At 37.0% G+C, this 144179-nt stretch overlaps 1 protein-coding gene and 2 long non-coding RNA genes across 8 annotated transcripts; 1 reads left to right on the forward strand and 2 right to left on the reverse strand.

Moving 5' to 3' along the window:
• Positions 1–14576: 14576 nt before the first annotated feature.
• On the reverse strand, positions 14577–76671 carry LOC119803304. 5 transcript variants are annotated; one of them, XR_005283629.1, is made up of 7 exons: positions 76530–76671; positions 73608–73677; positions 55474–55668; positions 35957–36051; positions 29638–29761; positions 27543–27789; positions 14577–14727 (listed from the first exon to the last, which is right to left on the reverse strand). It is a non-coding gene; the product is annotated as an uncharacterized LOC119803304 (long non-coding RNA). The 5 variants fall into 5 exon arrangements; XR_005283628.1 differs by having other exon boundaries at positions 14577–14869; XR_005283631.1 differs by lacking the exon at positions 55474–55668 and having other exon boundaries at positions 14577–14869.
• LOC119803303 (60S ribosomal protein L35a-like) lies at positions 22103–22435 on the reverse strand. Its single transcript, XM_038314504.1, has one exon. It carries the CDS (start codon positions 22433–22435, stop codon positions 22103–22105), a length of 333 nt encoding a protein of 110 aa, XP_038170432.1.
• LOC119803306 lies at positions 47804–67399 on the forward strand. 2 transcript variants are annotated; one of them, XR_005283633.1, is made up of 4 exons: positions 47804–47853; positions 49481–49741; positions 56514–56620; positions 67350–67399. It is a non-coding gene; the product is annotated as an uncharacterized LOC119803306 (long non-coding RNA). The 2 variants fall into 2 exon arrangements; XR_005283634.1 differs by lacking the exon at positions 67350–67399 and adding an exon at positions 62821–63125.
• Positions 76672–144179: the final 67508 nt, after the last annotated feature.

Consider the following 144179-nt stretch of genomic DNA (forward strand, 5'->3'; position numbering starts at 1 on the left):
CCTACAGGACACCCCCTGCACCCACCATGTCTGCAGTATCATACACACATGTAGAGGTTCCCACTCTCTCTCCCACCATGTGTGTGTGTGTGTGTGTGTGTGAGTGTGTAATTTATTTTTAGTCAAAATAAAATATAAAAGTTTTTAAAATGCTTTTTTACAAGCATCCTTAGTATTATTTATTTTTCTTTCCTTCCATCTTCTTCTCTACTGGCCTCCTTCTCCTCCCCCAATTAACACTTCCCCATTACACTCCTGATCCTGAGCCCTCATGCCGGAGAGAAGACTCGGTAGTAGAGAGCATGGACTGCTCTTGCAGGGAATTGGAGTTTGGTTCTGAGCATGTACACTGACAGCTCCTAACCACTGTGACTCTAACTCCAGCCATCTGATGCCCTCTTCTGAACTCAGAGGGCACTTGCCACCATGTGTGCACAAACCTACAGACAAACACACACATATACACATATTTGCTTAGTTTAAATAAATCTAATTTTTTAATTGCAAGTCCAGCTATGTTGTGAAGTTCTATTTTTTTTCTTTAAAAATTGGTAAGGTAACTGAATAGAGAATGACCTTATCCCTAAATTGTTTTAGAATGTTTTTTTTAGTCACCAGCAAACTGTTCTATTTTTCTGGGCCATGTATACCATCACCACCCCAAAGCACATCTGCTTAATGTGAATGAGATCTTGTGACATTACTCATCCTCACAGTGAACTGATCCTGACTGTTCCTCTATTCCCACCTCCAATTCTCCATGGTGTATAGCAATTGCATTAAACAAATTGTGTTGTTCAAGCCAAAAGTCCCTTAAAATTACATTGACACAATTTTTGAGCAAAGTGACCCACTTAGGTTTTTAACCTGCTGCTTTTAAGTAATCAGACCTTTGCCCATGGCTTCTCCAGTATAATGTACTAAGGCTTGCTGTTATTATGGTCACATTCTCTGTGCCATCAAACAATCAGTTTTATAATTTGAAAGGTATAAAGAAACACACGTAGACAGACAGGAAATTTAGCAATACTATCAAACCATGTAAACTTGAATGCTGTGGGCTTAATTTGAAAATATCAATGTAAATTATTCTTATTATAGACAATTTTATTGTCTGACTGTTTTGCAGGTTTTTTGTTTGACTCCTGTAAAAATGTGTTAGAGTTAGCTGAGCTGTAAAAAATTGCTGCTTTATCTCAGTTTCATATTGAAAGCTGTTGTTACTTCCTTTGTGTTTAATTTCCTGGGTCAAGATCACCCAGATACCTATTGCATATGCTTGGATTTATTAGTGAGAGTGTCAGGTGGAAGAGACTATGATCTTTTGAATCGGGGGGCTGCCTAGTCTGTCCTTTATATGAGATTGGACAACATGCAACTTTATCATACTACAGTGTAGCAAGGAGGTGGAAGAGGATGAATTGTCTTCTGCTAACTAAATTATTATTAAAGATATATTTATTCATTCATATTTTATGTACATGTGTGAATATATGTATATACATGACATGTATGCATATATACACCATGTAGATATACCTGCGCATATATATGTGTATATATATATATATATAGAGAGAGAGAGAGAGAGAGAGAGACATACACACTCACACAGACACACATATACATATATGCACCATGTGCATGAAGGCCATAGAGATCAGACAGGGCATTAGATCTGCTGGACCGGGAATTATAGGTGGCAATGAGCTCCCATGTGGGTGCTGGGAACAGAAACATAGCTTAATCTTCTGGAAGGTCAACCAGTACTCTTGGCCACTAAGCAATCTGTCAAAGATGCTTCAACACTAGTTTTTGACCATAGGTGCTGGTTGTTGATGACTTCAGCATGCCAAGTAATAAGCCAGCATACTCACTTTGCAGTCTCTTTCAAAGGACCTTTAGGCTGCACTTAGTTATTCACCTGGGTCTTCCTACCTCGTGTCAAATGTCAAACCATCCTTTCGTTCACTGCCTTTTTGGATTTTTCCATTAATGCATTTATTAATTAGCCATGAACATAATTCAAATCACTTTAGTTTGTCATTGTCTTGTACAATCTATGATGTTATTGCATATCACAACTATAATGTAACTTTGGGGTGTGTAAAATTGGCTCCAGAGAGCCAATGTGTGAGGCTTTCTGGAGCAACAACCTTTATTGCTCAGTTTCCTCCCTGTGCTTTTTGTCTACCAAAACATAGATTTTCAGGAATAGTAGATTTGGGTCATTTTATTGTATGTTGAAAATAAAGTCCTAATTAATATGCAAGTACCACCAGTACACAAGAAATGCAGTAGCCATATATATGTGTGTGTGCATATGAGCACACACACATACACTTTATTAGAAAGAAGATAAAGATTAGAGGCATGGCCTCATTCTGCAACATAGTCTAGCCTGAGACTCACTTTATAGCCCAGGCTGTCCTTGAATTTCCACTACTCCTCCTGTTTCAACTCCCCCAGGGTTGGTAATATAACCATACCCAGCTCCTCAATTTCAGAGTTACATTATTATTGAAGTTAAACAAGCAACAATGTACACTAAAAATAATTCTCAAAGTAGAATTTAATACTTGTCTATCCCCATTTGAAAGCCTAGTAAATAGTCACTTGGGACTCTGTGACCTAGGAAGTAGGAGAGAAAAAATTATTATGTATCATCAAAAACAGGAACCAATTCTTGAAAAAGAAGTATTTGTGGGTCAAAAGTCACCTATCTCAAAAACTGAATTTTAAAATATATTTATATCTAAGTACCCTTTTCTCTGGCCTTGAGAGGTTGTAGGGTCAAGTGAGACACAGCTCCTCATGACTGAGATCTGCAGTTGAGTCTAAAATCCTTCCATGATAAGTCTGCCCAGGAAAATGGCAGAATTTCACAGTGCCAACTATAAGCCATGACAAGACATTTGAGCTTATATGCCAGCCCTGATAAATATACTACCAGTTTACATATTCCCCAGCTTTACTCTATGCAATGCACCTCTTCTTGGCTCAGGACAAATGTGTACTTGAACTGTCTTAGAGTGATAAGATAGTGGTATCACTTTAGAGTAGACTCCTGACAAATCTGGCTGCAGGGAATGACCTAGTATCATAATAGTAGAAGTGATCATAGTCTCAAGGAAAATAATAAGCCTTCTTGGAGATTAAGGAAACACAAGCACAACCACCAGTTAATAACAAATTGTGGAATACATACCAAACCCCACAAGGCCATAGGACATGACACACTAAATATGAAGACAAGAAAGGAAAGAAGGAAGGAAGGGAAGAAGGAAGAAAGGAAGGAAGGAAGGAAGGAAGGAAGGAAGGAAGGAAGGAAGGAAGGAAGGAAGGAAGGAAGGAAGGAAGGAAAAAAGAAAGGAGGACAAGAAAGGAAAAGAGGAAGGTAGGAAGGAAGGAAGGAAGGAGGGAGGGAGGAAGGAAGGAAGGAAAAAAGAAAGGAGGACAAGAAAGGAAAAAAGGAAGGTAGGAAGGAAGGAAGGAAGGAGGGAGGGAGGAAGGGAGGGAGGGAGGGAGGGAAAAAAGGAAGGAAGGAAGGAAGGAAAGAAGGAAGGAAAGCAGTTATGTTGGTGAGTCTTCACGGTAACTTCTTTTTTTTTTTTTTTTTTTTTTTTTGTTTGTTTGTTTTTCGAGACAGGGTTTCTCTGAAGCTTTTTTAGAGCCTGTCCTGGAACTAGCTCTTGTAGACCAGGCTGGCCTCGAACTCACAGAGATCCGCCTGCCTCTGCCTCCCGAGTGCTGGGATTAAAGGCGTGCGCCACCACCGCCCGGCTCACGGTAACTTCTAGAACTAGTAGGAGACACAATCTGACATTGAACTTCTTGATCCTTTAGATCTTACAGTCAGTCTCCTGTTGTGCAATGCTCCCTGAGCATTAGGTGCAGAAGTTGTTTCGTAGTTTTATCCATTGAATTTGTGTTCCACATCTTTGCATTAGAAAACCGACTCTCCCAGGAGCTATCAATTGCCAGTGGCTCCTGGCTAGGAATAGTACTTAATTCCTACCTCCCCTCTACACACTGGAGATTGATCTGGCTTGAACTTGCACAGGTCTAGTGTATGCTTTTCTGTTTTATGAATAATGTGGTTTAATATGCGCAGCTGCCCTGCTGTGTCTATACGACGCTGCTTCCTCACTGTCTTCAACTGCCGCTGGCTCTTAGAATCTTTCCACTTCCTCCTCTTCCTCAATGATCCCTGAGTGTTGCGAGAAGGGGCTACGATATAGATTTCCATTGAGGGGTGAGAATTACTCAGGCTTATATTCCCTGAACTGTGGCCAGTTTGGGTATTCGTATTAATAACCATTTATCATAAACAGAAGTTTCTCTAAGCTAGAGAAATGCAACTATGACAATAATTCTATGTAATTAGCTTAATTAGCTTAAAATGTTGGTTTAATACTGTACATATTTAGCAGAATAAAAGTATTTGGTTCTTTACTATAGTTTATGACTTTTCTAGCTGAGTTTTCTGGTCTGATAATGGTGACAAGACTCATCACGTAGAATGGGACTTAAATTTAGTCAGAAAGTAGTTGACTAATATTATGATGGTTTTGTTATCTTTGCATCAGTGGACATTTCTTGCCAAGCCAGTTATTACTTTAGCTTGCAGGTTTGATGGCTGGGTGATGCTGATTACTACTACTCTTTTATTGTAGATATATGTGTAATTACTACATACTATATTATAAATATTTGTGTGTGTGTGTCTGTGTGTCTGAGTCTCTCTGCACCAGTCTGTGTATTTTGTGTATAAATGTATATTCTACACATACATAAAATAGTAAATCATGATTACCCTATAAGAAAGTAACAAATTCTTATACTAGATAACACATGCTGATAATTGAAAACACACACACACACACACCACACACACACACAAACAGAAACCAGTAACAGGAATAGATTGCCTCTTTTGGAGCTGTTGATCAGTATGATCCTTCAGCTAATGCTTTTGATTACCCCTAGAACTTGAAAGTTAAGAGCCTTTTGCTGTAGACATCACATATTTCAGTCATCAAACATAAAAAAAAATCAAATGAAGCTGGTACTTACATGGCAGCTTCCACCCCACTGGCTAGCTTTCACACATGGATAAAATAAAATCACTGCAGCTCACAGAACATTTACAAATACATCAGTGTGACCCTGTCTTCCAGGCTTATGCTCTTATTTCCATTGGAGACACATATATCTCAACAGGTTTCCTCCCTCCCCTGTAACAGCAATAGCATGCTTCTCCTCCGTAGCTTTTAACACATTTACCAAAACCAAGGTTTGCAAAAAGAAAATGGGAGAGAACTGAATAGTGCAACATGTGAGAAAATAAAATCACCTTTAGGATTTTAGGCAACAGAAAACTCAATGACGAGACACGATGATATATTACCCCAAACCAGCTATTATGGTTCGTCAGTGTATTAAAAGAATGATCATGGTAAACACCAAGATGATAGACGAAGGCAGTCTGCTTGTTTTGCCCTCATATGTGAACAATTTAAATGCATGTCCATTCACCTTAGGGAAACAGGAGATAAATGCACTTTTTATTCTGATACCATGGCCTTTCCAGCACATTAGAAAACCTCATGAAACGGCTGAATCTGCTATTCAATTTCTTTCAGGAAAACAATTAAATTGTTAATTCTTCTAGGGCATAAAGAATAAGCATTTATATTTGTGTGCTTTAATAGCATAATACAAGCTAATACATAATACATAGCCAGCAAATGTTGACTAAAATTTTTTAATTCTTTTAAAATATGAAGGAATGAATCTTAATTAGGCTAAATTCTAAAATATTGTATTCACAACCACGCTTTGCATCTTATTTAACGAGTTCACACGCTGAAGGTATTTGCATTTAATCTCATAGATGTGTTTCGCTAGATCTCAGGACTCTGAAGTGATCCTCGCAATTAAATATCATGAGTTTCCTTTAGTAGACAATAAACAGAGAAAGTTGAACACCTGCTGGCAGCTTCATACCTACAACTGTATTGAGAAAAAGGATAGAGTTGCTTCAGTTCACATCAGCGTATGCTATATACAGTGTCAGGTAATAATTCATAACGTTGCTAGAGAGGCAAACTTTATCACACCCATTTTTGAATAACTAAGGACGAAAAAGATATTTTCCAGAGTATAAGCTGTATGTTCACATATACACTTACTATGTGGAAAGGAAATGACAAAATACCGTTGACATGCTTCATCCAGGCTTTGCCGGAGTCTTCCAGATAGTCTACCAGAAAGAGAAACTACTGAGCTCAACCTGAGCATGAAATTACTTTTCTAACAACAGAGATTTTTAAATCAAAGAACATCCTGGATAGAGTCTGCATGGCCCTCAGCCCTCCCAGTCCTCTCACAACAACTGTCTATATTTTTATTTTTGTGCCATGAAAAAGAAATCTTAAGAAAAAAATACCCAAGCAAAACAGGTAATTTAGAGAACAAGTGATATCTGATCAAAAGTTTAGCTGTATCAATCAATAATACAAAAAAACCTATTCATAGTTATTAAGAAAAAATGTACTAAAATCCCTTGAATACTCTTTTAGTTGGTGATTGTCGAAAAATGATTCACTGTTTTGGGTTAAAAATAGATTTCCTTCATTAAAGGCACTTCATGGATGTTCAGCGTTTGGAAAATAATGATCTTTAGCAAAGAGAATACTGATAGCAAGGGAAATTCTATTATTACAAGGAAGTTCCTTATAGTTGTCAGGTTTTTTCTAATATGTATGATGAGATAGGCCCGAAATTCCATAACAAATCCTTTGCAAGTCAATTTTCACCCTCAGTTGTTCAACCATGAGGACAAATGGAATGAAATTCTGAAGAGAAACCAAAGTCATTAAAAAAATGGTAGTATCTGAAAAATTCCCAACATTATAAAATGTCTTCAGAAAATAAATCTTTGTCAAAAAATTGTAAGCGAATATTAGCCAGGAGAGATATAAATCCATATGATTATTTAGGTAACTATCATCTACATCTGGCATTCATTTTATTAATTTAATTGCATAATTCTGTTGTTTTTCTCATCATGCTGATTAGAAAAGATCAAAGTATTGCATTTTAATGTCAAAATACTATCTATCAGGAAGAAATATGTATTCAGCACTGCAGGACTCTAGGTTTGAAAACTTCCAGCTTGTTTCAACTTATACTTATGACCTTTGTACTGCTTCACATCATAGCAAGTACTTACATAAATTAAAATAATAAATTAAATTAAATACAACCTTCTATGCTTGTAGAATCATATAAAGTTAGTCAAGATCATGGAATGTTATATGTTATTAATAAATATCTTAAAGGCTTCTAAGCATTGATTTTAGCCATCAGTTTTCCCATGTCTGGTACTATAAACCTAGCCAACCATTCATTCCTGGAGAGGTCATGAACCCTAAAGGAGAACATACTCCTGCCACATTTATAATCCCGGTATGGGAGCTCCTTCTGTCTATGTGTTGCTTTTTTTGGTTAATGAATAAAGAAACTGCTTTGGACCTATAGCAGGGCAGAACTTAGGTAGGTGGGAAAGACAGAACTGAATGCTGGGAGGAAGAAAGCAGAATCAAGGAGATGCTATGGAGCCACCAGAGTCAGACATGCCAAAATTTTGAGGGTAAGCCACTGCTATGTGGTGATACAAAGAGTAGTGGAGATGGATTAAATTAAGATGTAAGAGTTAGCCAAAACGAAGCTAGAGCTAATGGGCCAAGCAGTGTTTTAATTAATACAGTTTCTGTGTGATTATTTCAGGTCTAAGCTAGCCAGGTGGCTGGGAACAGACAAGGGACCCCTCTTTACTACATAAACCAATATGATTTCTACTTGTGTTCTAAATTACTTACCATTTTACAACCAGGTAAGAGTAGCTCTCATCGCTCATCAAACCTTTTCCTTCAGCACCAGCAGATGGAAACTCAAAAATACATGCACTTGGTAAAAATGCAAAAAAAAAAAAAACAATTGACCATGCAGTGCCCAATCCCTACTTATATGTCAACAAGTTAACCTCTACATATAAAGCTCAGAGAATATGAACTCATGGAAGTATTTCAATTGCCAGAGGAATAAAATGCTTGTCGTGAGAGAGTGTCTTCTCAATGACTGGGACCCCACAACTTTGAAATCTCAGTAGTATGCTTATCTACCCAAGACCTACAGAATGACAGCAGTTCACATGTTGACACAGATGGGGGAATCTCCCAATACTCTACCTGTAATTGGAGACCACACTTTTGTTTCCAAGCCGTCCAGACCCAAATAATCATACAGAAACTATAGTGATTGCAACATTGTTTGACTGATAGCTCAGGCACATTCTTAGCTAGATCTTACATCTTTTTATTTGTGTGTGTGTGTGTGTGTGTGTGTGTGTGTGTGTGTGATTTTTTTTATTTTATTAATTCTAAATTATAAACTTCTACTTCACACTTTTCTCTCCCCATCCCCCCATCCCCCCATCCCACCCCACCCCCCAAGTTCCCATTTTTTTTGTCCGGGAATCTTCTCTACTTCCAATATCCAGGAGGATAACTATATGTTTTTCTTTGGATTCACCTTCTTATATATCTTCTCTGCCCTTCAGTGGAAGAATGGATGAAGAAAGTGTGGAATATATATATATATATTAGAGTACTACTCGGCGGTAAAAAACAATGACATCTTGAATTTTGCATGCAAATGGATGGAAATAGAAAACACCATCCTGAGTGAGGTAACTCAGGCCCCAAAAGATGAACATGGGATGTACTCACTCATAATTGGTTTCTAGACATAAATAAAGGACATCGAGCCTATAATTCATAGATCTTATATCTTAAATTAACCCATTTCTATTATTTTACATTTTACGATGAGGCTCATAGTTTGTTACCTCTTGCTTCTTGGGTAGCTACATGGCATCTGCCTGGTTCTGCCTTCTTTCCTCTATTTCTGCTTGGTTTTCCTACCTTACTATATACTGCCCTTCCATAGGCCAAATCAGCTTCTTTATTAACCAATGATAATAAAACATATTCACATCATACAGTGGGGAATTCCACATCATCTACCCCTAGATGAAAAGCTACAGGAAATTAATGGCTGCTGCGTGAGGGATAAGTTATTATCCTAGCCTAACTGGGTCAGCCCTAAACACTTACACATATGAGCAACACTAAATGACTTAAGGAGGTTATAGTTAGACCTGCACATTTAACAACAATTAGAGGTCGTGAATTCGAAAAGGAGGATGACATATGAGGAGTTGGAAAAGGGAATGGAAATAATGTAAACACAGTTTTCACATATGAAATTACTAAAAAGGGAATTTCTTTAGTCTTAGTCTTTGATATAAAGGAATATATTAAACATGTGTTTTGAGTTCTTAGTATTGTAGGTCTAGCAGTGAGGGCCATAGTACTTCCTAATCAGTTAGAAATTGTAGCGATTGAGTGTAGCTTCTAAGGCAGACCTAGACTGACTTGTGCCTCTGCTGTTCATTTTCTGTATAGCTTAGGAACATGTGTCTATTCCCTTAAATACTCCAGCTGCAGAAACACCGGATCTCTTTCCTCTCTCTCTGAGTCTACCTGGTTCCCTTGTACCTGGGAGTATCTCTCTTACTACTCAACTGTCTATCATAGTGCATTTCTCAGCTTCTCTTTGACAAATCTGGATTTTCCCCTGTCTGCCTTGACAGCTTCCTTAGCTGCTCACCTACAAAGTTCACAACTGTGGGACATATCATGTGCCGTGCTCAGTCAAGGCAAAAAAAGACAGATGGATAGATACCTCCATATCAATTTCTTCTGCCTTAGACCTAACCGTAAACTTCAATTACATTTTATTTTCAGTCAAAAGGTGAGAAAATTGTTAAAGCATTTTTTATGACTTTGTCATTTACACTTCAAATTTAACTAGTTACACACTCTCCATTGTTATCCTTCATTTCTTTTCTATATAATGTCACAAAATTACACAAGTGGGATCCTACTACTTCGTTCAGGGGCCAGAGTAGGCAAAGAAGGCACTCCGGGTCCTAATAACTTGCACACCATCTTAGACTACTGTTTATGAACTTCTCCAGTATACATGCTGCTTTACCAACGTTACAGGGACCAGTCACTTCTCTCACTGTCTGTCTTTCCACAATTTCCTGCCCTAGGTAATAATCACCTTCAATAATTCCCTCTGGAAATATCCAAAAATTTTATGAGGGGGGCTGAACATGAATTTAATAACATGATAATCATTGACTCTGGAATTTCAGAGCTTCACGTCAGATTCAGGAAGCACGGGAAATTAAAATAAAGACATCAGAAACAAACATTTTGACGAATTTGGGATACACATTTATTGCGTATCCTCATTTATCCACTGTGGGATTGGAAGCATAACATGGAACATTAACGTATTCATTGAACTGAAATCATTGTGGAAATTTAGAAATTTGAGAGGTTTGACACAGCAGATAGTAAAACTGACTAAAACTCTAAAAGATGAGGTATTTTTAATGGCCTCCCATCTAAAATGATGAGTTTATATTGCTATGTGATCTGTCATATTATAAAATTGTATTTCCAGGCTAATAAAATGGTTTATAAAACCTGACTTGCAATATATTTGTAGTAATATATTAATATTAGAAAGATGTATGAATATGTAAAATATAAATGTGAAAAATACAGATGCAACAAACTTCTCTACAGAAAGTTTAGCCATTATGTCAAAAAATAGTACTTTAGAAAATTCCAGAAAACATGAACTGCCCAGGGAGAGAAATTAGATGGGATGGGATACTAGAGAATACTCTACCATTATAATCCTATTAAAGTGAAAATACCAGAAGTGGCCCTAGCAATTTACTCTGGAAACAAGCTGTGTACTCTCTTTGCATGTGGCATGCCAAATAACTGTTTTGTTTTGTTTTTCAAATGGCTTCTGCAATTCCTTTACAGGATTAAGGAACTCAAGGCAACCTGACCATGAGTGATGCTTGAGATGAATCCCGGGGCAATCCCGGGCATACAGATCTTATTCAATCTGGACAGAAGTGTGGCCAAAGGAAAGTACAAATCCTTCAACAATATAAAGAACGCTGCAGCAGTGATCAGCTGGGAAGTCTTTGACGGGCTTAAGTGGTGACCTGGCAGCTAGCTTTGGTCCAAGGAAAAAAGCTAATCCTCTAGGGTTGGATGAGAGCTGCTTCAAAGATCTTGAGCTACTTGAACTCATTGTCCTGTTTATAAAAAAAAGCGATAAGGAGGGTAGAGGAGTGTTCATAAAGGTGATTCAGGTTTCCAAGCAAGTGGGCATAATGGTGGACTTCCTTATTCATGCTCCACCAGACTGATTCTCAAAAGGGATTTGCTGTCTGGTTTGCTGGCTGACTGCCAGGTTTATTGGTATTGCTGCCAGCTGTATTTTGGATGACAGGGAGGCGGGAAGTTAAAAATGCCTGGCAAAGACCTGTACTGCTCTGAGAAGGCAGGCTGGCTAGAAATGTCCGCCACCTCTTGCTGCACCAAGACTTCCCGAAAGTCACCCCGCATCAGGTATTTCACCAAGTGACAGGGTTCAGGAAGCGCAGAGGCTCGGGACTGAGTCGTCTAGAGCTTTTACTACTCAGAGAAAAGAAAACTCAGCAATCTACCCCTTTCTAATGTGAAACGAGGCAGCCTAACAGAGAAAATCAGATGGTGAAAGCAAGCATGCGAAAACTGACATAAAAAAGAAAGCAGGGCCTATGAGTATATTGACAGTGCATAAGTCACAGGAACAAGCAGTTTGAGTTTAAATATGGGATCTTCTAGGAATGTTGTGACTTTAAATAATGTGATTGATCTTCTCTAAACCTTTGCTTCTAAGTTCAGTAGCAATAATCTAACATTAACTGTCTTGCACTATAACACTGTCCCTTATCTTCTTGCTAAAATTATAACTCCTATCAATTTCATCATCTCTTGGCAAATCCATACCTTTCCTCAGACTTACATATGATTTTGATTGTGGATTTTGTTTATTCCCCCTCCCCAATGAGATAAAGACTTCATAAAAGGGATGCTTCAGTCCACTCTGTGAACACAAGGACTAAAATATCATTTAATACACAGTAAGCAATCTTGAATATCAAAAATACCACTTTATTCATAGTGAGTGACCGTGTTTATATTTGTTAAATGCATTTTCATTCATGGCTCTTGGAGGAAATGAAATGATTTATATGTAAGGTCCAGCTTGCAGCACCTAGATCATGGTACTCTCTTCGTTCACACTACTACATTTTATTGCCCCCTTAAAGTGTATTTGAATTTACCTCTTCATCAGACTGTGCTCTGAGAATGCACATGTGTACTTCATCACCACATACAGATCCCCTGTTAGGGAGGGTGGAAAGGTAACCAATATGTATTGAATGCATTAGCAAGTGAGTAATATTGAAATAAGCATGTGACAGTTTAAATGATTTCAAATATTTGAACCGGGGCAAAACATTTGAGACATACTCTAAGGCATAAAGTGTGTACTGGCAATAATCAAGATAATATGAGCATTTGCAGCTTTCTTACCAACCAGAGCAAAGCGGAGCAGCTTCCATTTAATCTCTTCCATTTGCCCTAAAACAGTGGGTTGCATTTCTTTTGTGTTGATCCCACACTCATTACCCACAGTTTCTTTCTATAATATGTAATGTGACAGCTGGTCTTGGCTGTCAACTTAACTCTACTGAGCCACATTTACAACTTGTCAATTGCGCTTGTGCACCTGGGCTATTTCCAAAGAGGATTCTCCTGAAAGGCAGTTCCTGGGATAGGAAGTCACGCTTGCAATGGGACAGCACCTTTCAATAGGTGACCCAGATTTAAGAAATTAATCCAGAAAAAAAGAGCAACATTCACGCATCCGCTTCTTCTTTTGTTCTGAGCAAGCCCAGCCATTGTTGCTGCTTATATCGCAAGTGGCTTGACACTCTAGCTTGTTTGAGCAGCATGGTATCAGTATTGGTAGCTCTCTAAAGGAACTTCAGGCTTTCAACGCCTGCTGAAAATGCAGAGGTCATGGCAGTTTGGAGACGGAGTGACTGTGGGTTTTCACCTCTAGTATGTAGCCGGCCAGTGTGAAATTATCTAGAACAGTGATTCTCAACCTTCCTAATGCTGTGGCCCTTTAATACAAATCCTCACGTTGTGATGACCCCCAACCATAAGATTATTTTTGTTACTACTTCATAACTCTACTTCCTTGTTCCCACAATTCTGTTCTGTCTACTCCACCTACCTAATTTTCTGTCTCTTAAAGGGCCAAGACAGTTTTCTTTATTAATTAACCAATAAAAGAAACATAGATAACTCTCCTCCATCAACTATTGTTATGAATTGTAATATAAATATTTCCTATGCAGGTTATCTGATATGCAAGCCCCGTGAAAGGGTCATTTGACCCCCAAAGGGCTTGTGACTCACAGGTTGAAAACCACGACTATAAAACTATTAATCACACACACGACTGATTTTGTTCTTCTAAATCAGCATGGACTACATTGTGTGACGTTATGAAAGCAACAAAAACAAAAATGGTGTCTGGGAGCCTATTCTCTGCCATCCTTGGAACCAGACTGCAGGAATATTGATACAGTAAACTGGGAGTCTAATTCAGGGATGGAGTTTGTGTTAACTAGGTTTAAGCACTGAACCTCGGTTCGAATGTCAGCACCTCAAAAATCAAAATAAGATTATTCAATATGGTTTATGAATCACTCCAGTGTCTCTACCTATGATAAACTTTAGGTGGGACAGAGGGAAAAAAACTGAAGGAGGAGAAGTCTAATTTAAATGGACTGTGGGGTTAAGCATTTGTTTGTTTGTTTGACGGGTAAACTGGAAAGATAACGGTATGACTGCAGCTGGACAAGGACTGCACACTAAATCGTTCTCGCAGAAAGGAAGAGGTTTGCAAATCTGCCGTAAATTCCAGTCGTCAGGACAGAAACTCCAACTCAATTAATAGGAGTGACCATGCCGATTCGAAAGTCTGCCTCCAGTTTTGTAGATATTTCAGAATATTTTGAGTCTTAGGGAGACCCTGAAATAGGGCTGACTACACCTTCAGAAATGTGTGGCTAGACTCAAAACAGCCATCCTAAAGTGGGAGGCCCAGCAAGTGTAAGAGCTGTGCCTAATCTTACACCTACCAGAAGTAACAAATAAAAATGGTCTGAGTTCTCAGGAAATCTACCCATGGAAAGGTTTTGTTGCATTAATTTTGATTTTCTAGAATGATACACAGGCTTTATTCTTGATTCTCAATCCTTAGTATGAGAATGTTTCATACATCTGACTTGTTCAAATTTTAGAAAATGAAGTGCTGGAGTAGCAGGTCCAAAAACATATGAAATTGGTTAAGTTTAATATACACCTTTTATAAACAATGTTTTCATGAGCCTGTGTATGAAATGACTTTGAGTATATTAAACCATCAGAAAGCAAAGATATCATTATCTCTTCTGTTTATTTATTTATTAGATCTTTTATTTTTTCTTTGATGTTTCGGAAATGTCTGCAATATATCCTGATCATACCACGCATGCTCTCACTGGCATCTTGACATCTTGGCTTCAGTTCCTTTGTTTGTTGTGAGTCAATGCGTCTAATTAATGAGTCTCTTGGGTGTTGATTCATCTTATCGGTTTGGTCTTGTGCACTTCTTCTATAAGTAACGACAGAGGCAGTAATGAGTTCATGAGTGAACTAGCCATGTCACGTCCAGAAAATGGTACTTCATAGAACTCCTCCCCAGTCTTTGGGTTTTGCATTCTTTTTCTGAACCCTCTTCTGCAATGTCCCCTGAGCTGTTGATGGGGAAAGAGGGATTAATATAGACGTCCCTTTTAGGACTTTATTTTAGCTACTTATGTGGATAACTTCTGGATATTTAGCATCACCATGCAAATTGCATATTATCCAAAAACAATCATTTTCTGTGTATTCACACATGCATCCATAACAGTAGAAAATCTACAGACCATTAACATAATTAATAACAAATAACCGTCTCATGAAACCTTCAGAACCCTGGTGTCAGCAGCAAAGTATGGCAGCTTTTCGTCTCTACCCATCATTCTGTGTGTATTAAAGGTTAGTGGTCACTGAACTTTATTCTGTTAGGTGAGAGGAAACTTTAGAGGCCAAGAAGGGAGCAGGATGTAGGTCCTCAGGAATGAGGAAACATTTTGAAGAAAAGCTTTCGAAAATCTTTCCTTTTTATATGGTCCTTAACAATAATTCTCATTATAGATTTTCAGATTTCATATATTGATATGATTCCTTGTTCTGATATGAATATGTGCTTCAATGGTCCACCATATGCCCATCATGGTTCATGTAATTTCTACAAACATTTTATGGCAGTGTTGACATAGTTTTCAACACCATTACACCATTACCTTAGAAAGAGATGTTGCTTACTTCATACTGGCAAATAAGTGAAAAAAAAATGAGTCTAATTAGTGTTTAAGCCTTCATTGATGAGTGTTTCCAGCTTTTGATAAATTGGGAGAAGACAGTTTTTTGCAGAGTGAACTAAAGAGTGAGTTCAGTCTTAGCTTTTTTTTTCTTTTTTTTTAATGGTTTCTGGCCCTAAGCTATCGACAGAAAAGTCTCCATTTCTGTATTTTATTTTGTTCCCAACAGTTAAGTTTCTATTTGTACAAAACACAGAATGTAGAAGTTCTCTCTACACTAGTTGTTCCACAAGGAGCAGAAGATGTTGGGGCACCTATGCATACTCAAGAAAATCAAGAGTTACAGATACAGAGACCCACTCACTGTTACAGAGGAATGACTACCTACCTTTACACCAGTTTCAAAGGAGGGGCAGGGAAGATGTATTTTCACTTTGCTCTGTGCCATTTTCTTAACTAGTAAGTCCTTAATTGATGAAGAAAAGCAACTCACCTTCTAGACATTGTCAGAACAAACAGGCACACACTGCTGTGTATGTGTAGTGTTAAGCATTAGCAATGGTACATGCATCTCCCTTTGTGCTCAATTTCTTTCAAACACCACACCTTTGCTGCCGATACACTCGCTACTGCTAGCACACTGTTTAAAACAGTGGGCTTGATGTTTTTATGTGAGTCTTTTTTTTATTCTGCCTGGCCACGTGGAAGAATTAATGAAGCCACATTTGGGGAAAATGCATATCATCAGTAAGCACTTTTCTGAGTCAGAGGCTTATGATATAGCCTTGTCTGGGCTGAAATTCAATGACTGAAGTTGAGCTTATATTGATGTAAGCACTGGACTTCCAGTCATTCACCCCCAGGTCTGACTTCATTAAAAAAATTATGAAAAATTGGCTGGGAATGAGAACAGCTGTCAAGTATAACACCAACAATAAAATCTGAGACTCTTCATTAAATACATCTAACCTGTAGCAAGGACAGATCATAGGTACTACATGTTCAAAAACAGTCAGAAAGAATATTATTGGAAACCCACAGATTTTGCTAATGCAACAATTAACTTATATAAAAAACTTCAGATAGCGTGAGGAGGATTCAGTGTTTCTCCTGGTAGAGCAAGTTTACCTCACCAGTACCCTCTGCCTTCACACATCTCTGCATCACTACCCTGTCGCTAGTGTCCTTGGTAATTACTGGGGCTGAAGTCTGCCTTTAAGAGGGATCGAGGCCAAAGTAGAGATGTTTCATTAACATGAGTTGATACCATGTCACACTTCCAAGACTTGCCATCTGCTCTTTGATAAGCAGATATTACATCACCACTGATTTTCAAATTTTAATGTAACATTCTTAAGTTTCTGTAGACAAGTTCATTGTTGTGTCCAATATCCATCCTATCATGAGAGATCTTTGACACCATTGAGTGACATCTGATCACTATGATGTTGATAGGCTCATATATATTTTTTTCAACTAGGGCCCAAGTCCTTCCTAAAAACAGCTTTATTCTACTTTTTATTAACTTTTATTTATCTCTCTCATTTATGTATTCCATAGTCTGTCTTTCTAGTTCTTTTTTTAAATCATGTTTGCTCGTCACCACAATGCCACCTTTTCTGTGAGGCTTTTTGCTTATGCAACAATCTCTCCAACAGCTTGGCTTTAATGCTATAAACATAATCACCTTTTATTTTATTATAGAATGTCATATGAAGGCCTTTTTAAACATTGAAGTAAATAGCAATATTTCTATATCACAGGCAAGAAATTGTGAAAATAATTATGTGGGGTATATTGTGGCCTTGTGTGGAACATTGTGTGGCATTTCTGCCAGTGTGTCTGGCTTGCTCGCATGTCTTTGATGATGTGATCATGGAAAGTATCAGGGTGGACATGGGAAGTTTGTGTTGCATCTAAAGAGAGTTGAGAGGAATGCAACCTCTGCAGGGGCAAGAGAATATATCCTGTGTTGTATGCATACACAACAGTGACCCATCCTGGGAGTGAAATGTGAAACGTTTCACATGTTGGCACTGAAAATGTTTGAGTTTCAAAACATTTTAGATTGCAGATTTTTCAAATTAGGGATGCTTGCCTTTTTTAAGTAATAATATAGCCTCAACATCTTACAGAAAAATGCACCAACCTCAAAACCCATGCTGAATTTATTTAAATATATTATTATGCCAGCTCAAGCATTTCTTCAATTTTCCTTGATTGGACAATGAAAGATTGCAGGAATTTGGTGGCATATTCCTCATTGTGGTACCATCATTATTAGCACCAGGCTGCTACTTTTTAACACGTTTGTTACAAGTGTGATGCTATCATTTTTGTAGAACATCTTTTTGGGTTGGATGATTTCAAATTGTCCTTATATTTGAGAATATCATACTCACCTAATCTAATCAGACTATATAGACTATTCAGTTATAAAATTACTATTTTAATTTGTAGTATTTTAGGAGGTGTAGCTTGAGCCTATATGAACATACTATTCTCAAAAGTACTAAACTTTGTTAATGGAATTATCTATTATTCTGAGTGCTTTTCTAGTGGTGTCTTCCCCTTCCCATCATTTCTTGTACATTTATTTGTCTTTCATTTGGTTATCTTTTTGTTAATTCTTTCATTTCCACCAACAGCTTATTTCAATGTTGAATTTTCTTTAAGGTTTTGCCAGTACAATAAAATTTAAGCTCTATTTTGTTTCTGATTTTTACTTTTCCAAAAATGTGTGATCTGTGTTTATCCAAAGATTAATCACTATTTCTGTTTCATGAGTAAATCATGGAAATCAAATGTTAGGGGATCTTCAGCTTTAGACAGACCAAGCATACATGTGTGTGTAAAAACAAAAACAAAAGTAAATATATATTTAAATGCATATAAGGAGAAATGTATATAACTAATATTTTATATCAATATTTTATTTCTCAATTAATGCTGCTGTGTTCATTTTATTGGTTAAATTTTTTCTAGGTTTATCATCATTCCTGACAATGATAAAGATGGTTCAAATTGTTATTTGAATAATTTCTTTCTAAAAATGTTTCCATCATAATAGCAAAGTGGCACATGCCAGTGTTCCTGGAACTTTGGAGATGGAGGAAGGAGAATCATAATAAGTTCAAGTCCAACTGAGATACATGGTACATGGTGAACTTTTAAGAAAATAATAACAACAATGCTAATAAATGAATAATAAGCTTGTATCTAGAGAATGGATACAACATATTTCTAATTGACATCACTAGCCCTCCTGTTACCTCTCCCTGTTAGCACTCAGTGCTTCCCAAACTGTATGACATCATGCTGAACTTTTCTCACCTAATTCTTTTACCTCCCCCCCTCCACAAAACACACTCTCCAAGAGAATGCCCATTAGCTGTAACATGAGGGGCTGTTTGTTGGGGTTTTCTGTCTTGCCCAGTACCCCACAGTCAGCAAGCCCCAAAGAAAATCACACAGAGGTCTCCATAAATTTTAAGCTGATTGGCCCATTAGCTCAGGATACTTATTAGCTCTTGTAGCTTATAGTAACCCATTATTCTGATCTATTTTTGCCATTTGGCTCGGTGCATTTTTCAGCTGGCAGATCACATCCTGCTTCCTTTGTGGTCTGCACAGGACTGGGAGGAATCAACTTCCTCCTTCCCAGAATTCTCCTGTTCTCATTGCATCATTTTTAATTCCTGTCTGATTCTCCCGCCTATACTTCCTGCCTGGCCAATCAGCCTTTATTTAAAACATGATTGACAGATTACAGACAATTCTCCCGCAACAATTAGCCTCAAATGATTTTGACAGGTAGAAGGAAGGGATGGAGAGAGGAAAAAGGAGGAAGCGAGAGAGGGAGGGAGGAAGGGAGGGAGGGAGGGAGGGAGGGAAGGAGGGCAGACATGGCAGGGATACTTTTCAATACAAATGTGCTGACTTGATATTTATTTAATCTATTTTTTAAATATATGAATTTGAAGATGTTAGTAATTATTTTCAACGAAAAGCTGTCCTTGTTTGTGCAAGTGTAGAAACTTTTAAGACCTCAGATTGTTTGAGTGCTTCATTCGTTTAGCTTGCCTTCCTAAATGAATCAAGCGTCTTCTTGAAATCAATATTGAATCATTATACTGCATCGATTAAAGTGGTATCTTTATTTTCAACTGCTATAGAGGTAAGAGCTAGGCAAACAACAAAAATATAGGTTTTTATTCCTGGTCACACTTAATAAGCACTGCTATTCCACCTTGTCTATCAAAAATATATCCATCTATTTTGCCACAGACGTCATTTTATCATTTGTAATCTGATATTATCCTTTCATTTCCTAGGATTTAAAAACAGGACTCAGTTATCCTGTATCATTCAGACTCAAGTTTGCTCAAGAAAAGATATAAAACCACAAAGACTTCACTTTTTCAAGCATAGGAAAACACTTCACTAAACTTTGAATGAAGCTCTACTCCCAGGCTGTAGAATTCTGTCCCCACCCTCAGAGATAATGTCGCCATTAAGCTCCACAAACAGAAGCACATGTATGTGAATGCACACTGTTATTCAAGCACAAACAAAATTATGCAGACACGCCTATTTGCATCATTTGTCAATAAAACAAACATTCTTCACATCAGTGAAGTTCATATTTCATGTTGCCCCTTCTATAGCTCTCTAATAACATTAAAAATTCAACATAAATATTAATTTTTCATAATTCTTAGATAACTACTTAAAATGTATTATAACTAATTAAAAACATTTCAGAATAACATAGTATATAATCTATTCTCAAGTGGGAAAATTTAAACAGGAAATTTACTTTGTTTGTAAAGAAATAGTATATCTGTGTGTGTAAAGACAGACACCCATGCATGTACATATATATGTGTGTGTGTGTGTGTGTGTGTGTGTGTGTGTGTGCAACACCTACAATATATTTATTGCATTAAAATTTTTAAGAGGATCTATTCGGCAGCCATGTTATTGAGATTTTATAGGTGTGGCTACCCTGTCTCATTTAGAAGATACAACCTCACCACAGATCTCCTGGCCCCTTACCTCCTACATTCTTCCCACTTCTTCCTTTGAAATGTTCTCTGACTCTTAGGTGTAGACAGAGGTTGCTTAGCATGTGTGCGAAATGGTGTTGACAACTAAAAGGTCAGTTGTTGGTTGAATTTGGTCCAACCGTTGCTTTCTTTAATAGTCTAGTTTTTTGCAACAAAAAAAAGAGAGAAGCTTCTTTGACACAAGGGGAGTGCATCATGGGTGGGAGGGCAGGCATTTAAAATGCAGTAAAAAACTATACTTCTTTAATAAAATAGAAGTTGTGCAGCAGAGTATTGGTGGCATTGGTGACGCGTGCCTCTAATTCTACTCTGGAAGCAGAAACAGGCAGATCTCTCTGAGTTTGAGGCCAGTCTGTTCTATAGAGTGAGTTCCAGGACAGCTGGGGCTGTTACACAGAGAAATACTACCTCAAAAAAAATTCAAAAATGGAAGTAGAAGAGTCTCCTCTAAGATACATGATTTCACTAGCCATAGGTAGTTGACAAGGCTGGCACAATAATGACGCAAATGTTAGGGGAGTAACCAACCACTTTTTTAAGACCCATTCCATGAGGTGGAACTCACACCTGATACTGTTAATGAGACAAGAACCTGAGAATAGACTCATTAACAGCATGGTCCGTGGGAAAAACCCACTTCTATTATTCTGCTAAACGAATATAGCAATGGAATGACTCTGAATGGCTTATTATTACACACATAGGTCAGTACATGGCTCAACCCTAGCCAAGTAAGCTTCGTGAAGTAGGTGTTAATGAACACAGAGACTTACAACTGGACAGTGTGCAGACAATGGAGTTCCACGGTGAATGAGATGTCTTTATCAATGCTCTATTAATCTTTCCTCCATTGGAGAAGTCTTACTGGGCACTAAGCCAAGGATAAGAAGTTTCAGAGCTAAATAACAAGCAGCACCTTTTCTCAGGGCTTCCCCATAAAACAATAGATACTATGGAAAGCAAATAATTACTTAGCATCTGCATGCTCTGACCAATATATCCCTGTATGATTCATACAATAAGAAAATGTAATTTCATTACTATCTGGCCTTCATTGTAATTAATGTACATTGCATTTTTGTACATAATTTACTGAATTAAATGGAATTTCATCGTGAAAATAATGTGGAATAGAGATGTATAGTGTATCTTCATTTATGACCATTTATGTTATAAGACTTGTAGCCTGGATATCATAGACTGTATCTGAAAGGGACACTGATCAATCTTTTCATGGAGGGAAGTACTTTATCTTTCAAATGCTTTCTTATGGCGTGGGTGCTGGTAGATTGACTACACTCCAGTGAATGTACCCACACCTACCCATGGATATATGGGAAGCACACACTTGATTAGGTGAGTTATAAAACAAAAAATAGGACATGAATCCCAGAGGGATGGGAAAGTAGGGGTTTATCTGGGAGGAGTTAGGATAAGGGTGCTCACTAATATTATTCAAACACATTTTGTGCAAGGACTTATCAAAGAATGAAAATTTTTTATTAAATGTCTCCTTTTCCCCCCCACTTTAATTTATTTACTTTTCATTGGTTTAAATCCGGGATGGGTACAGAATCACACAGATTCTGTGTCCAATGGCCTTTGCAGGAAAGTTGCTTCGGAATTTGGCGCGAACCATGCCACTGTTTCCATGCGCCCGCGTGACTTTCCCCCAGATCACTCTGGTTTTGTTTGATTTGCCTCCAGGTGTCACTGTGTTGTTCTTGGCTTTATACACATAAGCGCATCTCTTGCCCAAGTAGAATTCTGTTTCATCACGGGGATAAACGCCTTCAATTTTAAGGAGAGCTGTGTGCTCTCTTTGGTTCGGGAGACCTCGCTTACACCCAGCAAACATGGCCTTGCACCACAGCCTTCCAGACATACTCTCCTTTAGAAGTCCTGTTCCCAGCAAGCCTCCACAGGCGCCAACATGGCTGAAAGAGTTAAATGTCTCCTTATAGCACTAATAGCAACTAATTGCTTACATAGCCATCAACCTAAATTCTGCTACTACTTAAGGAAAAAAAAAAACAGGAAGGGAAGGGGAGATTTTTCTGTGTAAGTTTTACAAACAAAAAAAATGTTTTATACCAAATAAACTCTGGACTTTAAAGGATGCCAGATTAAAGAATGGAGATAATCGTCATTTTTCACTGCCTCAAAATTATAATAGGCATAAATTCACAGATTCAAAATGTGGTGAACTTCCTGAAAGTACCCATTCCAAACAAACCTAAGCCAACCACGTAAGGCTGCTAGAGTGGAAAAGGCTTGAGGAAGATTCCTACAAGGAACCAAAGCCAGAAGATGACTTTCTCTTTAATATTAACACAATAGAAGATAAATGGACAAATACTATACCCAAATCGTTATTTTTATCAATATTTTTCTCCTGTAGTCTATGGCTATTAAGAAAAATATTTCTCCACTGTGTTATTGGCAATTAAAGGTTTTATGACACACAGAAGGAAGGAATTTCTATCTAGTTCCATGGCTGGAAACTGCCCTGGATTAGAATAGAAACATTCTAACACTGCAAACTGAATGACCTAGAGAAAGCATCATTTTCAGGACAGTTGACATATGTGTTACATTTGGCTTCATCTGTCACAGATGTGACCACTGTCAATAACTCAGTCACTATGGAAACTGAAAAAAAATAAAAATAAAACTGAATGTTATGTTTGATTTTCATTTCTGTGATAAATACTTGAAAAATATTTATTCAAAAGAGGGGAGACTTATTTGGCTTGGAATTTCAGAGATTTCTGTCCAGGTTTTATTGGCTCAACTGTGCTCAATCAGAGGGGCTAAAATTTCATGACAGTGGTAGCATTTGTAGGATTTACCACCCTCACTGCAGCCAGAAAGCAGGAAGAACGTCGGTGTTTGTGGACTTCCTCTTCTTGCCTTTCAATTAACCATCACAAGTACTAACACTGAGACCCATGGAATTCCACCAGTTTCTGGAAGATTACTATGTTTTTAATATTAGTGGATTCAAATAACAACTTAGAAAAAGATTGTTTTATTTTTATTTTATGGGTTTGGTTGTTCTTCATGTATGTATGTATGTATACATTGTTTTGTATATATAGATACGTGTGGGTCTTGAAGAAACCCAAAGAAAGCACTGGATCCTCAAGAACTGGAGTTACACGTGGCTGTGAGCCACCATGTGGCTGCTAGGAACCAAACTCAGCTCCTCTGGAAACAGCAAGTACTTTTAAGTGCCAAACCATATCTCCAATCATATACCGCCAATAACAACTTTTACAGATTTTTAATAATGCCCATTGTTTCAAAACTTTTCTTTAAAAATGGATCATTAATAAATCCCTTAATAAAATAATTCACTCACAAAAGTGAAAAGAGAGCATTAATAACTACAATATTTGACAGATTACTAATGCAGTATTTAATTGCTTGTATCTATTAGACAGAGAATAAAGGGGCTGTTACGTTTTATATGAACTACATGGGTTCTTAAAATGATTAAAAAATATTTTCCAGACATGGCACATGATGTAACATGACTGTTACATGAACACTTGATATACTAACCCATGTAGATCAAGACTTCGGGACTTCAATCCCAGCCTGGGCAAAAGAGAAAAAATGGCAAGTGGGAAATGGGGAAGGAGGAGGGGAATTGAAGAAGGAGCAAGGGTTTCATAAGACTCTTCCACTGGTATTTTAGTTCACATATTGATAAATTTCATTTGGGAACACTCACCATTTTGCTTAAGGTACATAAAGATGTTCAATTCAATTATATATATAATTGTTTTTCACATCAAAAATAACATATCTATTTTCCAATGATGACCATGAGGGTCCAATACAGACAGATTGCAGCAGCACACGTCATGGCATTAACCCTATTGCATCACAAAAGCCAAGTGGGTAGAAAAGTCATGCCATTAAATGCATGGCATTAAATGCAGGAACCTGGTGAGTTTAAGTTCAGTCTGCATTAAAAAAAAAAAAAGCGAGTCAGCCTGTGAATACACACCTTTAATCCCAGCACACATGATGTTGAAGCAGGTGGATCTCAAGTTCAACGTCGCTATGAACTATTCGGGAAGACCCTGTCTCTAAAAACTGACAAGCAAAGGGCAATGGCAATTCTACTAAAGACAGAAAATGATGGAGCGTGAGGATTAACAGAAACAAATTACACCCCATCTACCATGTAGGAGGCAGAAAGGATGGTCACCGACTTTGGTGACTTTGTGTGAGAAGTGTAGCCTTTAAAAGTTGGAATGTCATGCTGACACCGCTGGAGGCTCTAAATTCAACGCACTGACGTGAGGAGGGCACACCAGCTGGGAAATAAAGATAAATGCTGAAGCAGAACAAGAAGCTTCTAGAACAAGAAGCTTCTAGCAGCTCTAGTGCTGAGCTGTCCTCTAGTTTCTCCTGCGTCTAAAGCACAGGCTTCCCTGAAAGCCATGTTCAGCCAGCGTGAGTCAGAATCAAAACGCTGAAAATGCAGTGAGAAATAGGGGAGGATACAGAGAGCTTACCTTGACCTCAGAAGTTAGACATCTAAAATAAAGCAGAGCTTGAAAGAAAAAATATTATGTTCAATGAGAAAGAATAATGCAGGTAGATATGGGGAAAATCAATATATAATGGAAATTACAAAGTCTGTAATTATTGAAATTCACTACATTATAAAATTAAGCCTCTATGCACAGTTCAAACACGGGTTACTGTAATTATATAGTCAGCGTATGAACTGTAGGTATGATTTGACGCTTGGAGAGACAGCTCTGTTGGCCAAAGGTTTTCCTTTGCAAGCACGAGGACTTGAGTTTGATCTTAAGAACCTGCCTTTAGCCAGGTGGTGGTAGTGCATGCCTTTAATCCCAGCACTTGGGAGGCCCAGGTGGGGGGAAGGGCGGGGGGCTCTGTGAGTTTGAGGCCAGCCTGTTCTACAGAGTGAGTTCCAGGATAGGTTCCAAAGCTACAAAGAGAAACAGAAATATTTTGTCTTGAATTCCTCCCAAAGGATCTGCATTTTAAAAATTGCTGTGTTGTTGCAAGGTGGGAAGATAGAATAGATAGGTCCTTGGGAATCCTTTGGCCAGCCAAGCCAGCCTTGCCTATTTGGTGCATGCCAAACCAATGAGTTATCCTATACCAATTAATACGGTAATTAATCCTTGGAAATGATGCCTGAAGCTACCCTCTAGCCTCCACAGGCAGATGAATATGTAGACACACACAGGACCCACTCCACTCCAGAGAACAACTGCAGTTGACACATAGAAAGTAATAGAGAGTGTCATTTCTAGACACAGAAGAAGTGGAGGATGTGCTGACAGGAGAAAGGAAGGAAGAGAGAAGATGTACTTCTGGTGACCCAGGGCTTGAATCTTAAATAATTTCTATATGATGATAATTATGGTTCCTGAAAAAAAATTAGGTCAATTTTTTCTCTTTAGTAATTAAGATTAATTTACTGGAAAGCAAACCAGCTTCCATATGCTTCTGTTTCAATTGACTCTGTGTTTCATTACAGTATTATTCTATTGAAGTAATTTAATTTATCATTACTAAAAGACTTCTTAGAATCCAGGCAACTAACTAAGCATTGTTTTTTCTGTATACCCTCCTATCTTGGTCATGTCTGATTGTGACAGATACCAACTTTTATTTGCTATTCATTGATAACTAATAACTACCAAAAGCTTAGACAATGTATGTGTGATGGGATTCCAATTCATGTGTCTTACCTAACTCCAGTCTATGACCTTAACAGCTGTCTTTTACTATGCATTTTTAAATAATATGAGGCAAACACTAAGTAGCAAAAATAGTTATTGTTTAAATTTCCTAATAGAGGAAAATACATGAAATCAGTTCTGTGAATCAGTTCATGAAGCACAGAAATGACCTTCAGTCACTTGTTGGGTACTCTTGTTCCCCCATTACCACATACATTAATTTCATCCTGTGATCATATCAAATTAACCAAAACTGAGGATAACTCTTCAAAACAAAACAAAACAAAATCTACCTGGTTCTCCCCAACACTGTCAGTCGATCATATAAAATTAACCAAAACGGAGGGTAACTCTTCAAAACAAAACAAAACAAAATCCACCTGGTTCTCCCCAACACTGTCAGTCATGTGAAGCACAGTACCCCAGAGGAGCTATCATGAGAACAAGAAAGCAAGCTTTATGAGTAAGGTCTGAGCAAGATCACTCGTGGATAGTTCCAGTGTTATCTGTAGATTAATCATTAGTATTGAAATAATTTGATTTTCCTGTTTTAGATTTGTAGTCATGCAAGACATTTTAAGTGTAAAGTTAATTGGCTAAAAATAATAATACATGTCTCTGTTAACATTCTGCTGGAAAAAACTGAATAGATTTTGAGAAAGTCTCTCCTTATAAACCTGGGTAATCAGTCGATTCACCTCAGATTATGTCTGAGTAGACACAAATATATAAGAACTACTTGGATTAAATAGTGTTTTCTTTTTTTAACGAAATGGAGAGTTTAACCAAGAGGAGATATTTGGCCATTCTTGCATGTTTTGTCAACACGCAAGAGGAAGCACTACTGACTTATAATGCTGCTGATAACTCCCATGTGATGAGCTCAGCTTCCAGAAGTCTTTGTTTCCAGTGTTGTAGATAAGCTTCAATGCATTTCTTCTTAGGCACATTCAAAGGGCTCTTTATAATTGCTCCTTGCAATAGTCTACAGATATAGTTCACATAATAGCAGTGTGGAGATTTAAAAGGCCCATTTCCTGTTCCTGCTTTCCTGTGCATTTTCTGTATATCTAATATATTTTGTTCCAGTGTGAGATATAAATGAGAAATAACAATTCTTGTCCCCTAAAGTGGTTGTGAAGACCAGCTGTAAAGAATGTAGAATATTGTGTTGTACATCCAAACTCTCTATGTGAGTGAGGTATTGTTATTGCTGTCATCAGTGTAATTGTTCAGAAGGAGGCTCCCCCTTACCTCTCATCCAGGATTGGTACACAAGGATGCTCTTACAAGGCTTTCATCCACAATGCTCTGCAAGCCACCCAGACAAGCACGGTGCACCGGTGTTTCCTGCCATCTCTTTTCCCATGAGGACTTCAAATCAATTTAAAAGTATTCTCTCCAGGCCTCTGAGTTTCAGAATCCCAAGAGACCTCGCCATGGGTTTCCTTTCCGGCTGGGGTATACTACTGTTAGATGTTAGCATTTTCATGGTTATTGCCTTAAAGGTACAAAAACATGGAGATATATGAGGTTCTTATGCATACCTCACATTTATGGCTGCATGAAATTTAAACCACAAATAATGTTTAAAGTGTTATTCCCACAGTACTTTATGTTTGTTTTCCAGCTGGCCACCTGGGAGTCCTTTGTTTAGAAATACCTTGTGCTTTCCTATTTCTAAAGTTACACAGTTCTTCAAATCATTTCTTGAGGAACCTGCATCTCTAAAAGCTGATAACATTTTAAGTGGTATACATGAAGATAAATTATTCTTGTCTAAAGTAAGATATATCAGTGAAACACAAATATTTTTAATTTTCATTTTACATTGTTTCCAAATGAAATAGAGGCCCACTTTTTAACGTTATGGCAAGTTTGACTTTCACATTTCAAAATACGTTATTCGTTCTGCATTTGCTTTTTGTGTACACAGATAGATTGTAATAAATATCACTTCCACAGTAGTTTGAAAAATCATATTATTGAATAAACCTTTTCTTAGACTCACCTCATACTTCAGAGAATAAAGGAGAAAGATTGATAGATACAAAACCAGTGTCACAATTAGTATCTCCATGGGACACAGGTGAAGAAAGGTTGCTGGTAAGTGTTGCCTCACAAGGGAGCCGTAAGCACAAAAAGCCAAGCTTCTTTACTTGGAACTTGCGTGCAGTTCAATAAGCCTAAGTAGGTATTTGGGTATTTTTCTCAAGTATAATACACAGGCCAACCGTAGATGATTTATCTTCAGAAGCAGTTTTATTCATGACAACAGTTTTCCATATTTTACAATTTTAGGCTTCCTATTAGACAATTTATCTGGACTGTGTGGACTTTCTATAACTATCTAGAAAAGCTCAAAAATAGTAGGAAAATGAAACCAGGCAAGCCACCTGCCAAATATCCAACAATTATCTTATTTATTATTTATACAACCTTTATTCTGTATTCTCTACCATCTGTTTATCTACTATCTATTATCGCTTGCTTATCCATGGGATGTTTCTTCATCCATTATAGATCATCTTCTAACCTATCTAATGCATATTCCTCAATTGGGTGGTGCATTGTGAATATACTATGCACTTTCTCTGTGGAATCCAGTCTCTGACAGTAACCAGTCACAGGTGCCATTTGTATTCAGTGCAGCACTGCCCAGTTCATGACACTGATTAATTTAGGTGGATGTTCTGATCTGTCATGCTCAAAACTTCGAACTCAGCTTTTAAAATAATCATACGCATGTTCTATAAATGAATTCCAAGAATAATACAAAGAAATAAACACGCCATTTGCCTTCTTTCACGACAAAGAAGCTAGTGCCATTGCCACATTGTCCATTACTGGCAGAAGCAAGAGCCAAACCTAGAAAACTGGCCCTGAAATCTTCCCATTTAACCTCCACAAGATGGGATTTGTCTAGGGATCGTCTATGTTTTCCGAAATGGCACTTTTTCTGAACCTATTGAAGCAAAGGCCATTTGGAGTATTTAGTCTGCAGAGATGCTGGAAGCATCCTTTAGCTCTCTCTACCTGTTCGGCATTAATTTCAGGAAAAGAAATTAATAAAAATTCTCAATAAACCAATCGTGATACCATAGCTTCTCTCTCCACCCCATCATCTCACAGCGATAATGAATGAAGAGCAGGGTTTCTGCTGAGCTAAAACGTGTGGCATGGTTACTGTAAATTAAGGCTCTCTGGCTAAAAGGCTACACAGTCTTTGAGAGTAGATCGCAAATAGGTACAACAGATAACACCTGAGAAATTTGTTCAATGTTTAGTTAGTTTTTAAGGTTTTACTTTTGACTTTGTCCGTGTGAGCATTTTACCCACAATTACATACGGGTATCATGAGCATGCCCAGTACACAAGAAGTCCAGGAGAGGGATCTGGTTCCCCTGCACCTGGAGTTTCATTTCAGGTGGTTGGCGCTGCTTGTGGTTGCTGGGAATAGGTCTCAGGTTCTCCTAAAGAGAAACAAGTGTTGTTAGCCACTGAACCCTCTCTCCGCCCCCTCCTGCGATGTGATTATTTCTGAGACGCAGAATTAAATAGTGGGTCCTGGTTAATCTCATAAGAGAAAGGTTTGGACCTGCCCAAGGTTGCTGGATGAGAAAATTATCCTATTGGCAAGAACTGGGATAACTGACTCATTCACAAGTTAAAGTGAGTGAATTTGCTAATGTTCTTGTACATAATAATTCAGGGTCTACAGGCTGACATTTTTTTAAAATCTAAGTGCCATTAAAAAGAAAAGTTTTGGACATTCAAACACACAGTTACTCATGTCTTCAATATTAAATTTAAATAAATTGTGTAGTCTAGAAATGTATGGATCTTATTCGTTGCCTAGAACAAATTTATAAATAATCACAGGGAATGTAAAAGTAATTTCCATAGTTTTCAGCAGAAACTAAACAGTATTTAAAATGGGCAGAAATATATTTTTATATTTCTGAAAATATTCTAACTTAATACTGTACTCCACAAGAAGTATTATAAGAGCCGGGCGGTGGTGGCGCACGCCTTTAATCCCAGCACTCGGGAGGCAGAGGCAGGCGGATCTCTGTGAGTTCGAGACCAGCCTGGTCTACAAGAGCTAGTTCCAGGACAGGCTCTAAAAAAGCTGCAGAGAAACCCTGTCTCGAAAAACCAAAAAAAAAGAAGAAGAAGAAGAAGAAGAAGAAGTATTACAAGGTGATCCTTAAAATTTCCAGTTGTTGAAATACATGCACAGAGATTAACCTCTGCCCATGGTGAAGTCACACTAGGTTCCATAATGATTCAGAACACTTTCGCATGCAAAGGAAAATAATCAGAGCCCAAACAGCTGCTTTACTTTATGGAAAACCGAGGCAGTCACATACTAGAGTTACTGTGGGATTATGGATAAAAGCTTGCCAAATTAAAAATAAATAAAATCTTGATTATATATGTAAATAAACATACATAAATACTTATATGAACGTTAAAATGCAAGATAATAGTTCCCCTGGATATAACTCTATAAAAACCTTCAGAGGTGAGTTTTTCGTAGAGCCTAAAATGGTGACTAAAAGAGCAGCAGGCTTCTAAATTGTATCACACATCAGAACATATTACAAGTTTATATTTTCTCCTATTGCTCCTTTGCAATTAGCAACTTTTGTAACCTGACAATTTCTCCTCCAAAATCATATTCTTTATGCTCATGAGTAAATCAATTAGCTATCACAGTAGCAAACCTAAGCATTAATGTATCAAAAATTTATCCTCATTCTTATTTTCCTGACTAGTTTTTGAATTATTCTTGATTGTACATCTGAGCTCCTGAAGCCAAAATTCTACTATGACTCAGGGCCAAATATTTACAAAGTTTTCATTTTTTTTTGTTTGTGTCATTATCATGTCTCCCAGGATTCTGCCTGTGTGTGTGTGTGTGTGTGTGTGTGTGTGTGTATACGTGCGCATGCATGCTATATTAGAGTTTATATGGAAAATGCTTCAAAGGCTTCATTAAACTTTGGAGAACAATGAAAATTAGCATGAATTCTAATACAAATCATATTGTTTTACATGTAGAAACAATAATAAAAGATATCACTCTACCATGTGTTCTAACCTGTTGAGATACAGGTCATAGAATAGAGAACATGCCAACACACAAAGGTCATTCAGTCCAACTTGTAACCATAGTGGAAATATATTCTGCCTATATGTGCCATACAATTTTCAAAGTTTTGTTTTATAGTCCTTCTTCTCATTGATCAGATTATGATTACCAACTCTAAGTTAAATAAACCAAAGTTCTATTCATCCACTAATGATAGGTTTTCCTTTTGAACATTAAAGAGATCCTACGGAGCAGTTTCAAACACTATTCAGTTGACAAGACTTCAAACACTTGAGACAGGTATCAAGTAACTTTCTCATTTTTCGGTCAAACAAAATATTTGCTTCAGCTCAAACATTTTTATATGGCATAATTTTCAGACTTATGATACTAAAGAGAAGTTACTGCTTTTAAAGATATGATTTTTATTGCAACATCAATAAACAGCTGTCCATAGATAAATGGTAAGCTAAATATAATAAGAAAATGTTTATAAAATTTGTATGTTAGACACTCAATAAAATTAGCATATGTAAGTGTTAGTCTACATTTATCATTTCTATAAATATTAATCTTCAGAAAAATGCCAGGAAAATTAAATTTTCTTTGGATTGAGAAAACTGACGCACGGATATTAGTTACCAACCCTGAATTCATAATCAAATTTGCATTTCTGTGTTTAAGGAAATATTTTCTCCAAAACTCCATTCTCAGATTTTCTGCTTATATCAACAATTTCATGTCTCCTTCTTTGAAAGGAGGAATCATCAAGAGTGCAGGGTAGAAGCTGAATAAAAAATGATACTCAGTGTTAACAAGGAGTGTAATAAAGTCCAAGTAAAACACAAGGAGCACCTGCCTGCTTGAGGGGAGGAAACAGGCCAACAAGAAGGGTAGAGAACAGTGCAGGAGGGGTCTTAGAACACACAACACATATGTTTGAAAACGCTATAATGAAGCCCAGTATGCTGATTTCTTTCTGAAAAGTATTTTTTTAAAATTTATTTTCATTCAGTTCCAGTCCAGCTGGCCTTGGTAAGCTCCCATTAGATCAGTCACACCATCTCAGTGGGTGGACGAAACCCTCGTGGCCCTGACTTCTTTGTTCATCTTCTCCCTCCTTCTGCTCTTCATCTGGACTTCGGGAGCTCAGTCTAGTGCTCCAATGTGAGTCTCTGTCTCCATCCATTGCCAGATGAAGGTTCCATGGTGATATTCAAGATAATCATCAGTGTGGCTATGGGAGAAGTCCAGTTCAGGCACCCTCCCCTCTGCTGCCCAAGGACCTAGCTGGGCACATCCCCTTGGACACCTGGGAACCCCTCTAGAGCCAAGTGTCTTGCCAACCCTAAAATGGCTCTCTTAATTAAGATATCTTCTTCCCTGCTCCCATACCCACCCTTCCTCCATATCAATCATCCCTCTCCCCCAAGCTCTCCCCAATCCTCCCCTTATCCCTTCTCTCTTCCCCTCTCCCCTTCCCTCAACTCCACCCCCACCCCCATGCTCCCAACTTTTGCCCAGCGATCTTGTCTGCTTCCAATTTCCAGGATAATCTATATGTTTTTCTTTGGGTTCACCTTATTATTTAGCTTCTCTAGGATCAGGAACTACAGGCTCAATGTCCTTTGTTTATGGCTAGAATCCACTAATGAGTGAGTACATACCATATTCATCTTTTTGGGTCTGGGTTATCTCACTCAGTATAGTGTTTTTCTATTTCCATCTATTTGAATGCAAAATTCAAGATGTCATTGTTTTTTACCGCTGAGTAGAACTCTAATGTGTATATGTGCAACACCTTCTTTATTCATTCTTCCATTGAGGGGCTCCTAGGTTGTTTCCAGGTTCTGGCTATTACAAATAGTGCTGCTATGAACATAGTTAAACAAATGCTTTTGTAGTATGATTGGGCATCTCTTGGGTATATTCCCAGAGTGGATCCTGAGGTAGGATGTTTCCTAGTTTCCTGAGAAACTGCCACATTGATTTCCAAAGTGGTTGCACAAGCATGTGATCAAACCGGACTCTCTGAATGTGGCTGACAACGGGAACTGACAGAGAAGCCAATGATGATGACACTGGGATTTGATTCTACTGCATGTACTGGCTTTTTGGGATCCTAGTCTGTTTGGATGCGCACCTTCCTAGGACTGAATGGAGGGGGGAGTGCCTTGGACTTCCAACAGGGCGGGGCACCCTGCCTTCTCTTAGGACTAGAGGGGGAAGGGGAGTGGGGGGAGTGGGAGGGAAATGGGAGTAGGGGACGAGGTTGAAATTTTGAATGGTATTATTTATAAAGCAATAAAAAAAAGAAAAAAATTATTTTCAGGCTGCTTAGGAACAAGGTCAAGTAAAAAACAACAATTAAAGGGATGGTCTATTTCCGTTGTTTCATTTCTATGTGCTATAGAAACGTATTGCAACGTCATACAGTATCTCATCATCACACAGAACGATGTGCCAATTAAATGTATATGCGTATATATGCATACTCATGTACATATATCTATGAGAGTGTGCTTAAAATACTTCAAAAAGGTTTTTAAGATGGAGGGAACAAGCTAAATATATAACAAATATGTGTGCCAAAAAATAAGTTTAAGACAAGGAATGAGCAGCGACACTAAGCTGGTGGTTTAATTTTCCCGGAAATATTCATTAGCAATAGTGGAATAAAGAGATATCACGCCTTCAGTTTTTATTTCTTCATTTTGGGTTTCAATAAATCGACAAGGTATCTCACTTCCAATTCCCCCGTCTCTGCTTCTTGTATACTAGACACCGTTGAATACTACCATGTCTGGTTCATGTTGTAATTTTAAAAATATACATTTATTTTAATTTTGATGCGGTGATTTGTCTGTGAAAGAGTTGTGTGTGTGTGTGTGTGTGTGTGTGTGCTTGTGCCAGAGAGAGAGCAAAGACAGAAAGAGACAGAGACAAAGAGACAGAGAGAAATAATCCACATGCCACATACAGTTTCCTGCAGAAGTCAGCCAGAGGAGGACATAAAAGACCCCGGAGGAGGATTTGCAGGTGCCTGAAGTTGCATTTGGGTGTTGGGAACCGAACTTCAGTCTACAAGAGCATCAAACATTTTTTATCCACTGAGCCACTCTACTAGCCCCTAAGTTTGCAATTTAAGTCCAGTGAAATTAAAAGTTAACACTGTATAGAGAATTATCTTTCCAAACATAGCAAGTTGCCAATTGACTAACTGTAATTTCCACTACAGTCTGTAAAGCAGAGCCAAGAGACACCGATTTTCCAGATACTGAAGAGAATTGAGATAACCAGTCAGCAATCTCTAAATGAATTATACTTGGATGATCGTTCAGTCCCAAATCGTGCTGGTTAGTTTATGTCAACTTGACACAAGCTAGGGTTGTCTGAGAGGAGGGAATCTTAATTAAGAATATGCCACCACAAGATCAGGTTGTAAGGCAGTTTTTAAATTAGGGATTGATGGGGGAGGACCCAGCCCATTGTGGATGGTCCCATGTCTGGGCTAATTGTACTGGGTTCTTTAAGAAAGCAGAATGGGTGTGCCAGTAAGCAGCACTCCTCCATGACCTTTTCATAAGCTCCGGCCTTCAGGTACCAAGCCTTCTTGAGTTTTTTTCCTAACTTTCTTCAGGGATGGATTATGATGTGGATAAACTCTTTCTGTCCCAACTTGCTTTTGGTCATGGTGTTTCATCTCAACAATAGTAATCCTAACTAAGATACAAATAAATTCAACCTTTGTTCTGTATCAGGTTGGATACCAGGATATGACAACACATATGTAGGCCAGATATTTGGTTCATAGGGTAAATCCCTGCTATTAAGCCTGATGACCTTAATTCACTCCACAGAATCCATATGGTGTAAGGTGAGAACTGACTCACATAATTAGTCTTGGAATGAAACATGTGTGCATCCACATACATGGAAAGAATTTATTAAAAGGTAGAAATCATGATTCTAAAATCTACAAAAGTCATTATTGATAATACCACAATGCTGTGAAAAGCTTATGATAGGAAATAAAATAAATGAGGGGTAAAAGACAATCTAATTTTATTCTCATCTTGCTTCTGGGCTCCAGCCAGCTGAGCAGTTCTTTCAGATGGGGTGTCCAATCAGAAGACAGTACACATAGCCACGGAAAATTCTTGTAATCTGATTAGGCTAGTGACTCTCGTTGGTTTCTTCATTTCTTTCATCTATAGTAGGAAACTCCATGTAGCATCTATACTATCCAGTTCAGCTGGAGAGTGATCATGTTCAAGACAACTAATATCCACAAAGGCAGGCAATGTGTTGATTTTGCCCAGTCTCTTCAACAGCTGATGATATTGAATTACTTTAGAGGATATTTCCCTAGCCATGATACTTTCCTATTTCCTTAATTTTTAATATAAAATTTAAAAACATAGAAACCTACCTCTGGGTGAGATGTAGTAGTCCATGAAAGGACAATAGTGGCAACTATGAATGAATAAAATCACATATTGTTGTAGAAATATTGATAACTTGATATGGAAATAGTATTTAATTAACACCCAAAAAAGTAAGAACTTACCCCAGCTTTATTTTTCTCATCTGATTGGGCTATGCATGGTGTCTGCTACATGCTAAGTGAGGCCATACTCCATCCTGGGTCAGATGCACATTTCTCTGTAGGTAAAACAGGTGAAGGAAAAGAATATTGCAACTGACATGTATCCTCAAGAGAATGTATTTATGTATATATGCCAATTTAATACATAAAGAATTATAAGAAGAATGGAACACTTGTAAAGCTCAAATCTATGTTAGATTCTAGAGCAAATTATATAATGATTTTTATAAATGTTACAAACATTATACCTCAAATCCACCTTTTTATTTTAATGGATGCAACATCTTGGGACAGTCAATTTTAATGACATTCTACCCCTAATTATCTCTCAAATTATGATTAATTAACACTGTGAATTATCTGAGAAAGAGATCCAACAATATCTCTTCTAATAAATTATTTTGATGACAAAGATATGACCACATGTGCTAAGTGCTAAAATGTAATATATGATTAACGTTTAAGAAAAAAATTATATCTGTGAGAAAAACTCAAATGGAGTATTATACATGTATATAGCATGAGAGAAGTAGTTCAATGAAATCTGCTTTAAAAATGGATAATTAAAATTATCTTTCTTTCTCCAGGACATCCTTCTAAATATTTTACATGATTTATTTCACTTCATGTAGAAAGATCTGTAAAGTGATTTATCAGTATAATTATATCATGTATGAAGGTTAACTGTGGAACAAAGGCCATAGTAAGATTTAATGAACAGCAGCAACTTAAGAACAGGTATCCTAATATCAGAAACACACTGTTTCATTCTTTAAAATGAAGATATAGAAGGTAGTTTTAAATTTTTGCAAATGTGCTAATTTTCCTTGCAAGAAAAAAAAACCATAAAAGAATTTGTAATATATCCCTTTTTAGATTGTAGGACAGATTTTGAGACAAGGACTTAAGTAGTCTTATCAAAAGCTCTCTCTGTGTTCTAAATTGGCCTCAAACCCAGACTCCTCACTGGGCAGTGGTGGCGCATGCCTTTAATCCCAGCACTTGTGAGGCAGAGACAGGCGGATCTCTGTGAGTTTGAGGCCAGCCTGGTCTACAGAGAAAGTTCCAGGAAGGGCTCCAAATCTACAGAGAAACCCTGTCTTGAAAAACAAAACAAAATAAAACAAAACAAAACAAAACAACAACAACCTCAAAACCAAAACCAAAAAAAAAAAAAAAAACTATCCAGAATCCTCCTTCCTCAGCCTCTCCAGTATTGATAGGTTGAGAATAAGGCTATGAGACACTATGTTTAGTTGATGTAGACATCATACTATAGAGGTAATCATATTCACAAATTAATATAAATATTTTGAAATGAAATCCTTATGTCTTAAATTTTATGTATTAGTTAAACATTTCTCAACATTTGTAAAATGATGTACCAGAACTACATTTCGCTAACAATGTACAACATTAAAAGCACAAAGTTTTAGGTTGAAAAATGTGCAGGCAGTTCTCAAAATTAATTTTTTTAAACAAACAGGTACAACTCTTTGTGCTCTTTGTTAGTTTTCTGAATAAATTTTAAATGTCTGCTTTATAGCCGGGCGGTGGTGGCGCACGCCTTTAATCCCAGCACTCGGGAGGCAGAGGCAGGCAGATCTCTGTGAGTTCGAGACCAGCCTGGTCTACAAGAGCTAGTTCCAGGACAGGCTCCAAAACTACAGAGAAACCCTGTCTCGAAAAACAAAAAAAAAAAACAAAAAAAAAACAAAAACAAAATAACAAACAAAAAAGGTAAATGTCTGCTTTATATAACTTTATACGTATTGCTTTTACAAATTTCCACAATTAAAAAGCATAAACATTCCTCATGAGATCACTCATAAACATACAGCTTAAGAACATGAATGCCATAGTTTATCTAATATGAACAACCACTAGACATTTTGTCTGAAATGTATAATAAACTAGCATTGGAAATTTTTTTAAAGTAGAAGCAGAGAGTACCATCTGGTCTGCGGAGAATTTCCAAGCTTGCTGTGGAGGGACTAGCAGAGATTTAACCCTTTCATAGAGCTGCATCATGGCTATTAACCGACTTAACTCTTTCCCATTGTGGTATGAATGACGGATCACAGTAATAAACACTATTTCTTGTCTATAGATTTAACAGGAAAGTGAAAAAGCAACAGTTGGTGAAAAGCCAACTTAACCTTATTAGTCTGACCACTCAGCAAGTTCACTCCACTTTCTGTTTTAAACTTCTAGATCATGCTACAACGTCAAATTATATTTATGGAGCATGATTTGGTATATATTATTGGCCTAGTCAGGGTGACATTTCTAAAAAGGAACTTTAACATCAAGCCAGAAGAATAATGCTCTACTTGAGTAAACATCTAAGGGGTTTCAAACTGTTCTTCTAGAGACTGAATTGGGTCGTTTTCTCTATTTTTATTGTCAAAGTTTAGATATGATCGATCTCTTCCAAGGCTTCCTTGTTGTAGGCTTAGTCCCCGAGTGGGGAATACAGACACCGAGAAATAATTGACTCACAAAATTCCTGATCTAATTAATGCCAAATTAATAGGTTTGCTGGTCGTAGAAGGCAAATGTGAGAAGTGTCTTGAGTGATTTTCAGTTGAGCTTGCAATCTTGAAGGCATGTGCTTGTGTTCTGTCTCTCTGTCTCTCCATCTCCCTCTCTTATTCTCCTTCCAGAACCCTACCTTCTCCTTTCTCTTATCTTCTCTCCCTTACACCGTCTCCCTTCCGTTCTTCCTCTTTTCCCATCTTGTATGCATGAAACAAGGAGATGGCTAGGCAATACTTAACAGTCTGACTCATCATGGTTGATCCAAAAAGTAGAGGAGCCATGCCTATGTGACTATACACTGAGCCACAAACTATATATTGAGCCACAAACCTCAATACATCGCCTTTAAGTTGTTTTGCCAAGATATTTTGTAACACCAGATAAAATAAATAATAAACATAAGAAAGGAATGTAAATAACACAACTGAGATAACAGGAAAACTGAGACTGGAATACCAACAACCCAAATCTTTTGTGACTTTCTTTATATACGTTTTTATCCCTTTGGTCATGATTTGCTTCTGTAATGAGAATTTAGCAACACTAGAACAGGTAAAAGATGCAGGATCTAGTCTTTTTTGAAGGCACACAGTAACATGTATTAAGGAAATTTAGCTGCACAATGTATTGCCGAATTTAATTCTTTATTTTTTTCACCCAATTATTGGTCTACTTATATTTTTCATTCAGGATTTGAAGATCAGTTCATAAAATGTTCTAATACACAAGACACTAAAAGCTGCATAATCTTAGGCATTATAATTTCTCATATAGTACATTATCAGATTCAACACATTGAGAATATATGGCCTAATTAAATCTGACAGTCTATACAAAAATTAATGTAAATCTTCGCTATATTTTAAAATGTGCCAGAAATACATATTTTTACTGATAAATAATGCAGATAAACTGAGGCTTTAAATAATGAAATATACTTTAAATATTAACTGATACTTATCAACAAGTCATAACGTGAAGGCAGAGTTGATGTACATAAATGTACATGTCAGATTATGGAAATATGCTCCATATTTTTCACATAATAAAGCTGCATCTGTTTCTGTGTTTCAGTTTTATTCAACAATTCATGATAATATTGACATCAGTGATTTGTAGACAATCAATGGCAGGTTTTAAACTTGTTGTAATGAATATTTAAAAGTCAGTAAGAGGGTTTAAGCTAACACTAATCTCTAAAAGTTCATATTAAAGAGACAGAGCTGGCTCAGAGGATAAGAGCTCTTGCCACTTGCTCTGTTTGGTCTTTGTAAACACAATGCAAACATAGACTGGCTCAAGGGAATATCAGGTAAGAAATAATCAATAAGACAAAAAGGCAGCCAACTGAATGGAAAAAGATCTTCACCAACCCCACATCAGACAAAGGACTGATCTCCAAAATATATAAAGAACTCAAGAAATTAAACATCAAAATTCTAAATAAATCAATTGAAAAATGGGGTACCGAACTAAACAGAGAAATCCCACCAGAAGATCTCAAATGGCCAAAAGATACTTAAGGAAATGTTCAACATCCTTAGCCATCAGGGAAATACAAATCAAAACAACTCTGAGATACTATTTTATACCCGTCAGAAGGATAGCTTATGTTGGAGAGGATGTAGAGTAAGGGCAACACCCATCCATTGCTGGTGGAATTGCAAACTTTTACAACCACTTTGGAAATCAGTATGAATGTTTCTCAGAAAATTGGGAATCAACTTAACTCAGGATCAAGCAATACTGCTCTTGGGTATATACCCAAAAGATGCTCAATCATGCTATAAAAGCTTTTATTCAACTAAATTCACACCAGCATTATTTGTAATAGCCAGAACCTGGAAACAATCTAGATACCCCTCATCCTAAGAATGGATAAAGAAAATGTGGCACATTTACACATTAGAGTACTATTCAGCAGAAAACAAAAACAAAAAACAACAACAAAAAATGACATATTAAATTTTACATGCAAATGGATGGAATTAGAAAACACTATTCTGTGTGAGGTAACTCAGACCCAAAAAGATAAATATGATATGTACTCACTTATAATGGATACTAGTTATAAACAAAGAATATTGAGCCTATAGTACACGATCCTAAAAAAGCTAATAAGGTGAATCCTAAGAAAACCATATATAGATCCACCTGGAAAGTGGAAACATAAAAGATTGCCTTTCAAAATTGGAAGTATGGGGTGGAGGGAGAAGTGAGGGAGGAAGGGGAAGAGGAGGTGAGAAGGGGATGGGTGAGGAGAACTTGAAGGAAAGGGATAGTTGAGAAGGAGAAAATACAGAGATGAGAACAAAAAAAGATATCTTGGTTGAGGGAGCCATTATATAGTTAGCAAGAAACCTGGCTCTAGAGATATTCCCAGGAATCCACAAGGACAACCCCAGCTAGGACCCTAAGCAATAGAGCAGAGGAGTACCTATCTTTACTTGCCTTGTAGCCAGACTGATGAATATCTTAAATATCACCATAGAACCTTCATCCAGCAACTGAAGGAAACAGAGGCAGAGACCAACATCAAAGCACAGGACTGAACTCCCAAAGTTCAGTTGAAGAGTAGGAGGTATGAGAATATGATCAAAGGGGTCATGACCATAATGGGTACACCCACTGAAACAGTCTACCTGAGCTAATGGAAGCTCACCAATTCCATCTGGACTGGGAAGGAACAAGCATAGGACCAAAACAATCCCTCTGAATGTGGTCGACAAATGCATGGCTAGGGCAGACAGGGGATCACTGGCCATGGCACCAGGATTTATCCCTACTGCATGTATTGGCTTTTTTTGAATCTATTCTCTTTGGATGATATCTTGCTCAACCTATATATTGTAATAAGGGCCTTAAACCTTCCCTAAAGGAATGTGCCTTACCCTCTCTAAGGACTAGTTGGGGATAGGGTAGGAGGGTCTGTGAAGGGAATGGGAGGAGAAAAGGGAGTGGAAACTTTGATTGGTATGTACAATAAGAAAGATTGTTTTTTTTTTTTAAAAAAAATTAAAATTAAAACAAGCAAACAAAAAACCCAATATTTTCTTATTTTACATATCTATCCCAGTTCTTGCTCCTTCTCCTCCTCTTTCTCCCCCCACCTTCTAACCAACCCACCCTACATGTGTTCCTCGGAGAGGGTAAGGCTTTCCATGGGGAGTCAACAAAGTCTGGCATATCACTTTGAGGCAGGACCAAGCTCCCCCCCATATCTAGGCTGAGCAAGGTACCCACCATAGAAAATGGACCCTAAAAGGGTATTTCAAACACTAGGGATAAATCCAGTGGTCCCACAGATTGCCCCAGCCAATAACTGTCACCACATTCAGAGGACCTAGTTTGGGCCTATGCAGGATCTCCTGCTGGCAGGCCAGAGTCAGAGAGCTCCCACTAGATCAGGTCAGCTGTATCTGTGGGTGTCCCCATCATGGTCTTGATCCATTTTCTCATATTATCACTCTGCTCTCTCTTCAACTGGACTCTGGGAGCTTGGTCCAGTGCTACACGTGGACCTCTGCATCTGCTTCCATCAGTTGCTGGAAGAAGTTTCTAGGATGACAATTAAGGCAGTCATCAATCTGATTAAAAGGAAAGTCTAGTTTGGGTACCCTCTCTACTATTACTTAAGGTCTTAGCTGGGAGAGTTCTTTTTAAAGACAGTGAACCTTCTAAATTTTTTTTTTTTTTTTGGTTTTTCGAGACAGGGTTTCCCTGTAGTTTCTAGAGCCTGTCCTGGAACTAGCTCTTGTAGACCAGGCTGGCCTCGAACTCAGAGATCCGCCTGCCTCTGCCTCCCGAGTGCTGGGATTAAAGGTGTGCGCCACCACCGCCCAGCCTGAACCTTCTAAATTTAATTTCTTTTATTTTTAGCAGTTTTCTCATGTCTACTCCTCTCTTTCTTCCTGCTCCAAATATCTGAGTGTCCCTCTTACAACTCCCTCTCTAATTTCTGAATGTTTCTTCTTAACTACCTTTTTAATTTCTGGAACACATGCAAGTACCCCCCCCCCACACACACACACATCGGTGCACACACGAACATATGTGGTCCTTTTAATATTTTCTTATGTACTTGTGACAAGGTCTTGGTACAAGGTTATGTACCTAACAAGGGATTCACTCCTAGAGTGAATGGATTCTCCCTCTCTCAGTAGCCATTGATTGCCTGTACCCTTAATATACATGAGGAACCTTGTGAACTTTTGCTCATTCATGACACTATTTTAACTGCCGCTGTCAAGATAAAAGAGGTGCATTCTATCATTCAGAGGTGCATCTTCCGTATCCTGTCTACAAGACATCACCTCCCAGCTTCATCCTCTAGCTCTTACAATCCTTCGTCCTCTCCACTACACTTATCCCTGGGGTTAGTCATCCAACCATCTCTTATTTTCTGACTATTGAAAAGTAGCAGATTTCTTGGCAGTTTTTATATGCTACAGAAAAGAAACTTCTCTCATAAGGAGTAGCAGAGAGCTACACTGATCTCTGTGTACATTTGAAATATATTTGTTTAAGAAAATGGCAGTAGGTTTTCTTTCAGGAACTATGATCTCTCCAGCCACAGGAATTACCACCTATTGAGAGGACCTTATGGCTGATTAGATAGCTGTCAGTTGCCCCAATTAAAAGTGCCATTGTTGTACCATTAGGAACATCTTTTGGAGGCAATCATTGTTATGATTCACAGGGCTTAAATCTGGGTAGGACTCTTGATTCCCTGTTGGAAGCTTTTGAGAGCTGGTCCGTAGGGAGGAGGCTTCCAGGACACTTTGAGTCTGATACTTCTAAGTCCTGTGTCTCAAGTATGTAGTGCCTTCAGCAATAGGTGCTTACCTTCAAGTTCTGGGAGGCAACCAAAGGCAATGGTAATGTCTTGTATTGATCTTAGAATCTCTTTGAACTCTTGAGCAACAGTTTGAAGGGAAGTTTTTCTATGCCTGGCACTGAAGTTTCTGTTAGACAGTCTATGACTCTTGAGGGAAGTATTGTCCTCCCAAGTGGCATAACTTCATTTAAACTCTCTCTCTTCTCTCTCTCTCTCTCTCTCTCTCTCTCTCTCTCTCTCTCTCTCTCTCTCTCTCTCTCTCTCTCTCTCCATATAGTTATACTTGTTTTAAAGTGAATATAAACTGATGTTTGCCTTTGGCTTTTCCCAACATTTTTAGTGCTGTTTATCCCTCTTTCCCAACTCTCTCTATATTACTTGCCATTCCCCACCACGATAAGAGGTTCCCCCAGTCTTCCTGTTCTCCCCTCATAGCTCCTGTATCTTCCTATCACTTTTCTTCTCTCCTCATTCCATAGGCATTTTGTATTTTTCTGGCTTCTTCAATTACTTCAGGTTATAGACTGGATATTCAGAGACACAGTTCACAAATAAGAGAGAACACGGATTATTTGTCTTTCTGGGTCTGGGTTACCTCACTCAGTTTGTTATCTAGCTCCACCCATGTTTCTGAATTTTATGACTTTATTTTTTCTTTAAAGCTGAATAGAATTTCGTGCATGTATGTATGTATGTATACATGCACCACATTTCCATTACCTACTTATCAGCTGAAATATATTTAAGTAGAAGCATTCTCTTAATTTTTAATTGCTGTAAAAAATACAAGCAATGCCATCCCTCAGCAGGTGGCTGAGAGACCTTTCATATATATATATTACAACTGAGCAATCCAGAGGGAGCAAATCAATAAACAGTAATAAACAGTCAACAGTCTTCCTTCTTTGCCACTATTTCAGCTTCTCCGCCTAGGTTCTTGACTGCAGTTCCAGGGTTGTCTTCCCTCAGTGACAAACTGTAAAATGGAAACCAAATAAATCCCTTTCTCCCCAACCTGCTTTTGGTAGCAACGTAAAACAAACCAGGAAAAATCCTAGCATGCTCTTTTTGCAGAGGATTCAAGTTAAGTTCCTAGCATTTACACAGCAAGTTATAGACATCACAACTCATCCTTCCAGCTCCAGGGTAACCACTGCCTTTGTGTGGTGTCAGATACCACATAGCATGCGTGTGCTACACATACATCCATAGAAACAAAGACTCTTATCCATAAAATAGAAATAAAGAAATATTCAGTGAAAAATTATGTCTTTATTAGTACTTTGAACACAAGGAAGATGTAATTAAAACTCAAAATGATATTTCAAATTTTAAAATAACTTATTGCATTTTACTCTTTGTGGCTCTGCCAATGTGATGATTTGGATTTAGAGTATAGAGATATTAGATGTTAGATATGGTTGAGATTAGCATAGTATCCTAAACCCCTGTTTACAGAATGCCTGTCTTTCTCTAAATAGTGAGCTCTAAGTATCTGTCAATGGTAAACCATGGTCTCATCATCCTCCCTTTTAATTTTTCATGTCTTAGTGATTGTGTTAGTGTTTTTATCATAGTAATAATTGCCTAAAAGGATGGCTAATGAGAAGGAGAGGTTAAGCTTGACTTGGATTTGCAGAAGATTCGGGCTATGATCATCTTATTCCATAAATGGCAGCCTAAGGAGAGACTGAATACCATGATTGTAAAAACATGCAATGAAGCAATGCTCACCATTGCTGGCAGAAAGCAAGAAAAACAATAGTAGAATGGGCCATGGACAAGACACTGTCACCATATAAGACAGTATAGAGATTCTAGGAACTAACCTTCTTCAATCAGGCCCATATCTGAATGTTTACACCCATTCTCCACAATGCCCTCGAATGTGAACCCATTAATGGACTGAATCATCTTGGAATAAAACTTGAACTAGGGGCCAGGTCTTCCCTTCATGAGTGTCTAGAAAGAGATTTAATATTCTTGACAGATTGTGTCAGCAGGTCACACCAGATTCTTAGAAATTTAATGATATAAGATACATCCACTATTTAAGAGTCAACCTGGGCCATAATTTTTTTTTGCCAACATTTTACCTACACACCTAAGAGCAATGAATTAAGCCATCTTACAGAGTTGGCGGTGTGAGGTGGCCTTCTTATTCTGCAGAAGTTCCTTCAAGCTGGTTCATAGAGAACTTACTTTGTTGATAATTGAAAATGTTTCAGGGACTGAGAGTTTTCTAAACTAAAACAAAACAAAACAAAAACAAAAACAACAAACAAACAAACAAAAAACACCTGAGCAGGACAGAAAGGCCTGGTTTGTGGGATTTGAAGTCCCATTCTATATTACAGAGAATATACGTATTTCTTTCATTCATATTTTCCCACTTTAAAAGGTATTATAATTTATCATGATCAAAATTTTATAAACACTGAAAGGGTTATATTCATCACTTTGCCTGTATGTCCAGTGTCAGAGTTATGGTAAGCACATGGTAGCTACTTTTAAATTTTCTGTAGACTTAGTCATCCCATAATCCAAGTAGGAAAGTGGATATGAATCAGGGAAGCACAATGGAAGAAGACCTGCTGAAGGAAAGGGCAGTCGGCGTTGTGGCTAAGTATCTACAGAGAACCCCTCCCTGACTCCTATGTTACTGCACTGGGCACACCAAGCCACAGAGGAAGGTACGAGCACAGCACCGGAAAGTATCATTCCTCTTAAGAGTTACAGTGGTTAGATTAGCCTGACACTGAGTGGTTATGGTTTGATTTCCTCTGCTGTAGACCTTAGCTTCCTATTCTCCCTGTTTTGTGGTTGGGATTGAGATGTGAAAAATGAATACCAGGAAGATTAAACAACTATTGCTGTGATCAAGAATGCACTTGTAATGGGCAAAAGAAAAAAAAAAATGAAGCTAGGCCAATACCTGTTCTGAATACCAGGAGCAGGGGGCACACAACAACTTCACTCCACATTGTCAGCTGTCTGTGACTGGGAATGAAGGCCTGCCCGATATGAGAGGGGCCCAGTGAGATATATGTGATATTTAGGAACCAAAAAGGAAGGAATACTTGACTTAAAATATGTATTACGGAGTTACTTACAACTCACCAAAGGTTGTAGGAAAGGTCTAAAGTAATATTTGGTATTCGTTTGCATAAACCAGCTACAAGAGAGCAGGCTACTTTAGACTTATGATACCAGCAAAAGGAACATTGCCCTGAAAGCCTCAGTTCCAGCTAGAGTTTAGAGATTCAGGTAGAGGTTTATCTTTAGAGATGAACCACGATGATTTGATGGCGATATCTTTGGTAAAGAACTATCACTAATGAAATAGTCTTTCTTATAAATTATTATGTTTCATTAGTTCTCATTATTTTCCCGATAAAAATCATTGTCAACTGCAGTTTGAATGAGACCTTAGTACCCACACAGGAAGTGAAAACAAATTCTGTTGAAATTTATTTGACTAAATCAATAAATTTGTCATTTACTGGAATAACAGGTTAACAACTCGAGATAAAAACAAGTTTTTTTTCATAAGGAAAACAAGTTTTGTACAGAACTGGAAAGGCCAAATACAAATTCAATTGCTTGTGGCATCGTGTTGTTCTATTTCTCTGCCTAAAATGATGTGTGTCCCTAACTCTGCTATTGGTATTCATGGGTGCTTACTCCAATGTGCCGCCGACACCTCAGTGCACATACTTACAGAAAACAGATTAGGACACAGAATTTGTTCACATGAATCCATTCTGCAGTGTTGACTTTTCCATTTGCAAAGAAGAGATTTCATGTTAGGAAGAAAACGCTGTAAGACATTGGCCCAGAAAGATGAGAGACTTTTAATACATCAAGTGCACACAACTGTTTGCTTAAGCAAGAGTGTAGCACTCAGATTTCAAGATTATTTGATTCTGTGAACATGATCTCTCAATTTTGTATTAATGAAGGGTGGCAAAGATCAAGACAAATGGCAGGCTGTAAAAAGTCATGATGCTCCAATGTTTCCATTATTATCCAAACAACTCTTATCCCATTCCACTGAGTTAAACAGTGTGGGGGTGAAAGGATAAACATATTCTTTGGCCAGTGCCCTTGTAGCTGCCATCCCCAGGGCACAGCATTCCCTTTGCCAACTGCAGCAGAGTACAGAAAGCATGAGCCTAAGCCCTCATTACATTTTACATGTGGTAACATAGACTACAGTGCTTAGGAATTAATCCTTTGATTCTTTCTTATTACATTAGATTATAGATTTTTCTTTCTAATTTAGCAAGCTAAATATGAGGTATGATTCCCCTTTGTGTGCTGTGAATATCATTCGTTAATAAAGGAACTGCTTTGGGCCTAGAGCAGAGCTATAGGGGAATAGAGCTAGGTGGGGAAAACTAAATTGAATGCTGGGAGAAAGGAGTGGCATCAGAGAGAAGCCATGTAGCCCCACTGGAGCCAAATGAAACTTTATGAGGTAAGCCACAACCATGTAGCATTACAAAGATTACTAGAAATGGGTTAAATTAAGATGTAAGAGTTAGCCAATAAGAAGCTAGAGCTATTGGGCCAAGCAGTGATTTACAGTTTTTGTGTGATTATTTTGGGGCTAAGCAGCCTGGAACTAACTATTGGCCTCCTCCAACATTAGTTTTTGTTTTGTTTTGTTTTGATGCTAGCTATCTTTGTGTGTCTAAACTTCTATAACAAAATCCCATAATCCTAGAAGCTTATGAATACCAGAATTAACTTTTCATGGATCTTCAGACTGAGCAGCCAGTGACTACTACATCATAGATATGGTCAGGAAGTTATGTCAAGTCTCTTATGAGGGCCCTAGTACTGTTTATAAGTACCTTCTCCATATCATTTGTGAAGGTTTTTATTGTGTGATTGTAATGTGTCTGACACATTACAGAAATAGTAGAAAATGACCACAAAGTAAAAAGAAATTAATTTCAAAGAAGGTGAACTATTTTTCAGTTAGGACAGCTAAGTTTTGTTTTCAAGTGCTTTACTCTTAAGATTATGTGAAATAAGAATTTCTAAATGAGTTTATCCTTAAAAAATCAAAATCAATGTCATACATATCATGATGACCTGAATCACACAAACATTACAGTAACATTATTTTCAGAATCTTATAGACTTTTACATAAGGATCACTTCTATGCATGGAGCAAGACCAAGGGCAAGTCAACCAAACTTAACAATGTATTTTTTGTGGTCATTGAAAGAATAAACCCAAAGAAAGTTTACACACACACACACACACACACACACACACACACACACTAAGAATCTTCCAGGGTTTCTACACATCCAACTCTGTTAGCTATGATGGTTTCAGATTCTCCAGTATGCATTGTAGCTATTGTATTTTTAGTAGGCTTAAATTTCAAAATAGTTTATCTTTTATGCTATTAATTTGTGGACATATGGAGCCACATACTATCGTTCCTTTCTGTATGGATATATGAGAAGATAATAGAGCACACAACTCTCAATAGGACTGTATCTTTCCTAGAAAAAAAATAGTATTGTCACATAAGAACGAGTGCATTCATAATAACAAGGCAGCTCTATGATGGTTTCTCATTAATGACAATATAGAAGTCCTTTATCAAATTTTCAATAATATGCTTTATGATATTTTAGACACATACTTGTATATACACTTACTTGTTTCTACTAAAAAAAAAACCACAGAGCTTCAGTTAATAATTAGTAAAATGAGAACATTTAATACATTGTACATTTTACATATGGCATGGAGAGTATATGACCAGAATAAATCATTTAGCTGGAAATTCTTGCCCTTGTTTGTATAAAATCATGAATATATTTTTGACCTTTACCTTATATGATGCAAACATAACTAAATTTGCACTATTCAAATTATGGCCATATCAGCAAATTAAAGCTTTAATGAGAGAGCGAGAGATATACAAGGAAAGCTCTTAACTCCAAATATCTTCATCTTTACCTTCATTTTTTTTTTTTTTAAAGCTGTATAGCCTACAGGGATGGGATTTCTACAAATGGCAATGCAGAGTTCTGTGGGTTAAAACACTTCTTCCCTCCATTACTTAATCTGACCACAGCCCAGCTGCCTCCCAGGCCAAGAGCCAGGGCTATGAGTCAGCCCACCCCAACATCCACCTCATCTATGTACTGCTCGAGCGTGTGAAGGGGACAAACCTACAGATCTAAAACTGCAGGATCTCCATGACACAGGACAACAGGATATCCAAGAACAGTCCCAGCGAGAGCCCATTAATGAAAGCACAGCAGAAGTCAGGGCTGGGAACGAGGACCAGTGACTCGGCTGTGAACTCTCAGAGGCAGCAATGGAAGGATGAAAGGTAAACTGTGTGGCTCACTGGGCCACACTACAGCTTCCGTTGTAAGATTGTGTTTTTTTCCCCTTTTTACTTTGTGTGTTTGGTTTGGTTTGAACTTTGGTGTTTCTTTTGAAATTCTGGTTAGGTAATTTTCGGGGGGAGAAGGGTCTCTTGCAAGGGCAGAGGGCATAGATGAGGGGACAGGCAGATGTGTAGGATTGGAATGCATGATATGAAATACACAAATAATCAATAAAAATTGAAAGAATTTAAAAAAAGAATGTGTCTGTTTTTCTCTATTGCAATCCCTTAACAAAGGAAAATGTAGATATTTTGTTTGCACGATCATATTCTTAATACTTAGAAGGAGATCTGGCACATTCAGGGACTCAAAATATAACTACTATTTAACAGCAAATAAAGCTTATTAGATCTAGAAGTACCTTAGAGGAGCAGGGTAAAATTAGTAATAAAAGTACAGGATTAACATCAAACTTCAAACGTTTTCTCTGACATCTGGTTATAAATTTGATGATAAATATACAGAAATAAAATAACATGGAGAAATCCAATTGTGCCATGCTTTCACATGCAAACCATGCTGTATTTTGTTTTCTTATAGATTGTCTTTATGTGTGTTTATGTGTGTATATGTGTGTGTATCTATCCATGTGCAGTGCATGTATGTACATACATATGTGCATTATGTATTATTATTTCATAACCTTCAGTTAGTATCTCAGTCTAAAATCTCTCATTTTTATGTATCATGATCATTGACATACTGTCTCTTATCTAAGCCCAGTGGTAAATGCTTCTCACAGCCTACACCAGTTTTTCTTATTATCCCATACTAAGATCTCATATGTTTTTGGATAGTTTTTATTTGTATGCCCCTTCCCCCTTCTGAGCATGGAAGCTGTCCAAAGACAATTTGGCACATTGCATGTCATAGTCGCTCTCCCAAAACACATTGTGACAAACATGTCAGCATGTTTGTCAGTTAAATGAATTACTGGTGATCGATTTATTCACTGAATTTATCAAATCCTAATTAAAAAACAAGAATCAAACAAGGTCTATGGATATCAAAAGAAAAGAAAAATAGAAAAAATGGATGCTAGATAGTATATGAGCCAGAACAAATCAGTTATGCTTTATGAACACAGGTTTTCTTCATGGAAAGAAAAGAGCTACCCTAGGTTATTCCCACGCAAACATCCTATAATTTCATGGCTCACTAGAGACTATCATAAGTCAGTGTGAGGATCCGTGCATGCCTCCAGCTCCTAGCTGCTCTTCTCTCCGCTGTCAGACTCCTCCAGCTATGTGCCTATAGACATTCAAGTGCTACAGTGCTTTAATTCAGCATGCAAAATAGAATAGCTCAGAGCCTAGAAGAAATCATGCTGTAGGCAGGTAAAGAAAATTGGAAAGATGATCCACAGCTCTATAAGGTGTTGGTTTTGAGTATGTATTTTTCTCATATATTAGATGTGTAACAACTCTAATTTGGAGCAAAGAAAAATAGATCAAGTTAGCAGGGTGAATATATGCACATTACCTCTACTAACTTATAAATATATCGATATGTACTCCTTTTGACTTCATTATTGCTTTTTAAGTATAGCAGTCATGTTCCTGGTTCTACATGCACATTTACAAATGTTTCACATGTGTAATTTAACAGGAAATTTTAGTGTCATTATATTCAAGGGAACTTCTGGTTTAGTGGTGGTAATAAGCTGTTATTCTATTCTAATAAAATGCCAATTAATTAATAAACAGATCCAGATTCTTTGGTTAGTTAGCTGTAATGAATCTCCAAAGTATCTTGGAATTTCCTTCTTTCTTTCCTTTATTTTTCTTTCCTTTTTCCCCTCCCTTCCTTCTTTATTTCTTCTTTTCTTTCTTGTTTTTATTATTTTTAGATAGAATTTTGAAAAAATTCATATAGTTGCTGTAACACATCACATAACAAAGTTCACTAATGCTCATCATCCTATTCAAGCAGTCCCTGCTCTCATTTTTCTACATTGTCCTGTAAAGGTAATTGTTTCCATGTATTTTTCTGCATGTGTGCATGTGTGCGTTTCCATGCCATAAACAAATGCCTCTTACTATTCACTCCATTGTATAAACCTGATTTCTAAGTTCAGTCTTTACTCTCCCTCCTCCCTCAGACCTCACAGCAGGATACAGCAAGACAGATGCCCTTTGTAAACATCTCTCAGTTTTGTATGTACAGTCCTTTCTTTTGCTTTTACTGTAGGTCAGGTATCTCTAACCGGGTAGACAGCAGCACTGAGAGAAATAATTAATAAATGGGACCTTGTGAAACTGAAAAGCTTCTGTAAAGCAAAGGACATGGTCAACACGACAAAATGACAGCCTTGAGTATGGGAAAAGATCTTCACCAACCCCACATCAGACAGAGGTCTGCTCTTCAAAATATACAAAGAACTCAAGAAATTGATCATCCAAAGAACAAATAATCCTATAAAAATTGAGTACAGACCTGAACAGAGAACTCTCAAGAGAGGAATCTAAAATGGCTGAAAGACATTTAAGGAAATGTTCAACATCCTTAGTCATCAGAAAAATGCAAATCAAAACAACTCTGAGATTCCATCTTACACCTATAAGAAGGGCCAAGATCAAAAAGCTGATGACAACTTACGCTGGAGAGGTTGTGGGGAAAAGGGAACACTTCTGCATTGCTGATGGGAATGCAAGCTGGTACAGCCCCTTTGGATGTCAGTGTGGCGATTTCTCAGAAAATTAGGAAACAACTTTCCTCAAAACCCAGTAATACCACTTTTGGGTATATATCCAAAGGAGGCTCAAACATGCCACAAGGACATGTGCTCAACCATATTGATAGCAGCATTAATTATTATAGCCAGAACCTGGAAACAACCTAAATGCCTCTCGACTAAAGAATGGATAAGGAAAATGTGGTACATTCACACAATGGAGAACTACAGAGCAGAAAAAATAACGACAGCTTGAATTTTTTAGGCAAATGGATGGAGCTAGAAAACATCATTTTGAGTGAGGAAACCCAGACGCAGAAAGACATTTATCACATGTACTCACTCATAAGTGGTTTTTAAACATAAAGCAAAGAAAACCAGTCCACAAATCACAATCCCAGAGAACCTAGACAACAATGAGGACACTAAGAGAGACATACATAGATCCAATCTACATGGGAAGTAGAAAAAGACAAGATTTCCTGAGCAAATTGAGAGCATGGGGACCATGGGAGAGGGCTGAAGGGGGAGGGGAGAGATAGGGAGAAGAGCAGAGAAATATGTAGAGCTCAATAAAAATCAATAAAATATAACAAATTTGCCACTCCTCTCCAAAATAAAAGTCTTCAGAATAGAATTAGCCTTCTGACTCTGAATAGGTTAATCTGAACATATCTTGCCTGTTCGATAATAACTCTGGCTGGTAAAAATTATTGTACACATTGGTTTTGGTAAAATAAAAGTTAGTGAGTATCGTTGGGTAGAAGAGGAGCTGTCTAAATATAGTAATACAAACTACTCAGTCTGCCTAGTGTCGTTTGTCTGTATGCGAATTCAGGACAGGCCACTTGATTTTGAACAACCAATTAATGATTTTGTTTTCCTTGGGGAAGACGATTTATCCTTCTCAGCACTCTCTGGGTTTTTTTTGTTGTTGTTATTGTTCAGTGTCTATGGGTAGGGCTCAATAATATTTCCTCCTTCCATGTTAGCACATTTATTGATGCCATACCTTATTTAGGCAACCAAATCCTTGTGGTATTATGAGTGAAGTTTTCCTGTCATGTTTAGGACACTCAATCTCACAGCAGCTTTCCTAGTTCGCTGATCATTCAGTCTTTCTGATCCCTTTTTGGTAATCCCTTTAAGGGCAACAATTGTGTTGTGGGTGTATTAAATGGAGATGGCCCACTCTTATGGAGACCTAGAACACACATCAGCAACTGTTGTTCTCGATTATAACAGCTGTGTTTTGCCAGGAGGTGACATGCTTCAACCCTTCTGTCTATCTTTCTGACTCTGACATTTTTCTGTCTTAAGAAAAGAGAAACTGTTCAGTCATTTCTTGGGTCTTTAGAAGGGGTCTGTCTATAAATGTCTTGTTCAGAGTTGAGCAAAGATTAGTCTTTTAAAGGGACTTGATCAGAGGAATAAAAAAAAACACATGAGTTACAATGAAAGAAGACATCCCACAAGACTTCTAGGATATCATCAAGAAGAGGAGCAGGATTTACATTATGGGAGTTTCAGAAAGAAAACAAATCTGATTTCACTAGTGTACATGAAGCATTCTCCATATGTAAGGCCAAAGTGCACATCCCAACGTGCCTATGAAGCCTGAAATCACATCAGCTGTCATCTCAGACTGCACTTGTATGAAATTAAAAGTCAACACTTGGAAGAATTGAGAAACCTATAAATACGTGGAAGCTAAACAATAGTCTCCTGTGTGAAACCAAAGGGTGGATATAAAAATATCTTGAGTTAATCACAGTAGGAACAAAAGATGCCAACACCTCTGGGATGCAGCAAATGCAACTGCAATAAATGTAGTTTTAAAGTGAATTCCTCTTATAAAAAAAAAAGAATTCTGAAAGGATTACGCATCAAGGAATTAAAACACATCAAGGAACTAGAAAGAACTAAACATAAGATAATCAGAAGAAAAAATAAATCAAATAAAGAACAAAACATCATAAAGAATCAATCAACTATAATACCCAGGCACAAGTGCATGTGTACACACACACACACACACACACACACACACACACCTGAATATGGGGTATTTAACTGGCATCCACATAGGCACCCATAAGCACATACTCATACATACGTACGTGCATGCCAGTGTTCCCATTGTTGAAGGTGTGCTTTTCTCAATAGGTTTAAAACTACTTATGCGAGTTTCACTTCACTCTCAGACTCCCTCTCATCATGAAAACAGCTATGGCTCCTTACCCATGTATCCCTCCCTTTCTTCACAAGTGGTCTTAATATTAAGCAAGTGCAAAGGGATTCTGCCGTGAACTGACTTGCCTCCAGTGATGCTAGGGGCGACACTGTCCTGTGTCTGGGTCCGTCAGTCTCTTTTATACACAGACAGGCTTAGGTATGTGTAACTATATTATTTAAAGTTGTATTGCTTTTAATTTTATACATAAAATCAGTATTGGTGACCATAGTGACAATTATAAAAACTAAGGTTAAAACTGTGAGATTAATAATAAATTTAAGTATATGTTAAAAATTAAAAGTATGAGAAACCACAGACCTTAGAAGAGAGTTGGCCTGTGAGTTGTCAAAGCATAGTGCTGTATAAAACTGAAAAGAAACCCGTCTCTGCATCTTATACAATGAATAATACATGATTGCAAAAGGGAGACAGTTCTCTTTTAAAACGGTGATATTGGAATTCCAGTTATTTTCTTATTTTAAACATTTTCAAGTTTTATTGAGGGTACATAATCTTTACGTTTACTGTGCAGATTTAAACTCATGAGTGAAATTAAAAAATAATCATACATTTTCCCTTATAGATCTACAGAGACTGCAAAGAGAAACTGCAAATCACACAGCTGGGAACAGTACCAGAACCACACATCCCTTCTGCTCCAGTTAGTTCTTCACATACGTTAGGAGTCCCTGGAATGAAGGACTCTCTCCTGAGGGACTGGCCAGATCAGGTTATCTATGGCCATGCCTATTGAGAATTACCTGGATAGGTGTTGGTGGAAGGGAGCTTAGGACACTGGTTAGTGCCGACCTGAGCAAGCAGAGCTGCTTGTGTAAGAAATCTGCATGAACATGAGCCAGAGAAAGAAAGTCACTGAGCTGCATTCCTCCTTGGTTTCTGCTTCAGGTTCTTTCCTTGAGTTCTCGCCCTGATGTCCCTTGAAGATGGATTGCTACCTAGAATTGAAAGCCAGAGGAGACACTCTTTACCTTCTCCTAAGTTATTTTTATTAGACATGCTTTATCACAGCAACAGAAAACTATCCTAGAACACAGCTACTGCTATCCTAATAAGAAAATACACACAAAACATATAACCAGCTAGTGAATCCAAGAAAAAAATTTATTTAAAAGTATATCTCTGTTAAGATAGTTTGTTGAATAAGATTATTAGTTTCTTTAATAATGTAAATTACCTTACAAAATGTACTATTTAAAGTTCGTTATCAGGGCATTCTTGTCCTCTTTAATAAATATCTGTAATGAAAAATCTATAATAGAAGATATTGTAAATAAGCAAATATTGGTATCAGCTAAATGTGAGCTGCGTATTAGAAGGTTTGAAGTGTCTTACCAACTCTGTTGGCTTCCAGGATGGCTATGTAAATACAGGGCTCTAATGATGACCTTTTTCAATTTCTAATTAAAGTATCCAATCACGTGGAAAATTGTGCATTTTTCTTAAACACATGTGACTGAAACTCAGGAGAGGTTGAGCAGGGGGAAAAAGGCTATGGCTATGACCATCATTAGCATATTAATAGAATTGAAGCCAAGGAAGTGGATGAGTGAAGAGATATGAGTTGGTTTAGAGATGTCAAGTGAGATAAGTGTCCAGTGAATCTAGGAACAATATTAGGGGTGACATTGCAACCACATTTCGTGAAGTGGTGGGTGTACCGGCCAGAGAAGTTCTGTTACTGGGTAGAAATACAGCTAGAAACGCAATGAAAACATCAGCAGCCCGAGGTTGGGCATGAATGAATGACAGGACATTTATTTTTAACTTGCTTGTTTTTGAGGGCACATGGACACTCAAACCTCGGACGTCTTTAAACACTGAAGTGCAGAGAAAAACATGAAAGTACAGGAAAGAAGTGGCATGTTTGATGGAGTTCTCTGAAGACGGGTGAGGATCCAGGGTATGACTTGAGAGCCTGTCTCTCGGTAGGAGAAAACACAAAATAGATAAATACTTTGTGCTAAATAGCAATGCCTCAGATGCTTAAAAAATTGAAAGCATCAATAAAATATATATTAGAAGTTTCTTACTAAGAAAAGTTGATAAAATATTTCTACAGGTTTTGACGAAAAATAAACTGTAGACGGAATCTGAAAAGCAGTAAGGATAACACAGCTTGAGGATTGTTTTCTTCCTGTTGTCTTCACCAGGAATGAGAGCACTGAGTTTTGCTAAGATGGAGAGGCCTTATGCTTGCAAGCTTTTAGGGAGGAAGTAGGGGCAGCAGAAAGTCCAGTGACTTTGGATCTGAATGTGCCTAATCTTTGCTTTTAGACACTAGTTATCTGACTGTATTCTCACATATTGTCTCCAGCTTTACTCCTGGACTTCATAGTCAATGAACTTCAAGCAAGCACAGTTGGCTCATTGCACGCTGTTCCGTGAACTGCCTAGCATTTTATTCCCCCAGCAATCCTTGTTTTGGTTTTCGCTGTTTGGTTTGTTGTTTTTTTAACGTTAAGAGCTCTGCATTCATCTGAGGTAAAAAACCCTGAAAGTTTAGAAGGTATTTCTTGCTCATTCTTCTCCTCCTTCTCTCACTCTGTCATTGAATTCTGATAACTCTATGTATACACATATCAAAGCTCTCCCCGTTCATGGCCACTTCTAGAGACCAGGCTACTATCATCCGATCCCTGTAGTGGGCTACAGGATTGCCGTGCCTTCCTGCTCATTGACTGTGTTCTGCCTGTTTGGGTTCTGTACCACAAGCAGCTGGAGAGGTATTGAGATAATGGGAATATCTCTATGCCCTATAAAAAGGCTCTACTGGGGTGACTCCTTCCTATGACCTTAACAAAGAGTTCCCGGTGACTTAGCATAGTTCCCAGGCACGGTGTACTGATCCCAAGTTTTGTCTCTCCTCCATTGCCACCTACTTACCCACTTCTCACATAAACCTGGAGTGCCTACGAGGGCAGGACTTAGGATTGTTTGATTTAACTACTGGCACACAGCATATAGCACAGCGACTGCTACCCAGTGGCAGTGATAAATATTTGGTAACTAAGTGAGTGCTAGCCTGCTCATACAATAACAGAACACAGTAAGAGGAAAAGGCATCGATGCTGCCACCAGGATCTCTGTTTACTCCTCTGTGTCTGCACACTGCTGTTCTCTCCACTGGCTTGTACTATGTTGACCGAGTATAAGAACTGGGGTGCAAAGGAAAACAAGGAAAATCAAAGCAATTTTTGTTCATTAGGTTCCTCATTGGAAGCTACAACCAATCCGAGCCAACTGACCCCAGATTTTCCCCTTCAACACCCAAGCTCTCTAGGTTACTGTATGGGCTTTGGGGCTTCTACCTTTAAGTTCCCAACTGAGCATCAAAAAGTCCAAGATTGTAGGTGTTGTGGATGACTACAGTACAGACCTGGGGCAGTTATGTATGTCTGGACAAGCTGCAGGACACACCAGGAAAAGGGCCCTATGTTTGCTTTGCCCTGAAATCTCTCCCCCTCCTTTTCAGACACGTCCTGTCCTGTATCCCCTCTCTGTCACTAGCTCATAGTGGGTATTCAAGAAGAGGAAACCAGAACACTGGGCTTCCTCCTCAGAAAGTAAGGAAAATCGATCCCTCCCCGTTGTGTTAAAGTTAAGCAGAATCTGTGTTTAGGAGGCACTCCTAAAAACAGTTCTAGCAGTAGGTCCCCATCACATTCTAATAGAGGCTGTGGCCTCTGTATCTACCTGATAAGCCGGAAAATCTAAGCTAAGTGCATTAAAAACTGTAGAGAAAAATCCTTTACTTGCACATGAAAATATATATACCTGGCTACACAGAATTGGGATTTTATTATTATTGTTTTCTGTGCTGTTTTCCAACACTGAAATAAATTATTACTCAGTTTTGTTCTTTCAGCAAAATTTTTAAGCAAGTGGCAATTTTATTTTCTTAGAAAAAGAAAACAACCTATCTTTTTTATTATACATACCTCCCAGTTCCCACTCCCTCCTCTCCTCAACTTCCCTCCATCTTCCCCCCACCCCACACCCCCCATCCACTCCTCAGAGAGGGTAAGGCACATTGCTTTGAGGAAGGACTGAGGTCCCCTCTTCTATATCTAAAAGTCACGATCCTGACCAAAGCAAAGTATTTTAGGAGAAAATTCAATTAATATTACTTTGTACTTCTTTTCTCTATCATTTTCTATTCCTCAAGGCATTATTTGTAATAATTTTATAATTTTCCCTTACTAGGAATTGTAATGATTTATTTAACAATACGCATGTCCATTATTTCCAGTTGCTTCTAGTTTTCTACTGTTACACATGCCATAAATATCAGTTTACCTAAGTTTCTTCTGCTGCTCCTAATGCCAGAGGCTGGTTTCATCCTCTCTGATGCCCACATTTTCCATTCCCCCTCTCTCAATAAAACCCTTCCACTGGAGAACTGTCTGCGTGACGTGTCTGTCTCTCACCCACCATGGATTGTCACCAGCCACGGGACTCCTTAGATCTACCAAGGTCCCTCTTATGCCGTGTCACAACATAACATAAAATAACATGCTGATTTCTTTGCATAAGACATATTTCTAAAAGCAGGCTTCTGTCATTGGTCCTAGAGGCATGGTAACAAAGAATTTTTCAGAAAATTGCCATTCATTTACGTCACAGGCAAAAAGAATATCACATCTCATATAGTTGCTTGCAGGAGAATAAGCTTTCTTTCTTTACCGCTGATTTACCTTTATGTATATGCTGCTGATTTCCATAAACCCCGTGTCTTCTTCGCACTAATACACTGTACCTTTTACTTATTAATTTATAATTCTTAGCAAATTAAATATATTAATCATTCTGTATTGTTTGTTTTCATCTACTTTCCATTAATTTTGTAACACTTATAGTGATTACTCATATGATGTATATTTTCTTTTTCTGTAGTTAAATGAATTAGGTTCTGTACTCATGATTGCTCATATTTGTAAAGACCAACTGACATTTTTATATATCAACAGCTATGATTTTATAATTGCATATTTTGCACATACCTTTTTAATCTAGCCAGAATTTCTTTCTTTCTTTTCTTTCCTCTCCTTTTTTATATAAAATCAGGGTTATATAGAAATACAGAGTAAAATGGATAAAGAAATAAAGAGGCAGAGAGAAAGTGGCTCAGAGAAAGAGAGACAGAAATAGAAACTGAGAGAATGAGAGAAAGATATCAACTCATAGAGTAAGACAGAGACAGATGGACAGAACAGGAGAGAGAGGCTGAGAGAAACAGACAGATTCACAGAGAAAGAAAGAGATAGAAGGATAGAGAGGACTGAGAACAATACAAAGACATAAGTCATTTTGGATACCAAGTTGAGCAGTAGTCAAGGTTAGCAAGTTTGAAGCTTAGAGAGGGTTGCAAAACTGGATGCTCAGGTACAAGCTGATACTATAACTTTAATTCTTAAGTCTGCAAGGTAGGACAGCAAGCTAGAAATGCACAAAGGGTTTCTTTGCTTTGGCCTTGAGGGAGAATTTCTTCTTATGTGTAACAGAGTTATTTCTTAAGGCCTCAGTCAACTGAATGAAGTCTTCCCACATTGTAGAAAGTCATTGTTTGACTAAAAAATTAACTGGTCAGGAATGCTTACTGCACCCTGGCTGCCCACTGCACACTGACTGCTCCTTGAACCTTGATTGCTCACTGTATTCCATTCACTCAGTTCCCCCTGGCTGTTCACTGCACCTGAGTGCTCACTGCATCTTGACTACTCACTGCAATCTGATTGTTGCCTGTTTCCTGACTGTTCACTACATCCTGACTGCTCACTGTACTCTGACGATTCCTGTACCTTGTTACCTGCCTCTTGATTGTTTACTGCATCTTGACTGCTCATTGTATACTGATTCTCACTGTATCCTGACTGCTCACTGCCTGGCTGTTCACTGTACCCTGACTACTCACTGCAACCTGTCTGTTCACTGCATCCTGACACTGCTTACTATACCCTGACTGCTTACTTTATCCTGACTGTTCACTGCATCCTGACTGCTCACTGCATCCTGACACTGCTTACTACACCCTGACTGCTTACTCTATCCTGACTGTTCACTGCATCTTGACTGCTCATTGAATACTGACTTCTCACTGCACCCTGGCAGCTCACTGCACCCTGGCGGCATACTGCATCCTGACTGCTCACTGCATCCTGACTTCTCACTACACTGTGACTGCTTACTCTATCCTGACTGTTCACTGCACCCTGGCTGAGTACTGCATCCTGACTGCTCGTTGAATACTGACTTCACACTGCACCCTGGCTACTCACTGCATCCCGACTGCTCACTGTATTCTGGATGTTCACCGTATCCTGGCTGTTTACTAGAAACAGCAGTTCCTGGAAAACTGGACTTCTCTGATTTCAGCACAAATTTCAACATTGCTCACAAATTTTCAGAGCACTCCCCACCATAACCGGGAGCCCCAGACAATACAGCAGTGATCTGCTTGTGATAATTTCCAGTGTTTTCTTTATATAATGTGGATCATTGTCTCTATTTCAAGGACATAAAATTCTGCCTTTTCTAAAGATAGCATTCTGTTTTCATGTAAAATATATGACAATATCACCCCATTCATGTTAAGTCTACCCTGTTCCTTTCACAGTTTGGCCTGGGCTTACTCAGAATTTTTGATCCCAAAATAAGAAATAAGAATAAAATTATATAACTGCAAGTTATATTGAATATATGCATATTGCATATAACTTTTGAAGTTTTTTCATTTTTAACAATATTTTTGCATTAATTCTGCCTCTACCTGAAATATTAATGTTTATTTTATTCTCTAGATATTACTCTAAGATGCATCATACTTTGTTTTTTGTACTATAATTATATTCCCCAAGCCCCAGTCCAAACCATGCTTCTGCTCCTTGACACTTTAATTATCAATATTCAGCAGCAATCTGGAGATAGAAAATGAAAAATGCAGAAATAATTCATACATTTTAAATGATTTGCTATTCTGAATTGCACAGTGAAGTTCACATCATCCTAGTACTTCTTGACCTGATGCTGAGTAATCTCTTTATCTAAGGCAGTCACTCTATTTGTTCTGGGTACTGTTCATTATCAGAGCAACTGCCACAATATCATGGAACTTGTAGTTAAGTCACCTGTAATTTACTCACTCTTAACCACAAGGGTGGTGGTCCTGGCCATTGGCAATTTCAGAATGGATATTTTAAGAATAATTTAAGGAAATGTATTTTGACAGTGAGGTTAGGAATACTAGAGATTAGCAGTGATATCTAATTCCATTCACAAAATTCTATCATAACTTATTAAATATTATTGCTAATCTCTAATATGCATAAACCACTGCTTAAATTTTATTATAGGTTTATACGTATTGGGTAAAATTATATATATTGGTTTGGGTTCTATCTATAACTTCACACATTCTCAGGCATTTTTGCAATACATTCTCATGTTCAAGTGAATGTGATGACTGTAGAAGCTACTAACTTCTGGCTAGACACTTGACTAGGAACAAAGTAGCTTCATAGACAGTCTTGCAACTAATGTGGCTCATATTCCTCTATTAAAGGCAAATAGGATATAATTTGCAGTGATGTGTGTAACTGACACATCATCTCAGTGAGAGATGTTCCATCTTCTATGGTGTCCTGTACTGGGAAATGGGGGTAAACAAAAATGACCTTGAAGATGATTAAATGTCCTCATTAGTCCTTTATTTCCCAATTTCTTCTCAATTTTGTATGATATAAATAAAATTTTGCCTAACTTAAACCACCATATTTTATGGGTACCTATTTCTAAGTAACATGTAATAACATCAGCAGGGAGCTGTCCCAGAAATAACCATTTATATCAAATGACATTGGGTTAGCAGCTGCTTTGTGATTAGAAGTTACAGCTTGTAAAACTGGCAATTATACTGGCATGAAAAAATACTGATTAGTTACCTAGAATTACTAGTTGAAAGCTCTTTAAAGATGTGGCAATATTAATTGTTTGAATAAAAGTAGAGAAAGAAAATAGAGAGAAACAGGGAAAATGAGGAGAAAAGAGGAGGAATTTTTATTTTTAGGTGAGAAGATGTTTATATTTTCCAGGGTATACAAACAAAGAAAACGGTCCATAGGACTTGGCCTCATCTGTTCTTTTGCGTTGTCATTGCTGATGTTTGTTGGACCCAAAGTTAGTATCGACAGCAAGTGGCTGATAAGAGGTGTGTGGTCCCAGCCTGGTTGGTAACTTTACCACATCCATTCATGTGTAGTCATTAAAGATAAGCAGCCAAGAGTTTCTGTCAGGAAAAAAAAATACATGTCATTGGGTATGCTGCCTCAGGAAACTGTTGAATACTCAGATGGGAAATCTTCAAACTTCTCACCCAGAAATAAGTATAGCTGTTATATATTCAAGAACCTTGACAGATTTGTGTCTTCAATTATTTCCTTTTCCAAAGGAAAGGTATGTTTTTCTTACTCAGTTGCTGTGTATTGTTTGAATACTGTTATGTGCATATGCGTGCATATGTTAGAGTTCCCAAGAGAAACAATCACTAGGAGATACATAAATGTGTGTAGAGATGTATGCGCTCTTAATTATCTAAATATTTATCTTTGAAAATAATTACCATAAATTATTTTACCATGTGATTTGGAAACTGGGAAGTTCTATGTGTGCTATCTAAATCCAGGAAACTCAGAACAGATGATGGTGCAGTTCAAAGCTCTGGGAAAAGATACTCAATGTGTCAGATTTCATGATTATCTTATGACCTAAAAAATTCAGAGCCCAGAGCACAGGAGAATACCAGCTCTCTAGCTGACACAACTAATTTAACCTTCTGAATTTTGGTTATGCCTACAAGTTTTCTCAGGATTTAGTAATAAACTTAAAATGTTGACTCTTCCAGAAACAACCAAAGTGTTGCATCCAGGAGTAACATTTTACTAGCATTCTGGGGCATCACATGGTTTGTCAAGCTGACATTTAAAATTAACCATAAATCTATATGTGTGTCTATGTGTCTCTGTGTGTATTTGTCTGTTCATCTTTTGGTGTGTGATATGTAGTGTGTAGTGTGTGTGTAGGTGCACTGTGTGCATAAACCCATTTTCTGGAGAGGGTGGTTAGATTTGATTTGTTGCTTACCATACACGATTTAAAACACTAATCAAGTTGAGAAGACTGCATTTGTCACCTGGATCATAGATGAAGTAGAGACAAGGAACTTGTTGGTAGTTTGCATTCTGTCTCTTGAAAATATGTGAGATATGTATGTCACTATTTGTAAGTCAAATATTATAAATTAACGATACTTATTAGATACTTCAACAACTGAAATGAATAACAAACTGACTATTTGTGTGTTGTTAGAAATAAATCTATACAGCTAAGAAAATTTTCATAAAAATTTAGAAAATGAATTAAGTAAAATATGACTGTGCTCAATCATGTTTTCCATGTGACATAGCTCAAGGATGGAATCTGGAACTGAGTCCACAGAGCAACGCTGTTTATTAGCTTGTTCCTCAGGGTTTATTCAGCCTTCTTTCTTATTTCATTTCTTTTTTTCTTTTTAGTTGAAAATATATTCTCTCTTACAGTACATCCTGACTGTTTCCCCTCTATCCACTCTTCCCAGCTCCCCTACCACCTCCCTACTTCCCTGGATCTTCTCCTCCAAACGTTCCCTTTAGTAGGCTTCCAAGAGACAACAGCCAAACTGGACAAAAGAAGACACTATCAGACAAGGTGAAAGCCCTCAAAGCAAAGCTGAAGAAGTTTGTTGTGATGGTGCATGGGTAGGATTTGCAGAAGGAAGCAGAGGTAGAAGGATCAAGAGCTCAAGGCCAGTCTGGGCTACATTTTAAAGAAAAAAATAAACTGGAGAACTCAACTCTACAGGAGGAAAAGAGTGTAGTGATATTTTGTTTGTGATCTAACAAATAAAATTTGTATGAAGATCAAAGTGCAGAGCAAGCCAATAGTTAGCCATAAGGGTCAGGCAGTGATGGCACATACCTTTCAATGCAACACTAAGGAGGTAAAGTCAGACAGATCTCTGTAAGTTCAAGGCCATCCTGGCTTACACAAGATAAATCCAGGACAAAGGGGAAGTAGAACCAGGCAGTGGTGGATCAAACCTTAAATTCTGGAACTTGGAGTCACATGCCCTTGATCCCAGCAAAAGGGAGATAGAGAGAGAAATGGGTATGGCTGGGTAGAGAGAGGAATTTAAGGCAGGAGGAGACAGGACTTTGGATGCAGTCTGAGTCATTGTGAAGACAGCATATAGTGTGAGGGCATGTAGAGATGGATGAAGTCTAAGGATCTTATTATCTGAGTATTGGTAGAGTAAGAATTCTCTGGTGGCTGGCTGCTCTGCTTCTCTGATCCTTCAGATTTCACCCCTGATAACTGACTCTGAGTTTTTATTATTAAAAACAATTAGAATTCATACTACATTTGGAGCCCAACCTTTGGGGTATGAATTTATGAAAAAGCCATTTGCCTCTGGCTTCACAGCCACTGGCAAATGCTGGAGCTTCACACAGCTGGAGTTACTGCTCTGCCAGATAGGTTTTCCTTTCTTCTCTCCTGGTGGGCTTTCCCCAGACCCCCTTCTCAGGCTGCTGTCAAACTAGGTAGCTGCCTTGAAACTGTCTCAGGCATCTACTGTTCTATACAGTAGCAATAAGCCTCACATCTTCACCAACACTAGTGGCAGATTCAGTGGAAAAATTGGGAATTCTTACATCTTCATCATCATTGGTAGCAGTTTGGGGAGAAAATTGGGAATTCTTAAAGAAGACATTAGTTCAAAGGGAGGGTTTCTTCCCTCATTAAGAACACCAAAGACACAATTATGAAAGATGAATTTAGGTTTCTTATGACTACATAATTGTTCCATGATTTTAAAATGGAACAATTAAATTAAGGAATAGTCAGCTTAACTGGGGTTAATATTAACATAATGTTAATAATCATCTTGATAACTCTTAGTTCATCTCTAAAAAAGTTGTTTGATATGAGTGTCAAGATACAGGCATTAGAAAAATGAAACAGCTCATAGAGATATTCAAATACAAACAGAGGAATTTAGTGGAAAACCAATTTCAGCATTGCATTATATGGTTAGAGAGGAACAAACTAAGATTTTCAAATAGTCAACCTTAATATATTCAGTAACCTTACAGGAAGTATGAAATGATAGATCTCCCCAAGGCTCTGTAAGAGCTGATTGGACTCCTATGGTAATGTTATATTTAAGGAGATTCAAATTGATAATCTCATATGGTATGCAGTCATCATTTGTCAAACAGATGTCAAACTCATGGTAACTTCTAGTAGAATTATTCCTCAAGATTTGGAGAGATGTGGTTATAGCAGTCTTGGAGCCTGGTCCACAATTACAACCGAGTACCTGGTGGGAAGGAGAAGCTAAGACCATAGCACAATGGAGTAAAGATAGAGGTATGGAAATCTCCTAAAATCAACTTCTTGGAGAAGAAGATTATGCTAATATAGCAAGACAATTCCTATATGATGGCCACACGCTGGCTTTATGCCATACAGCAACTTTGAATGCTTGAGACAGGATTGAATAGTTACGAAAGAAAATTGAATCATTTACTAAAGTACTACAAGGCCCTAAAGAAACCTTCACTGATTTCTTACAAAGACTGACATCAGCAGGAAGTAGAATAATACCAAATTCAGAAGTTAGACAAATAATGATTAAATCTATAGCTTTTCAAAATGATAATTCTCAATTTAAAAGGATAATTAGGTCTTTAAAGGCAAGGTCAGCATCCTTGGTAAAACGGAATCTCATGACCTTGATGATGCTTGGATAGGAGAGGTAATTTTGAGGGGTTTGAAGAAAAGTTGAAATGTCAAGTGTTACAACTGTGGCAAACAAGGCCACCTTAAAAGGATTATAAACAGGGGATACCTAGACACAATGATTTTTTTCTAATCAGAATCTAAATAAAATGTCCATCCTTTCTCAATTATGCAGAAGGTGTGGCAAAGTTAGTCTTTGGACTAATGAATGTAGATCAATATGAAATATTCAATAAAACCCTTCTCCAACAGGAAATTCCTTGAAATACCTCTTGAGGCTCCTCATATCAAATTCATTCCAGTTGTTTCCTGTTATCATGAAGGAAATTCCTTCCCAGAGCAATTAAAAGACTTGCTGCCTATTGTAAAAAAAATATTGCTCTGGATGATAGAAGAGCTTTAAAAAATTAAACAAAATTTTCAGGAGAAATTATAACTCAAAAGTCAGTGTTGTGGCAGGGTTTTGCTTTTGTTATTTCAGGAAATTAAGGGTGGGGCGAGATGGGGCCAAGGGAAGATGGGGAGAGATAAGCGTGAAGGGGAGAATGGGGGGAGCTAGGAGGAATGGGATGCTTGGGATACAGGAAGGGTGGATATGGGAGCAGGGAAGCATATATCTTAATTAAGGGAGCCATCTGAGGGTTGTCAAGAGACTTGACTCTAGAGGGGTTCGCGGGTTTCCAGGGAGATGCCCCCAGCTAGTTCCTTGGGCAGATGAGGAGAGGGAGCCTGAAAAGGCCAGTTTCTATAGCCATACTGATGAATTTCTTGCATATCACCATAGAACCTCCACCTGGCGATAGATGAAGAAAATGACTGAGCCCCACATTGGAGCACTGGACTGAGCGCCCAAGGTCCTGATGAGGAGCAGAAGGAGGGAGAACATGAGAAAGAAAGTCAGGACCGTGAGGGGTGCGTTCACCCATGGAGACAGTGGGACAGAACTAACGGGAGATCACCAAGTCCAGTTGGAATGGGACTGATGGAACATGAGACCAAACCGGACTCTCTGAATGTGGCTGACAGTGGAGGCTGACTGAGAAGCCAAGGACAATGGCGCTGGGCTTTGATTCTTCTGCATGGACGGGCTCTGTGGGAGCCTTCTCAGCTTGGTTGATCACCTTCCTGGACCTGGGGGGAGTTGGGAGGACCTTGGTCTAAACATAGAGTAGGGAACCCTGATGGCTCCTGGCCTGGAGAGGGAGGGAGTGGGGGTATGGGTGGAGGGGAGGGGAGGGAAGGGAGAGGAGGAGGGGAGGAGATGGAAATTTTTAAATATAAAATAAAACCATAAAAAAGAAATTTAAAGACCTTTGGGCAAATAAACATCCAAAGAAGGAGGGAGAAATATTCAGAAAAAAATTATCAAGAAAGGGAATAATCTAACCAAATTTGATCTCTGAAGTTTTAAAAAAGATGATGGGATCCCAGGACAATGATTCCTCCAGGACTATGATAATACCAAGCTAAAAATCAAACAAACAAACGAACAAACAAAAACAAAAAAAAACCCACCACATAAAGATCAGCATTGGGACTACAAACTGCTCAGTGCTCAGAACAATTTCAAGGTGGCTATGTGAGATGATCCAGCCTCACAGATTATTCTTGCCAGTATTTGAGACAAGCCCTGCACTTTCCTATTTTGAAGAGACTGGACAACAAATGATACAGCTGCTTCTCCCAGGACTTGACAATTAACCCCAATTTTTCTTTTCAGGATCTCTTAAAAATACTGTTGTTCCCAGAAAGCAAATTTAAGAACTTGACACCCATATTCCCAAGAGTGATGGGTGGTTTTTGGTCATTCAATGGGCTATGAATATTTGCCATTGATTAGGAGAATTGTTTACAAGTTGTTATTGTTAATAGTTAAAAAATAAACAAGATTAGATACAGTGTTCTTGTTTTGAAGATAAAAGAAGGGGATACAGATATGATAGATAAAAGGGTAGATCATTGAATCTATTCTGAAAAGAAAAATGGGGAATATAAATATAATGAGACAAAAAGGTAGATTATTGAAACTTTTAAAAAGCAACTACTAGTTTTAAATATTTTACATTGCTTTGAATTTTTGTATACTTTGTATATAAATTTTATATATTGATACAAATTTCAGATTATTAGAACATATTATTTGTTAGAACATACTGTGCATACATTTCTACTCTTTCTCAATATATTGTACCTATACAGTTCATTTAGCAGTGTGATGCAAATTTCTAGTTCTTGAAAGCTGTTATCCCCAACTAATTAGGGTAATAAGGAAATGCAAGTTGGCAATTAGTCACCTATTACAATCAAGCCTGTAGTCATATTAGGTATGTTTTCAAGGTCAAAAAGAGATATAGTTTAGATAGATGGCTCATCTTCAAACAACTCAGAGATATACAGAATATGGAATAAAGATGTTTTAATAACACAATTCTTTTTTCTATGACAATGAGACATGGTTGCACTTAGTAACACCTATTTAATTTGGATAAGATGATAGGCACCAAAAAAAAAACTCCACATGGAATTTACTTTCTTTGTGGCAAAAGTAAAGCAATGCTCTTGCCTCAATTGCTGATGGTATGCTGTCCTAATTGGACAGGAGGACATAAAAGAGAATGACTACCAAACTTTTCCAAGACAAGGCTGGGAAGTCCCTCAAACATCCTGCTTCATAGAAAAGTCTGCCAGATATTCTAGGCCTATGGGCTGAAGATAGATGACCCAATGTTGTAGGAATCTTGGGTGACTGTCCTGGCAGCCAGTTGTTTTTTATCATTCATTACTCACAGTTTTTGAAAGTCATTTCCTCACATTTCCTGCTTACTCAGTTAATGTTATTTCCTTCTTGAGACTCCAAGGAAGTTGAAGACAAGATAGTTATAGTTTTCCTTGTTTACAAGACTCTGAAAAAAAAAACTCATTAAAGATGTGTAACATCAACATCAAAAGATAGTTTTGAATGGTAAAAAGATAGTTTTGAATGGTAATGAAAATTAGGATGGAAAGTAAATTAGATACAAGAATTTGGACTCAGCAAGATAGAATAGATATGGAATATTTTCTCGAATTTGTCAAATGCTTATGGACATACTTATTGCCTATATATATTGTATATAGTTATTATAGTTACTATGTATTGTTTTTCTTATATTAGTTACAGCCTTCTTTTTTTTCTAATTTTAGACAAAAACGGGGGAAATGTGATATTTTGTTTGTGTTTCAAAAAATAAAGTTTGCCTGAAGAGAAGAGTGCAGAACGAGCCACTAGTTAGGCATAGAAGCCAGGCAGTGGTGGCCACACCTTTAGTTCTAGTACTTGGGAGTCACACATCTTTAATCCCAGCACTGGGAAAATGGATATAGGAAGGGCTATGGCTGAGAGGAGAGAGGAATGTAAGGCAGGAGAAGACAGGAACTTGGATGCAGTCTGCGGTTCCTCTGAGATAGCATGCAGTTAATCAGGTTTCATTAACATAGCATGCAGTCCAAGGATTTATAGAATCACGATCACCCCTTTTGGTTTGTGCATTGCTAAAGGTAAGAACTCTCTAGAGGCTGGCAACTCTGTTTCTCTGATTCTTCAGCTTTCACCCAGATAGCTGACTCTTGAGTTTTTATTATTAAGAACAATTAGACTTCATGTTACAAAGAGACTCAAGAACAAGCAAAAGATTCCAGAGACACACTTGCTCCCGCTGTTAGTCATCCCACAGAAACTCCAAGGTAGCAGCCATTACGTATACACAGAAGACCTGGTGCAGACCCACGCAGGCCCTGGGCTTGCTGATTCAGTCTCTGTGAGCCCATATGAGCCCTGCCTGGTTGATTCAGTCAGTCTGAGTTATTGCACAACCCCTGGCCCACCTCCTCAAGAGTGGCACTGCCCATGGAGGTTTGGGATTTCCCATGTCAACGATAAATCAAAAAAAGAAAAAGAAAGAAAAGAAAAAGAAAACTCCCACAGACTTGCCCACATGCCAGCCCTCTTTAGGCACTCCCCCTATGGAGTTTCTCCATGGAGTTTCACTCTGCAAATCAAAGATGTAGAAAGTGGAACTTTAGATAGAAGAACCTGTTACAATAAGAAAACACAATAAATAAAAGAAATGAGCCTACAAGATACAATTATTTAACGGAAGTTCAGGGAAAACATAATACTTGAAAATAAGAATTCTGTACATCAGAGGAAAACTATAAAGCTATATTGGTGGGAAAAAATAGGTGAGTTATGAGAAACAGAACTGGCTTGAAGCATCCAACAGGATCATAAATACACAAATAATAATACTAAAAAAATTATGTTTGGCAATGAAATGACCATTGGCATTCCCAGCAAAAGTGATTCAATTCCATGATGATTCAATTAAGCCATATCTCTAAATTTGGAGAAAATGTAGGAAAACTCTCCATGGAAAGATACATTGACACCTGTATCTGTTACTTAACCTAATTTTAACTTTGTAAGAGTATTAAGAGCCAAGCGGAAGGCATCCAAAAAGCACAGAATAATGATATGATTTGTCTTATAATGACGTGGAATTATATGCATTAGTGAAAGCATGTTATGAACCAGGCTGACATAAAACAATGGCACCTGCTTTTAATTTTAGAGACAGCACAGCCCTGGAATCAATACAAAAATCACAGATGCCTGCATTGTCTAGACTTACATTAGAGCTGAGGGGAAGGGTGTTATCATTAGAAGAAAGAGGGTGAGGGATATATGGGAGGGTTTGGAGGGAGGAAAGGGTAGGGAGAAGTGTTGTAATGACATTATAATTTCAAAAATAAAAACGCTAAAAATTCCAGAATGTAACTGGTTCAGATAAATAGAATTTTATTTCATTTCAAATCCCGATTTTATCCATTTTTCTTACTTAATTGGTTTGCTGCTCATCTTGTTATTTAAGCTCTTTCAAGTAGTTGGGCAAACAACTAATGTTGGCCTTGTTCTTACTGTGCCTACCATGAGCGGAAATATCTCTTTACTTCTGACACTCGTGATTTTAGACTTAGCATATTACGTAAGCCTTGGACATACCCGTAATACCAAAACATCTGTATAAAGATCTGTGGCTACTACATAACTGCTGAAATTTTGATCTAGGAGAAAAGTATAAAATAAGAAAGGACAACCTGACTGCCTAATATATTTGGAATTACTTGTAGTAGTATCTGTGATATACATGATACATTTTGAATGTATCTGCATACATCTGAGAGCATATTTTTATTTATATAGGGTTATATGCCCTCTTAACTTCTTGTGCTTTAAGAGTATGTAATATGTGCTTCTGTAATTACATGTGTCTATATAGCTATAGTGTCTATGTACATATGCATGAATTTAACATATATCGTTATGTCTGTTAGTGTGCATAGATGATACATGTATTTTAATTTTCATTAGCTTACTGTAGTCTTATTTATGTAGTATATATTTTACATAAACATAAGAGTGAATATCCGAATATTTTAAATTGTACATGATGCTTTCAAAACTACACAAACCTTCTCATCAGCTGTCACAGCATGCATAATTGCTTTCTCCAAACTAAACCATCAAGACACCAAACCAGTGCTGGACAGAATAAACATAATATTTTAGTAACAACTGCAGCCTTGATCATGTCAGTGGTTATGCTGGTAGCATAGTCCCTTATACATATATTTAACTGTTTCAATGTGTCTAGATCTCACCTAACTGCTAACTTAGACACACTCATATCATGTAAAGACTATTAATGTCAGAAACATGGATAAATTTTAGAAGGTACGGTAAAATAGTACAGGGCAAGCATTCCATGTGTACCTAAGGAACATACAGAGAAATTAACAAAATACATTTTGCAGTTATAGAAATTCATTTTAAAAACCACCATTAATCACTTTGCAAGCATATGAGGTTTAAATGAGGGGCATCACTATTCTGGTAGAGCCTAGTGCCCAGAGACATTTAAAATTATACCCATGACCATCCTCATTTAAGATATCAATATAGTACATGGAGATAGTATACAATAACTTATTGACTATTTTTTTGTGGCAAGAGAAGTGTATTTTCAGAAGAAGTTCCCACTGTTCATTTTCTTCCAAGTGTCTTTGCAGAATGTCCTTATTACCTTGGTTTATATATCACTAAAAATTCCAGCTTCTGTGGTTTGATGAAGACGTCCCATTTAGGACTGACCCTTACAGTCTTTCTCTCTCTGCATTGTTCAGTTGTGGGTCTGTATTTGCTCCCATCTACTGCATGGAGTAACATTTGTTACTATGTTTCTTTACTAGCACAATAGTGTTTGCTTTTCCCCTAGACCTGTGGCCCATCTAGTCTCAGGACCTTAGCCGTCAGAGGAGTGTCAGACTTGGGTCCCATCTCATGGAATGGGGCTTGCATACAATCCGATAGTGTTTCTTACTCCCACAAATCTTTCCATTGTTTTACCAGCATGACTTACAGGTCACAGAGTTTGCAGCTGGGCAGGGAGCCCTGTGGAAGAGGGAACAGAAAGTTTGCTAGATTCGGAGGGTAACCACGTCTTCCAGATATAAGAGGACTCGTGCATATATGAATTCACAGAGACTGTGGCAGCATGCACAGGGCCTGCATAGGTTCAAGTCAGACAGGGTCCCAATGTGGAGAGAAGTGGACTCAATCTCTGATTCCTAACAAAGAATCTATCTCCAATTGACATCTGCCTCTAAATGAAAATTTAGTTTTCTATGATAGAGTCTCAGTGGGGATAACAACAATACCCATGTCCAGCAGCAGATGGCTAACCCATAATGAACCTACTGATGTTTTGGTAGAGACTGTGTTTCATGTCACCTTTTTTGGGAAAGTTGTCTTACTGGTCTTTTTTTTATATTGTATTTTCTGATTTTGTATTTTTAATAGGTTTTGTTTTCTGTGTGTGTGTGTGTATGTGTGTGCATTCCCCCCCTCTGTCTCTCTTTCTCTCTCTGTCCTCTGTGTGTACTTCTTGTGTTTTCTTTGTTATTTTGCTTTGTTTTTAATCTGATTTGTTGTTTGCTTGCTTACCTGTTTTGTTTGTTTTCCAAAGAGAAAGAAAAAGAAGCTGTGGAACAGGTGAGTATGAGGTGAGAAAAATCTGAGAAAATGGAGAAGAGGAAAATTGTGATCAGAAATATATTATATGAAAACAATAGTTTTCAATAATAATAAATTCATAAAAAATCCTGGCTGTCATCCACAATTATATGTAAGGAAAAGACAAATTTTGTCATCACACTGAATATTTTCCAGTTTCAAAGACATTTCTGCATCATCTGCAATTGTATAAATTATGATAAATTATGAAAGCTAAATAAAATATATAAGAGAAATTAAATTAGCATGTTACATAGAGTATCTATATGCAAAAGAGAAGACTATTGATCCCTTCTAGGTAGAGCTACATGGCAATCAAATTCAGGATCATTAATCTGTTAATGAGCAAATAAACTAAATAAAATTAGTTATTTAACTGAAGCAAATATCTAAAATAATTATAATGAAAAAGACACATTGTCAATTTCTTAATTCTTGTAAACTGAAAGAAAATACTAAATACTGGTTAGCAAAACTCCCTTGACCTGTAGATTGTGTTGGTACTACAAATGATCTTATCAATATGCCTGTGGTTCACTATTAATAAACAATAACTCCAAGACTTTTTCAACTTTACATAGACTTTTTTCCACTTTTGATGAGACATTGTATATTTTATCTATTTTTAGTGTATACTTATTGCCTTCAGTTTTGTTAATGAAGAGTGATCTTAATTACCTTTTTTTATAATCTCATTCTAAACTTCAAGCATGGCATATTAGACTCTGGGCTCTATATGAGTGTTACTTCATATCAGCCGTTAGAATGATAAAATCAGATCACTATATTTGTGTAGGAAACACACACATCTGTATCACAGATGCTTCTAAATTCTTAGGAACAGGAAATAATAATCTCACAGAGATCTCATCCACCTATAGAATGCATTTGGGAGGTTGGATAAGTGTATCTCTTGACAAGGGAGTGACAAGTGAAGGAAGCATGAGGAGAGGGTAGGAGCTGGAACAAGGGTGGGAATTCCAGAACAGCAAAAGTAAAGAGCAGTGGTACTTCCAACCCAAAGTGGGACAATAAAGAATAAAGTTATACAAAAGTAAAAGGAACCACTCAGTTCCCTGGTGGTGGACTTGAGAAGAAACTGAATAGGGAAAATGGTTCATCAAGAAGAAACACTCTGAGGAAGGACCAAGGCATTTAGAATGCACCTCAGTTGCTTCTTTCCCCAACATAATCGAGTTCCATAAAAACAACTAAGTGTTTTCTACTCCAGTCAAGAACAATAACAATGGCAACAATGACAGCAGCAATATGGATGTTCCATCTTCCCCAGGTTCCAGCCCTGGAAGCAAGTTTTACTCAGATGAAAGCAGACAGCTGATGGATGTCTCATGTTTCACCAGCCCTCCACCGAAGAACCATTATTCCCAGCAAAAACCCACCAAAGTGGGACCCAGGTTCACAACAGACCACGATCCCCATCTTACTTCTGGTCTAGAATGAAAATAACTCTAGATATTCAAGACCTACTGTCTCTTCCATGAGCACAGTCCTAAACAGACAATTGTCACCGCCAGCTCTGATGTGATGTTACATGAATTCTACCCAAGGAGACATAGTAAATTAAAAGTTCCCAAATATGCTGAGGAGACCACAGAAACAGAAATTTGAGATCATCTTGCCTGAGACAATAAGCAAAAGAGAGAGGTAGCTATTACATAAAAAAATAAGGGAAAAGCTAGAAAAGAGGCAACCAAGTAGAGTCAACTCTAGGGTTTGAAAAGACAATGTACTCATGACAGGTAGGCCCCAATCACTCAGGAGCACTCTAAGTAAAGTATGTGCTCAGTAAACAGAGTATAGAAGTCTTATAGGTAGAAGTTCCACTTCTCGGCAATGCTACTCAGGCAATGTGAGCTATCTGTTCTGACACGGGAGACTCTCAAGAAACTAGGCTCAAAGTAAAAACCACAACCATTCCTGAGGGGAAAAAAAAAACTGATTCTACACATCACCAGAAAGAGAGCCTCCAAGGTCATAATCCTTTGTTAAAAGTAAGGGAAATTATGCAAACTTGTATGACTGTAATAATGGTCTACAAGCTAATTTTGCATCCTCTCATAGAGGGAAAAATAATCTATCTTGCTAAAGGTTACGAATGCAAACTTCTGGTTTGTAAGTGTCTTACACAAGGGACATAACTCCTACAATGCCTGTGTGAAAAATGAAGTCCAAGAATAGAAGACCAAGCAGGAACATCACATATGTACTGCAAGATGCATGAGGAAGTAAAAATTCACAAAACTAGTTTATCCAAATATCTGAAAGAGTACCAATTCCCAAGCAAGGAAGAGCAGATCCATATCTAGAGTCACTGCTAGTAACTAGCTGTCAGTTGCCCGTTTGTGTGGTAGCTAGCCATGTATCAACTAGTAGTATATTGTTATGACTAGTGTACTGCACAAACCAATCTGTTTATAAAAAATATTTGTAAAGACATTTAGAATCCAAAAAAAATTGTGACTCCAACACAAGTACAAGCTACAGGTCATACTGCTCATCTTAAAAGGGTTCCAGATGGTCAAAAAATGACTCCATATGATAAAATAACTACCATGACTCCATCTTGTGAGAGCAATTATATATAGAGACAATACTTCCTTGCTTTCATATAAATTGTTATAATTAATCATAAAAGTTGATTCCTGATCTTCCTCTATGCTCTATAACACAAAGACATGCTTATACACACCAATACCCTCATTATCGATTTTCCTAAAAGCAATCAATTAAAAAATCTGAAAACCTGCCTATTCCTCTAATAAGCTGCCAGTCATCCATGACCTTACAGTTTTTAGAAATTGTGCTCATTCCGAGATGAAAATAAATGCTTACTCTTGCTGGGATAAGCACCGTGGCCAAAAGCAACATGGGGGAGGAGAGGACTCATTTCATCCCCCAGCCCACAGTCCACAGCTCACAGAGGTCAGGGCTGGAACCTGGAGGCAGGCACTGGAGCAGAGGCCAAGAATGAGTGAAGCTGTTTACTGGCTTGCTCAGCTTGTTCCCATACAGAAACTGGCACGACCTGCACAGATGTGGCACCACCCACAGTGGACTGGGCCATTCCACAACAGGCACGAGTTAAAATTAAACAAATGGATAACAAACACAAAACACAGCCCCACAGGCATGCCTACAGGTCGTTCCCATGCAGGCATTTGCTCAATTTAGGTTTCTTTACCCAAGACATACTAGCTTATGTCAAGTTGAAAAAAACAAAACAAAAAGCTAAGCAGCCCAAAGTTAAAATCAGGACATTCCTCTAGATGGAAAAATAACACTATGCACACAATTTAAATACTGGATCCTCCTTAAAAATCAGTAACAAGGGGCTGGAGAGATGGCTCAGTGGTTAAGAGCACTGCCTATTCTTGCTAAAGGTCCTGAGTTCAATTCCCAGCAACCACATGGTGGCTCACAACCATCTGTAATGAGGTCTGGGGCCCTCTTCTGGCCTGCAGACATACACACAGGCAGAATATTGTATATATAATAAATAAATATTTTAAAAAAAAATCAGTAACAAAACCAATTTCATGTTTTGACATGTACCTAACATGTGATTGTTCCCAATAAATAATTCCTGTGGCTAAAAAGCAAGTCTTTTTGCTTATTCGTGTGTGTATATGTGTGTGTGTGTGAATGCATGTTTATATGTCTGTGTGTGTGCATATGTATACATCTGTGTGTGTGAGAGTCCATATGTATAGGTGTGTGTGTGTGTGTGTGTGTGAATGCATGTGTATATGTCTGTGTGTGCGCATGTTTATATGTCTGTGTGTGTGCATATGTCTGTGTGAGTGAGAGTCCATATGTATGTGTGTGTGTGTGTGTGAATGCATGTGTATATGTCTATGTGTGCGCATGTTTATATGTCTGTGTGTGTGCATATGTATACATCCGTGTGTGAGAGAGTCCATATGTATAGGTGGGTGTGTGTGTGTGTTTAGGTATTATGTATGTGTGTGTTTGTGTCCATAGGTAGTGTGTGTGTATATATATACATGCAATATGAAGACACATTCACATACCAGGGAGCCTCTTTGTAGATCAGATAACAATTCCTGAAGGTCAGTTCCCTCCTTCCCCCAGGCTCATTGTTGTATTGTAGATGTTCTATTAGGCTTTTTGTTGTTCTACTTTATCCCAAAACATTGTATAAAATTAGCAAGTTGACAGCTAATATAATATAATATATATACTATATATTATAATACATATAATATAATAATAAATATAATAATTTAATATAAAATAAGTCACTGTTTGTTTCCATATTCCCTGCATATTCATCTAAAGATGTTGGGTTTTTTTTTTCCTTTCTTTCCACTATCAATTGTAGTGGAATTCCATTTTTAATTATTCTGATATAGAGTGAAGATAAACTGCTTAAATTAATAGACCTGGAAATTTTACACCTAGGATCAAATGCTTAAAGCAAGAAAATATTTCTTTGTTGTAAGGTTATACAGACATGTTCTTAATGTAATAACTCTGGGCTCCCACTAAAAATATGCAGTACTGGGCCCAAAATAATGGTACCTTTGCCATGCAGAGACCCTCACTTTGAGCTCCAGCACCTGCAGGCTGCTCTGTTTCTCCAGTTCTAGGGAATCAGATGCCGTCTTCTGGCCTCTCAGACAGCAGGCACATATTTGAAACACATATGTACAAGTACACAAAATACATAAACATAAAATCAATATTTTAAACTGACCTTTTGAACTGTAGCTTTGTACTGAACAAATAAATAACAAATAAATGCAGAGACTCATTTCCAGGAAGTGCAGGCCTATTTAGGTCATACACGTTTCTGTCATAGACTATTTCCCACAGTTGTATCTCAGACCAAATGCTCTGTCTCTGCTATTATTTTTTTGTTTTCTATTTGGAAGTAGGGGGAATAGAATCCACTGCTTTTTCTTGTTAAACAAATGCCTTTAACTAAACTATACTCATTGTAATGATCTGTTCTGTCTCTTTAAGAGACAAGCCATGCCCACTCCCTCCCCCATCCACTAAGGCAGGCAGATCTTCCTTCCTGCTTGCAGCCTGAGTCTCTTCCTTTTCCATCTCCCTCTTGAAGAGCAGCCTCCTGAGACCTGCAGTATGGTCTTGTGGTGTGCCCACCATCTATCTGTTTCTCCTTGTGGGATCCTTCTCCTTGTGGGCTCTGCTACAGCCACTCATGAAACTGCACCATCCCTGCCTGGAACTGGCTGCTCTCGGGACCTGCTGTTTGCTGCATGCTGCCACATGGCCCACTGCCTGCCTCCGCTTGGGGACTTGCAGTATTTCTGTTGACGCCACTGCCAGGGACTCATAACATTTTATATAATCCATTTCATTGGTGCCCTCTTTTGGGGTCGGTATCCAGAACTAGGTATTTTTTTTTCACAACAACCACATGTACCATATGCCTGAGAGTGATTTCTACAGTGTGATTTCTACACACACTACCGGCTTCAATTGGTGTGTTTCCCTCATTCTGGTCAGCTTAACCATTTCTCTGAACCTGAGGAATTGACTAGTGAGCTCCCAGTGATCTTCTGGTGTTCCTAGATACAGGGCAACAGCCCCCAACCACACTCTTTAAGGCTATGGTTGAGCCCTTCACTGACATTCATCTCTGGATTGCTTCCCTTAGCTAAAATCCTGTGCTAGCAGTGCATTCAACTGGGGGCCCAGGGTCCCTCAGCTTTTCTCTTTTTTCTTTTGCATTTTCTTTTTTTCCCTTGCCATAAAAGGCCACTCAGAGCAGCATCTGGACTCTCTGGCTTCCCAGTCACCCCAACCAAATACAGTCAGGCTATAGCACCTCACCCAGGGGCAGAAGATGCTCTCACATGGGTCCTGCAGTGTTTGTGCTGATTTACACCCCACCTATAGGGGGAGACATCCGTTATAGGACTTTTTTCATGGGTTTTCATGATTTCAGATATGGGTAACAAGCCATCCATGTCCGTCCCCTGGGATGGATGCCTTTTTACAGGCCCTAAAACCCCAAGCCTTAATGCCCTACTTCTTCAGCTCGTACCAATACTCTGCCAGTGTCCCGCCAGCTCCACTTTTCTTGGAGCTTTCTAACTACTGTCAGCAGGAGCTTTTTAACTACTGTCAGTGCAAAGGCAAATGGAAAGAGTTTCTTCAAACTATCTTTGCCACCGTTACTGCTGCCAATAAGATTGGTCAGATCCATGAGGCAGCTTTTTCAATTCCAGCTTTTTGCTCCCTGCTGTGATTTGTGGCATGGTGGCTCAGCGACAGAGCAGATCATGTCTCTAGGTCTCTCTTATTATTAAGCTTAAATATCGTGGCTTTTCCATACACGTGACCACTGCCATTTTGGCTGAGGTCAGATGACCTTGGTGACTTCACCGGCATTTTAACTGGATGGCTTTTCCATACAACATGTGACTACTGTCATTTTGACTGAGGTCACGTGATCTTACCGCCATCTTAACTGAGGTCAGGTGACTTCACCGCCATCTTAACTGAGTTGCTTTTTCATGCAACATGGGACTGCTGCCATTTTGACTGAGTTTATGTGACTTCACTACTATCTTAACTGAGAGCCAGGTCAGGTAACCAAGTCCTGCCATCTTTACTGAAGTATGCCCTGCCTGGTACCCCTGTTTACTTATGTTTTTGTCTCTAAATTCCTCTTTCTGACTCTGTTAGCATGTGTCTTTGTGAAGTTGCTTGCCTTTGGTAGGGTCTAGCAAGAGCATCAACTTTACCCAATTCCTATTCACTCTGTTTGTGTGTGTTCATATATGTAACTTAAATGTACCTATGTTTACTGTTAGATGTTCTAATTGTTCATTGCATCGCATTTCAGACTACAAAAACAAGTCTCATATTTTAAACTGGTATGTACTTTTAAGTCTTTTACAAAAATACTTTATATTTATTCCATCCCTCATTTATGATATATTAAGCTGTTCTCTACTATTATCAGTTCTGCCGTTTTAACCTTCTATTGCAAGCAGTTTTTTCTTCTTTCTTTTTTTTTTTTTTAACGAGTGTAGCTGTACCTGATAAACACCCCTCAATTGTTCATAGATCTGGTAAATTTGGCATTTAAATATTTAATTATTAAAAACTTTTCACAACAAAAAGAGACAGTTTGGCTCCTAACAGCACTCTACTTTCTACAAAAAAGTCAGAAGACAAATGGGCACAGAACAACGTCCACCCACAATTCGCTTCAACTGCCAAGCACTGACCACTGGGCAAAACTGCCTTTCATCTAAACTGAAGATCACCAGACAGTGAACAAAATCACTGGAATTGACAGCCTAGCTGCTCAGGTAAAGGTAGGCTTGTTTTCCTATGGATTTCTTAACCCACAGGATCTTCTGGAGCCTAGCAGGCCCTGCACTAAACAGCAAAAGGCAAATACAACCCTCAGCAACCATGGAGGACCATGAGGAGTAAGTAGCTCTAGGTGCCAACCAAGTAAGTTCTCTGTTGTTTTTTAATCAATAACTCAAGTAAAATTTCATCCTTCTTCTAGATCTCTGATGCAGTTTGACAGCTGAGAGGTTTTGTCAGTTTAAAATGACAACCTCACCAAACAAATTTTAGTAAAATACAAATACAAGACCTGCAAGTTATAAAGGTGTGAGGACAAATACAAATTATCAAATTTCTCTCTCATGCTGCCTTGCATGGTCTTAAAAATACTTTTCATTGTGCAAAAATATCTGTCACAGCCCTTCTGACATAAATATGCTACTGTTTATACAATGTATATGTCTAAAACTTCACAAACCACCAGAATTCTTGTGAGTTCCAGGGAGCCGAATTGAAGGATCCACCTTAAGCAGGTCAGATACACTCGTTTGCTGCCTTCTGCCACATGGTCTGCTGCCTGCCACTGCTTGGGGACCTGCAAAGTTTCTGCTGTGGCCGCTGGGGATCCATAGGGTTTTTATTCAATCCATATCACTCATTCTTCTGACTTGGAACAACTATGATCATTAGACACCACAGAACCATTGCTTTGATCATGCAATTGTCACACTGTACATACACCAGATCCAGTCCATGTTGGGGATCACTACACTTCGGCAACATTAACATCTCTACATAGTTAAATAATGATCACAGGCATATAATGATCAAGTGTATATGATAACCACAGATATATACTAATGATCACAGGTATTAAAAAATAAACAGCTATATAATGACTATAGGTATAAAATGACCACAGGAATAGAAGGGCCACGGGAATAGAATGACCACAGGTGTAGAATGAGCAGAGGTATAGAATGGCCACAGGTATAGAATGGCCAAAAGTATAGAATAACCAGAGTATAGAATGGCCACAGTTATAGAATGACCACAGGTATAGGATGATTACAGGTATACAATGACCACAGGTATAGATTAGCTACAGGTATACAATGGCCACAGCAAGAAAATGACCACAGGTATATATTGACCAGAGGTATAGAATGACTACAGGTTTAGAAAGGCCACAGGTGTAGAATGGTCACAGATATAGAACGACCACAGGTATACAATGATCTCTGTATAGAATAGCGACAGTTACAGAATTACCACAGGATATAATGACAGCAAACAGGATCTGAACACCAAAAGTAAACATATGTAAAACTTTATATATCACTTCAGTTTTAGTTAATATTAGCCTAAATTTTTTTCAATTATCATTTAGAAAGCTAATTTAACTTATGGTTTAAGTGCAATTTACATTTGTTGCATTAAACCTGCCTGAGACTAGAGACAAACTGAAGCTTATATAGTTCTCAGGGCATGAGTCTTAAAGAAGACAACACTGAAGATACATTTGACTCAACGTGACTTTCAGCTGCTTCAATCTATTTCATTAGAGAGGAGCCATTCTGCAGTTCAGTCTACCACATAACATTTTGTGAAACTGAGTTACACGAGAAAAATTAATCTTAAAATTAAAATAACATAAAATTTGTACATGCATGATGCCGTATATAAAAGCAGGAAAGAAGAAAGGTACACCAAAATTGATCATAAGAGCACAAAAACGAAATCAGAGCCGCTGGTAGGTAACACTCTTAGAAGAGAGGGGCTCTCAGTATGAGTTTTAGTGTTAACAGTTTCTGTAGATACAATGAAAATAGGAATTTGGAGAAAATATCTGTGCAAATTAAGAAATACAGTAATAAATGTGGAGACCCAAAAGTGTGAGCCTATATCCACCTTGACCAGAAGTCAGAGAGTTTGGAACTTTCTCCTGTTGTTTCAAGGTTATTGACTGTTTCTACCTCAAACAAAGACCCCACCTAGATTTAGGTCAGAGAGTTCTGCTTGCTCAAGGTTATTGTCAGCAGGTGTGGCTAATATCCAGACCTTGTATTTCAGGAAATAGAGAAGTAGACATGTTTCTAACCCAAACGAAAGTCTAAGGATTCAACTAAGTTCCTACCCCCTTAAAAAGGTAACAATGAATTGCAGTCAGGGAGTAGTTTGCCTACAGAATGTTTTGGTCTAGAATGTGAGCCTGGTTTGTCTTATTCTAGCAACAGAATGTTTAACTAAGAATGTAGCTCACAACATTCAACTGGTCTATTCACTTCCTAATCATGTTAATGCAGTTTTTTTTTTTTTAAACCTTACTCCTACCTTTTGGGGTCAGGAGTATTTATTTTAAGCAGTTGGAAATTAAGCGTGGCGATTTCAGTATTCATTGGAACTCCCTCCAGGTACTATCCTATGTTTTCTGTTCTATTATTTTTACTTGCATCTTTGTGCATATACTAGCCCTTCTAATCCCCATGATCCTACCCTGGCAAGTGATGTTTTTATCGCAGCTGGTCCCCAACAGTAAGTAACAGAGGAGTCTACAAGCAGAAATAGAACACTTGCCTTTACTGCCCGGGGCAGACTCCTCTCGGTATGGAACACATTGAAATGATAATGTGTGAAGAGACATTCTCAGAACAGACTATGAGAATTGACGCTTTTAACAAGTTCTTTATGGTTTTGGCAATGTGAGCATCTCTACAGGGAAGGTTAATGACAGTGAAATTTATATTGCCGTTAATTCACAGCAGAGTGTTACCTACCAGCGGCTCTGATTTCGTTTTTGTGCTCTTATGATCAATTTTGGTGTACCTTTCTTCTTTCCTGCTTTTATATACGGCATCATGCATGTACAAATTTTATGTTATTTTAATTTTAAGATTAATTTTTCTCGTGTAACTCAGTTTCACAAAATGTTATGTGGTAGACTGAACTGCAGAATGGCTCCTCTCTAATGAAATAGATTTATATAAATATATTAAATGATGGCAATGTTTTCAACAAATGAGCTCCTGGAATTCTTCAGCAATTGAAGTCATTGAATCACTAAGTCGGTGTATGCAATCATGAATCTCCACCTGCTTTACTATAGTACAGCTTTGCACACTTCTCTTTAGGTCAATGACATCACTTTTCAAACTTCAAAATCCTGTTAGCTATACACATTGAAATGTTGTTGGTTTTTCTGCCAACAACCAAGTTGGATATGCATATAAAGATTTTTTTCACCCTCCTACATAAAACTGTAAGAAGAACAATCTACTGAAGGAATGGTAGATTAGAAAGGTATGTTCCCCCTGTTATGTGATAATATAAACTATAAATACTGGTAAATATTCAAACAGATGGAAAACACATTCAACAAAATAATATATGAAAATAAATGGAGAAAATAAATTATTTTGTCTGTTTTTGAAGTTGAAAGAACAATACATACTACATTTGTATTAGTAACTAAATATATATATATATATATGCTATTTAATTTAGTCTTTGTCAAAGACAATATTCAAGAACAAATAGGAAGAATTTAAAATATGAACCCATACTGCTGCCTATTATAAAACTTTCTCTAAATATGGAAAAAATATCCATTTAAAATATCCATCTAAAATCTCTGAATATTTATATTCTGAGATAGAAAAAATTCTCCAGAGCATTGTGCAAAGGGGAAACCATGAATTTAAATAGTAGACGCATGGTATGATTTGGCTTGTTTTTCCCAGAAACAAGAGCAGAGGAAAAGATTTGAAGATATTCTAGTAACTGAAGGTAGCAGCAGAGGCTAGACTCTCTTCCGTATGAGCTCTTGCATATGAAATGTATTTACATATTTAAAAATAAATTGGTGTATTTCAATTGACACAGAAGAACATAAATTTATATACAGCACACATGTATACACATACACATGCATATCAATGTGGTACCAACCATGTGTTTTCTTGGTATATATCTCCTATATTTAAATAGACTTATAACAACTATCTCTTCAAAAATTTGTAATTTGTTTAAAAGTGAAATATGTAAAGTCATTTCACTCAGGCATTTGAAAAACGTCCTTGTTACTTGTCATTCTTATTTTTTTCTTGTTTAAATATTGTTTTTTTTTTAAAAATAGACTATCTTTTTGTGTTATACATACTAATCCAAGTTTCCCCTCCCTCCCCACCTCCCACTCACTCCCCAGACCCTTCCGCCACACCCCCATCCAATCCTCAGACAAAGTAGACACATTGCTTTGAGAAAGGTCCAAGGCCCTTCTTACTATATGTAGGCTGAGCAACATCCAAAAAGAATAGGTTCCCAAAAGCCAGAAAAGAAGTAGCTAGAAACCCTGGTGCCACTGCCAGGGGCCCCTCAATCTGCGCTAGTCATGCAAATGTCAACCACATTCAAAGGGACTAATTTGACCCTATGCCAGTCCAGTTGAAGTTAATGAGCTCCCATTAGCTTAGGTGGACTGTTTCAGTGGGTGAACTCATCATGGTCTTGACTTCTTTGCTCATATTCTCATTCCTCTCACTCTTCAGCTGGACTTTGGAAGCTCAGTACAGCGCTCCGATGCGGGTCTCTGCCTCTGTTTCCATCAGTTGCTAGATGAAGGTTCCATGGTGATATTTATGATATTCATCAATCTGACTACAGGGCAAGGCCAGTTCAGGAGCGCTCTCCTCTATGGCTTATTGTCATAGCGGGGGTCATCCTTGTGGATTCCTGAGAATTTCTCTAGAGCCAGGCTTCTCACTAACCCCATAATGACTCCCTCAATCAAGATATCTCTTTTCTCGCTCCCATCTCTTTTCAGTATCCTTAGCCATCAGGGAAATGCAAATTAAAACAACTCTGAGATACCATCTTACACTTGTCAGAATGGCTAAGATAAAAAAAATACCAAATGATAGCTCATGCTGGAGAGGATGTAGAGTAAGTGCAACCCTCATCCGTTGCTGGTTGGATTGATAACTTGTACAACCACTTTGGAAATCAGTATGGTATTTTCTCAGTGCAAGTGTCGGTTTTCGTCCTCCCATCTTTCCCAGCACTTGCTATATTTGGTCTTCTTAAAAGCCATTTTACCCTTGTTGTGGATCCTGAGGATTAACTGTGGCTGAACATTTTTTCAGACCTCTTGACCTGCCTTCCATGGAGAAACACTTATTTAGGTGTATTTTTAATTCAAATAAATCATTGCTACATTTGTTTTCCTTTGTAACACATTTTCAGAAGCTTTTGGAATAAACCATTATTTTGTTCATAGGTTGTCTCAGTTACCGTTCTATTGCTGTGAGGAAACACCGTGACCAAGACAGTTTATAGGAATTTAACTTGGGGCTTGCTTATAGTTTCAGAGGGTTAGTCCATTGTCGTCATAGTAGAGAATATGGTGACACACAGGCAGGGGTAGTGCTGGAGAAGTTGCTGAGATCTTAAGTTTGATCTGCAAGTTGCAGAAACGAGAGATTTCTAGTTTGCACTTTTAAAACCTCATAGTCCATCGCTAGTGATATACCTCCTCCAACGAGGCCACACCTCCTAATTCCTGGGAAACAGTCCACTCACTGGGCACCAAGCGTACACATAGATGAGCCTATGACAGTCACCCTTATTCAAACCACCACACAGGTCAAATTCTATTTTTTAACAGTGGCATTCCTTTATATAAGGTTGCTTCTTGTTTCTATGGAACTGTGGAATGTTAAAATCAACAGTGAGCAGTAGTGTGTCAGAATGTGTTTTATTTCATTGTTTTTGCTCTGAAATAATCATTTAAAGTCAAAATACTTAGTTTTTCTAATGTGAATACTCAAAACATTGGTTTATTCATTAATGAACAAGTAAGTTAATATCCTAAATTTAAGTTTAAAAAAAGATATTGCTATATTTCTAGGGTATTATTGTCTATAACGTAGGTTTCTACTTAAAAATTCATTATTTTTCCAGAAAATGCCCAGGCACTACATTTAAATGTCGATTTATGTAGTACTGGGACTCATGAATTGCTATCTCTGTTCAAATGATCACATAGAATTATTACATGACCATTCATTATATGATCAAATAATCTATTTCCGTTAATATATTAATGTGTAATGTTATCAAGATTTACCCATAATTGACTTGGATGGCAGAGTAGAGAGAGAAGAGACCAGGTCCCCACTCTGGGTGTCACAAGTAGACCTGTTTCTTCTCACTGTTTCCTTCCTCCAGTCTCTTCCTGACCAGCCTGTCAGGCCTTTGATTTACTATATGTGTGAGGGATATTGAAATAGATAGGTACAGAAGGGCATTCTAGAAGACTCTCTTAATGGGATGTTTCCTATGCCTTATCAATCGAGCTACAGCTGACATTGATCTAGAAACACAAGCCAGCAGTGAGAGTCAACAGATCAAGTATCATTAGAGAGGCTAGAGAGAATCTTTACCTCCATGGGATACCCCAAGGTAAATGTCAAATTGCAGTGATTCCAAAGAATCTTGCTTCTTTTATTTCAATAGGGAAGTCATCTGCCAGTCATTTCTACACAGACAGATGGACATCCTAGCTGCCAAGCATACCTGTGACATATACAAGGAGAATGTAAGAGGAGAGGTGAGAAATCATACATGCAATCTAACAAATGGGAGGTAGAGAATATTCTTCATATATATAAATACATATCATATATATATATACATTATACAAAATATATATCTTGATGTAATTGCTGTAACTGGAGAAGTTATTTAATTTTAAGCTATAGATTTTCTACCATATGAATTCAAGTGTTATGCACCCAATAGAAAGTTAATATCTATAATCATAACTTTTCTCCTAGCTGTGACTAAGTATCTAGTAGAAGTGAGTTCAAGATTTAGCTCAAGATTCAGGGCACCTGGTCCACTATGTTGGGAGCATCATGGTAGTAGGCATGGTTTGGTCACTGGTAGCAAGATCTTGTAGCACTGCTTGCTCACATGGTGCTAACCTTAAAGGAGAAAAAAAGTGAATCAGAACACAAGAATATATTACCTCATGGCCTAATGCCTGCAACCCACTACCTCTACCTCTTAAAGGGTCCACAACCTCTGGAAGCAGAACAGTCAGTGGGAAGAAGAGAGGAAGGGTTCAAGCCTTTGGTGAACACTTAACCTCCAAACCATAATAGGGTTTATCTTCTGCTTTTTTTATTTTATTTTAGTTTTTTTAAAGAGATTGAAACTTCACTGAAGTACAAGCAAGCACATTAAATAATACCATGAAAACTAAAAATTTATTTTTACATCTATGCCTCAATGTGTGATGTGTTTACTTCAGAACAAGTTCAACAGCAAGGTTTATTGAAACAAAGTGGTAGTGTATTGTGAAGTGTCATTGGATCCGTGTGATTAAAGTTAATAACCACCCCTTCTCAATTTTATATAATGCAAATGATAATTTTACTTGAAGATAATAGGCGATAGGAAAACGGGGAGAAATCATTTCCACCCCAGCAGCCTGCAGAGGAACCACACAGTTAGACTTCAGAGTGAGAAATCTAGGCTTGAAGAATTGTCACTGGAAAGTGCAGTAATGGGATGTTTAAATACGTTAGCCCTATGCTGTCCCTCCATAATCTTTATAAACACTACATTATGTTCAGCTCCTGTGGGTCTGTGTAAGACAGTGGCTTTCCTAGGAACAGGTCATAAATACTGCCCCGCTGTTCTAAGCTTTACTGAGGTTGAGGGTAATTGTGTGAAGCTTAAAAATATATTGGTAGCATGACCCCGTGCCCCCGTGAGCGCCACGTGAAGAGAAAGTCATGAGTATAGAAGTTTCCCATTTTATTTGAGGGTCATACAGGACAGAAAGGAACAACATTGAGCCCCTTGGCATGCGCGATGATCTAAAAACTATTATCCAGAGCTCACGTTGACTACGGGGGAAGGAGTTGCACTTCTGCCTTTTCTGAAAAGCTGATTAGCACATGTGAAAATTTTTTCTCTTTTCATTTAGCCTGAGGTATCTGGTAACTGAAAGGTGAGCTGTAAGTTAATGAAGTCGGCTCAGAGCCTCTTGGATTTCCCAAGTGTCTCAATCAAGCAGTCATTATTTTCAAATGGAAGCTAAATAGTGCTGGCATCTCAAGAAAAACGGCTGTGGTGGTGGAAAAAGAAGGAGAAATGGAAAGGACAATTTTGGCCCCTCCTTCTGAGATGCGTATGTCAATTGGGGTCTACAACTCCGGGGCCAGATGTCCCAGCGCTCAGCTGCGAACACCAGACCATGCACCTGCCGTTCAAGATTGTCAGTTATAATCTCAGTAGTATTCAGATTTTGAATGATTAGCTTGTAATTTTAGCTAAGTTAGTACACTTAAATGTACTACAAGCACTCTCCTGTTCTAGCAGAATAAAATGACCTCAGCTCAAAGAAGAGTTTAAACAGTGAAGTGTTTACTGAGTGCCTTCATTCTCATCCACTGAGCATCCCGGTGAAGGTCCAGTGTATGTGCTGGGCACCATTCCATCACGTTCCTAGGGATCTACAGCAGGTTAGAGAGCCAACAAAAATGGAAATCAAACCATCATGATTCTGAGTCACCGAATAGCAAAGAAAAAACATTCTGTAAGTTTAAAAACAGAATAAAATTCTTGTCAAATAAATCCTTCACTTTCTTAGTTAGAGTTACCCCAAGATATTTTATGCTATTTGTGGCTATTGTGAAAGGTGATACTTTTCTGATTTCCCTCTCTGCTTCCTTATCCTTCGTGTATAGGAGGGCAACTGATTTTTTGGAGTTGATCTTGTATCCTGCCACTTTACTGAAGGAGTTTATCAGCTGTAAGAGTTCTTTGGTGGAGTTTTTGGAGTCGCTTATGTACACTATCATATCATTTGCAAATGGAAAGTTTAACTTCTTTCTTTCCAATTCGAATCCCTTCGATCCCCTTATGTTGTCTTATTGCTATTGCTAGAACTTCAAGCACTATATTGAAGAGATAAGGAGAGAGTGGACAGCCTTGTCGTGTTCCTGAATTTAGTGGGATGGCCTTGAGTTTCTCTCCGTTTAGTTTGATGTTAGCTGTCGGCTTGCTGTAAATAGCCTTTATTATATTTAGGAATGACCCTGTATCCCTAATCTCTCCAAGACCTTTATCATAAAGGGGTGCTGAATTTTGTCAAATGCTTTTTCAGCATCTAATGACATGACCATATGGTTTTTTTCCTTCAGTTTATTTATATGATGGATTACATTGATAGATTTTCGTATGTTGAACCAGCCCTGCATCTCTGGGATGAAGCCTACTTGATCGTAGTGGATAATTTTTCTAATGTGTTCTTGGATTCGGTTTGCCAGTATTTTACTGAGAATTTTTGCATCAATGTTCATGAGTGAGATTGGCCTGTAATTCTCTTTCTTGGTTGAGTTTTTGTGTGGTTTAGGTATCAGGGTAACTGTAGCTTCATAAAAGGAATTTGGCAATGACTCTTCTGTTTCTATGGAGATAGAGACAGAGCCCCACATTAGAGCACCGGACTGAGCTCCCAAGGTCCTGATGAGGAGCAGAAGAAGGGAGAACATGAGAAAGAAAGTCAGAACCGTGAGTGGTGCGTTCACCCACTGAGACTGCGGGACAGAACTAGCTCCCAAGGTCCTGATGAGGAGCAGGAGGGAGAACATGAGAAAGAAAGTCAGAACCATGAGGGGTGCATTCACCCACTGAGATGGCAGGACAGAACTAACGGGAGATCACCAAGTTCAGTTGGAATGGGACTGATGGAACATGCAACCAAACAGGACTCTCTGAAAGTGGCTGACGGTGGAGGCTGAATGAGAAGCCAAGGACAATGGCGATGGGCTTGGTCTCTACGACAAGGATGGGCTCTGTGTGAGCCTTGTCAGTTTGGTTGCTCACCTTCCTGGACCTGGGGGGAGTTGGGAGGACCTTGGACTTAACATAGTGTAGGAAACCCTGATGGCTCTTTGGCCTGGAGAGGGAGAGAGTGGGAGTATGGGTGGAGGGGAGGGGAGGAAAGGGGGAGGAGATGGAAATTTTTAATAAAAAATGAAAAAAAACAGGGAAAGAGAAGAAACCAAAAAAATAAAAAAATAAAAATAAATAAAAAACAGAATAAATCGAGAAAAGTTTTATGCATAAAAGTAAATAACTATTTTCTCACCCCGCCCACATGTGCATGTGTGTGTATATATGTATACATGTATGGAGGTACATACATGCACACACATTTCTACTGTTAACTTGTGTGATCCTTTCCCTGCTGTGATATAATCCAAGAAAGCTTATTTTCCAGAGGGAACACTTGTGATTACAGCACTGACTCCTCGCACAGGATTTTCTCTTGAGAGGGAAGGCTACTCAGCAATTCCTAGATGGAATAATCCCCTGCTGGAAGGAAGGCACGAGCAGCAGCTGAGGTCCCACAAACACAAAAAGTCCTGAATGCGGCAGAGAATGAAACTAAGCAGAGGCCGCATCTTCAGAGAGTTATGGCTGGGGAATCCCCAAGCTGGTGGGTATTTGACACATCAAAACTCTGACTCCACTTTGCCAAAAAAAAAAAAAAAAAATGTGATTTTATTTAATTATTTGCAATTGGTAATGCGCTTTTTAGTTTTTATTTTGTTTTGTTTATCTTTAGTTTTTCACACACTTTAATTAAAATCTAATTATATCACTTTCCCCCTGCCTTTTCTTCAATCCACCCCCTCTCATGTCACCTAATTCCAACTGCTTACATGTCCCCCTGCTTAAAGTAAAAATCTCTTCTTCCCCTAGCACTATTGTTATACACACACACACATATATATACATACATATATATGTATACACATACACTGCAAAGAACATATGCACACACATATATGTACACACACTGCAATACATATGTGCACACACTTACTTATATATGTACACACACTGCACATACACACATGCATACATACACACACACACATATATATATACACATATATATGTATATATATACACACACATATATATACATACACACTCATGTCTCCTGCTGACTTTGCTGGCTTACTTTTGCAAATATTAAGAAGGAGTCATATGCACTGTTCTTCCTTTTTCAAAATCCTCCAGAAAGGACAGTTTTGTAACGGTAAATGTTCTGGGGGGAGTTTAATAGATTTTTTTCCATGACTTTGATTTCCTTTGGTAAATAGTTCCTTGGCTGATTTAGCAACATTTCAATGAGATCTGATAAAAAGAAGATGTGTTGTGAAAGAAGGTGGCTTTCTGTAAACATGGTTGTTTAAAAGCAAGGAAATGGTGACTGCAGATGTAAACACATATAATATTTCTCCCAAGTAAGGAATTACGATGCAATGCTTTTCTCATAAGAGCAAGGACAAAGGCCAAGGTTGTAATACAAATTAATGAATTGCCCAAATATTGGTCATGAAATAACTACAGAAAATGTATACAGTAGTGGAATGGCCTCTATATTTCCTAAGGGGCTCTATATTGTAAACAATTAGTAAGCTAAAAGGAGAAACCAGAACTTCAAGGAATTTCCTTGAACCTATTGGGACATTGTTAGAAATGGTTCTTAGGCAAATGTCTAGCTTCAAGCACAAATCTATTCCAACAAGGATAACTAAGGGCATGGCAGAAATATAAATGGGCAGTCTAACAATGTGGTTTGGAAAGGTCTTTATAATTTATCTTCTCCCAGTTTTAAGTAACAGCTTCTCTATTTGTTACTCTGAAATTATATTTGAGATAATGGTATAATCTACTAATCTTTCCAATTTTTTGTATATGCGTGTTGTTGTTGTTGTTGTTTTGAGACATTCTCACTATGTAACCCTGAATGGACTGGAAATCAGTATATAGACCAGGCTGGCCCAGACTTGCAGTGGTCTCGTGACCTCTACTTCATTTAGTACTGAATTTGTTTGTTTTATGTTCATGGTAAGATATAGTATATTCAGAATGAATTGTGGCAGTAAAAAGTAATTAACTGGAAAGCTATTGAAGGGAATTTAAGTACAGAGACTTGCCTTGACCCATCCTTACCATTTTATGTGTTTTGATTCTGCTTTTAAAAATTGTTTCCTTTATAGGAGGTGCCTTGATTGTGTACTGCAAGACTGATCTGACCTCCAGATAGAAAACGCAGACCCCCTTCTGAGATCTCAAATTAGATGTCTACTAATTCAAACAGATAGGATTAATTTCCCCAGTCCCTTCTTTCACGACAATAGGAATATGGCTTTGGAAGGATAAAACATTTCTTATTGTCAACTTGTATATGTGAACCTCGCTCAAAATTCTTGTACTAGGGACCTAGGCATGCCATACATCTGAATATTAAATTAAATAACATATGTAAACCACATATGAAGGGAATACAGATGCTATTAAAATGAAGCCATAGGTTTAAAAGCACCAAGATAAACTATAGTGCTGGTTTGTGGCATAAGGTAGCAAGAATTGGATGATGGCATGAAAGTTTGAAAATTTGAGAAATACATTGGACTCTATGGCAACATATTTTTATGCAGGAGATTTACATATTGTTATCTGAATGCACTTCATTTTTCCTGAGTTCCCTAATTATGTGTATCAAGGAAATTTCACTAAGGACAGTGCACCAGGTAAGGGCAGCCTTCTATAGAAGCTATTTAAAGGCAAATTAAATCATTATAGGTTAAATACTTTAAATGTAAAAATACATACAAATATGACTAAGTTACTTGTGTATTGGCTTTATCTTGGGCTTAATTGGTAAGAAAACAAATGACTATGTTTAGGTGTATTTATTTACAGACACAGCTAAAAACAGAGTGATGGTTCCTTCTAGAGAGGCTGCTTCCTTCTCTACAGGGTCCAGGTTTTGCGGTGTCTAAATGGAGCTGTTTTTGAAATGTCAGCTTGGTCGTTCAGGTTCCATATCACATTTCTCTGACCTCCTTAACTAAGCCTTTTCTTCTTCATATAGCAAACAATTACAACACCCCCTAACTTCTTGTGCTAACACAACTTTATCATTGGAAGAAGAAAACTTGAGCAGGGTGTTTCTTTCCTTGCATTGACTGAGTTTTGATTACTTGACATATTTACCATTTAACAAGTTATAATTGTATGATGCTTCTATGATGAGAAATTTCTGCTACAGAAAATTAAGTCTATGTATTAAGCCATTTTTATACAACAACATCCAATTCAAACTTTAACTCAGTTCTTTAAAATTGAAGCATCAAGACACAGTGGGTCAGAGTTTCGTACCTTGACATAAAGATCTGCAAAATAAACTGACATTTTTTTTCACTTTCTTTTTGTTTAGATTTGTCTTCTTCCTTCCCAAGAGAGTCTCTCTCATTAATGCCACAATAGTCCTCTGTGTACACAGGTAAATGACTTACGTGTAAAGTCACGTAGGAGAGATTGATTGTATTTTAAACTAATTTTAAAGAGAACCATTATCATTTCAAGGGAAAACATATGTGGGAAAATGCAGATTTTTGGTAGGGACACTGTCTATTGTCAGCCTCTCTTCATCTCTATCAAGAGCATGGATCTATCAGCCTCCTACAATGGTAAAGCAGCAATACTTCAACTTTGCTTAGGTTATCTGCCCATTTTCCAGACTCATTTCAAGTTGCACAGGGAACCTGAAAATTCCTTTTTGGAAAATGAACTAGAAACATTAATAATATGTGCCCTTGATCGATTGAGGATATTAGAGCACATGAGTCTTCTACCAGTCTGTTACTCCATAATGATGACCTTGAATTAATTTATCCAGGTGGAACACTACAAAGTTTAATATTACGACTTGAAGGCATAGAACAAAAGAGAAATAATTTTATTACTATGAACTAATCATGATGGAGGAACATGTTATTTGCTCAGCTTCTACTATTTGAGCTTGAGATTTTATTATCATGATTATCATAGGTTACCCGTTAATGAAACACCCATTAAACACTTGTTTCTTAAAAAAATAAAAGATAAAAAACATTTTATATGACATTTCCTTCACTCCTCATTTTTCTAGACTTATAGAAAATATTGAAGATAAAATGAGTTCTCTTCTGTTATATTTATATATTCAATAAATATTATACATCAGGAATAGTTCAAATTAAAAAAATTTTTCAGTGGTCACAACCCCTAGATAGTCATAGAGGTCATAAGTAGTCATATCTAATAATATCTGCAAAACCTAACTTTCAGAGAGTCTTATCCATAGTTTCATAACTCATCATAACAACAATTAAATAGTGGCTTATGCTCATTAAGCAAATATTATTTTAATACATTTTAATGAGAAAGAGTTTGTATATGATAGCAATATCCATGTTGACATCTTATACCAAGGGACCAATTAACCTGTAGAAAAGAAACATAAAACTTGCAAACACCTCATTATTTCAATAGCTTAAGTAATTGTTCAATATCACATAACAGTGTTTTTCATATATTATAAAAAAATTGTATGGTCTTTCTAATTTATCAGATTATGCATAGAATTCAGCTGTCCTTTGTAATACATTAAATGTCTAGAAAAATTCCGTGTCTAGATTGTATCTGAGGAAAGAGCACATGAAATGGGCAAATAAGGGATCTGAGTTTATCAAAACCAGAAAAACACATAACCTGATAGAACAAGAAAGTAATGGAATAGCTTTGGACTCATTGGCACAGGGAACTTTCTGAACAGAACACTGGTAAACTGGACATTAATTTCAGCAATTAATAAATGGAATTAGTAAAACTGAAAAGCTTCTGTAAAACAAAAGAGACGGTCATTAGAACAAAGAGACGAACATCCTACAGAATTGGAAAGATTTTTTTTTTACCAGCTTCACATCTAATAGAGGATTAATATCCAAAATAATAAATAACTCAAGAAACTAGATACCACAAAAACAAATAGCCCAAATGAAAATGGGGTACAGATCTAAACAAGAGTGTTTTCAATAGAGGAAACTCAAGTGGCCAAGACACACTTAAGAGAAATACTCAACACACTTAGCCATCAGAGAAATACACATCAAAACTACTTTGAGATTCCATTTTACAGCTGCCAGAATGGCTAAGATTCAGAACACAATTGAGAAGTCATGCTACTGAGGGTATAGAACAAGGAGAACACTAGCTCATTATGTGTGGGAATGCAAATTTGTACAGCTATTGTGTAAGTCAATATGGTGATTCCTCAGAAACTTGGAAGTGATCTACCTCAAGTGATATACCAGCTATACAATTCTTGGTCACATATGCAAGGATGGTTGCATTCTACCACAAGGACACTTGCTCAACTGTGTTCATTGCCTGCTCTTCATATTAGGCAGAAACTAGAAACAATCTAGACATCTCTCAACAAAAATGGGTAAAGAAATGTGGTACCTTACACAGTGGAGTATACTCATTCTGTTAAAAACTTACACGTAAATGGATGGAAACTAGAAAAAAAAATCATCCTGAGTAAGGTACACCCAGATCCAGAAAAAAATATGATTTTGTATTAACTTATATGTGAATATTAATAATTAAATGAATGATAACCATTTGTTGAAGATGCTTTCTTTTCCATTGTATCTTTTTTTGCTTCTTTGTCAAAAAATCAGGTGTTTATGGGTGTGTGAATTAATATCCAGGTCTTCAATTTGATTCCATGGTCAACGTATGTTTTTATGCCATAGCCAAGCTGTTTTTCTTTACTGGTAGCTCTGTAATAGAGCTTGAAGTCAGGGATGGTAATGCCTCCAAAGTTCCATTATTGTACAGAATTGTTTTGTCTATCCTGGGTTCCTCATTTTTCTTAGCTTCACCCAACTCCATTGGACTGGGAGTAAAGGAGCATGGGAACAACCAGCCCCCTAAAGGGGGTTGACAGCCTGGCGCAGTCTGAGGTGTCAATGACAGTGACACTGGGATGTGTCTCTAATGCGTATACCAATTCATGGGATCCATATTCTCTTTGGATGTAACCTTGCTCATCTTGACATAGTAGGGAGGGCATTGAACTTTCCACGGGTGGGGTGCATGGTATTTCCTTAGGCTTGGAGGGGTAGGGGAAGGTCCACTGAGGGAGAGGGAGGAGGCTGGGACGATGGGAGGGAGTGGGAATGTTGGATTGGTATTTTTTTTTTTACATAAATCAAGTCCAAAATTTTATTTTGTCTGTTCTTTTTACCTTTAATACTATTTTTATTCTTTGAATATTCATAAAATGTTTTTTTTAATTTATTTATTATTATTATTAAAAATTTCTGCTTCCTGCCCACCTCCCATTTCCCTTCCCCTCTCTTAACTCCCCTCCCCCTCCTTTTCCAGTCCAAGGAGCAGTTAGGCTTCCCTGCCCTGCGGGAAGTCCAAGGTCTAACCCACCCCATCCAGGTCCAGGAAGGTGCGCATCTAAACACACTAGGCTCCCCCAAACCAGTACATGCATTAGGATCAAAAGCCAGTGCCATTGCTCTTGGCTTCTCAGTCAGCCCTCATTGTCCCCCACGTTCAGAGAATCCGGTTTGATCCCATGCTTTTTCAATCCCAGTCGAGCTGACCTTGGTGAGCTCCCATTAGACCAGCCCCACAGTCTCAGTGGGTTGGTGCACTCCTCGCGGTCTGGACTTCCTTGCTCATGTTTTCCCTCCTTCACCTCCTCATTTGGGCTTTGGGAGCTCAGTCCTGCACTCCAGTGTGGGTCTCTGTCCTCTATTCTCCATCCACCGCCATATGAAGCTTCTATGGTGATATGCAAGGTATTCATCAGTATGGCTATAGGAAAGGGCCATTTCAGGCTCCCTCTCCTCAGCTGCCCAAGGAACTGGCTGAGGACATCTCCATGGATACCCGGGAACCCCTCTAGAGTGAAGTCTCTTGCTAACCCTAAAATGGCTCCCTTAATTAAGATATCTTCTTCCCTGCAACCCTATCCACCCTTCCTCCATCCCAACCATCCCATTCCCCCAGGGTTTCCCCGTCCTCCCCTTTACACTTTTCTCTCCACATCACCCCATCACCCCTTATTGCCACCTCACCCCCACCCCGAAGATCCCAATTTTTGCCTGGCAATCTAGTCTACTTCCAATATCCAGGAGGATAACTATATGTTTTTTGGGGGGTTCACCTTCTTATTTAGCTTCTCTATGATCCGGAATTATAGGCTCACTGACCTTTATTTATGTCTAGAATCCACTTATGAGTGAGTACATACCAAATTCATCCTTTTGGGTCTGGGATACCTCACTCAGAATAATGTTTTCTATTTCCATCCATTTGCATGCAAAGTTCATATGTCATTGTTTTTTTTTTTTTACCGCTGAGTAGTACTCAAATATGTATATATTCCACAGTTTCTTTATCCATTCTACCATTGGATAAAGAAGGGCATCTAGGTTGTTTCCAGGTTCTGGCTATTACACATAATGCTGCTATGAACATAGTTGAACAAATGCTTTTGTAGTATGATAGGGCATCTCTTGGGTAAATTCCCAAGAGTGGTATTGCTGGATCCTGGGGTAGGTTGATTCCGAATTTCCTGAGAAACCGCCACACTGATTTCCAAAGTGGTTGCACAAGTTTGCATTCCCACCAGCAGTGGATGAGTGTACCTCTTACTCCACATCCTCTCCAGCAAAGGCTATAATTAGTGTTTTTTTTTTATTTTAGCCATTCTAACAGGTGTAAGATGGTATCTCAAAGTTGTTTTGATTTGTATTTCCCTGATCACTAAGGAGGCTGAGCATAACCTTAAGTGTCTTTTGGCCATTTGAACTTCTTCTGTTGAGAATTCTCTGCTCAGTTCAGTGCCCCATTTTTAATTGGGTTAATTAGCATTTTAAAGTCTAGTCTCTTGAGTTCTTTATATATTTTGGAGATCAGACCTTTGTCTGTTGCGGAGTTGGTGAAGATCTTCTCCCAGTCAGTAGGCTGCCTTTTTGTCTTAATGACAGTGTTCTTTGCTTTACAGAAGCTGCTCAGTTTCAGGAGGTCCCATTTATTCAATGTTGCCCTTAATGTCTGTGCTGCTGGGGTTGTACATAGGAAGTGGTCTCCTGTGTCCATGTGTTGTAGAGTACTTCCCACTTTCTCTTCTGTCAGGTTCAGTGTGTTCTGACTGATACTGAGGTCTTTAATCCATCTGGACTTGAGTTTTGTGCATGGTGACAGATATGGATCTATTTTCATTCTTCTACAGGTTGACATCCAGTTATGCCAGCACCATTTGTTGAAGATGCTTTCTTTCTTCCATTGTATACTTTTAGCTCCTTTGTCGAAAATCAGGTATTCATAGGTTTGTGGGTTAATATCCGGGTCTTCTATTTGATTCCATTGGTCGACTTCTCTGTTTTTATGCCAATACCAAGCTGTTTTCAATACTGTAGCTCTGTAATAGAGTTTGAAGTCAGGGATGGTAATGCCTCCAGAAGTTCCTTTATTGTATAAGATTCTTTTGTCTATCCTGGGTTTTTTGTTTTTCCATATAAAGTTTATTATTGTTCTCTCAAGGTCTATGAAGAATTGTGATGGGATTTTAATGGGGATTGCATTGAATCTACAGATTGCTTTTGTTAGAATTGCCATTTTTACTATGTTGATCCTCTCAATCCAATAGCAAGGGAGACCCTTACATTTTCTGGTATCCTCTTCAATTTCTTTCTTCAAAGACTTAAAGTTCTTGTCAAATAGATCTTTCACTTCCTTGGTTAGAGCTACCCCAAGATAATTTATGCTATTTGTGGCTATCATGAAAGGTGATGCTTCTCTGATTTACCTCTCTGCTTCTTTATCCTTTATGTATAGGAGGGCAACTGATTTTTTTGGAGTTGATCTTGTATCCTGCCACATTACTAAAGGTGTTTATCAGCTGTAGGAGTTCTTGGGTAGAGATTTTGGGGTCGCTTATGTACGCTATCATATCATCTGAAAATAATGAAAGTTTAACTTCTTCCTTTCCAATTCGAATCCCCTTGATCTCCTTATGCTGTCTTATTGCTATTGCAAGAACTTCAAGCACTATATTGAAGAGATATGGAGAGAGTGGACAGCCTTGTCATGTTCCTGATTTTAGTGGAATGGCTTTGAGTTTCTCTCCATTTAATTTGATGTTAGCTGTCAGCTTGCTGTAAATAGCTTTTATTATATTTAGGTATGAACCTGTATCTCTAACCTCTCCAAGACCTTTATCATAAAAGGGTGTTGAATTTTGTCAAATGCTTTTTCAGCATCTAATGAAATGATCATATGGTTTTTTTTCCTTCAGTTTATTTATATGATGGATTGCATTGATAGATTTTCATATGTTGAACCAGCTCTGCATTTCTGGGATGAAGCCTACTTGATCATAATGGATAATTTTTCTAATGTGTTCTTGGATTCGGTTTGCCAGTATTTTATTGAGAATTTTTGCATCAATGTTCATGAGTGAGATTGGCCTGTAATTCTCTTTCTTGGTTGAATCTTTGTGTGGTTTTGGTATCAGGATAACTGTGGCTTCATAAAAGGAATTTGACAATGACTCTTCTGTTTCTATATTGTGAAATCTATTAAGGAGTATAGGTATTATCTCTTCTTCGAAGTTCTGGTAGAATTCTGCATTGAAACCATCTGGTCCTGGGCTTTTTTTGGTGGGGAGGTTTTTGATAACAGCTTCTAATTCTTCACGACGAACAGGTCTATTTAGATTGTTCATCTGCTCTTGGTTCAACTTTGGTATATGGTACTTATCTAAAAAAAATGTCCATTTCTTTTATATTTTCCAATTTTGTGGCATACAGGCTTTTGTAGTAAGATCTAATGGTTCTCTGAATTTCCTCTGTGTCTGTGGTTATGTCCCCCTTTTCATTTCTGATCTTATTAATTTGCATGTTCTCTCTCTGCCATTTGATTATTTTGGATAGGGATTTGTCAACTTGTTGATTTTCTCCAAGAACCAGCAGTTTGTTTCAATGATTCTTTGGATTGTTTTCTGTGTTTCTATTTTGTTGATTTCAGCCCTCAGTTTGATTATTTCCAGTCTTCTACTACTCCTGGATGAGCCTGCTTCTTTTTTTCTAGAGCTTTCAGGTGTGCTGTTAAGTCTCTAATGTGTGCTTTCTCCATTTTCTTTATGTGGGCACTTAGTGCTATGAATTTTCCTCTTAGCACTGCTTTCATAGTGTCCCATAGGTTTGAGTATGTTGTGTCTTTATTTTCATTAAATTCAAGGAAGACTTTAATTTCTTTCTTTATTTCTTCTTTGACCCAGGAGTGATTCAGTAGTTGACTGTTTCGTTTCCATGAGTTTGTAGGCTTTCTGAGGGTAGCATTGTTGTTGAATTCTAGCTTTAATCCATGGTGATCTGAGAAGACACGGGTGGTTACTAATATTTTTTTGTATCTGTGAAAGTTGGCTTTGTTACCGAGTATGTGGTCAATTTTAGAGAAGGTTCCATGAGCAGCAGAGAAGGTGTATTCTTTCCTATTTGGATGGAATGTTCTATAGATGTCTGTTAAGTCCATTTGTTTCATTACCTCCATTAATTCTCTTATTTCTTTGTTAGGTTTCTGTCTGATTGACCTTTCCATTGGTGAGAGAGGTGTGTTGAAGTCTCCTACTATTAGTGTGTGTGCTTTGATGACTTCCTTGAGTTCTAGAAGTGTTTCTTTTACATAAGTGGGTGCTTTTATAATAGGGGCAAGGATATTCAGGATTGAGACTTCATCCTGATCAATTCTTCCTGTTATGAGTATAAAATGTCCATCTCAATCTCTTCTGATTGTTTTTATCTAAAAGTTAATTTTGTTAGAAATTAATATGGCCACACCCTCTTGTTTCTTGGATTGGTATTTTTTAAGTAATAAAAAAACAAATAAAACAAACAAAAAGAGTGAAGAACAGTCATAATAGCCCAGTCTAAATACGTCACAAGAGAACTGAGCCAAAAGGTAGAAGTTCCCTGAACTAAATCTATCTTCTGAACAGCTGAGCATATCTTTTGCTATTCTATAATTTACTCCCAAGTTAGAGGACAGGAGAACACCACAGCTCAAAATTAAGAAAGTGCTGACTAACTGTCCAGAGTAAGAAGGATTTGGGCGGAAGGTATCACTGGAGATTGCTGCAGGTGCAAGGGTAAAACAATGACCTCAGAGCTCTAGGGCCTGTGAATTGTTCCATTTTAAGAAAATCCTCTTCAAGAACGAATCTCCACATACCATTCAGATATGTCTTGTCACAAGAGTCTAGCTGTATGACCTTGAGCATGCACCTAAGTTTTCAGTGCCCTTGATATCTTCACATACAATATTATAAGACTCATTATCATTATTAAGCAGTGATGTAAAATATGATTCTTAAAAAGTATGCTTGCTAATAGGTGTCTGGTCATTGTTATATTAGGGGTTCAGCTTTCCTGAACTTTCCCTGGATTGTTCTTTTTAGTGATGTACCTGTTTTTGAGCAATCCATATAATTGTAACTGATCCTTCAATCATACTCCTGTAAGAAACCCCAATTTACTCTATGCTTCCATAAATTGACTTAAGTAGAATCATCTCTTTGACCTATTGGCAGTGCCTACACTGGAGTGAAGAGATTTTTACTTAGTTCACCCCAACAAAAGTTCCATGACACAATTAATGTACAAGCGTAAGGAGCCAAAGACAAGTTGATACTTAAGCATTAGGGGTTTTGGTGTGCCATTCATACCTAAGCAAATTGCCTGATTTTCTTCATGTTCAACTTTCCTGTGGTAGTTTGAATAAAAATGGCTCCCATAGCCCCACAGGGAGTGGGACTATTAAGAGGTGTGGCCTTGTTGGAGTAGGTGTGGCCTTTTCGGAGGAAGTGTGCCACTGGAGGTGAGCACTGAGGGTTTAGAAACTGAAACTAGGCCCAGTGTCTCTTCTGGCTGCTTCTAGCTGCCTGCTGATCTGGATGTAGAACTTTTGGCTGCCTCTCCAGCATCATGTCTACCTGCTGGGTGCCATGCTTCCTGCCACAATTATAATGAAATAAGCCTTTGAATTGTAAGAAAGACCCAATTACACATTGTCCTTTATAAGTTGCTGTGGTCATGGTTTCTTTTCACATCAATAAAATTTCCAACTAAGATATCACCAAAATGTTTAATTAATCATGGATACTAATGACATTTTCTGTTACTCCTTAAATTAGTTACTTTTCTGCTGCTGTGATAAACTCTAGGCCAAAATAAACTATGATAAACTGTAGTACAAAATAATTCATTTATGAATTATGGACAGTTTATTTTGGCCTACGGTTCCAGAGATAGAGTCCATGATATCAACAGGCAACTTGAGCAGGAGGCTGAGAGATCATAAGTTCAACTGCAAACACTAAGCAGATCTGGTTAACTGCAAGTGGGTACATAGTGATAAGTTCATAAGGTCCTTGATGTAGGAGGGTCTTCTATCTGTTGCTTTCATCGGTTAATTAATAAAGAAAACTGCTTGACCTGATAGGTCAGAACATAGGTAGTGGGGATAGATCGAACAGAATGCTGGGAGAAAGAAAGCAGAGTTAGGCAGACACCATGCTCCTCCTACCCAAGACGGTTGGTGGTTAGACTCATGCCAGTAAGCCACAGTCAAGTGGCGATACACATTAATAGAAATGGGTTAATCAAGATGTGAGAGTTATCCAGTAAGAGGCAAGAGCTAATGGGCCAGGCAGTGTTTAAATGAGCACAATTTGTGTGCTGTTATTTCGGGTGTAAAGTTAGCCATATGGGAGCTGGGCAGGATGAAAAGCAGGCCTGCTTGTCTCATCACTACAGGTCCTGTCCAGGGGCATACTTTCTCCAAGTCCCTAAACTTCCCTACTAACTAAGGAACCAGCATACATGCACCCATGCAGTGCTATTTCTCATGCAAACTGCCACACTCCTAAAAGTATGTTTATTTTGTCTTTATAGAGATATGCTCAATGTATCGCATAAAAAGATCACAGACTTTAGAAATTCAATAAATTTAACCATTGCATTCTTAAATGTTCAAGGAGCTGCAGCTACAACTTTTATTCTAGACAAATACCTAGATAAATCTGTTCGAATATGTTCCATTACCATCAATCTCTTTGGCTTTAAGGTACAACGTTATAATTATTCTTTGGGAAAAAGCTTGCTCTAGTGTTAGTCAAAGATTAAAGTATTTGATTGTCGTTGAAAATACTGTAAGAAAAAAATAATTTCTTTATAACATGACTTCAAATGTTAGATTAAGCGTTCACATTGCTTTAGGATGGTCTCATTTTCATACCCACATTTTCCCCAGAGAACATAAATAGTCTTACTCGTAAGTGATTATACAGTAGCATCCTTAACAAAGCAAATATATTGTATATACCTTGACAGTAATTTATTCTGCTTTGGATTTGGTTCTTTTTTATTTCTTTTTGATTACTATTTATTGAAAATGTTATCAGTAGAGATAGCACAATGAACTAAATATATATATTCTTCTGTCCAATGGGAAATTCAAACTTTTAGTAAATATTGTTACCATAAGGTGTTTATATCTATAAACTCTTTAGTATATTTTAAGATTTGCATCATAGTACAAATTTAGTATGTTAAAAAATACTTTGAAGAAATTGCCTATTACTGCATAGTATAATGTCAGTGCTAAAGGATTTTGAGAAAATAAGCAACAAATGAAACTGTAAAGTATGTAAGGCACAGGTAATATAGGTTTGCAGCATAAGTGTTTACAACAGAGTCTGGACTTCAGTATTTTATAAATGTTATACTGAATTCCCTACTGAGAAATAAATTTTACCTTATAAAATTTAATTTTAATTATTAAAGTATATGCACAATCGATGCAGTATGGTAATAGATTTCAAGACGACTTCATCTACATAGAAGCATCTCCGTATTCACTTTCTGTGTATTCACAGAAATATAATTGCATGGTTACAGCAATGCACCTGGTGATGCTATGTTAATTAGAGAGTCATGTTCTGCATGTCATTGTTGCTTCACTTCATAGAGCTGCAGAAATTGGTACTTTTGAGCTTGATAAATTAATCTTTGTCATTTAGCTAATTTTTTTCTCATAACAGAGCTGAGTTTCAGTATTAAGAATTCCTGTTATCTGTTGTCCTTACATTGCTTCTCTTTTCAAACTTTAAGTGGAACAAAGAACTCACTTCTTGTTACCTCCATATTTTGTTTTAGTTGAACCAGATTGAGTTACTTGAAGGCAAAGGAAGCATCATAACAAGCATTGTCAGAAATGTCAATACTAGATTAACATAATTGCTTTTATTTTAATCAAGGTTGCTCTTCCAACACTATGTAAAACAGATTGCAATTTATTTTCTGCAACCAAAAGAATGTTCAGGAATAATTAATTTTGTAAGTTAAAATTTTTACTTAAATTTTGTAAGTTTAGGGCTTAAATTATTTTTATTTACTGCAACATATAAATCATGAAGATGTAAGTGAATACTGTTTAGATAAATATAAATTAAGAGTCTTCATTGACCTTACCGAAAATCTAAGAAGAGTTTTCCCTCTTCTTTTACTGACAGTCTTAGAAAAGTATTGGAGAATATTTTTATTTTTCATTATTTTCCACTGTTGAGTAAATCTATTGGAAAGCCTTGTGTTTGCTTGTGAACCCAAGAATATTTTTCATAGAAACCTGAACTAATACAGGCTGCTGCTACTTGACTACTGGATACTTGAAGAATCAACTATATGGCATGTGTTGGCTAATTTTTATGTTAACTTGAAGCAAGCAAAAGCTTTCTGAAAAAAAGAAACCTAATTTGAGAAAATGTTTCCACAATATCAAACTTTTGGCAAACCTCTATGGCATTTTCTTAATTAGTGACTGATGCAGGGAGAGCCCAACTAACTGAGGGTGGTGCCATCCCTAGAATCCTGGTTCTGGGTTCTATAATAGAGTAGGCTGAACAATCCGTAAGTAGCAAGCCAGTAAGCAGTACTCCTCCATGGCCCCTGCATCAGTTCTTGTCCCAAGATTCCCACCTTGAGTTCATGGTCTAACTTTGAACTGTGATCTCAAGTGTAAATAACATAAAACCTTTCTTCCCCAACCTAATTTTGGTCATAGTGCTTCACCACAGCAATAGTAACCCTAGTAGGACAGAAAAAAACAGTGCTTTGAATCCCTCTTTATTTCATTTTTTAAACAAAATTCTTAATCATCTTATTAAAAGGGATTCAAGTAGAAATGATAAGCTAATTTTAGCAAGGATATTGGCAGTTGATAATGTTCCTTATCAGTGAAGATTCAGGGAGAGCTCATATGGTAGTGCTGACAGTATAAGCTGGCTCACTTCACTAGTGAATTCCTGGAAATTTCAGTCTTACAGACATAGCTTCAGCATATCTGCTTACTTCCTAAAGACTGGTTGAAGTTCATCTTAAAGATATATGAATGCTGATTTATGTCAGCTTGGCTATATAAAGGATGAAATTTCTTTCCTATTCCTATCGTCTCTTACTGGATTGACTAGTACATCTGCCACCAATGGAATTGACCACTGTTCATGATGCTAAAGCAAAAGCCAAAGGAAAAAAAATCACCACAGAGAGGTGGACATCTTCCAAAGCTTTCACACTTGAGTTAAGCCTTCTTCAAGCATATGTTGTTGAGATAGCTACTTTCTCACAAGTGATATAGATGCTGTAACACCTTCTGTAAAGAATCCCAGAGTGTCCACGTTAATCTGTGCATGATAAGCTGGTGTGCCTTCTTGGTGAATGTTGTATATCTTGAGTATGGATGTGCCTTCCAAAAGGTGAACAGACTAGAGAATATTTTTTAGTTCTTAAGAGTTGCACATGTAGGATATGATTTAATGACATATGAGTAATATGCATGCAACAGAGGCTTCCAGCTGTATTCCCAGAATAACATGCAAGAGAGAAAGTATAAAGAGAAAAAAGACATGCAGATGTGATCTTTTATGTTAACTTCTGATTTGGCAGGAAAAGAAGAAGAAAAACAGATGATGAGTATAGAGGTGGTGTTGGCTTCATATTTCCTGTGTTGGCAGGATGTGTGAGAATGGAAGTGAAAATTAGTTCTTGGCTGAAAAGATTCCAGGTATTAAATGGTTTGAGAACAACAAGAGGGATCAGTGGAGAGAAAGGGAAAGCTAGGACAGAAGGGATAGTAGACATTCATCAGATCCAGCCATTAATAACTGAGTGCAACTCAATGATTCTGCATGCAGGTTGCAGAACAAAGTAATAACCCAGTACCAGGAAGCTGTGGTAATGAGAAATCCCTCGGGAGTTCTGGAATTAGGAAAGATTTGAATAAGAAATTTAAAAAAATATGAGGAGGTATATTTAATTGTTTTTTAAATTTTTCTTGTTTGTGAGATTGTAGTATATGAGAGTGGAAGCTGTCGATCTAAGGCTATAAAATCAAATAACTTGGATTGCCCTTTTAGATAAAAACTTCATAATCTAAAATAAAAGTGGGGAACCCGATCCCTGATGGGATGATTTATGTGAGCCATTAGGAACACATGGTTATTTGTGTCTGAATCTCCACAAATCCCAGGGACTTAGAGACAGTAGAGGAAGGGCAAAATTAATTAGTAAAGAATCATGAGAAAGGTAGAATTTGAAGCCTAGTTCACTGCGCCTAATACAACTTTTTTTTTTTTTTTTACAGAAGTAATAAGTCAATTCAGGCTAGACTTTGAAACTGACATCGGGCTTTAGACTTTGAATATTACCGTTGTGAGACTGGACCTTTACCCTGGTTGATCTCACTATTAAACAGATTCATAAAGTGTTTCAACTCCAACTAAAGGATGAGGAAAAGGAAAAGCAGATAAAGAGATGTTCCAGATCATAATAAAACAGAGCTACGTTGTGTGTGTGTGTGTGTTGTTGTGTGTGTGTGTGTGTGTGTGTGTTGTGCAACTGGAGTTTATAGGATAAATACAGAAAAAATGACAGAACGATTTGTGAATTCTAGAAGACTTTAACAGCTAAGTAACAGTTTGCTAAAGGGATTAATGAGGGGTAATGGCAAGGTTGTGCAGTTAAAAGAGTAAGTTATGACCTCTATAATTATTCACGGCTATCTAGAGAAACAGAACTGATAGGATGGAGTCTGTGTATATTTACCACCCATATCTAGCCATGTTTATATCTAAACAAAAGTTATTGAGTATCTTACAGGTTGTGGTTCAACTATTCCAACAATGGTTGTACCCCCCCCCCCCTCTCCATGCAAAATTCAAGAATCCAGTGCTGTTCTGTCCACAAAGCTCAATGGTGTCACCTGGCCTTCAGATTACCTTGAATACCAAAGAAGTAGGCTCTTATAGCCAGCAAGAGAAATGAACAAACAGGCAAAGAGCAAATGCTTCCTTTCTCCATTTCCTATACAGGCTGTCTTGAGAAGGCATGGCCCAGATTTAAGCTGTGTCTGCACACCTCAAATTACCCAACCAAGAATAATCCCTCACAGGTGTGCCCAGAAGCTTGGATTTTAGTTAGTTCAGATGAAGTCAAGAGACACCATGAAGAGTATCACAAACCCTCGGAGTGTACTTTTTATGTGTTTCTGTTGTCAGAATATGTTCAGAAATGCTATTGTTTACTTGAATAGATGGTGCCTGTCAAATTGTCTTCTAAATTTGAGTTTAAACCCAAAGACTTCTGGTGCTATCAGTCTCAGACACAGAGGGAAATATTTTTTCCTAATTTGTATTGACTACTGGGAAAATTCATAAATGGTCAAGATACTGAGAATAAGTCACTGATGTTTTGACAGGATGGCCCAAGGCTTCACCCTAATGGGAAGAGTATGTAATCAGACATCAATATCACTTTGCAATGTATGACTCAAGAGACAGATAGAACATAAGAATTCAAGGATGAAGGGGTGGGCTGTTGTTCAGTTGCATCCTGTGCTTTAAAATACCTACTTCTGGAGGGCAGAAGAAATGCCTGTGAACACAAAGAAGCAAAAAGTACTCAGAGGACAGCTACAGGATTTGTGTCGATACTCACTGAGGGTACAGAGCAGTAAATAGTCACTGATGGAAGAGTTGCACACATTTTGTTGTGGAGGAAGATCCAGAATGGCAGATTTTATGACTCATCACCCCTAAAGGAATTTGCTTTCCAGAGAAGTAACACCTTTCTGTCACCTGTGTTTCCACAAATAAACCTTCACTCCTGCTACTTTAAGCAACACTTCATTCAGGGCTCTGTAAGTAATTCAATAAATTCATTAGTTCCCTAAGCTATACTTGAAGGAACTGGTTATTTGGTCTGTTTCATTGTACTCTAATAAGTGAAAAGGAGAAGAAAACGTGTTCATACATCCCCAAGAAAGTAACACACAAAGGTGGGTACAACATTATTATGCTCTACTTAATTTATTCATGGCTAAATATGTTCATATGATTAGATACAAATTCAAAAGCCTGTTTCAGATAAAACTTAGGTATCGTGATGCCTCCAAAAGCTTTGCAAAGCTATAAATTTGAATATATTTCAGTGTGCTAGTTAACAACATTGAAGAAAATAATATCTATAAATGAGAGAATTTAATATATTCTCTAGGAATATGGAATCTAATCAATAATGTAATCATCAAAACTAAACTTTAAAGTGTTCTTTCTATCAGATGCATAGAGGAAAAAGGCCAAATAAAATGTCTCTACAACAGAAACTCTATTTTACTAAATCTTTCAAAAATTGAAAAATTAGACTCAGGCTAAATAAAATTTTATCAGTTTCAAAAAAAGCATAGAAAAGATACTAAGGAAGAGTTGTAAGCTAAATACAAATCCAAATATTTTATTTCCCCTCTCCATCTCCATGTTGGAATTACCCTACAAAGGAAATGATCAATTAGATACACATCAGGACAAACTATACTTTAGTCATTAGCTATGTACATAGATCAAGATATAGAAAATAAAAAATAATGTTATAGGAAACTGTAGGAAGGAGGTGGCTTATTTGTTCCCAGCTTCTTAGCCCCAAAATAATCACCTAGAAACTGTATTAATTAAATCACCGCTTGGCCCATTAGCTCTAACTTCTTATTGGCTAACTCTTACATCTTAATTTAATGCATCTCCATTAATTTGTGCATCACCACAAGGTCATAGCCTACCAGCAAGTTTCAGCACATCTGTCTCTGGTGGCTCCATGGCTTCTCTCTGATTCTGACTTTCTTTCTCCAAGCATTCAGTTTAGTTTTTCCTGCCTACCTAAGTTCTGACCTATCAACAGGTCAAGGCAATTTTCCTTATTAATTAACCAATCATATTCCCAGCCCACAGAGGGGAATCCCATGTCACCTCCCCTTTTCGGTTTAAATAAAAGGGAAGGTTTTAACTTTAACATAGTAAAATTACATATAACAAAATGGGTATTAAGCAAAAATTATAGTTACAATAATTATATCTATTTTATCTTTTATTATAACTAAGGAAAACTATAATTGAATTCTTCAACTTCATCAAAGACTCCAGAAGAATATAATATTACCTAAGTAAACAGTAAGTTCATTGTAAGCAACTTCCAAAACTTTTGAATTGACAGAGACTTCTTGCTTCCTGGACAGTCACTCAACGTTCTTCTGTACCATTAGGGCATCCATCTTCAGCCTACAGGCCCATTGTATCCAGCAGTCTTTTCCATGAAGCAGGAAATTTAAAAGATAGTTCCACCTATTTTGACAGTTTCTCACTTTATTCTGTGTCCTGCAGAATGTCTAGCAGATTCTTTCATGAAGCAGGAACCCCAAATAACTGTTGCACCTTTAGGTGAGTTCACCAGTCATTTCTCTGTGGGTCCTTCATGTCCAATTCATCAAGCAATCCAGGCAAGAGCAATCTCTTGCCCAAATGGCTAACAAACTCCATAAGGAGCCTCTTTGGTGCCCATAATTTTCTTGAAGTAGATTGGTGCTGCCAGGAATAGATGTCTGTCATTGTCATGAAAAGTTCTAAGTTCTTAAAACATTTTAAATGCCATAATCTGAAGGTTTTTGAAAGATTTGGAGAATACCTAACTGAAATATATCTATATATATCTTGAAAACCTAACAAATATGACTAGAAGCTTGGCTATTATTGATGACCTATCTATTAACCTATATTTCTTAATTATGCATTACACTTTTAAATGAGCTGCACAAACACAATACCTTAATCAAGAGCAGAAATACACATATAACAAACTTGACCTTAAACTTGTACCAGTAAACCAAGATCCATACCCATGCAAATCTCTATAACATATTCCTTTTTAAATGTAAACAAATATTTATAAACGATATTTGGGAATATGAGTGTAGCTTTCTCCTGCTATTTATTGGGCAAAATAAATTTTTGAGGGGTGTTCAAGGTGACCTTTAAGGGGGTCTCAGTCTATCTAACCATATTACTCTGAAGGATTCTACAGGTTTACAACCTATCTGGAAACAAAAAGAACCTCTTTTTCAAAGCAACGTATTCTTAGATCCATATCTTGAAATTAAGATATCTTTAAAATATATATGTTGGTTTGGCTTAGCAATATATACAATAATATATCTCTCTGTACTAAACTCCTTCACAGTCAAAAAATTCAAAGAAAATACAGTAATATACACAATCCAAACTATCTTTGTATATTCCATCTTTATATGGTTTGTTTTTACTCTATTACTTTTGCTACAAGTTTAATATTTTATTTCATATCCTTACTCCTTTAATCTAGGACTGTCTGTACTCTGTCTCTTTAAAGACTTTGTTTTATTTTTTAAAAAATCATTTACTTCTTTTTAGACTCTGGACTCTGTTTTCTCTCGCTTAAGCCTAGGCATATTTATCCAATGCTGTGACCCATTCAGAAATCTTTTATGTGTGAGTCTGTCCTATTGTGTATCTGTAATTATTTACTGTCCAGAAAGACTTAAAATGTTAAGTGTTTCTTAAAAACTTAAGCTGCACCTTAGCTAGGGGAAATATGACACTGCTTGCTTGCCCTGCCCAGTCCAGCATGGCAGAGTTGCTGGCTGCCTCTGCAGTCGAGCATAAACACCATTGTTGGTTGCATATATAAACTAATGTGAAGTTATCAAAACTTCAAAGGAATTAAGTAAATACATAGCTTTTTATGTAAATCTACAAACTTGTTCTAATTTCTTGTAGACATCACCATAAAACCTCAAGATCATCAATATATTAACTAAACATAAAAATATATAGTATAGTTAACCAATAAATAAGAATGACTATATGGACATTAATATTTAGTAGTCATTAAGTTAAGCTGAAAATCATTAATTGCAATAGTTTCTGCAATTATGGACATACATTTATTATTAAATAAGATATAATGGCAGCAAATATGAACTAACCTACAAAATATCTCAGAGTAGCAGGATTTCCCACTACTACAGAAGTGATCTGTTCTTCTAGATTGTTAATGAGGATGACTGTACTCCAGCCTATAATGGCACCGTCATGTTACTCTTACATCTGAATTTAACCCATCTCCATTAATCTGTGCATTACTGTGAGGTCATGACCTACCATCAAAGCTTCAGCACCTCATCTCTGGCAGCCTCATGACTTCTCTCTGATTCTGCCTTTCTTTCTTCCAGCATTCAGTTTAGTTTTCCCTGCCTACCTAAGTTCTGCCCTATCAAGAGGCCAAGGCAATTTTCTTTATGAATTAATCAATCGTATTCACAGGGAATTCCCACATCAGGAAACAATAGGCAGAAAGGACTAAATAAAGCTGAAAGTCTTTGGGTTTCATCATTTCTGTAGCAATTATTTCTGAGTGGTATGCCACCTGGAAAGACATATATATTTATAGACATGTATGTTTATAGACATATATTTTTGTTATTTTGGTTTCATTTTAGTTTGGGGTTTGAAGGACAGGATTTCATATATCCATGCTAATTTAAAAATGATTGATTCCTTAGTCTCAACTATCAAAATGGTATATATATATATATATATATATATATATATGTGTGTGTGTGTGTCTGTGTGTGTGTGTGTGTGTATTTTGTATGTATATACACATATATAATTTACTTTAAGTAACTACTTTGCTTTCTAAGACTCCTTGGTTTGGAATTTTACCTTTCTACAAAAGAGGTACCAATCTTCCCATTGTAGGCAAGAGACTACATACATGTGCCTTTCCCCACATACATATGTGAGGGCCCTACACACAAGACACATACCACATACTACATACACATATACACAACGGAGAACAAATCTGTGTTTTATCTTGAATGGTAACTGTGTTATAGTGGACACTGTAACACAATCTGATAGTAAGGAATGTTTGTTATCTCACATAATGTTATGTATCTCAGGTAAACTTGGTACATAATGGGTTAATGTGGGGACCGTAAAATACTGACAAGTACTTATGTTTTAAACTGGAAAGATGGCTCAGAGGATAAAGTATTATCCAGGCAAGTGTAAAAAAATTTGATAAAAAATTTATCAAAATGTAAGGTGCAGAGAAATTGAGGAGAAAAACTGTTGCCAACCACAGGCCTTCAAAGATACCTGAACATATGTGTATTTACACCAGAATACACACACAAGCCTTTCTCCACATACATATATGAGTACCCTACACATAGGATACATACCACATACTTCATACAAGTAGACACCAAGGAGAACAGGAAGTCTATGTTTTATCTTGAATGTTAAAAATCTGTTTTATCACCTTCCTGGACCTGGGGGGAGTTGAGAGGACCTTGGTCTTAGCATAGAGTGGGGAACCCTGATGGCTCCTTGGCCTTGAGAGGGAGGGAGGGGAGGTATGGGTGGAGGGGAGGGAAGGGGGAGAAGGAGGGGAGAGAAGGGGGAGAAGGAGGGGAGGGAGGGGGGAGGAGGAGGGAAGGAGATGGAAATTTTTAAATATAAAAAAAAATAAACCATGAGAAAAAAAAAATCTGTTTTATCACAAGAAGTAGGAAATGCACACATAACAGTGTTCTGAGAGTGGGTTGTAGCATCTTTAGGTTGTGCCTTACAGGTCCTGTCTCAGGAACAAGTAGACTATTCCTAAGACACTTTGCACCAACTTCACCCTTTCCCATAAATCATTAACCAAACTATAGAAAAAGGTTGTCTCTAAAATTAATTCAATTTAAAATGTCAATTCAAAATTGAAATCTAGCTTTGACCAAGAGCTAGAATCAACATTACCTCAGCTGAGTTTCTATTAAGAAATGAGAAATATTTAAATAAGTATGTATGTCTCTACCTCAGGCAACTCATAGTTTCCAATGAAATATTGGATATTAATGTTTCAAAAATAATTAGTTTTAATTTTCTCCAAAGAACTAAAAGAATTAAGCAAGCTCTGGCATGGGAACTGCAGTCAAATAGTCTAAGCAAAGTTTTCATCCTCAAATTTCAATTTCCATACTTTCAAAGTGAGAATAAATTTAATAATCTTACATATGCTTGAGAGATTCATAATAAAATAGATAACACATTCAATGTATTATGTGAATTATAGTGTTTGCATAAGTTTAAGATACAATAATTAATTTCATTTATATTATTATATCAGTTTTAACTTTTAATGAAGAAACAAGTTGGCAACAGAAAATAATGAATACTTTACTTAAGAGATATGTTAATGTAGTCGGGACAAATTCTTTTCCTCCTCCTTTTTTATTGCGCTGATGTAAACTTTGGGTTTCAAGTACTGTTGCCAGTGTTTGTGGAGACAATGTGTGGGGTTGCTGCTCATGAACACAGAAATGTAGGCTGAAAACAAGATCACCCAGTGTACGGAAAACACTGAACTGTGCATAACTGGTGCTCACGAGCTTTGCATTAGTAGAATAACAGATTCCAGCCCTGGTTTCAAATAAAGTTTTCAATAGAGTGCTGCCGACGACTGCTTGAATACAGAATGCCTTTAGTGTAGAGATTAGAACTACATCGTCATACTCAAATTCATGCTCTGCTCTTGACACCCTGCTTTCTGAACATGCATGGAGAATAGGCATTTACTTTGTACTCTCAGAATTATTTTAATAGACTATTCCAACCTTTACTTCATTTCCTACTTGTAAATAAGACATTGATGAACTGATATGATAGAATAGAAAGCTTGAATAAGAAATATACTAACAAAGGCCTTCTCCGAGGATGTGTTACAATAGGTTTCATCTGAGTTTATGGCACCTTTGGACAAGAGGACATAAAATCCAAAGGGACAGACACAAATAATTTTTTCCAAGGTCAGATATAATAAATGTATTTGTCCACCAGTAAATAAATTCTGCTATCAGTCTAAGAGCTACTTCGTTCAAATCCAATATAGCAAAATCCTGCCCAAGCAAGGACGTTTTAGTTTCCCCTTTGTTCTCCAAGTAATACTGATACATGTTCATTTGTTATGGCACCTATACAAAATCTAATCATCTTGTCTGCCTTAGGCTTTTTAAAGCATCATTAAGTAGACAGCCAAGGTAAGAACAATATGTTGGTCCTATCCTGACACTTAAACCTAAAAGTGATAGTGAGAGAAAGAACCAGTCAGAGCAGACCCTTTGAACCTGCCAGCAACAAAGGCAATTTAAAATCACTATCAAAGTTGAGCCCTAATTGAAATCATTTGAATGTGGCTCAATTCCATTTCATTTCTTAAGAGCAGTTTATGGCTTTTCAATTATATGTTACTGAAAATTGTTTTCGCCCAAGTTAACAGAAGACCTTGATTGAAATAATCAAGATCAACAATCAAATTCAATTTATGCTTCTGAAATTATCTAATTTCTTCATGTTCTCCACAGTTTTAGCATGATTGAAGATTTAATTTTTAATTATTAATTTTTTATATTTTCATTATGAATCAGTTTATTAGATTTTGCTTTGTTTTTTTTTTTTTTAAATCCCTTTAGGGCTAGAAAGGTAGCTCAGTGATTAAGAATGCTTGCTCCTCTCGCAATCATGTGTAACTCCAGTTTCAGAGGATTCAAATCTCTCTTATTCCTGCTGTTGGAGCCAAAACCTTATGTGGTACACATGCACCTATACACATAAAATAATTAAATTTGGAAGGAAAATGCCTTGTGAGATCTGCAAAAATGGTTAAGCAGTCAACTCCACACAAAGAATTGTAGGCAACTTAGGAATGCTCAGAGTAGGGGAAATAATCTTTTCCATGGAAGAGCCCATCAATTGGTTATCCAAAACCAAATGGTCAGCCCTAAAAACATGTATATGAGCAATAACATAAACACTGACAGATTATATATAAGAACTATACATTATATGATATATACATTTACATATGCATACATACATGTAACAACAATTAATGAAAAATGAGGTCATGAATTTAAAAGAGAGTAAGGGGAAGTACATGGGTGGGAGGGTTTGAGAGGACAGGGAATGGGGAAATGATGTAATCATATTATCATCTCAAAGAAAAAAGCATGCAGAAAACCTGGATGTTGTTCCCAGCATCTGTAACTCCAGTTCTGGGAAACTCAGTCCTTTTCTGATCTTTCATAGGCTCCTGAAGACACAAGTGTACATAAATTCAAGCAAGTATATACACATAGTCATAAATAAAAACTAATAAAAACTTCAAAATGGATCTTTTTTTTAAAAAAAATCTCTTCTTAAATATTCTCCAAAATCTTTCATATCTGAGATGAGTGTTTTATAAAGCAAAAGACAATAAATAATACCTGGGAAGGGAAAGGAAGGCAGAGTCCAATAGGAATGTGCAGAAGCAAGTTTTCTGCTACTCATAATTTAGAATTCTCAATGATAGTTCATTACTTGACTCCTTGACTAAAAATTTCTTCAAATTATATTTTAAGGCAAAAAGATTGTAAGATCCAGAGTAACAGGAAGCCTGCTGTTAAGCAGTCTCCTACTGTTGGCTGTATAAGCAAGACTGGAAAATGAAGATACCAAAGGACATGGTAATGCAGAAGGGGAGAAACCTCATGTCACCCCTAAAGAAGAATCACAGGTAACGAATGGCTGCTGGGAGAAAGAGCAATATCCTCTCCCAGGAATAGACCTTATGAGCTGTCCAATGTAGCATGGTCAGCTCAGAAGCCATATATATACAGCCAACAAGAATGGACTGTAGGTTAGATATGAATATGTAACAATAATAATCTGTTTGAGAGTGAGGTAAGGAAGCGACTTAAGACGCGTACCTGGGAGAGACGGTAGCTATGCAAGGGAGTGAGTGGAAGTTACTTAACCCTGTCTGGGTTAAAACCATTTTTTAAAAACGAAGAAAAAAAAAGGGAAGAAAATATTCCATTAATTGGAGAGACAGAGAGCAAGGAGGTACACGGGACAGATTGGAAGGATGAAAGGAAGGGGAGATAGATAGAATTACAACTTTCAATTTTTTAAAAAAATATATTTAAAATGGCTTTTCATATGTTACTTTTGCTTTCTGTGTTTGGAAAGATCTGGTGTCATTATTGAGGCTAAAAGTAGTGATTATAAATTGATGATGGAAGGAACTGCTGGTCCAGATAGATATGTGATCACATCTTTATACCAACCCTTTTTTTTTTTTTTTTTTTTTTTTTGCTTTAAAAATTTTTCTTTTTCTTTTTTCTTTTTTTGGTTTTTCGAGACAGGGTCTCTCTGCAGCTTTTTTAGAGCCTGTCCTGGAACTAGCTCTTGTAGACCAGGCTGGCCTCGAACTCACAGAGATCTGCCTGCCTCTGCCTCCCGAGTGCTGGGATTAAAGGCGTGCGCCACCACCGCCCGGCTTATTTTTCTTAAGTAAAATATAATTACATCATTTTCCCTCTTCCCTTTCCTCCATTCAGCCCTTACAATGCACCCCTTTGCTCTCTCTCAAATACATGGCCTCTATTTCTTTAAAAGTTGTTGTTATTGTGTATTTGTGTTTGTATGAGTGGGGATGTTCCTGAATATATTAATACAATTTTCATGTATGTGTATGTATGTGTATATATATATATATATATATATATATATATATATAAAGTTAATTCTATGTATATTATTTCAGGCTTCAGGACTTACCACTCGGTATTGGATAACAAACTTTGGAACCCTACCGTGGGAAGAATTGTTTCTACCACTCTCATTTGTCCTTGGTTGGCTGTAGTTCTCTAAGGTTGATGTCTTTGTTTATGGGTGTCAGCCATGGTCAGGTCTTGCTTAGGTAATCACGTTGGTGAAACTTCATGGATATAGCTTCTCTCACAATTTCTCACAATTTCCTGTTCCTCTGTCATTTATCATCTCTCTGTCCCCTCTTCTCCTTTGACCTCTTAATCTTAGGAGAAGGAGTTGTCTTATAGATGTAACAGCCAGCTTTATTTTTTTAAATATAAATCTTTAGCTTGTAATGATATTATTTGAGCAACAGTACAGAAAATGTAGTAGAGAAAGCAACAGGACAATGATAACTATACATTTTCTGACATAAAAAATACTTAATGAAAGGTAGAATATGATTAAACTCTATTCAAATTTTATGTGTTTAAATAATATATAATGTAGTAAAAAGAAAACTGCTCAGTGATGGATTTTGTCATGAGAAAAATTAAACTTTGATAAAAAAGGGACTTTTAGATTATTTGAGGTTAACTAATTAATTGTTACCATTATAAACTGAATATACTTACATGAGTTGCAAACAATAATGGCGGAATCTTTATTAAGAACAAGTGAAATTTTCACTGAATAAACCAAAATAATGTTTTTCAGAAAGATAATAGAGATTCAGGAAAATTATTTATTATATTATGTCATTTTAATATTTTAAGGTAATAAAATATTTAATGATAATACATTGCTTTAAAAAATGGGACTGTACATGAGACATTTTAGAAATTGTCATAGCAGTAGGAAAAGAGAATGGAAGTGAAGGAAATTATGCTATAATACTTTCAAAAATGTTAACTATGATTAAGTACATCAATGAAAATATGTTACCAGACAGCATGTGCGGAAATTAAATCAAATATATTTTTATCTCATGCATAAGGTGTACACTGGATGTTTCTCCTTCAAATCACAGATCAATGATACATAGGCGTGTGTTTCATAAAGACAAAAGTTCTCGCAATTCAACTATGTTATAAATAGTGGCTCAAGCAACTGGAACAAATTTCAAAATTCAATCTTTATCCCTTGGATACTTGCCTTATAGGTGAAAATTAACATTATAGCAAGTTTCTTTCACTTACAGTCAATTAATTTAAAATTAATTTCAGATTTAGCCAATGAGGTGAAAAAAATCTAATAATTATTTGGAACTTATATGTTTCCAACTAATGCCATTAATGACTAAATCAAGAAAAATGGATGGGAAATGTTCATTTTCACTACCTTATTTATGATTTATTATCTCTATTGAGCTAGCTACTATCCCCATTTCAAAGATAAGGAAATTGAAACTTAAGAATATGAAATGCTATCCATCCAGGGCATGAAGAGCACAATTTTAGTAAAAGTAATATGAAACCATTTAACTGTAGAAAATGAAATATCCAAGATATTAAGGTAAGGTTGTTGCTCTGGTTCCCCAGTACAGTCAATTATAATCTATATTCCTCACAGAAGATTCACCACAAAAGTCACAGTGTCTGCCTAGGAATTGGCTGTACAAGCATGGGAACTGAGTTTAATTTACCACCACCAAAAATCCAGTTGTGGGGTTTTGCACTTATAGCCCCAGAGGTGGGCAAAGTGGTGGAAACAAGAGGATTTCTGGGGCTTGGAAGTCACCAGACTAGTTCTAAACTCAGTGACAGACCCGATCTTAAGATCAGAGAAAAGGAACGGCACAGCAGGATATTTGATGGTCTCCTCTGAACTGTGCAGATATGGGCACAGAGCATTTCTTGCATAAACAGGTGAGCACACACTACACACACACACACACTCACACACACAAAGTGAGGGGAGAGAGTGAGGGAGAGAGAAAGAAATGAATAAAAAACAAAAATAAAATCTCAATGTCATAATGTTGAGGTTTCTTTTATTAAAAAGAACTTTGATACAAATATTCTAATTGTGTTTTTAACACATTTGAAAAGAGGTCAATGGGAGAGGCAATGTGATTGGGGCTTAAGCAAAACCAGTGTAAGTACTATGACACTATGCAGATTTCAAGTTCTTCTCCATATCCAAGAAAATCTATGTATATATATGCATTAAGTTTTTTGTTTTCACTGAAAGTGAATACATTTACATTCTGATACACACATAAAGCAGAAACATGAAAGCATTGGCTTTCAGGTGTTTACTATAAATAGGTAAAAATACGAACATATTTTTCAGAAAATGAAGCAGTGAGTCGACAATGGTCATTAAAAGTTGTTTCCAGATGATGCTTTTCAGCCCCTGAGAATATCGCTGAGACGCCTGTGGCATCTTCTTGTGTCACACATGGAAAGAAGCAGAAGAGAACCATGAACTGTTCCCACTGCCTCTGCTTTCATCCGAACAATGCTCTAGCAAATCTTTTATATTCAAATGACTCCAAAGTTCGCTGATGGATATCTCAACACTTACATAGCAGTCTTTTTGTTTGTTCCGGCACTTTATTCAGAAAAAAAATTAAAGGTGAGAAAACACCTGAATTTAGTAAGGATAATCATATACACTCTCCTTGACTTATGAATAAGAATGTTGCTCAGCTCAATGCTTGAAATTATCTATCCTTTCTGTTTTTGTTATACTTTGCTTTGTCTGGCTTTTGTTCTGTTTTTAATTCCAAATTCAACTGTCACATCAGAATACTTCATCTTACATACTCCAACATGCACTTACCCAAAGTGTGATATGTTCTTAAGTTTCTTCTTTTGGATTAAATTTAGATGTAGCATAGTCCACAAACTTTTGTGCATCATCTACGTTTTTCTTAGAAAGTTTTAATCCACTGAAAAATATTGGAAGGGCTGCACAATAAGAATAAATGTGCCAACAGCCTAGACATCATAATTTATAAATTTCCTGAGCATTTTCTTCATGTATACATGTATTTATTCAAGCTTACTAGTCATGCTATTAGTTTGCTAATTTCCCAGGATTTTCTGTGTATAATGTTTATAGATTTTCTTTTACCCTTTTTAAAGTGTGTGCATGTGTGTGCGCATGTGTGCATGTGTGTGTGTGTGTGTGTGTGTGTGTGTGTGTGCATATGCACCTTTCCACAATAGCTAAGCCTACAGGTCAACAAAGAGTGTGAAACTGGCATCATTACTATAAAACGCGTACTTTTAGCACACAAAACACAGAGATAGAAAGTCAAGCGTCAACTACCTGTGGTCAGAGCTTGGAGAAGAAAGAACTGGAAAGAGAAGATGAGTGTTGGCAACCAAGATGTAGGAGATTTTGCTCTCATGTCATAAAATGTTCTTAAAGTGATGCACTTACAATTCTAGTCCTTGTAGAGTTCTGTGTCCCTAACTGACCCGTAGGCTGCACCCTTTAAATGGCTGCACTGATGAAGTAAGTATGAATAATAATCTAATAGGACTCAGTATGTTAAAAGTGTCCCTATTTCCCCAGTTCAGAGAAATAAGTTTTAAAAATTTGTCTTCTTAACACCAGACCTCACTTTAGGAAGATCCGGTGACTTTACAAGTGTTTGTACTGGTGTCGTATGGTGTATGTTTCCATGGGCAAAACAATAACATATGGTAATCGCTAAAAGAAAACACACAGAAAGTAAAATAAAAATATAATTATAAAACAAAAGTATAAGGAGTATATGTTATACAAAAGAGCTTTTTGAAAATGTAGCCCTGATTCTGAAATCTAAAGGGAAGACATTATTTGTAATTGAGGGCAAAAGATTATCAGTATAAAGATATATGACTTCAAATCAGACAGGGACAATTTCTGGGAGCTTAATTTTCAGTGCAGTGTAAAATAAAACATACTTTACAAGTTCATATAATAAAAATGCTACTAAGACAATAGTTGAGATACTGTAAGAAAGTTTGAAAGGGTGTTATGATAATTGGCAGATAAAGACTTAACAAATATTTAATATTTGCACACATGAACTCTCAGTAGTTACAACTACATACACAAGATCAAGCTAGCCCTACTAGGAAGTTGAGAGAGAAAAGCAACAGGTGATGGAGAAACAATTAGAAGGGAGGGAATGGGTATGGATTTGATCAAAATACATTCTATGATTTTATGAAATTCCCAATAAAAGCATTTTATAAAATTATTCGACCATGAAGATATATAAGGAAGAGGATCCAAGAAAATGAGAAGGTAAACACAAATTATAAGAAAGAGGCAAGACATGGGTGCTCCAGGAAACATAGGTGTGAACAAATGTAAGTACCCACACATAGCCAAAAAAGTCATGTGTTCTTCCCAATATTATTTCTGAAAATCTAATTCTGGAATCAACTCCCCAATACAAGTGGACTGCAGTAGATATTATTATATTGTTTCACAATGAAAACTATTCTTGCAAAACAATTACATTAAGAAAAAAAATCCCTGTAATAAAATCTAAAAACCTAGATATATAAAAAATATGATGTTATTATTACTATTGATATTATTAGCATCATTACAATTTCAAAACTTGTTCTTTGTAATATATCAAGCTATGTATTAACACTCAAAGGATTTAATTATACTTCCTCATTGAACTGAGTGTCAGTAACAATGGCAATGACTAATCCAATTATTAGCCGAGCTCCTTGCTGTGTCACATGGCTCTTTTGATTCTGCCAGTGTTGTCAAGTAGATCTACTTGTTTTGGCAGAAATAGCCTACAGCTATTGTACTCTCTGGTGACATGTGACTACTGGATACTAAAGAGTTGCTATCATAACCAAGAGAGGGAAACTTCAGTTTTTTAAAAATGTGTTTCATGGAGTCATTGTGGTTACTCTCATCAAGTTATACAACCCTATTTTCCTAAGGCAAGATCTGCGTATTTGTGGAGTCTTGCAGTAGATTAACTACTTTGGTGCCATTACCATATTTTATCCTAGGATCTCAATGCATCAACCATTGTCCTTTCATTAGCCTATAAATAAATATTTGAGTAATTACAGGCAAAAACATATAAACGATAGCATGCATCAGAAAGAGAAACATTTTAAAGAATGACCATATATGCAGACATTCTGAGATTGTGAGACAATCAATATAAGTCCTAACTATGAAATAGCATTTAATGAAAGGAAATTTCATGAAAAGGCTTTCCAATATAATGGCAGCTTGTGTAATTCCCTGCTCTATTACTTACACCTTCTTATCCGTGCTTTCGGTACTAAGCACATGAGAACATCTAAAATATTTGCACTGTACATGTTAATCAGAATACAACTAATTTGTAGATATTGCTACACAGTAACTAATGTAGATTCCTTCCCAAATGAAATTTCCAACCAGCAACCAAATCATTTGAAAGGATGAGATGAAACCTCCATAACTTTATTAGAGCTTTGTCCTCTGGCCAAGTCACGGCTATTACTATGTTGAAATCAGGGCGGTTGTGATTTCTCACATGAGACCTAAAAGTATTGGGCCTATTAAAATTTCTTCACAGAAGATGGGAAAGAGTTTACTAGGTTAATAATGCACCACGGAGGACCAACCACAAGTGGTCCATGCAGTAGGTACAAAAAATTCCACTGACAGTATCTAACTGTTCAAAAATTGCTGGCATGAAGGAGACTCCTCTCAAGAAAAACCACCCATGATTTATTCCTGATGGTGTAAGTAATCCCTCACTAATACACTAATAAAAAAAAAACTCTAATTAAACGCTCTTATTTACCAAACAAGATTTGGCAGCTGTGCCGGCTATTTTTTTTTTTTTTTTTTGTTAGTGTGACCCAAGCCAAAGTCATTTTGGATAAGGAACACCAACTGAGAATTTAGCCCCAACCAGACTGAACTATGAGCAAGCTTGTTGGTATGATGATATATACTCATTGTTATAGTATCACCCAGCATAGTTTTACTTTCTCCCAAATGGCCAGAAGTCTACTCAATCATACATTCCACCTTTGACGCCTAGAGCCTCCATAGACTTTCCCCTTTCCGAACTTTCATAGGGTTGGAACACAAAACAAAATGTTTTCAGTGTCTTTTTCCGTTTGATAATACTCCTCTATGGTTCCTGCATGTCCTTCTATACCTTCACAATGCAGTTCTTTCTTCCTCTGAGTAACATCCCACTGACTAGATCCCTGCGGTACATTTATTATTCACCTGCCTAAGGACATCTTCTTTGATTCAAAATTTCGTCAAATATGAACAAAGCTGGTGCTTTGTGTGAGCAGATGTTTTCAGTTCCTTTGGGTAAATAAAAAAAAAAAAGGAGACTGGTTGCAGGACAGAACATCAAGAGCTGTCCTTAATACTTCTAAACTGTCTTCTGGATTTTTTTCATAAACTGTTTAATTTTTAATGGTCAAGAAAGTTCCTATTGCCTCCCCTGAGTGGTAGCAGTTAGCAAGGCTTCTCTTTCATGTTTTGGCTATTCTGATAGATGGGCAAAAGTATCACATTTAATTTATAAGATAAATAGAAAAAAAACATGCATTGAGCGATTATTGGCACAAAACAGTACCTCTTACTGTGAAGAGAATTTGGGTTCAGTTGTCCGTGTCTCAATTAACTGTTTTTGTTGTTGTTGTTGTTGTTGTGTGTTTGTTTGTTTGTTTTTTCTTTTTGCTTTGCTTTTTTTGCCTTCCCTTCTGTTGTTTTGGGCCACAGAGAGAATAATTTTATTCCAATGAGAAAAAAAACTTTCATCGTAGTAGGTGCTGGAGACATGACTCAGTAGTTTAGAGTGATTCCTGTTCTTTGAGAGGTCCTGGATATAGTTCCCAGAACACAGGCCACCTGCTTCACAACCTTTAGCTCCAGTGACAAGGAATTTGATGTGATCTAAAATATGGAGGCACCAGCCAACATGGCATGTAGTTATATACATACACATACACTCACACACAGTCACATCTCTCTCTCTCTCTCTCTCTCTCTCTCTCTCTCTCTCTCTCTCTCACACACACACACACAAATAAAGATATATTTTTAAACTGTCATGATAAAAATTGTTTTTTAAATACTACCATGACCCAGGATCACACTAGCTATCTCCTTGAGTCTTGTGACTAATTTCATTTTAAGCTTAAGAATCCATGATTCTCTAAAGTAAATATGTCCACAGTTAGCAACTTTATCTTTCTTATATCTTTGCACTTCTTTACATACTATATGATGCAACTAATTTAAATACCTATTTAGCTCAGCAAAAATCATCACTGATAGGTATAGTTGCTTGACAACAGTAATATTAAACAACTATCAAAACACAAAACAAAGGTAGTTTAGTTGACTACCCTAAAATAATAGGGTATTGATAGACAGCGTATTTCTTTGAGCAGTTCTGAGGATGAGAATTGGGGCGGTGAAGCGTCATCTCCTCTCATTGGACCCCACAATAGAGCAGATAGCATTTGGGAAACAGCTAGCCTCAGTGCAAGTCATCCGTTTGATCATTTAAGCGACCAGCTAGTTCTATAAATGCAAATTAATTGATAGATTATTTTTCTCCTTTGAATGACTAAATGTTCCCCTTGTTAATTTCTTCTTTATATTCCTTCTTTTTTTCTTGGAGTGAAATAAAATACCTATGTAGGCTCCATAAGTATATTTCAATAGAAGCAAGTCAACATGCTTTTTAAATCTGAGTTGTACCAAATATCATTTTAGTCATTCTTTTATTATTTATGAATGCTCCATTAACAAGATTCTTAAATTATTTAATATTTAGTGTACTTTTCAAAGGCAGCTGTGACCTCTTTTTTTCAAAAGCAAGGAGGCTTTATGTGGAGGTTTAGAGAGAGGAAAGGGAAAAGGGAGATGATGTAATTATATTATCATCTAAAAACTAAATAATAAAAGAAATTACAATCAGTAGTACTTTTGTTCCTATGGTATATGTGTGAATATCTGTGTGCTTTTTATTGTTCTTGGTGTTCTGGGCAAAAGAATTTATAGATGCATATCAATTAAAAATTACCATTTTTCAAATAATTAGAAATATTAATACAAAATATATTTGAATTAATACAAATATATTATAGTCCTAAATGATACAAATTTAAATAATTTTAGAGATTGTTTTGATATTTAAAACTCCAAATGTTAGTTCACTCTTCATGTCTAAAAAATGACAAAACTCTTAAAAATAAAAATAATCCAAATATTAAAAATAATGTAGAAACATAATATATTTATATGTATATACATATATACACATTTATATATTTATAAATTATATATGTAAATTACTTTATATTTATAAAATAATTCTTAAGTTTTAAGCTTATATAGTATTTTCTTCATTGTGTAAATTTGTTTGTATTAGACTATTAGATCATTACTATTTAACTTACATGTATAAACAGATATAATAATGAAATATTTTATTATAGGTCATTCAATTAAAATATGGACTAGAGAAGGGATAAGTGGTCTTGTTGTATCGCTAAACAAATATTTAGCAACCAAAGCCATACATCCAGAGCTATGTTTGATATTTCTCAATCAATTGTTTAAAAGTAAAATGAAAAGAAATCTGATTCTGAACATAGTGTTCATACTTTTAAACTCAGCATATGGGAGGGCCAGGCAGTGGTAGCCAGATTTAAGGCCACCCAAATCAATGTACCAATGATGATGAGGCTAGACTGAGCTACATGATATCCTATATAAAACTAACAAACCAATAAACTAATAAAAATATAAAAGACTCAGAGAGACAGAGAGACAAAGGAGAGGTCCACTTCTAACACTGGATAAAGTCTTTCCTCCTCATTCAGGCAGTAGTTGTACATGCATGCAAATGCACATATTAAATAAAATAGTAAAAGCTAGAAATTAAAAAAATCAAACATATTTAAGTCTGACATAGTTGGCATAGAAGAAACTTGTTTATGAGGCCGTATGAATGACATGCACGGATTTTCATTGTTTTTCTTTCTGAGTGTAGAGTCTGTTGGAAGTTACAGGATAGAATGAGCTGAGAGGACAGGCTGAGAGAAAACTGTCAGTAATCCAGTGCTACCCAGATTGGAGAGAGTTCAAGCATCCGCACAACCAACATGCTTACTTCACGCCTAAAAATAATGATAAGCAGAAGTTGTAAAGTGGAAATTCCCTGAGGCAAGTTTTCATTTCTGTACCCGTGTCTCATACCTGAATGTACCAGTGTTTCTGTGCTTTGTGAACTGTTATTCAAGAGAACTTAAAACCAAGAAAAGGTCTGTTCTGAGTCATAAAGAAGTGTTTCCGTCCAGAGGTCAATATATTACCTTTCTTTTACCATTCATCAGAGAAGAACGTTTCTAAAATCGCATGATGTCACCCACTTGTGTTAGTCAGGCCTTCCTATTGCAGTGGCACAATACCCGAGGGAAAATTTAAGTACGTGGGAATAATATTTTAGTTCACAGTTTCAAAAGTTTGAGTTCCTCATGTCTGGGAGAGTATAGTTGAACAGATCTGTGCAATCCATGATTTGACAGGAAAGAGAGTGGAGTTAGAAATGAGGTTGGAGTGAGACATACTGTTTATGACCATGTTCCAGTTACCTAACTTCACCCCCAAAAGTCAGTTTCCAGCACTTCTCAACAGTAGGTTCAAATTGTCAACCCAACTCTAGGTTAGTGTTGACTTGGTCAAAGTCCTCATGCTTAATCAACTCTGGAAAGAAATTCACAGTCAAGCCAAAGGTGGTTGCTAATCGGCCAGGAGGTCTCTTTCAGTCCAATCTAGTGGAAAATCAAGATCAGCCACTATACTACTGAAACATAAACCACATGAATTCTTTAAAGCAGTCATTGTTTGGTATCAAAGCCACAACACATATGTATCCTTAAATAAACCTTCAGAAAAGTAATGATCTTTTTTTCTCTTTTGAATTTTTGGAATTATCACAGAATTCCAAATATTATTAATTTTGTGATAAATTTTTAGTAATTGAATGCATGTAAATTTTGATTAAATACTTCCAATAGGCTAGTTTTATATATCTAAAAAGATATGATATTTGTTAAAGAAAAACTTTGAAGTGATACGAAAGAACACACACGAGTATTTTTAATGGCCAACAACTTATCACATATGTTAAATAACGGCCTTGATGTTTTAGAAGCTGCTATCAACAATTTCCATCTATTAGCTGTGTAATCTTCACAAGACCAAGATGCAGACATTGTCACTGTAGAAGTGAAACCAGCAGAGAAGTCTCTTAGATGTGAACGTACTACTGCTCATTAGTTAAACGACGGCAAACATAAGTTGTTTATACGTGGCTGTGGTGCTGACTTCTCTGGTTAAAAAGCCCAAGCCTTCAAGTATATTATTTCACATCTCTCTAACAACAAATACAAGAGACAATGAACTAACTTGCAAATAAATAAAAACTGTTCAAATTTGCCAGGAATGCATACCGCACTTAATTCAATCCTTTAAGTAACAGAGATCAGTAAAGAGGCAATCCATACATGGTGACTGATTAGCTGAAGGTTTGCAGTGGTTAAGTGAAGAGCAATTTGGCAGCATCCATGAGGAGTCTTCCCATACCACACACAGATATATGTAAGGAAGTTCAACACAAAATAGCTTGGAAAAATGAGAAATTGGAACTTGCCAAAATCCAAAAGGAAAGGATATAGCAATGCTTTCATATCATAGAGAATATAATGTTCAGCCTTTGAAATGTAGCAGAGCAGGTAATGTCCTGACGGCTGTGGAAACATGTCACTGATACAAGTACAGAAGGATGCTGTGCATGTGTAATTTTAAATTATTTTACAATGATATATATTAATACATTGAAATTAGATATAATATCACTAACTGTGAGCTATTAAGAGAGGTCAGGCCAGAAAGTTAAATTGGACCCTAAGGGAAGATAGAATTGGATCAGGTTCACTGTTTCAAATGTGTCTGTATATCCTAAATTTATTTACAAATCATGCATGTGTCCTGTTAACTATTAAAGTAATATAATGAAATGATCTGTTGCTTACTCTTGTTTTGTAAATACTGAAGCAATACTCACAATGACAAGGACACACTGCTTACTGAAGATGAATACTACTTGTGTGAGGGGGGGACCCAAATCAAAGCCATCCATCTCCTGCTGAGTGCTTATATTCAGAAAATAGAAAGTTGTATCTGGTATCTATTTTCACCCCACTTAACAATTGTGACAGAATCTCCCCCCGGCAAACAAACTCTGATGGTATCAGTCTTACAAAGATCTCCTCGGGGCTTTTCTTCTTGTTACTTGATGTAGCAATTTTACAAAACCACAGTGTAGTCTAAGGTTCTGAAATTGCTCTTAGCTTGCAGTGAGGGGGAGTGCAGGTGGTGTTTTCTTCCTTCTCCTGGTTCTGCGCATTAATGGAGTGCTCTGCTTGCTTCCCTGGAGGACTGTGATAGACTTACCGGCTCTTTGTGGAGACCTTAAATTGATTGACCACATTGTCATCAGAGTTTCAACCCATACCATGCTCTGCCATTCTTATCAGTAGAATTTAGTGCCCACGGGAGAACACAAATGATAAAGTATTTACAATCCAAGCAAAAAGGATTTTTCTTCCCCTGCTTTTACCACTCTAAACTTCATGATTTGTACTCTGCACAAAGCAGTTTCTTCAAAGACATGACTAGAATATAGGCTACTTGGAAGGATATATATTTATACAGATAGATGATGATAGATGATAGATAGATAGATAGATAGATAGATAGATAGATGATAGATAGATAGAGATAGATGATAGATAGATAGATAGATAGATAGATGATAGATAGATAGATGATAGATAGATAGATAGATAGATGATAGAGATAGATGATAGATTGATAGATAGATAGATAGATAGATAGATAGATAGATAGATAGATATAGATGATAGATAGATGAATAGATATAATATTTTGTTTTTCTTTGCCTTTATTTTGTGGAATAGACACACTGATAAAAAGTTTTAGTAGAACATGTAGGCAGAGGCTGTTCGTTTCTCAGCCGCCCAGACCTAAAATAATCACAAAGAGCTTTATTAATTACAATGTTGTTTGGCCAATAGCTTAGGCTTCTTATTAACTAACTTTTACATCTTAAATTAACTCATTTTAATTAATCTGTATATCGGCACAATTTTGTGGCTCACTGGTAAGGATCTGGCGTCTATCTCCTTCGGCAGCTATATGGCATCGTTCTGACTCTGCCTACTTTCTCTGTATATCGGATTTTCCAATTGGCTTTACTTTTTAAAGAAATTGGCCGAAAGCAGCTTCTTTCTTAACCAATAGCAATAAAACATATTCACAGCAATACAGAGGGGAACCCCACATCACCAAAAGATACTAAAATTCTGTCAGCACAATATAATTAGTAGACAAAGCTTGAAGTTAAATAACAAAGTGTAACTTTATACAATTTTTCTACAAAATCAAAATTTTCTAGAGTGAATGGGCTCTCATTAGTAATTATTACAAAATAACAGCATAAAATGGAACTTGCCTAAGTAAAGTATACCATGAAATGACACTTCCATGAGGAAAGCATAGCCTGGTATAATAATTTTGTATTTAGATTTTTGGAAAGAAATATTTGGGTGCCAATTCTGTAGTTCAAAAAATGAGTCTCAAATCTTTCTTCAGTGAATTGACATTATAGTCATTATAATATTATATGGATATAACACTAAGATAATATGTCTAAAGACATAATTTTAATTTGGATACTCAAAGTGATAGGTCATATACCTGTATTGGTAGCCAAGGTTAAATCTAGAGATTGAAAATTGAAAGATAAGGATAGGTATTCCAGGTCAATAAAAGCTTGAAGTAGGAAAATGAGCCACGGTTGAAAAAACAGATTTTGAGACACTCTAGTAGAACCAAAGTTCAACATGATCAAATGATTGTGTCATCAAATATATAAAATGTGTGTGTGTGTATATATATATGTATATATGTATATATCATGTATATTCTTTATAACATGCACACTATAAGCTTTAGAAAGAGAATATATAGATAGTATATATACTTGTATATATTATATAAATATAATATATATATTACATGGAGAGAGATCTCAATATATTTTAATAAAGAAAGCTTGACTCAAGGTCAGAGAGTAAAACAGTCACACTGGTTAGCCATATAGACCAGGTATGGTGGCACACACCTCTAATCCCAGTAGCCACACTAGTTCACCATAGAAGCCTAGCAGTAATGATATACACCTTTAATCCCAGCACTAGAGAGGAATATAGCCAGGGTAAGACATGAACTAGTTTTCTTTCAGTCTCACTATTCCACAGAGTTAAGAACTTTCTAGTGGTTTGGTTGCTTTGTTTCTGATCTTCAGATTGAACACCAATATCTGTCTCTGTGTTTTTATTGTTCATGTTACAATTGCCACCCAACATGGGGCTCAAACCCATGATCCTGAGATTGAGAGTCTCATGTGCTAAAATTCGGAAGCCAACATTTGGGGTATGAATCCACAAAAAAAGCTGTTTGCCTACGGCTTTTATGCACTGGCACAGGCCAGAGGTGTGTGTAAGGCTCCCACTGGAGCTGCATGTGGGGCTTCAGCCCCACCTGGCCAAGCTTTCTTTTCTTTTTTTCCCTGCGATTTTTTTAGACAATCAGCTCTCTCTCTCTCTCTCTGTCTCTGTCTCTGTCTCTGTCTCTCTCTCTCTCTGTCTGTCTCTCTCTCTGTCTCTCTCTCTCTACCTCTCTCTCTCTCTCCCTCTCCCCCCTCCCTTCTTCCCTCCCTCACTCCCTCCTTCTCTCCCTTTCTCCCTTCCCTCTCTTTCCCATGGGTTGTGGCTTCTCCTGAACCCCCTTCTTAGGCTACTGCTGAACTGATAGTTGTTCTATGCAGCAGCAATCAGCCTCACATTTTTCTCAACTTCTTAAGTCGTTTTTGTAAGATAATTGGGAATTTCTTAAAGAGTAGAATTAGTTAAAAGAGAGACTTTCCCCCACATTAAACAGTGGTTAAAAAAACATCACAATGGAGATATTTTGGATTCGGTATGGTGATATGCTAGACAATTTAAAAATGGAATGATTAAATGAAGGGATATCTAATTTAGATGTCAACTGTAAACATTATTAGCTTTATCATTTTTGTCTTATCACTAAAAAAGTTGGTTAATATGAGTGCTAAGAAACAGGCCTTAGAAAAACCTAATAAAACAGATCACAGAGATATTCAAATCCAGACAGAATAATTTAATGGAGATCCAATTTCAGCATTGCATTATAAGAAAAGAGAGAAACAGCCTAAAGTTTTCAGACACCATACTTAGCATATCCAATAACCCTACAGGAATTGCCAAATAATAGATGCTCTATTACAACTCACTGGAATCCTGTGCCATTGATAGATTTAAGGTGATTCAAGTAAGCAACAGTCTCATATGGCACGTATTCAGCTTTTGTAAAGCAAATGTTAAACTCATGGTCAGTTTGTGATTGAATTATCCCTAACAACTGGATAGATTTGATTCAAGAGATTTAGAGCCTGGTCCACAATTACAATGGAGTACCTGGTTCAGCGAAAAGGCGAAGATTATTGAACAATGCAGTAAAGCTAGAGGTAGGGAAATCTCCCAAGATGAAATTCTTGGAGAATGAGACTATACTACTATAAAAAGGCAGGCTGTATATGATGACTGCACCTAGATTTAGGCTATGCAGCAGCTTTGAATGCTTGGAAAAGAATTGGAGAAATAGGAAAGAAAAATAAGTCATTTGCTTAAAGTTATTCAGTGCCTAAAGGCAGACTTTACAGATTTTTACACAGATCCACTTCAGCAGTGAACAAAATGATACCAAATTCAGAAGCTCAACAAAAAATAATTGAATCTTTGTATTTTGAGAATGCAAATTCTCCATGCAAAAAGACAATTAGGCTGTTAAAGGCAAGGTCAATACTTTTGAAGGAATGGACCCGAGATTCTCATCTCATTAACTGGATGATGCAGATAAGAAGAGACTATTTCTAAAGGTTTGAGAAAAAAATCAAAATGTCAAACCTTATAATTGTGCAAAAAAAAGATCACCTTAAAAGGGACTGTAGACAGGGCATTGGTAGAAGCAATGTTTTTTTTTTTTTTTTTTAAGAATAATCCATTCAGAATACCCATCCCTTTGGATTATGTTTAAGGTGTGGCAAAGGCAAGTATTAGACTAATGAATGTAGGTCAAGGAGGAATATTCATAATAATCCCCTGCCCATGGGAAACTACAATAGGGGGCTCTCACAGGCCCCCATGCTAAGTCCAGTTCAGTTGTTTCCTGCCTTTATAGAGAAAACACCTTCCCAGAGCAATTAAAAGATCTAACTCCAATTTTAAGAACATAAACCATACTGTTCTTGATAATAGAATAATAGACCCATTTGAATGGGTCTAAAAATTGACCCACAAAGTCAGATCAATCTTAAGAAAAGGAAGGACAGACAAAAGGAAGGAAAAAAGGAAGGAAGGAAGGTTGGATGGAAAGGAAGGATAGGAAAGAAGGAAAAAGAAGAGAAGACCTCAAGGGCAAAGTAACACCCATTTTCATGGTATTGTACTGAGCTCCAGTCACAAAACACTGTATCTTAACATAAAACAGACATAAATTGTGTGAGCAGAAAAGAAAAAGCAGAAATACAGCATTGCAGCTTCAATCAACAGATTCTCAAAAGATTTGTGGAATCTATGCTGGAGAAAGAACCACCCCCTTTACAAAATGATTCTGGAAAATCTGAATCTCCAGATGCAGTAACCATTATCACTTACCTGAGTCACATGAGAGTAGATAAAGAACCATGGCATAAAATCAAAAACTGTGGGAATCCAGTTGAAGAGAAAGAGGAGAGATTATATTAGCAATGGATGAGGGGCTTGATCATGACAGGGAAATCTACAGAGACAGCTGAACCAAGCTCATGGAAACTCATGGACACTAGACAAAAAACTGGGGAGCCTGCCTGGGAGTGACCTAGGCCTTCTTCATATGGGCAGCAGTTGTATAGCTTGGTCTATGAGGAACCTCTGGCAGTGTGACCAGGATCTCTCCTCAGTACATGAGTTAGCTTTTTTGGAACCCACTCTTTATGGTGGGATGCCTTGTTCTAATTCTCATTTAGCATATGATAATTACTTCATCTTTTGTAGCGTTGGAACTTCTCCAGATAAATCAGGAGACTATGAAACATTGGAGGCCTAAAAGTGACAAGAATTCCCTTCAGATGGATAATACTAATTTAGATTGTCCTGGCTATGCTCTAGGGGGATGCTATTGCTAGCAAGTGAAGGGCTGTGGTTAGGAAGCATGCCAAAAATGATGGTTACTTTGGGAAGATCAAAAGGTTGAGTTTTATTTGTCCCATATGGGAGGGCATAAGGAGAACAGTGACAAACTATGCCTTGTGATCTGGTTATATTTTACAGGAATTATCTTTTTTTTCCTTTGCTTTTTTAACAAAGTGAAGAAATGGCCTATATGTTGGTCTTTTTCCCAACAGATTCTGTTCTCATTGATGGTCCTTTTGTGAAATTAACCAGGTCACTGAACATCTGAGTTGATATCCTGTGTACCTAAAATATGTTGAAAAGTGATGCCTCTGAACTTTTTAAACATACAGGCTAGATTAAATCAAAGCTTTTCTGCCAAGTTAAGACATTCATGTGGATGTTGTATGCATCCTGTTGAGAAGTTTGGTTTCCACTGTATGTTTTAAAGAAAAGCTGCTCTCAGAGAAATGCCTTGTTCTCCACCAACAAACTCAGGGCCACAAATTTTTCAATTATTTCTGTAGTTGACTGGTCTATGAAGCTATAGCCAAGTCTACTTATTTATTATAAGTATTTTCAAATATCCCTATGCTTTAAGTAATACAATAATTATAATAATATTGATATATTCCATATATTCCGTAATGTAGTGTAAGCTATAAAATTTATTGATACTTTTAAACCCTCTACTATAGTTCTTCCTTAAATAAAATATATCCAAACAATAACTAGGTTCTTATATATCTCTACATTTTTCAGAATTTCTTCCTTGTAAATATTTGTTTCTAACTAAAATTATTTTATCCTTGATCCAGTTTAAACCATAAACTTTTCAATACTTTGTTGCCCGTCTCTGTCAGCTTGTATATTTTGTCAATAACCTGGGTGCCTTGATTCTCTTTTGTCTTGCTCATTCTAATTTATTTGCCTTCCTCTTGCTTGTTTAGAGCTTTCTCCAGAGGATAGTTTAAAATAATTGGCTCCCAAATCAAACTATCCTGTGTTTATTACAGTTTCTAATATAAATGTCTCTGAGCATATGAGGGAGAGCCTACACTTTGGCTATGGATAACAGCTCTCTTTATAAACTCTGATAAGGCCTCGTTGTCGTGGGGGCCTTGTCTAGTTGTTTTCTTAATGCATGCACTTATTCCACACTGCTCTAATCACATCGTCAAAGAAGTGATAGCTATTAAAAATGCTATAAAACCTAAGTAAATGGTTTAATAACCTGGTGTAAGTCAACCACTCCTTTCCAGTATAGATCACTGAGAGTTAATTCACTTGCCAAGTCTAATAAAACAAAACTCTTGCATTCTAAGGCTACACTTTTATTAATATATTTGTACAGTCTTTATAGATCATTTCTACTACGTCTATGACCAAATAGCCCACTGAAGTACGTATTGACTGAGGTCACTTTGACATATCTCTAAAACCATCAGCGACAAAATCAAGAGGTCTGCCGTAGGCAATTTCAGTCACAATCCAAAACCAAAGTAACATTTGCTCATGCTACTTGCAGAGGCATTCTACAAACCTGCTAATACTGAGCACTGCACTGAAGCCAACCAGGTAAGCAAAGGTCTGTTCCAAGGCTTTGTCATTGTTAGATTCTCCTATGCTCCTGCTACCAGAACAGAAATCAAGCACAGCTGGTAAAGACATCACATTTCCTCTATATTTAAAAATGGGGTTTACAAAGGTTGACCCTTAAATCTTTTGAGGATAATAAAACGAAGCATCAGGGGCATAATTTCTTGCCAAAGTTAAACATTTCAGTTGTAATATGCTGTCAAGTTTGACCATTAGTGAGTTAATAATTATAGCTAAAGTCAATTTGCAGAACATACTATAAACACTGTCATTTGACTACAGGAGTATCTATTACTTCAAATGGGTTTGTCCTAATCTTCTGAGGCCTTTATTAAATGATACAACTATTATTCGTGAGCATGGAAGTTCATAGCTCAAACAGGAGATCTGATCGAAACCTGTCTTTTGTGTGATGTGACTAAAAGCACTGTCATGTATGTAGAAATTTCCACTTGCTATTTTTTTCTTTTTCTGCCTTCCTATTCCATAGAATCTGATGAAAAACTTGGAAACAACACATAATTCTCTTATGTAAATAGACTATATCAAACATGATTTAACTTTTGCAAGTGACTCATACTGAATTTAAATAGAAAACTTGTGATCAATTTGTCACTACTTTAGAGGAGATACAGGCATATAAATAATTTTATTCTTATAAATTATTTTTGTCTTTAGCAAATTTGTCCCTGAAGATCTAAATATGATGTTAGATATTTTATGCTTTCAAATTAACTTGGATACTTATAAAAATAAAAAATCCTTCTTTCTATATTTGACATTTTGATTAAGAACCTTAGGTAAAAATGACAATGCATTCTAATTACTTCTCAAATATATTTCATAACAATTTTAGTCTTGTTAAACCATTGCAAAATTGTAAGAACAGTATTACTTAAGAAGAAGCAAAAATCATATGAATACTATTTATGTGGAAGGTAAGAGTGAGCAAATAGTAGCTGCCTGAGGCTAAGAAAAGTGTCCTTAGTGATGGATGCCTAGAAGTCAAGAACCACTTCACGAGGAAAGACAAGATCCATGCAGTTTAGATATGATTCAAACATTCTGATAGTCAATTGAAAGCAAAATTGAGAAATCCCAGAAAGAAAAGATTACCTCTAAAATGAGTGTTAATAAAGAAAAGGCATAGGTAAAAAAATATATATATCATATAATGACTTGGAATTTTATTGTTAGCATCATAATCTGTCTTTAAGTGATCACCTCTTCAAAAGAGGGTACAGGGAAAATAAAACAAAATGAGAATTTACGGCAAGTCAAAACTTTGATATTCCAGATAACATTCTAAAATTCTATCTGTGGCTTTTTATTTCTCTAGACAAGTAACTACAAGGAGAAATATATTTATAGTTAGAAACATTCAAAATATGTAAATGGGAGATTCTTTGTGAGGAATTAACTAAACTCAGATATTCAAGAAAAAGCCTGTCCATAATTAATGTTAGAGCCCAATGCTATTTAGTATCCAACCCTGATGCGAACAGTGCAATCACAACAATATACTTGAAACAAACTGATGAAACTCAGTGATTCATTTTCTTATATCACAGACAACAAATTATAGAATATTTTAAATATCTGTTGTTTAATTTATAGGTGAGTGCCTCTGTGTATGTGTCTGTGTATATGCTAATTGTGTGCAGGTGCAAGCAAGGGCCAGCCAGAAGAGAGCAGCAAAACCCCAGAGCTGGACTTAGAGGTAGTTGTGAGCTGATGACTGAGCTATCTTGCCAACTCCATAAGGAATGTTTTTAAAAAGGGAGGGTTGTTTGATCTGTACCTGTTGAGTGAAATTCATGTGCTTAATGTCATTACAACTGAGTCAAACCTTCTACTTCGTAATCCTATTGAATGATTCTTAGCATGTTAATGATATAGTTTTCATAATTAAAATGGACTAATATTAAAAATTCATTGTTGTGTTTAAAATATTTATGGAAAGCAATGTGTAGTTTCTTCCAAAGAGCATTAGAAATCTCTATTATATAAAACAAAGCTTCTGTACTCATTGAAGCAATTAATATTTTAAAGTCTGAGTTTAAATATATTGTATAACTACAAAGGTACCATTAAATGTGTACCGGGTATTCAGATATTTGGTTATTTAGCTATAAAATGTTAAGATATAAAGTTCTGAGTCAAATAAACCATAGGATTTGACTCATTTTCCCACTACATGAGAGTTTACACCATAGCCAAACCCAACTTCTGGAACTAAATTTGACCCTCAGTTGAATCTTTTCCTCTGTTCAAGTTGGGGTTAAAATTCCTCTTCCTGAGATTGTAACCTTAAACAAATTGAGCTGCAGTTCCTAAGCACTCTTGAAATCTATTGGTAAGAAGCCATGCCTAATTTCTGACATACAGCCTTACTGCTGCTTACTCTAAGTGGTTCAGCTGACCCTCTTCTGTTCATATGTATTAAAATTACATTCTTACAGAATGATGTGGAATTCCCCTCTGTATGCAAATTGATGCAGCTTCCTTGATGGCAACATGAACTAGCTGTGTGTCTAGAAGTGGGGCGATGTGTACAGCTCAGAGGCATGAGTGGCTCTGCCATGCTGGACTGGGTAGGGCAAGCAGGCACTGACCTATTACCTGAGCAATAATGCAACTTAAGTTTTAAGAAGTGCTTAGCATTTTAAGAAGTGCTCCTGGACAGTAAAAAGTTACAAATTCAAAATAGGACAGATTCAGACATAAATACCTCTAAATGGGTCATAGGACTGGATATATATAAGTAGTCTTTGGAGAGAGAAGAAAAAGAGTATAGAGAGTCATAAAATAAAGTTGATGCATTTTTCCAAAAAGGTAAAGTCTTTAAAGGGACAGAATACAGACATGCATAGATTAAAAGGAGCAAAGAAAAATAAGCCACGTAAAAATAAAAAATTCACAGAGATTCTGGATTCTGTATATTACTGTGTTTTCTTTGAAATTTTTTGACTGTGAAGGAGCTAAGCACAATGAGACATTTCATTGTATGGGCTGCTAAGCTAAACCAGCATGTATATTATAATGGTCTCTTGACTTCAGAATTTGGGTCTAAGAACATGTTGCTTGGGAAAAGAGGTTCTTCTTTTGTTTTCACAGAAGATGAGAACTTGTGGAATGCCTCCACAAGTTTCATGGACCAAGGCCTCCTGAAAGGCTGCCATAAACACCCTCAAAAAAATTTCATCGCCCAACTGCTGACTGACTGAGATGAACCTAGCACACAGGCTATACCTTGAAAAACCTGATTAATAGTGCTCCTAACCAGCAGAAAGAAGTATGGACAAAACTATGCCCATATTCCCAAATATTGTTTATAAATGTTCTTTTACATTTAAAAGGTATATAATATAAATTTGCTTTGGTATGGATCTTGGTTTATTTATACAAATTTACATTTAATTTTGTTATATATGTATATTTCTGATATTGGTTAAGATGTTGTGATTATGTAGTTCATTTAAGAAATATAGGTTAATAGATAGTTCTCTATAATAGTCAAAATTGTAGTCATGATACTTAGATTTTCTAGATGTATATCGACATATTTCAGTTAGATAGGTTTTCCTCAAATTATTCAGAGACCTTCAAAATATGGCAATTAAATGTTTAAGAATTTAAAACTTTTTATGACAGTGAGACACATCTGTTCTAGGCAGCACCAAGCTGTTTCAAGAAGAAAATGGGCATCAAAGAGGCTCCTATGGAGTTGGTTAGACTTTTGGGCAACAAACTGCTCTTGCCTTGACTGCTTCACTGGACATGCAGTACCCACAGAGAAATGATTGCTGAACTTATCTAAAAGTGAGATGGTACTTCAGGGTTCCTGCTTCACTAAAGAGCCTGCGAGACATTCTGCAGGACACAGAAGAAAGTGACTGAACTGTCTTTGAAATTTCCTGCTTCATGGAAAAGTCTGCTGAATACTATGGGCCTATGGGCTAAAGATGGATGCCCTAACACTACAGGGGTGGGGTGGGAAGAAGGGGAGAGAGTGAGAGAGAAGGGAGAAGGGGAGGGCTGGGGAGAGCTTGGGGGAGTGAGATGGTTGAGATGGAGGAAGGATGGATATGGAAGTAGTGAAGAAGATATCTTAATTAAGGAAGCATTTTGGGGTTGGCAAGATGTTTGGCTCTAGAAGGGTTCCCGAGTGTCCACAAAAATGTTCCCAGCTAGGGCCCTGGGCAGTGGAGGAGAAGGTGTCTGAACTGGCCTTGTCCTGTAGTCAGACTGATGACTATCTTGAAGATGAGCTTTTAAAGTAAAAAAAATATTCCAAGCTTACAAGTTTGTGCTTAGTTGAATCAATTTTTAAATAGGGATATATACATATTTCCACCTATGTGTAACCCCAGATCATCGACTTCCTAATAATTCATATTGAAGTCATTTTATATGAATCATTAGATGATAAGAAAACAGTTCTAAAAGCTATAAGAATAAGCAACAGTTATCAATAAACACTGATTTCTAAATCAATGTTAACTTTCATAAAAATGAACACTATCTTATTATAAGCAAATAGAACAAAGTTTAATCTCTTCAGTGAAGAACAGGAACAGATATCAAAGGATACAAGAAAAGGGAAATGGGTAGAAACTTTATAAAACTCAGCTATTAAAATTAAATGAATCTCTGACAATGGACAAAAAAATTGATGTATGATATTTCTAAAATACACTTGACACAATCACAGAATTAAAGCTAGAGGTCTAAAACAAAGAACAGACAAAAGTGAATCAAAGTATAATTATACCAGGACAGTAGTCAATGTAAAAAAACAAAAGAAAACTCAAAATTCTTCTTGAGCCAAAAGAGGGTATTCTATGTGTATATAAGAAAAAAAACAGAGAAGAAACATAAATATAGAGTCATGTTATACCTCGAAACTAAGTCTCAAAATACATCACAGAAAAAGTAATTGTAGGATTTTAAAAATTACAGCTGAATTATGACAAACTATGGGCTGTGCTTTAATTCCTACCTGTTTTGTGTTTTGTGAATAAAGCTTTATTAGCACACATTCATTATAGTCTACTCACATATTAATCATGAATGTCTTAGCTCCATACAGACAGAATAGGTTCCACTGAGACCATTTGGCTAACAAGTTATCCAATCTGTAAAGATAAGGGAAACTCCAAAATTGAGTTTGATGATGGGTGCACATTTGCAATGTTAACAAATTCATGGAATTTTGGCTTTCTGATGACTGAAGTGTTGTGTATCAGATTTTATGTCAACAAAGATGTTAGAAAGTTAATTTCTGGTTCTCAACATATGATATTGGCAGACTCTAACATAAACTACACTAATCTCAAGTTTCATGTTTTAAATATTTCTAGTACTTCTTTTCCAATGATCCATTTGTGTTTCTTTGTGGATATGACTTTAATTTATAATTTCTTACTTATTGCTTTGCTGTTGCTATTTAAGTGATACCATATGCAACAAAAACATACACTTTGTCTACAATCTCAAATGTACCGAGTCAACGTGATTCACAGTAATTTTTGTTATTTTTAATAGTTAATTCTGTGAATTTTTGTGATTTTTTTGATATATATATATATATATATATAATTCAGTTATGTTTTTCTAACATTTGCTCCATATTTTCAATCCTTTTTACAATTTGTGTTATCACTGGCAACTTCTATATTACTATTTGGTCTGTATCTGCTATGATTTTATGATGTTTATACATTTATATTCTTAGTTTTATTCTTTTGCCATTTTTTAACTTTACAAAATTATGAGTCATAGCCTAGGTGTATTAACTCTTTCTGGTTTGGCTAGATCAAAAGAGGATGGTACCTACAACTATCTAATCTTCAACCACATTGAAGGTCTGAGAAGGGAGGTAATATTACTTGGGTAGGCAGGAAGTGCAATCAAACAGCTTCCAAATGTGCAATAGATGATAGAGACAACTGGCTGCCTGAGCGATCTCCAAAAGTCTCATTTGCAATGTTGAAGATATCTAATTAGGGGGCTGGCTACTTAGTCTGTATACTATTAACTGGATGTCCATTATCAAGGCTGACTATTTGAAATTGGATAACTAATTGGTTTACTTTTCTCTATGGAAGTTTAATTCTCCTGATCCCAGAATTCCTAGATGCCTATAGTTATTTGTATAGGGTTAAGATCTCATGGGCTTTGCCCTCTCTACCTAGAGATATCTATTGCTGTTGTCCTTGTCTAGCTCATGTTTAAACATTCATGTTGGTGATCCTTTGTGTATGTAGCTTCTGACATGATTAGGAGATACAGTCTCATAACAACCCCTCTCATCCTTCGGCTCATATAGTCTTTCTGCTCCATCTTTGACAATGTGCCCTGAGACCTAGGTATGAAAGTGTTTTGTCAATGTGTCCATTGGAACTGGGCTCCATGACTCTGGATATTGATTGGTTGTAGTTTTCTGTAAATGGTTTTCTTCTGTTGTAAGGAGACATTTTCTTGATGAAGGGTAAACTGCACTTATCTGTGTGAATCAGAACAAATGTTTAGAGTGTAGTTAGACATTTTGCCAGTTAAACCAACAACAATGGGGAGAAAGAGGGATGAACACTACATCTATGCCATCTAGACTTAAATAATGATATTGTTTTCAGCAGTTCTGCTACCTTAAATAAGTCACTAAGATTCCCAAATTAAAATCCAGAAGAGGTGAGAGATTGAGATCTTTGAAGTTTATAGTTTTGGTTGCTTTTAGTATGTCACAAATGTAGACTAGTGAGGTATCAATTGCAGCAGAATGAATTATCACAAACTTAAAAGCTTAGGACATCATTCATTATCTGCCTCACAGGCTCTGTCAGCAGGACTTCAGCAGATTGACTGGCTTCCCTGCCTGGTATCTCACAACAGTGAGATAAAGATGTCACCTGAGACTTGGGCTTCTTCTGAAGTTCAGGAACCATTTTATAAGGCAGTTCCTGGAGAGTGTGGTGTGAACAGAAGGTGCCATTAATTGAAATAAAAGTCAAACAGATTTAAGATTGCACAGAGTGCAATTCATTAAAGAAAGACAGAAGAATGGTCAATGATGCCATGAAGACAGGTGTATTCTTGCAATTCAGGTCAGAAGCAAGGACTTTCTAAAACTCAGAACAAAATTGACTGTCACTGGAGATGAAACATGACTAATCTCACTTGTTTTTGCTATTGATAGCATCAAAGTAGAGTTATATATCTCTAAATATCACTTTAATGTTTTAGTTAAATATGATAGAAAAATATTCAATGAGAGAGGCCAGAGTTAGTCGGGCCAATCATGGTAACAATGACTCGGAATGATTATTAGATTAATGTGTTTCCTTTCAGTCATGAAACACATCGAGTCTATTTATTCAAAGCAATCAGGAAAGCCTCTGATTTCTATAATGCACAAAATAGCCCTGCATTCTATAAGAAAGTAAGCTGAGCAAGCTCCGGGGAGCAAACCAGTAAGCAGCACTCATCCATGGCAGCCGCATCAGCTCCTGCTTCCAAGACCCTTCCCTGTTTGAATTCCTGTCCTGATTCCCTTCATTAATGAACAATGGTATGAAGGTATAAATCAAACAAACCCTTTTCTCTCCACATTGCTTTGGTCATGGTGTTTCATCACAGGTGTAGTGACCCTAACATGGACACCACCCTAAAGGAGAAGGACATAAAATCTGTATTGTGGAAAACATAACTTTGGGAGCCTCATAACTTCTATCAGGCAAAAGTCAAATGAGTGCAAAAGATCATGAGCTTGTGCCCTAAAGTTGTGGGGGAAAACACTGTTATACCAAACCTAAAAAATGAATAAGTTATTTGTGCTTTGTAACTTTATATTGCAACTAAAAATAAGGTTTTGCAATCAAGCTATAAAGATGAAAGATTATAAAGGTTAAATTATTTCATGATTTTGGAAATCCAGTCCATGGCTGTTGTCTGTGGTTTTTCTGTCCCACCTGGTCCCACAGTTAAGTCCCAAAGAAATCACACAGAGGTCTATATTAGTTATAAACTGATTGGTCCATTAGCTAAGGCTTCTTATTAACTCTTATAAGTTATATTAGCCCATTATTTCTGTCTGAGTTAGCCATGTGGCTCGGTACCTTATTCAACGAGGCAGTCACATCTTGCTTCTTCTGTGCCTAGGTCAGGACTGCAGAAAGAGCTTCCCTCTTCTAAGAATTCTTATTGCCCCACCTCTACTTCCTGTGTGGTTGTCCTGCCTATACTTCCTGCCTGGCTACT

This window comes from Arvicola amphibius, chromosome 17, assembly GCF_903992535.2.
Source record: "Arvicola amphibius chromosome 17, mArvAmp1.2, whole genome shotgun sequence".
Taxonomy (NCBI): Eukaryota; Metazoa; Chordata; class Mammalia; order Rodentia; family Cricetidae; genus Arvicola; species Arvicola amphibius.

Coding starts and splice junctions, on each gene's coding strand:
- LOC119803303 (XM_038314504.1), bottom strand. CDS start 22,435: ATGTCTGGAAGGCTGTGGTGCAAGGCCATGTTTGCTGGGTGTAAGCGA.